At 42.6% G+C, this 144,179-nt stretch overlaps 3 protein-coding genes and 1 long non-coding RNA gene across 8 annotated transcripts; 2 read left to right on the top strand and 2 right to left on the bottom strand.

Annotated features, from left to right (window-relative positions):
- Positions 1-6,681: 6,681 nt before the first annotated feature.
- Positions 6,682-27,644, bottom strand: LOC122941362 (oocyte zinc finger protein XlCOF8.4-like). Of its 4 annotated transcripts, none has more exons than XM_044298555.1 (8): positions 27,577-27,644; positions 27,066-27,217; positions 26,803-26,961; positions 15,660-15,783; positions 15,479-15,576; positions 15,282-15,393; positions 7,542-7,736; positions 6,682-6,897 (listed from the first exon to the last, which is right to left on the bottom strand). In XM_044298555.1, the coding sequence occupies exons 2-8, from the start codon at positions 27,141-27,143 to the stop codon at positions 6,851-6,853; spliced, it is 813 nt and encodes a 270-aa protein (XP_044154490.1). In that variant the 5' UTR covers positions 27,144-27,217; positions 27,577-27,644; the 3' UTR covers positions 6,682-6,850. The 4 variants fall into 4 exon arrangements, with proteins under 4 accessions (XP_044154490.1, XP_044154491.1, XP_044154488.1 ...); XM_044298556.1 differs by having other exon boundaries at positions 6,682-6,894; XM_044298553.1 differs by having other exon boundaries at positions 6,682-7,736.
- Positions 27,645-40,823: 13,179 nt separating this feature from the next.
- On the bottom strand, positions 40,824-66,608 carry LOC122941360 (oocyte zinc finger protein XlCOF7.1-like). Of its 2 annotated transcripts, none has more exons than XM_044298548.1 (7): positions 66,564-66,608; positions 65,796-65,883; positions 65,479-65,622; positions 59,836-59,965; positions 59,421-59,512; positions 59,199-59,310; positions 40,824-41,862 (listed from the first exon to the last, which is right to left on the bottom strand). In XM_044298548.1, the coding sequence occupies exons 2-7, from the start codon at positions 65,871-65,873 to the stop codon at positions 41,024-41,026; spliced, it is 1,395 nt and encodes a 464-aa protein (XP_044154483.1). In that variant the 5' UTR covers positions 65,874-65,883; positions 66,564-66,608; the 3' UTR covers positions 40,824-41,023. The 2 variants fall into 2 exon arrangements, with proteins under 2 accessions (XP_044154483.1, XP_044154482.1); XM_044298547.1 differs by having other exon boundaries at positions 40,826-41,865.
- Positions 47,148-47,741, top strand: LOC122941380. The gene is made up of 3 exons (XR_006390440.1): positions 47,148-47,326; positions 47,407-47,487; positions 47,566-47,741. It is a non-coding gene; the product is annotated as an uncharacterized LOC122941380 (long non-coding RNA).
- A 60-nt stretch (positions 66,609-66,668) lies between the features above and the next one.
- LOC122941364 (oocyte zinc finger protein XlCOF8.4-like) lies at positions 66,669-113,914 on the top strand. Its single transcript, XM_044298563.1, has 8 exons — positions 66,669-66,700; positions 76,118-76,248; positions 87,093-87,254; positions 95,643-95,766; positions 95,866-95,987; positions 107,599-107,710; positions 107,783-107,848; positions 111,230-113,914. Exons 2-8 carry the CDS (start codon positions 76,171-76,173, stop codon positions 111,913-111,915), a joined length of 1,350 nt encoding a protein of 449 aa, XP_044154498.1. The 5' UTR covers positions 66,669-66,700; positions 76,118-76,170; the 3' UTR covers positions 111,916-113,914.
- Positions 113,915-144,179: the final 30,265 nt, after the last annotated feature.

The following is a 144,179-nucleotide window of genomic DNA, read 5'->3' as shown; positions in this document are numbered from 1 at the left end:
CTTTTTCTATTTTTTTTCACTGTTGATTTCTCCTGTAACTGGGGCTGACATAGTAGCCCCAGTTACAGCAGAAATACACCCCCCAGATAGGCTGTACAGTGCAATACAGCGCTGTACAGCCTCAGTGCAGGGCTGATCGAGGTCTGTGAGAGACCTCACACAGCTCCTGCACGCTCCGGTCCCGGTGGTCACATGACCGCCGGGCCGGAAAAGGAAGCGCATAGCGCTTCCTGCTCTGCATACACAGCGCTCGGTGAGCGCTGTGTATACAGCGATCCAGAAGGCAGGGACACCTGGGAACTGTCCCTGCCTTCTCTCTGGGTTGCCCTGCTGTCACTGACAGCGGGCAACCCGATCAGCAGCTGCACGATTAGCGTGCAGCTGCAGTTTCTGAACGGACGTTCAGAAACGTCCGTTCAGAAATAGAGATCCACCCATAGGACGTTTATATCCTATGGGCGGACAGGAAGAGGTTAAAGACATCAGCGCGGTGGGGTTGTCTAAGTCTCCATGGACACACATCACCCTGACTTTCCGGACAATATACCCAGTAGACCGCACTAGGGTAGCCCTTACTAGAATCACCAGGCTCCGAGTCCAGCAGCACTCAGGAAGCCTGGAGTGTCTCCCACTTCCACCTGGCACAAGTGGTCTAGAGATTCCAGGGTACCCGCTGCACACAGCCTCCTGGCATATAACGACTGATGGTAACCACAATTAGTGTCAATGGGCTCAACCCGATGAGGACAGTCAGCCCTCCTTACATGGCCAGGCTCCTGACACTGCCAGCAGACTAACTGAGCCAGGCCCATAGTAGGTACATCCCGGGTGGGTTTCATCGGCTCAAATCTCCGGGCCTGGGGTGGAGATTTCCAGGGTTTGACTGCCCCCTCCCCCAAATGAACTCCCCTGTAGATTCTTTGTAGCCTCATAGCGTTCAACCAGGTCCACCACCTCCATAACATATCAACTAATAGTCGATCCAGCATAGCCATGGGACGCAGCCCATCAGGCTGTAGCCACTTTTGCAAAAGGTGAAATAAGTCATAATACTGGGGTCTCGCAGGCTCAGCCGGGCTAAACCCCCACTGATGTACCCGCTGGGCCCGGACCAACAAATTCACGCCCAGTCTTGCCAGAATCTCACGCTTTACTTTATGGTAGTCGGCCGCTTGATCGTCCGGCAAGTCGAAATACACCCACTGAGAACGCGATGCCAGGAACAGAGCCATGACCTCAGCCCACTGGTCTTGTGGTAGTTTCTCCCTTGTGGCCACCTTCTTGTACATCACCAGGTAGGTTTCAACGCCATTTAAGGGTGTCATCTTGGGGCTCGCCACACGGACCGATTTCCGGACATCATGGAAGCTTTGGGATGTTCCTGCCGTCTGTATAGCCATCACATGTTAGCCTCTCGTTGTTGCAGGTTGGTTTATCACTGCTGCTGGTTAGCCTCCACAAGAGCCTTCATTATGGTTTCCATTTTGTCGTGGGTTTAATGCAAGACATACAACCGTGTCCGGAGCAAAAATGAAAAACAACAATACTTTGGTGATCACGCCTGACTGTGCTTGCATGCATCCTCCACCAATTATGGGGTTTCACTCTTGTAGATAGGGTAAGCGGACGCAGTACAGAGGCAAAAGACAAGTCCTTAACGCTAAAATTCAGTGTTTATTCCCACTTGAGGCGAATGCACAAAACAATGTCAGTTCTGCCTCCAGCAGTCCACGGCAGGCTTTAGGGGGCCTGTTTCCTCGGCCCATGGGTCTCAGCCCTCCAACCTGGCACCAAGCCTCAGATCCCAACACAGAGACCCTGCTGCTGAGCCCAGCTGCCTATTTAAGGACAGCCAGGTGCTGCCAAACACCTGGACCGGCAATTAAAATCCAGTCCGGTATTTGACCCCACCTGGCTGCAAATCAGCCCAGCAGCACATGCTGGGAGAAAAATACCTGTTTTCCCAGACCATTCCCCTCACTGTGTCACAACCTCTACAACAGTAATGGCTTACGCCCTCTCAATGACTTCTCACACCTTCTACCTCATGCCCCCGGACATTGGTTTCTCTATTTCCAACTACGCAACTTCATTAACTCCCTGGCACCTGGATCGCAGTTATGCACTCCTCTATTAGACTTTTGAAAACTGTGTGTTGCGGACTTGGCACCTGCACACGATATCTCACTTATTTACAATTTACTGAACACTGGGGAGATTGGGGATGGGACAGTCAATGCTTCGCCAACAGCCCCTAGGTTTATTATCACTTGGGAGAAAGAAATAGGCACCTTTCTAACAGTGGAACAATGGAGGAGATCTCTATTATTTACTCATAAATCATCAGTGTCGTGTAGACTGCAGGAACTCAACTACAAGATACTGACTCAGTGGTATAGGACGCTGGAAAAGCTCCAGCAGGTTTATCCTTCTGTACCCGATACCTACTGGCGTTGTTCGGCGGCGGAGTCTCCCTCAGGCCTAGATACAAAAGATAGGGAAATATAACAAACAAAATACAAATAGGGAAAACGACACTTAACTTCACGTGGAGCAAAGGCAGCACTAGGAGCTCAACCGAAATCCAACAGCCAGCTAGTCCAGAAACTGAAGCTATAAACAAAATAGTGCCAATATTTGTAACCTTGCATAACAGAAAGTGTAATAGCAAGCGATCAAAAAGTCATATAGCCCCCAAAATAGTGCCAATAAATCCGTCCCCTCATCTTGCAAAAAATGAGCCCTACCTAAGATAATCGGCTAAAAAGAAAAACAAAAATGACTGTTAGACTATGGAGATACATTTTAGTATCTCCATAGTCTAACAGTCATTTTTTTTTTTCGTTTATAAGAGGATAATATAGTGTAAAACCTAATCAAATGTAAAAAAGTAGACATATTAGGTAACGCCGCGTCCGTGAGAATCTCCTCTATAAAAATACCCCATGACCTAATCCCCCAGATTAATACGGTAAACAAAAAAAAAAGGTACTTTTTGGTCACCTTACATCACAAAAATTGTAATAGCAAGCGATCAAAAAGTCATATGCCCCCCAAAATAGTGCCAATAAAACCGTCCTCTCATCCTGCAAAAAATGAGCCCCTACCTAAGATAATCGGCTAAAAACAAAAAAAAAATGATTATTAGACTATGGAGATACTAAAATGGTGTGTTTATAAAAAGTTAATATAGTGTAAAACATAAATAAAAAGTAGACATATTAGGTATCGCCACGTCCGTAAGAATCTGCTCTATAAAAATACCCCATGACCTAGCCCCCAAGATTAACATGGTCCCAGAAAAAAATGCGTGCCAAAACAGCTATTTTCCATTTTAATCCATTTTTTACGGTAATAGAGCAAGGGTTAACAGCCAAACAAAACAATTTATTACCCTGATTCTGCAGTTTACAGAAACGCCCCATATGTGGTCGTAAACTGCTGTATGACGCAGGGCGCAAAAGGAAAGGAACGACATATGGTTTCTGGAATTCTGAATTTGATGACCTTTTTTTTTTTTTCTTGACACCATGTCCCATTTGAAGAACCCCTGATGCACCCCTAGAGTAGAAACTCCATAAAAGTGACCCCATCTAAGAAACTACACCCCTCAAGGTATGCAAAACTGATTTTACAAACTTTATTAACCCTTTAGGTGTTCCTCAATAGTTTATGGCAAATGGAGATTAATTTCAGAATTTCTATTTTTGGTAACCTTACCTCACAAAAATGGAATATAGAGCAACTAAAAATCATATGTACCCTTAAAATAGTCCCTAACAAAACCGCCATCTTATCCCGTAGTTTCCAAAATGGGGTCACTTTTAGGGAGTTTCTACTGTAGGGGTGCATCAGGGGGGCTTCAAATGGGACATGGTGTAAATAAACCAGTCCATCAAAATCGGCCTTACAAAAACCACACAGCGCTCCTTTGCCTCTACGCCCTGCCGTGTGGCCGTACAGTAGTGTACGACCACATATGGGGTGTTTCTGTAAACCGCAGAATCAGGGCAATAAATATAGAGTTTTATTTGGCTGTTAACCCTTGCTTTGTTAGTGGAAAAAATGGATTAAAATGACAAATTTGGCAAAAAATTTAAATTCTGAAATGTCATCTTCATTTGCCAATAACTCTTGTGGAGCACCTAAAGGGTTAATGATATTTGTAAAATCAGTTTTGAATACCTTGAGGGGTGTAGTTTCTAGAATGGGGTCATTTTTGGGTGGTTTCTATTATGTAAGCCTTACAAAGTGACTTCAAATTTCTGAACATTTTCAAGATTTGCTTCTAAACTTCAAAGCCTTGTAACGTCCCCAAAAACTAAAATGGCATTCCCCAAATGATCCAAACATGAAGTAGACATTTGGGCAATTTAAAGTAATAACTATTTTTGGAGGTATTATTATGTATTATAGAAGATGAAAAATTGAAACTTGGAAATTTGGTAATTTTTTAAAAAAATTGGTAAATTTGGTATTTTATTATAAATGAAAATAATTTTTTTTACTTCATTTTACCAGTGTCATGACGTACAATATGTGACGGAAAAAAAATCTCAGAATGGCCTGCATAAGTAAAAGCGTTTTAAAGTTAGCACCACATAAAGTGACACTGGTCAGATTAGCAAAAAATGGCCTGGTCCTTAAGCTGAAATATGGCCTGTGTCCTTAAGGGGTTAAAGGGAACCTGTCACCTCCAAAACACATTTTAAACCGACATCATTACCTTACAGTAGCCCGCAGTGTGTTCCTAATCATGTTTTTCATTTCTCCACTGGTTGTTGTATACTTTAGAAAAACGCTGTTTTAATCTGTGTTTTCGCTATCCTCAGAGTCAGCTTAAAGTCAAGGGGGCAGCGGCCTCCTTGCTTCAGGTCAAGCTAAGCCCACCCCTTACCCGTCCTCCCTTCACTGTGATTGTGATTGACATCCTGCTGTGAGGCTGGGATCGTGCAAGTCTCGCGCATGCGTGGTGCGCTCCTTGTCACTGCGCGATCCAGTCTCCGGCTCCCGCACTCAGCCAGCCTCACAGCAGGCTGTCAATCACAGTGAAGGGAGGACGGGTAAGGGACGGGCTTAGATTAAATTAAAGCAAGGAGGCCGCTGCCCCCCCCCCCCCCCCCCCCCGACTTCAAGCTAACTCTGAGGATAGCGAAAACACAGATTAAGACAGCGTTTTTATCAAGTATACAACAACCAGTGGAGGAATGAAAAACATGTTTAGGAACACACTGGGGGCTACTGTAAGGTAACGATGTCTGTTTAAAATGTGTTTTGGAGGTGACAGGTTCACTTTGAGATAGAAATATAAGATGTCTGACTATGACAACATGGCGGACCACCAAATCTAATCCTGATTCTCCAACACCTGTTAGTCTCTTGACAACCAGGAAATGCCCACTTTGTCAAAAACTGGCTAAGGCAGGTCACCGCTTCGGCCAGTGATTGGCTTTGTATGTATTCTCTGTGTGTCATGAGGCACCTGGAAGCAGAGACCAGTTAGGGACCTAGAAGGTATTGGAACAGCAGTGACAAGAAATCACAGACAAATGTATTGCTTGTTTTTTCTATACCTAAATTTGTTGTCTGGGATTGAGGACTTTGTTCCATTAGTACAAGACAGCCGTTCTCTTATAGGAAATTCGTCGCCGGAAGTGATGTTTTCTTAGACTCTGTGACGTACCGGGTCCCTTGCAGGAGCACTGAAGCCTCTTCTTCCGGCTACTCAGGGAGCCCGGTGACGTCACCAACACAGTAAAACAGCTAGGAGAGCGCTAAAGCCCACCCATCAGAGCCAGTGACATCATCAAACACACTGCCGGGCAGAAGCCTCCGCCCAGCAGAGTATTATTGTAAACAAAAGAGCCTTTGCCCTGCGCGATTTAGCGCAGTGCAAAGGAGAGCATCAGAGCATGAACTGCTCCGATGCTGAAGTCAGAGGGGCTGTCTGGGTGAAAATAGAGGTTTGTCCAGGTGAAGCTCTGAACCCGGACAACCCCTTTAAAATAAAATACAGGTTGGGAGGTTATTTTCAAATTCAAGTCCCTTCACTCAGGATTCTCCTCTATAGCAACTACATAATAGTCTGCTCTGTACACATAAATGCTATCCTTTCATACAACTCATTTATTCCCCCTTTTGTGTTTAAAGGGACTCTAGCAGCAATTTTAACCATGCTAAACTGCTAATAGCACTAGTTAGTGGCTGGGGAGAGCAGTACACACAACCATTTTGTGAAACTTTTCTAATCAGGAGTAGTGTGAATATGAACTTTTAATATGCCAAATTCTGCTCTTGCAGATGCACTGGAGCTTCTCAAAAGTGCTCTCTGCATTGAACTATTTCACAGCCCTGCCCCTTGCTCCGAGTGACAGCTGTAGCATCTAACTAGGAGACCACTATAGCTGTCACTAACAATGTTCAGTAATTTAATTACACATTTATAAAGTGTATTAAATGCAATTTTATTTATTGCTTTCTCTTGAAGATTTCATTAGAAAATGTACGGTAATCAGTAAATGTAAATAAATAAATAATAAACTTGAAAAAAATTGCAAGCATTGTTCGCCATATCTATAGCACTTTGCATACTCTTCAAACAAAAAGTCTAGTAGAAATGTTGCTAAGAACATATCCTCCAATTTTTACAGTCACATGACAGATGACACAGGGAATCACAAAAAAGGTAGGATTCTGTTTTATTATTGTATATCAAACAATGGGGGAGAACTGATGTAACCTGTTCTCACAGTTATGACTCACGTCTGATCTGATGCCAGTGAGAAGTGGATAAATTTGCTGATCCCCTGGGAAATTTATAGAAGAACTCTTTATATGTTATTCACAGTGTTTATTGATGAGGGTGGAATTGTTGGGGTTCTTTCTTTAGATTTTCTTCTTTAAAAAAAAAATGAATAAAAGTAAATCCTACAATCTGAATATGCTAACCATTTCAGCACTATGAAGTTTTTGATGTTTAACAAGTGCTGATTTCTGAGCAAAACATTTTTCACAATCTGGACATGAATATGGCTTTTCCTCTGTGTGAGTTCTCCGATGCCCAGCTAGCTGTGCGTTTAAAGTAAAACATTTCCCACATTCTGGGCATGGAAACGGCTTCTCCCCTGTGTGAGTTCTCTGGTGTCCAACAAGATGTGATTTTATACTGAAACCTTTGCCACATTCTGGACATGAAAATGGCTTCTCTCCTGTGTGGGTTTTCTGATGTCTAACAACATGTGATTTCCTGGTAAAACATTTTCCACATTCTGAACATGAATATGGCTTCACCCCTGTATGAATTTTCTGATGGTCAACAAGATGTGATCTTACAGTAAAACATCTCCCACATTCTGAACATAAAAATGGCTTCACCCCCGTGTGAATTCTTTGATGTCTTACAAGATCTGATTTATGGTTAAAACATTTCCCACATTCTGAACATGAAAATGGCTTCTCATTTCTGTGAATTCTCATGTGTGCAGAAAAATTTATTATGGTCTTAAAATTTTTCCCACATTCAGAACAAGTAAATATTTTACCTCCTCTGTGACCTATAATTTGTGGATCATTCTGTGACTTATCAAATGAAGATTCCAGGTAATCAGTGGGATTAGGCTGAAAGGCTGAAGGTATATGTGAGGTGACGGCGTATTCTTCATAAGTATCATTATATTCTACTGTGTAATCTGGAGCAAAAAGTAGATCTCCTGACAGGTTTTTGGTGTAGTCATCCGCTAGAAATAAAAACAAATGTCATTGATTTCAGAAAAAATAAAATATTGCATATTCCTATATGAAACATATTCACTCATCTGAGATGTTCTAGGCAGTAAGTAAAATTAAGGGTATTTGTTTAAATACTGATTGGTTCTGTCCCTTTCATTATTACCATTATGTTATGATGTGCCTTGTAATTTAATACCCATCCCCCATCCTGAGTAATCTCAGAGACATTCATGCTGCACACTGGAGGAGGGGTTAAAAAAAACTCTGTGACATTCCCTCAGGGCACTTCATTAAATACTTCATTCTGGGTAGGATGCAAGTATTGATTTGCCCTATTTCTTGTAAACCCTGGGGTGTAGTTCATGTGCTACGACATGGCAAATGGAGTGCCACCCATGGAGTGCATATTTAGAATAGTGATGTTTATTTACTTTTTATTATTCAGTATGTGATTTGTTTGTGTTATTGCATATTTAATAACTTACTAAATATATTTATTCAGTTAGTGCGTGTATGCTTATTCTTTATCAAATCTTTCAAATTCACATTACGTTAAATTTATTTATAACTGAATTTTTTAAGTAATTTTATTTCATGATTTTTCTAATATATTTTTGCCACATAAGAGGTCTCCTACGAGGTCTTTTTTACACCTTTTCCTTTCTTTTTCTTGTATTTGTGGTATTTGTATTTTATTATATTTCTCATTTTGTGTTTTTATTATATATATATATATATATATATATATACAGTTGCAAGAAAAAGTATGTGAACCCTTTGGAATGATATGGATTTCTGCACAAATTGGTCATAAAATGTGATCTGATCTTCATCTAAGTCACAACAATAGACAATCACAGTCAGCTTAACCCCTTCCCGACCGCAATCCGTATATATACGTGATAGCTGCACATACCCCGTGCAGCTACCACGTATATAAACGTTCTGGCAGCTCTTTAATCCAAGCGCTGCAAAGCTGGATTAAAGCTTCTGCCCCTGCCCTGTATGCTGTCACGGACAGCATACAGTGCAGTAATGCCGGCAAGGGACGAATCAGAGTGGCCCCTTGCCGGCAATCGATCCGATTGGTTAGTCTGTGCAGACTAACCAATCGGATCGCGGCAGTGAAAAAATGCCGGTTTCAGGCTTTGATCTGCGCTCTGCCCCCGATCTGTGCAGGCCCCCCCCGATCTGTGCAGCCCCCCCATCTGTGCCCCCTTCATCTGTGCCCCATCTTGTGACCACAGTGCCCCTCCTTGAGTCCACCCCCTCCCCGCCCCATACATTCCTCCTGCTGGCCGTGACACCCTCCCCCCCCCCTTCCAGCGCTGCCCCCGCTCGGTCCCCCTGCTGTGTTTGATGGCGGCGGCTCCATTCCTGAGCCGCCGCCATCATCAGAGTGTCAGCTCTATGCTGACACTCTGCTGTAACCCCATAGATGCCGCCGCAGTGGCATCCATGGTGTTAATAGAGAGAGGGGGCTCCCTTTCTCCACCATCGGGGCTGCTGCGCTGCGATGGCAGCCCCGAAGGTTGCCATGGCAACCAGACGCTTTGCAAAAGCGTCCGCTGTTGCCACCTACAGGGCATCTGATTGTATTACACTTTGCAATGCAAGAGCATTGCAAAGTATAGTACAGCCCCGCTGGATATTCAAGAAAAATTAAATTTTGTCACCTCCCATCACAAAAAGTGCAACAGCAAGCGATCAAAAAGGCGTATGACCCCCAAAATAGTACCAATCAAACCGTCACCCCGTCCCGCAAAAAATTATACCCTATTTAAGACAATCGCCCAAAAAATAAAAAAGCTATGGCTCTCAGACTATAGAATGTTTCAGAAATGCTATTATTGTGTAAAACTTAAATAAATAAGAAAAAGTATACATATTAGGTATTGCCACGTCCGTAACAATCTTCTCTATAAAACTATCACATGACCTAACTCCTCAGATGAACGCTGTAAAAATAAATAAATGAAAACTGTTCCAAAACAGACAATTTTTGGGTCACCTTGCCCCATAAAGTGTAATAATGAATGAGCAAAAAATCCTATGTACCCAAAAATGGTACCAATAAAAACCTCAACACTTTCTGCAAAAAACAAGCCCCTGCACAAGACGATCGGCAGAAAAATGAAAAACATATGGCGTTCAGAAAACCAATCCAGCACAATCTGCCTTCCAAAAACCGTATGGCATTCCTTTCCTTCTGCGCCCTGCCGTGTGCCCGTACAGCAGTTTACGACCACATGTGGGGTGTTTATGTAAACCGCGGAATCAGGGTAATAAATATTGAGTTTTGTTTGGCTGTTAACCCTCAATGTGTTAAAGATTTTTTTATAAAATAGAAAATCTGCAAAAAAAGTGAAATTCTCCATCTCCATTTTCCTTTAATTCTTGTGGAACGCCTAAAGGGTTAACAAAGTTTGTAAAATCAGTTTTTAGTAACTTGAGGGGTGTAGTTTCTACAATGGGGTCATTTATGGGGGTTTCCACTATGTAATCCCCACAAAGTAACTTCAGACCTGAACTGGTCCTTAAAGGGACACTGACAGGCAAATTCAGCATATTGTGTTATACATCTGACATTACAGGTCTTATACAGTCTATTAAAAGCATGTAAGTATCCCCCCTGTCCACCTTCTAAATACCGAAATATAAAGTTTTATAACTTGCCTGTCTCCTCACCAATCTGCCCAAGGGGCGGCGTTTCATCTGAAAATGCGCCCAGCCAGTCGCTCCCAACTGTCGTTCTGTAGCCCCGCCCAGCTCATCAATACTCACTTCGCTGGGCGGGGCTACAACTCTCCCCAGTCACGATCCTGCGTATGGTTGATAGAATCCTCTTGGCAGCGTCCGTCTAATCCTCTGCGCCCCGCCGTGGTTAGATCGCGCCTGCTGTACACACCCTGCCTGCGTTCCCAGAGGCAGCTGCAGCCTCTGCCTCATGCGCATGCCCCAGGCACTGTTCAAAGCAGCGCTTCAGAACGGCAGTTGGGAGCAGCTGGCTGGGCGCATTTTCAGATGAAACGCCACCCCTTGGGCAGATTGGTGAGGAGACAGGCAAGTTATAAAACTTTATATTTCGGTATTTAGAAGGTGGAAAGGGGGGGATACTTACATGCTTTTAATAGACTGTATAAGACCTGTAATGTCAGATATATAACACAATATGCTGAATTTGCCTGTCAGTGTCCCTTTAAAAAGTGGGTTTTGGAAATTTTCTTAAAAATTTTAAGAATTGCTTCTATACTTCTAAGCCTTCTAACGTCCTAAAAAAATAAAATGACATTTCCAAAATGATGCCAACATAAAGTAGACATATGGGGAATGTTAAGTAATAAATCTTTTATTAGGTATGACTTTCTGGTATAGAAGCAGAGAAATAGAAATTTGGAAAATTGTGAATTTTTCTAAATTTGGGGTAAATGTGGGATTTTTTCATAAATAAAGGTGAAACATATTGACTCAAATATATGACTATCATGAAGTACAATGTGTCACGAGAAAACAATCTCAGAATGGAGTGGATAAGTAAAAGTGTTCCAAAGCTATTACCACATAAAGTGACGCATGTCAGATTTGTAAATTTTGACCTGGACACTGGGGCATCAATGACCCTTGGTCATGAAAGGGTTAAACAAGTAACACACAAAGAATTAAATGTTATCATGTTTTTATTGAACACACCATGTAAACATTCACAGTGCAGTTGGAAAAAGTATGTGAACCCCTAGACTAATGACATCTCCAAGAGCTAATTGGAGTGAGGTGTCAGCCAACTGGAGTCCAATCAATGAGAGGAGATTGGAGGTGTTGGTTATGGCTGCCCTGCCCTATAAAAAACACACACCATTCTGGGTTTTCTTTTCACAAGAAGCATTGCCTGATGTGAATGATGCCTTGTACAAAAGAGCTCTCAGAAGATCTACGATTAAGAATTGTTGACTTGCATAAAGCTGGAAAGGGTTATAAAAGTATCTTCAAAAGCCTTGCTGTTCATCAGTCCACGGTAAGACAAATTGTCTATAAATGGAGAAAGTTCAGCACTGCTGCTACTTTCCCTAGGTGTGGACGTCCTGTAAAGATGACTGCAAGAGCACAGCGCGGACTGCTCAATGAGGTGAAGAAGAATCCTAGAGTGTCAGCTAAAGACTTACAAAAGTCTCTGGCATATGCTAACATCCCTGTTAGCGAATATATGGATACGTAAAACACTAAACAAGAATGGATTTCTTGGGAGGATACCACAGAGGAAGCCATTGCTGTCCAAAAAAAACATTTCTACACGTTTACAGTTTGCACAAGAGCCCCTGGATGTTCCACAGCAGTACTGGCAAAATATTCTGTGGATAGATGAAACCAAAGTTGAGTTGTTTGGAAGAAATACACAACACTATGTGTGGAGATAAAGAGGCACAGCACACCAACATCAAAACCTCATCCCAACTGTGAAGTATGGTGGTGGGGGCATCATGGTTTGGGGCTGCTTTGCTGCATCAGGGTCTGGACGGATTGCTATCATCGAAGGAAAAATGTATTCCCAAGTTTATCAATACATTTTTCAGGAGAACTTATGGCCATCTGTCCACCAGCTGAAGCTGAACAGAAGATGGGTGTTGCAACAGGACAACGACCCAAAGCATAGAAGTAAATCCACAACAAAATGGCTTAAACAGAAGAAAATACGCCTTCTGGAGTGGCCCAGTCAGAGTCCTGACCTCAACCCGATTGAGATTTTGTGCCATAACCTCAAGAAAGCGATTCACATCACATCAGACATCCCAAGAATATTGCTGAACTGAAACAGTTCTGTAAAGAGGAATGGTCAAGAATTACTCCTGACCACTGTGCACGTCTGATCTGCAACTACAGGAAACGTTTGGTTGAAGTTATTGCTGCCAAAGGAGGTTCAACCAGTTAAAAAGGGTTCACATACTTTTTCCACCTGCACTGTGAATGTTTACATGGTGTGTTCAATAAAAACATGGTAACATTTAATTATTTGTGTGTTATTAGTTTAAGCAGACTGTGATTGTCTATTGTTGTGACTTAGATGAAGATCAGATCACATTTTTTGACCAATTTCTGCATAAATCCATATCATTCCAAAGGGTTCACATACTTTTTTCTTGCAACTGTATATATATATATATATATATATATATATATATTAGGCCTGCACAATATATCGCCAAAGTAATCACAATCGCAATAAATCGCCATATCGCAATCACCAATTGGCCGACCTAAAAATGCTGCAATTGTATTACCATATTTTTCGCTTTATAAGACAGACTTTTTCCCCCCCAAAAGTGGGGGGAAAATGGCACTGTGTCTTATAAAGTGATGGTTGACTTTTTACGTGGCTGACACGGATGTATCGCCGATACATCAGTTACTGTGCGGGGAGGGAGGAGGTGCTAGCGGCAAGTCGTTATTTTAATGAACAAATGTTCTTCTATTTCTTCTATTTTATTTATCTGTTCTGTGCAGTGCTATTAAGAAAATGGCAAGTTTTGTACTTTTGCAGTAATGCAAATATGTTATTTAATTTAGTAAAAGATGTTTTATTTTGAAAAACACTGTGCATTTCAGTTCTTGAGTTAAGCATAACTACATTTCAGCATTATCAGTAATTTCTGTGTGCTTTTGCCTTGAAAATCCAAGCAAATAGACCTGTAGCACAATTCCCTTAAAATATTGCATATCGTTATCGCAATTTTTAGGGCCCTAATGGCAATCGCACAAAATTTCCATATCATGCAGCCCTAATATATATATATATATATATATATATATATGTATGTATTTTTCGCCCTATAAGACACACTGGCCCATAAGACGCACCTAGGTTTTAGAGGAGGACATTAGACCTCAGATCAGATCAGCAATCAGACCCCCAATGTTAATCAGACCTCAGCTCACAGCCCTAATCAAATCCCTCAATGTTAATAAGACCTCAGATCAGAGCCCAATATAAAGAAGACCCCCAATCAGACCTTAGATGAGACCCCCATGCCTCATATCAGCCACCAGCCATATGTGATCAGCTCCCAGCCATAATTCAGCAGCCCCCAGACATAATTCAGCAGCCCCCAGACATAATTCAGCAGCCCCCAGACATAATTCAGCAGCCTCCAGCCCCAGATCACAAAATAAATAAACCACTTACCTCTCCTGCTCCTGGACGCCACGGCTCCTTACGGCCCATGATTTTCTTCCTCCTGCTGTCGGCTGTGCTGTGAACCGGCACGCACAGTGTGAGGTCACAGAGCGCCCTCACGCTGTGCGCAGCCACTGCACAGCCGACAGCCAAGGACCAGGAAGCAGTGATGTCACGGATGGTGTAACAGAAAACAAGAAGTTACAAATAAGGATCCGACTGGCTTGATCCGAAACTAAGGAACAAAAGGGTGACCCCTATTTAAGCCCTCAAACTCTCCCTGTCTTCTTAACCCATGCAAAGATCTCTATGATAGAAAATTGCATGCCCTCGTGCCTTGACTGTATAACACCTGAACACCCTATAATAGTGAGGGGACATGACCACCGGCTCCCTACACTTAATACGGAGGGGGTCAGGGTCACCTAGGATCAAGCAAACATGAAAACACAAATAAATGAACAGCCTTATCTGTAGAAGCATCAGTTGTAGCATCCAGCATGTACACACTCCAGGAGGTTGTATAAACCGCAAAGTGATGCAGTATTGGAGGGGATTTAAAGGGATGCAATCAGTGCAACTAGATGACAGCTGAGAGAGGGAAACAAGATGACAAAACGAAAGCAAAACAAAGGAACCTCAAGCAGGAGGTTCTGAAGAACGTCTGCCAAAGCTTCTCAGATGTCTGGCGGTGACAGGTGAGTACAGAGCCTTCCCCGCTTTCCGGTCCTCCGGTACTAATGAGCGCTTCCATAATGGCGCTCATTAGTATTCACCCCATAAGACGCAGGGACATTATATATATATATATATATATATATATATATTCATTATTAAAATACAGGTTAGGAGGTTATTTTCAAATTCAAGTCCCTTCACTCAGGATTCTCCTCCATAGCAACTGTATAATATTCTTCTTTGTACATATAAATGCTATCCTTTCATACAACTCAGTTATTCCCCCTTTTTGTGTTTAAACAGACTCTGGCAGCAATTAGGGGCTATGCAGAGCAGCACACACACACACACACATTCTGTGGAACTTTTCTCATCAGTAGTGTGAATATGAACTTTTAATCTGCCAATTTCTGCTCCTGCAGGTGCACTGGAGGTGGAGCTTCACAGAAGTGCTCTCTGCATCAAGCTATTTCACAGCCACACCCCTTCTGAAAGGTTCTTTCTTACTTTTCATTGCCATTCTATATACACCTCAGAGTAGATGTCTCCATTTTCTACCTGCTAAGAGCTCATGCCAGATGATATATATTCCTGAGACCTCTGCTGGAGAAATATTTTTTCCAATTAGATTTTTAAGGAATCAATAATAGCTGCGGAGACTGGAATAATGGGAATATGACTTTTTTTGTATTTATTGGTTCCCACTCACCAATGTTGAAATCTGTAAGAATTTCTTCCTCTTTACTTTGCTGGATAACTACTTCATATATTTCATCTTCACTTGTCATAACTTCATCTTTGACATCAGTCAGATAGTCTGTCTAATTCCCAACATACAAAACATGAAAATAAATTATTACTATTGAACTGAGATGGAGCATTCGGTGACATCAAAGCTCCATCTACCTGATAATCCTCTAGGTCATCATTGCAGTTTTCCTCTGGACAATTCTGTTTACTAACTGGGGAGAATCCCTCAAGTATGTTCTTCATACTGGATCCCTCTGTAAAAGAGGCAAGCATAGTACTTTCATAATGATCTACGAAACTCCGCTCTACTTTATAGTCAAGAAAAGTCTTCTCTTACTCAGTGATGTGAAGGGCTGGTGGTTCTCTATCATGATGTCCTTGTACAGATCCTTGTGTCCTTCTAAATAATCCCACTCCTCCATGGAAAAAAAGACTGTGACATCCTGATATCTTATCGCAACCTGATACATGAAAAGAGATTTAGTAGGAAAATCCAACCAGAGACTTCAAAACAGAAAAAAAAAATTGAAATTGGAAGTCTTATTTTTTGAAAGTATTGTCTATGGAAAGGAATACAATTTTCATGATTTTAAAAGCATTCAATACAAAAGCTGCAGAAGGAACAGCACGGCTACACCTCTCCCTATTGGCACTCCCTCTTCCAATAAGATTGACAAGACGAGGCATCCTCACTGCTCTGATACCTGGCCCTGAAAACTCACGAATGGATCCGAGGTGTGAAGATCTCTTGCAGTCGTCCCTTAGAAACATAGAATGTGTTGGCAGATAAGAACCATTTGGCCCATCTAGTCTGCCCAATATACTAAATACTATGGATAGCCCCTGGCCCTATCTTATATGAAGGATGGCCTTATGTCTATCCCATGCATGCTTAAACTCCTCCACTGTATTTCCAGCTACCACTTCTGCAGGAAGGCTATTCCATGCATCCACTACTCTCTCAGTAAAGTAATACTTCCTGATATTACTTTTAAACCTTTGCCCCTCTAATTTAAAACTATGTCCTTTTGTAGCAGTTTTTCTTCTTTTAAATATTCTTTCCTCTTTTACCTGGTTGATTCCCTTTATGTATTTAAAAGTTTCTATCATATCCCCTCTGTCTCGTCTTTCTTCCAAGCTATACATGTTAAGGTCCTTTAATCTTTCCTGGTAAGTTTTATCCTGCAATCCATGTACCAGTTTAGTAGCTCTTCTCTGAACTCTCTCCAAAGTATCAATATCCTTCTGGTTATATGGTCTCCAGTACTGAGCACAATACTCCAAATGAGGTCTCACTAGTGCTCTGTAGAGCGGCATGAGCACCTCCCTCTTTCTACTGGTAATTCCTCTTGCTATACACCCAAACATTCTGCTAGCATTTCCTGCTGCTCTGTGACATTGTCTGCCTACCTTTAAAGAGGACCTTTCACCAGAATAAAACTTCTAAACTAACTATACAGGCATGTAGAGTGGCGCCCAGGGACCTCCCTGCACTTACTGTTATACCTGGGCACCGCTCCGTTCTCCCGTTATTGCCTCCGGTATCTTCATAGTTAGGCTCCACCCAGGGGAACCTGCTGTCGGCTCATTCTCCCCTGCTGTAGCACTGGCCAATCGCAGCGCTCAGCTCATAGCCTGAGAGAGAGAAAAAGCCTCTCAGGCTATGAGCTGAGCGCTGTGATTGGCCAGCGCTGCAGCATGGGAGAAGGAGGTGCCAGCAGGTTCCCCTGGGTGGAGCCTAACTATGAAGATATCGGAGGCAATAACGGGAGAACGGAGCGGTGCCCAGGTATAACAGCAAGTGCAGGGGGGTCCCTGGGCACCGCTCTACATGCCTGTATAGTTAGTTTAGAAGTTTTATTTTGGTGAAAGGTCCTCTTTAAGTCTTCTGAAATAATGATCCCTAAATCCCTTTCCTCAGATACTGAGGTTAGGACTGTATCACTGATTTTATATTCTGCTCTTGGGTTTTTACGTCCCAGGTGCATTATCTTGCATTTATCAACATAAAATGTTAGTTGCCAGATTTTTGACCATTCCTCTAGTTTTCCTAAGTCCTTTTCCATTTGGTGTATTCCTCCAGGAACATCAACCCTGTTACAAATCTTTGTGTCATCAGCAAAAAGACACACCTTACCATTGAGGTCTTCTGCAATTTCGCTGATAAAGATATTAAATAATATGGGTCCCAGAACAGATCCCTGAGGTACCCCACTGGTAACAAGACCTTGGTCTGAATATACTCCATTGACTACAACCCTCTGTTGCCTGTCCCTCAGCCACTGCCTAATCCATTCAACAATATGGGAGTCCAAGCCCAATGACTGCACTTTATTGATAAGCCTTCTATGTGGGACAGTATCAAAAGCCTTACTAAAGTCTAGATAAGCGATGTCTACTGCACCTCCTCCATCTATTATTTTAGTCACCCAATCAAAAAAATCAATAAGATTAGTTTGACATGATCTCCCTGAAGTAAACCCATGCTGTTTTTCATCTTTCAATCCATGGGATTTTAGATGGTCCACAATCCTCTCCTTAAGTATGGTTTCCATTAATTTCCCCACTATTGATGTCAGGCTTACTGGCCTATAGTTGCCCGATTCCTCCCTACTACCTTTCTTGTGAATGGGCACAACATTTGCTAATTTCCAATCTTCTGGGACGACTCCTGTTGCCAGTGATTGGTTAAATAAATCTGTTAATGGTTTTGCTAGTTCACCGCTGAGCTCTTTTAATAGCTTTGGGTGTATCCCATCAGGCCCCTGTGACTTATTTGTATTACTTTTAGACAGTTGACTTAGAACCTCTTCCTCTGTAAAGACACATGCGTCAAAAGATTCATTAGTCTTCTTTCCTAACTGAGGTCCTTCTTCATTTTCCTTTGTAAAAACTGAACAGAAGTATTCATTGAGGCAGTCAGCTAGTTCTTTATCTTCTTCCATATACCTTCCTTCTTTTGTTTTTAATTTGGTAATTCCTTGTTTTAGTTTCCTTTTTTCATTTATGTATCTGAAGAATGCCTTATCGCCTTTTTTCCCTGACTGAGCTAATTTCTCTTCTGCCTGTGCTTTAGAAGCTCTTATAACTTGTTTGGCCTCTCTCTGCCTAATCTTATAAATTTGTCTGTCATCCTCGTTTATTTTTTTTATATATATTTCCTAAATGCTATCTTTTTGTTTTTAATGATTTTGGCCACTTCTGCTAAGTACCACAGTGGTCTCTTCCTTTTTTTGCTTTATACTGACAAGCCTAATGCAATTTTCTGTTGCCTTCAATAGTGCCACTTTTAAGTAGTCCCATTTCTCCCGGACTCCAATTAAACTGTTCCAGTCTGATAGGGACTCGTATACCACTAATCTAATTTTAGAAAAGTCTGTTTTTCTAAAATCTAAAACTTTTGTTTTTGTGTGGTGTGAGTCACTGTACTTATAGTAAACCACACTGACTGGTGATCACTAGATCCCAAGCTTTCCCCTACAGTAATATCAGATACCAAATTCCCATTTGTGAATACAAAATCTAAAATGGCCTCCTTCTGGGTTGGCTCCTCCACTACTTGCTGTAGAGATAATCCCAGTAGGGAATTTAGAATATCTGTACTCCTTCTCTGAGATCTCCACTGCACACGCACAGATGGCACATGTTCAAGATTTCAGGGCTAGGCATCACAGTATTTAAGGATGCCTGACCATGTCAATTTCACTGGGAGGTGGTATGGCAAAGGAAAGAGTTGGAGTTAAAGTGGTGCTCCGAGGAACTAGGCCAGCATTTCAGTGCTCTGAACACCTAATTTGAATTAATTAAAGTATCTACACACTATTAACACTCAGCTTCTATTGGACTTTCTACAGCCACCACTATCCCTAATCTCTGCCCTATCCTGTCCTGATTTGGCTGCCTAACACTTCAACAAAACTCTTAAATGCACAATGGATAAAGTAGCACCCTCTACAAATCAAATCTTCTAACAAAGAAGGTGGCAGCATTGGCACATATCTCAAAACACGATTTCTTCGGTAGTGTTCTAGGTGTGCCAAATGTCTTTGGAGAAAATCAAGTCTGTCAGTGGATTTCCTCTATTATAAGTTCATGCTCAAAACCTATAACTCTGTCCTTCACCTTGCCAAACAATCCTATGTCACTATTCTCATATCCTCACTGTCACTCTACCATCCTATCCGCAATCTTTGCTCCATCAATGATCTCAGACCAACAACCTTCAAAATCCAAACTTTCCAGTCCCGCCTACAAGACTTTTCTCACGCTGCACAGGTTTTCTGCAATACACTGCCCTTGACCAACAGGTTGGTTCCCAGCATCCACAGTTTAAGGCGTGCCCTAAATACATATGTCTTCAGACAGGCCTACGACATTCCCTAATGTCGCCCTTTTCTGCTCCCTTCCACATTATCCCCTAGAACCTGTATCCCTCATCCAACCATAGCCCTGATACTCATATATATTCCAACACACTAAATATTTGTATTGACTGGATTCGGCTCAGGCAGCCTGATATGTACTCCCCTATACTATATAAAAGATGACTGGACCATGGTATAGTACAAGCACTTATGCCTCATGTTTCACCCCTATCTCCTCATAGATTGAAAGCTCTCGCGAGCAGGACCCTCACTCCTATTGTCTGAATTGTTGACTTTACATACAAATTGGCATGAATAAATAAATATGTCGGTACTGCTGCACCACCACCCTCCCTCGCCCTCGACACCCACTTAAATGACAACCTTTTAGGAATTCGACAGATAATGATTTAGGTGTCTACATCAGTGATCACAAGAACAACAAACTAAACGATTATTGCTTTTTATTTCATTTCATTCAATGGTTTTACACTACTCGATAATTGATTACTTTTGCTCAATTTAGCAATTTTGAGAAAAGAATAACTTCTCCTGTAAAAGGGCCTTTAGGTAGTACGGTCTGGCCCTCCCTGACATCTCTTTCTCAATTTTTCCCAACCATGGTGTGCGGAGGTTTAGATCAAATTACCTGAAAACTCTTAATTTACTTCACTGGCTCTTCTCCTATCACACTTGGGGAGGGTTTGGATATGCTTGTAGTGCTTGTAAGAAATAGACCATAGGGACTATAATTTTTATTCCTGGCACATTGGGGGTAATTTATTAATGTCCGTGTAACTAAATTTTGTCACACAGATGTTTTTACACCGTACTTGCCACATAAGGAAACAGGCGTAAAAGAGGAATGCAAAGTACTACAGTCAGGGACTGGAATAGTTTTCATTTCAGGTGCATGGACGGTCGAAGCTGTGCCTAACTTATGACAAGGCCTGCACCTCATCATAAATTAAGCGCTTCCTTTGGCAGCACAGGGGCAATCAAAGACCGGCTTAACTATCATTCTATTTATAGAAGGATAGTTTCCTCATTTGAGTGTTGGGGCGTAAAAGGGTTTATCTGATCATTTGTAACTGATCATCAATATCTGATCAGTGAGGGCCCGACAACCAAGACCACTGCCAATCAGCTGTTTGAGAAGGCTCAGTGCTCGCATGCTTACCCTAAACCAGGGTGTCAGACTATCAGATGTCAGACCCCCACCAATCAGATGCTGATGCCCTATCCAGAGGATAAGCCATCAGTTACAAATAGTCAGATAACCCCTTTAACACTTTGAGGACATGGCAGTTTTCTGTTTTTGTTTTTTACGCTCTGCCTTTCCAAAGCCATAACTTTTTTGTTTTTCCATTCACATAGATGTATGAGGGCTTATTTTGCGAGACAAGTTGCACTTTGCAATGTCACCATTTATTATTGCATTCAATGTTGTGGGAAATTCCAAATGAGGTGCAATTGGAAACTAAACACAATTTATAAACACAAACAAATCATAGCACCTTTGCAGGATCCAGCAAGCTAGTAAACCTATTGCTCAGGCAGTGAGTGAGACAAACAGTGCAGCATATGTGGCAGAGCTGATTAAATGACAAATTAAATACAGCGCACACAGAACCACAGGAGGGTTAACCTTTGCAATACTGCATAATGAAGAGAGGTTCAATGAAAAATATCATATAAGAGGGTGCCCAGACCTACTGCCAGAGTGCTGGAATTGCAACACAGACAGAATGAGTGAAGTGGCACCCATGCCTGCCCCCCTTACATCCTCTTTTCTTAGGTCCAGACAGTCCCAGAAATCTGTTAAGTGGAATTCGGGTAAGGCTACTTTCACATTAGCGTTTTTTGCGGATCCGTCATGGATCTGCAAAAACACTTCCGTTACCATAATACAACCGCATGCATCCATCATAAATGGATCTGGTTGTATTATGTCTCAATGACGGATTCGTCATGAACACCACTGAAAGTCAATGGGGGACAGATCTGTTTTCTATTGTGTCAGAGAAAATGGATCTGTCCCCACTGACTTACATTATGTGCCAGGACGGATCCGTGTAGCTCCGAAGGACACGACGGACAGAAAAACGCTGCTTGCAGCGTTATTCTGTCCGCGATGGGAGCACAACCAAACAGAACGTAATGCATTTTGGTGCATTACGTTTCGTTCAGTTCAGTTTTGTCCCCATTGACAATGAATGGGGACAAAACTGAAGCGTTTTCTTCCGCTATGGAGATCCTATGATGGAATTGAAAACACTAATGTGAAAGTAGCCTAATTATATTTTCTGCTGAATATAATCTCTCTCAAGGCCCAAACCTTTCCAGTAAATCAAAAGTTTTTTCTTCTGACCTTCTTCATGCTGTAGGAAGGCGCAGGGGTCTGTCATTGACAGAAGGTACGTGTCACCGAGGTTCCTGGCCTCGGCGAGATAAGAACCGGTAATTCTGTGTGTCAGCGGCAGCTAGTGCTCGCTGACACTGTTGTACTTAGTATGGCTGTAAAGTCAATCCGGGCCGGTTCTTATTGGGAGCAGCCAAAGAGCAGGGTGGGTGGCTGTTCCCCACGTCGAGGTCAGGTTTTGGGCTGGGGTTTAAAAACCCAGCCAGCAACTCATCTGAGTGTGATTCTCCAAGTGATACTGGAGCTGTGGAATCTCTGTGTTTTGGGAGCTGAGGAGACGTGCCACGCTGCCAGGCTGAGAGCCACATGAGAGCAGCCTGCTGTGGACTGTCAGATGATTTGTGGAATCTTGACCCTGTAAAGTGTTGTTTTTCCTTTTATGCTTGTTTTGGTGTGAATAAACGCTGAACTTTTGTTTTTTAACCGTGGTCTTGCCTCTGTGTTGCATCCACTTACCCTGCCTACCAGAGCAAATCCCTACAATTGGTGGAGGATGCGGGCAAGCGCAGTGAGGCTGGCGTGAACGCCGAAGTATTTTTGGTTTGCATTTTTGGGCACGGTTGTATGTAATTTACTAAACCAGCTAAATTCAAACCTGTGGCTCACGACAAAATGGAGGCTGTTGTGAAGGCCCTCATGAAGGCTTATTTGCAGCAGCGAGAGGCTAACAAGTAGCAGCAAGAGACCAACCATTTGCTGCTACAACACGTTATGGCTTTGCAAACAGCCTGAGCAATTCCAAGCGTCCATGATGCCCGGAAGGCAGTCTGTGCAGCGATCCCAAAGATGACACCCACAGATGACTTTGAGACCTACCTGGCGATGTATGAGAAAGTGGCCACCAGGGAAAGGCTGCCACAGGACCAGTGGGCTGAGGTCGTTTCTCCTTTAATGGCGTCAGAATCTCAGCGGGTGTATTTCGATTTGCTGGACGATCAAGCCGCCGACTACCCAAAGGTAAAGGGGGAGATTTTGGTAAGACTGGTGGTGAATGTGCTGGTCCGGGCCCAGTGGGTGCATCAGTGGGAGTTCAACCCAGCTGAGCCCGTGAAACCCCAGTATTATAACCTGCTCAACCTGTTGCAAAAGTGGCTACCACCTGACATGCTGAGCCCCACTGCTATGCTGGACCGGTTGTTAGCAGACAGGTTCTGGAGGGCTCTGCCACCCCCTCTCCAGCAATGGATTAGCCAGGTCTCTCCAGGTAATGCGCTGAAGATGGTCGACCTGGTGGAGGGCTATGAGGCTACCCGGAACTTACAGGGGGGTTCTTTTGGGAGGGGGGCACTCAAATCCTGTATCCCTCCACCCCGGCGACTGGTGCCCATCAAACCTGCCCGGGATGTAACCCCTGTGAACCCCGCTCCAATAATCTGCTGGCGGTGTTGGGAGCCTGGCCATGTTCGAGCGGACTGTCCACAGCAAGGGGAACCCATGGACACGAACTATGGCTTCCATCAATCATTGTATGCCAGAAAACAGTGTGCCGTGGGTGCTCCGGAGTCTATGAACTACCTGTGCAAGGTGGAGGTGGGAGACACTCCAGCGCAGGCTCTGTTGGACTGTCTGATGCAAGGGCAGCGGTTGCCACAATAAAAATTGCTGACAGCCTCTCCTCTAAACAGGCTCAGGAGACCAGGGAGTTCGTTAGTCGGAACATAGATGTGTTCTTGGACCTCCCTGGACGCACTTCTGTAATCCAACATGACATTATCACTGAGCCTCAGGCAAAAGTTTGCTTAAAGCCATACCGGGTGCCTGAGGCTCGGCGTAAAGCTATCTCGGAGGAAGTGCAGCTCATGCTGCGGCTAGACGTCATTGAGCAATCTAAAAGTCAGTGGGCCAGTCATATAGTCTTAATTCCTAAGCCAGATGGGACGTTACGATTTTGTAACGATTTTAGGAAGTTGAACGAAATATCTAAATTCGATGCATATTCCATGCCTCGGGTAGATGAACTAATTGAAAAGTTAGGCCGAGCCAGGTATTTTTCTGTTTTGGACCTCACCAAAGGGTACTGGCAAGTACCTTTGATGGAGGTTGCCAAAGAGAAAGCTGCCTTCATTACACCAGAGGGGCTGTACCAATATAAGGTGTTACCCTTTGGTCTGCATGGCGCCCCCACCATTTTCCAACATCTAATGGATATTGTACTTCGTCCACATCGGCGGTACACCTCGGCTTACCTGGACGATATTATAATTCACAGTACCCCCTGAGAAAGTCACCTGCCTAAAGTACAGGCCGTAGTGGACTCCCTTCGAAAGGCGGGACTAACAGCTAACCCAAAGAAATGTGCGATAGGGTTAGAGGAGACTAAATACCTTGGGTATGTCATTGGGCACGAAGTCATCAAACCCCAAGTAGACAAAATAGAGGCGATACGGAATTGGCCCCGACCTGCCACCTCTAGACAAGTAAAGTCGTTCCTGGGAATGGTGGGCTATTATATGAGGTTTGTCCCCCATTTTGCCACTTTAGCGGGTCCGTTGACATGGCTTTTAAAGGGACGGAAGTCCGTGATAGTCCGCTGGAATGACCAGGCGGAAGAGGCTTTCTCCGCTTTGAAGTCGGCCCTGTGTGGGTCCCCGGTTTTGGTGATGCCCGACTTCAAGAGGGAATTCTTGGTACAGACCAATGCCTCCGAAGTGGGTCTCGATGCGGTACTGTCTCAATAAGTCAACGGGGAGGAGCATCCCGTTGTCTTCCTTAGCCGTAAGCTCACTCCAGCAGAGACCCGGTACAGTATAGTGGAGAGAGAGCGCCTGGCCATCAAGTGGGCACTCGAGTCTCTCCGCTATTATCTGTTGGGGAGGAAGTTTCGTCTGGTGACCGAGCACTTCCCTCTCAAGTGGATGAGCCAGGCCAAGGAGAGGAATGCTCGGGTCACCAGTTGGTTCTTGTCTCTGCAAAACTTTAAGTTCACAGTAGAACACAGGGTAGGGCGGTTACAGGGAAACGCGGATGCCCTGTCCCGAGTACACTGTCTGGCGTGTATTCACCACCTCAGGGTTGAACAAATGGGGGAGGTATGTAGGAAGGCGCAGGGGTCCGTCATTGACGGAAGGTACATGTCACCGAGGTTCTTGGCCTCGGTGAGATAAGAACCGGTAATTTTGTGTGTCAGTGGCAGCTAGTGCTCGCTGACACTGTTGTACTTAGTATGGCTGTAAAGTCAATCCAGGCCGGTTCTTATTGGGAGCAGCCAAAGAGCAAGGTGGGTGGCTGTTCCCCACATCCATGCCAGGTTTTGGGCTGGGGTTTAAAACCTCAGCCAGCAACTCAGCTGGGTGTGATTCTCCAAGTGATACTGATGCTGTGGAATCTCTGTGTTTTGGGAGCTGAGGAGACCCGCCACGCTGCCAGGCTGAGAGCTTAATGAGAGCAGCCTGCTGTGGACTGCCAGGTGATTTGTGGAATCTTGCTGTGTGAATTAACACCACGACCCTGTAAAGTGTTGTCTTTCCTTTTATGCTTGTTTTGGTGTGAATAAACACTGAACTTTTGTTTTTCAACCGTGGTCTTGCCTCTGTGTTGTATCCGCTTACTCTGCCTACCAGAGCAAATCCCTACAATGCCCAGAATATTCCTTACTTCGTACACAGTCTCAGTACTGACCGGAGAAGAAGCATGTCAGAATGTGTGGTTTAGTGTTCTCATTAAGAGAAACAAAATAAAAGTATTGCAGGTTTAATACCGGTAAATGGCTAACAAAAATAGAAGTAACGATGTTACATAGCTTTGGAGACATCACCAGTCCCTTCATCAGGCGTACTGCATACCGGTTGAATACCACTGGCTTCAGGAGACATACATGAAAGGAACTAGGAACCTGTAATAAAATAGGTGACGCTGCACACAGGGTGAGTGGAGTGTCGCCCGTATCAGGCCAAAGTAGCGAAGCAGTGTCAAGTATGAGCAACCAACGTAACACTTTACAAAAGCAGTATTCCGACTGACATTGAAAACCTTTCTGTTTGCTATGACTTCAGCTCAAATAATACAAGCCCTCTCTCTTTATCAGAGAACCTTATATAAAAATACTAGAAGATAAGATAAGATAACTCTCAGATTGGACCCAGCATTCTAAGGCCGTGTTCACATCTCCGGTAAGGAAATCCGGCTGCTGATGCCGGCTGTCGGCTGGACAAAAAAGCCTTGCATGTGCAAGTGAAACATTTTATTTTCACATCACATGTCATTTCATTTTTTTAAACCATTAGTATTTCAACTAGAGGACTACACACCTAGGATAAGTCCTGGAGACCTAATTGATTATTGTACAAGACAGGCCTAGGGACCCTTAGCTGTCATACAGTAGCAACTGATTTAGACCCTCTTAGCAACATGTTACAGCTGTATAAAACTCAGTAAAGTGCTGCTTTCGGTATTGCACATGGCATATGAGGAATAAATGGAAGTTGCAGCATGGCATCAACTTTTTTACAGCTGTCATTTTCTGTGGGTAAAATGGCAGGTGCAGAGCAACTGAGCCCATGGCATCACATTACAGTATGGCCAGAAACTGCACACACCCCACACTGTACTATTACCCTGCTGTGTGGAAAGATTTAAATTTGCTTTCATGTGTTCCTAGATTTCTGCTACAATCAGATGAAGGTTATAACTGTTATTATTCAGATATCTACCCCGGTGTTACAGTACAATGCCCCAGCATCGTCAGCAGTCCTCACCTCTCCAGTCAGCAGCTCAGTGATTTCATTGGTAATTTCTAAGATCTTCTGGTCATTGCTCCTCTCATTCTTCAGCAAGTATAATGGAGACACTGTGATGGGCTTCTGGGTCCTGCTCCATACATCATCCTCATCTGTCATCTTCACTAGTGTGTAACCCTGTGCATGGGAAGAAGCATTGTTTTACCATTATGCATCCCTCTGGTCATACCCCTTTATAGATCATGGGTAGGACATACAACATGATTTCCAGAACCCCTCACCTCTCCAGTCAGCAGGTAGATGATCTCCAGGGTCAGGTTTAATATTCTCTCAGCCATGTGTTTTTTGTCCTTGTTCATCTTTTGTGGGCCATTAAGGAAAAGGTTGATTTTTTGTGAAGGAGACTTACAGTTACCATATATACTTCAGGAACCTGAGAAACACAGGATGAGGGAGAGGAGCCTTAAGAAAATCCTGATGTATATCTTTTAAATAGTGGAGCTGATACACAGCTATATAAAATCCCAATATCCAATCTTGCACTATAGATACATGCTATAATACCATCTACACTATATAACTATACTAGATACACATATATAAAATAGTATTAGATTCTCACTATACTATCGCTGTATATGACTATAAAGTATGTATACACATATATACAGAGCTATAGACACAAAGGTATATAAAATACTGTCATTACATATGACCCTGTACAATATACACTACATAATACACACAATGTGTATATTTCCGTTACATGCAATTAATACAATTCGCACATACAATGGACACTTATCTGCAGATATTACATCCTACTGGCTAGAGGACCTTTGATGATGTCACGGTCATGTGACCAGTCACCTAAATATAGTAATTAGGATGTTACAGTGTAGCTATAGGACCTTTGATTATGTCACAGTCATGTGATTAGTCATGGGAGGAGCCAGACACAGGTCTTTGAAGTTGCAATGTCCCTGTGTGTGTGTACCATTCACTGCAGTGATGGCTGTGTAATGTGCATGCAGTAAAGATGTCTACCCATATCTCCCAACTTTTATGAATCACAGAGGGACAATAGCATACCTCCCAACTTTAGAAATTGTAAAGCGGGACTTGTGGGGCAATTATTTTCACACTAAGCCATGCCTCGAACCTCAAGCACAACTGTACACACCCAGTCCCCTTAATGCCCCCACAGCAATTATTCCCCTTTTGTGCCAGCACATATATAATTAATGCCCACACTGTTCCCCCTTCACATCAGTTATGCGCAGATATGCCCCCTGACAGTAGTTATGCCCAAATATGTGCCCCCACACAGTAGTTATGCCCATATATGTGCCGCCTTTACAGTTGATATGCGATGATGTGCCCCCTCAGAGTAGTTATGTCACATATGTGCCCCCTCAGAGTAGTTATGCCCACATATGCACCCTTCATAGTAGTTATGCCCAAATATGCCCCCTCAGAGTAGTTCTGACAAGATATGTGCCCCCTTCAAAGTAGATTTGCCAAGATCTGTCCTCTCAGAGTAGTTATGCCCTAATGTGCCCCCTTCCCCCCAGAGTAGTTATGCCCACATGTGCCCTCTTCACAGGAAGTAAAAAACGACAAACAGTAAATATCACCTGGTTCCTACGGTGATCACAGCTCAGAAGACGGCGCTCCGCAGCAGCAGCACTATGTACTGTCGCACGTGGCGCTTGCTGTGTAGGAGGAGCTGAGGCTGATTCCACTGCACCACCTACACAGCCAGCAGCGTGATGTGTGACTGCATTGTGCTGCTGCTGGGGAGCGCTGGCAGCTGAGAGGAATGGTGAAGTGGGTACTGGACAGCTCCCTGCTTCAACATTACAAGCAGCTGAGAGCAGGACATACCTCAGCTGTTCTGGAAACACTGGAAAGCCACCGAAATCCAGGACTGTCCCACAGGATCCGGGACAGTTGGAAGGTATGCAATAGCACGGCCTGGCACGGCTTGTAACTGCAATTTTTTTTATACTAAGCTACGGATCTAATTCCGCCCAATGAATATCTATACTCTCCCAATTTAGCCCAGTCCCCTTAGTGCCTCCTTACAGTAGTTATGCTCACATATAAGCAGGTTACAGAGGGAGTGGACTCCGGTGACTTAAAGGTGACATTTCCACGGATTTCAGTTTCCACTTCCCTTTTCTTCACCACTTGGTCCAGACCGCCACACACAGACATCTTTGGTAAGGGGTGTGAAGCCCCCTCTGCCACATAAGAAGACACCAGCATTAATATATGGCACATGGTAGATGGGGGCCTGTTACAGATTTTACAAATCAGCTCCCGAATTATACAGATGCCAGATCAGCACCCAAATGTATACAGATGCAAGATCAGCCCCCAAATTGCTACTCCCTATACTGTACCCGCTGACCATTTTTAAGAGATGTGCTCTGCCAAAAAAGGAAAGTGGTAAATTTGACCACCTCTCTAGCTCCTGCTCAATTTTCCTAATTAGTGGTAGGTAGTTTAACGTGTACAAGGAGGAGGGTTGTTTACCTATCCTGATACCCAGATAAGTCAGGTGGTGTGACATCACCTCTGCCTGGTGGGAGAGTGGTGGATCGGTTGCTGGGCCTTGAAGGTATAGAAGTTGGCTCTTATTTACATTCATTCTATATCCCGTGACTTCCCTGAAATATATGAAGGTCTCCAGGACTTATCCTAGGTGTGTATCTGGGGAGCTCAAAAACAGCAGGAGGTTGTCTGCAAAGCAGGTAAGTTTTACTTCCCTCTATCCTACTTAGATTCCTTGAAAGATGTCTGATTGGATCAAGTGAAACACTAGGGATTCCAAAGCAATGTTAAAGGGGAGAGAGGGGACACCCCTGACTGGTTCATTTTTGGAGGTGAAAGGGTTCAGAAAGGAAGCCTGGGATACATACTCTCGCCTGGGGTCTTCCATACATACTATTCATAAAGGACCTCACAGTTAACATTGTCAAAAACATTTTCTGCATCCACAGAAACGCTGGATGGTGTTTTTTGGTTGTGGACATTACAGTCTTGGACCGCCAACACTGTCCTTATATTTGTCACTGCTGCCCTCCCCTTTGTGAATCCTACCTGGTGTGGTCCTATAAGTTCTGGCATAAAATCCGCCAGCCTATTCACCATCAGTTTAGACAGCATCTTTAAGTCCTGATTAATAAACAAAATTGGCCGATCCTGCTGGTACAACCTAGCATAATAACGTCTGAGGCAATCTGTAATGCCTTTCGGGTCAGTTAATTTTTCCCCTGACTCATTAATTATGCCATTAATTTGGGGGAACGATCTTTGAGTTCTTGTTAGATTGGCTAACATTTTACCTGCCTTGTTGCCGAATTTAAACATATCTGCTGACTTCTGGTCCAAAAATTGCTTTGTTTTCTGTTCCAAATAATAATTGTGTTTGGCTGTCACCCATTTAGTTTTATTTGAGTCCGTTGGGTCTGCTAAGAAGGTCATATACGCGACTCATACTGTCAGTGGCCTGATTATAATTAGCCCGAATCCTTTTTTTTTTCTTTGCCTGCGTGTATGAGATTATATTCCCTCTTAATACAGCCTTTGCTGTCTCCCAAAATAGTATATGATCTTCTTTGTGTTCATCATTATTATCAGAGAATTCCCACCACCACCCTTTCAGTCTGTCTGTGAACTCCTCATCAGTTGCCAAGTAACTTGGAAGACACCATATAAAATCAGTACCCCTAGGTGTATTCTTGGCTATGGATCTGACCACAGGAGCATGGTCTGATATGACAAAATGCAATATCTCCGCTAAGTCCGTTCTCCGCATGAGTAGTGGTGACGCCAAGACATAGTCCAGCCTCGACCAAGACTGCTGAGCATGGGAGTAGTGTGTACGGTATATTCCCTTTCAGTTGGGTTATAGAATCTCCATACATCCATTAGGCCTGTGGGGCCCAAAAAGGGTTAGAGGGTATATATTCCTGAGGGCCTAGTGTGTGGGTCCTGTCTGTGATGGTGATCCTACTGTGCATCATGCACAACATTGAGGTCCCCTGCTACTAATACTTGTCCCGCTCCCTCCTATAGAATTGTTATCTTCAAGTCCCTAAACAAGGTCGCCTGAGCAGAATTAGGCCTGCATATATTAAATATAGTGACCGTAGCGGCATCAGTTTCTAACTTCACTTAACATTTACCTTTCCAAGACAATTACCTTTCCCAACTGGTTCAGGACCCGACTAGAGGGATGGCCACATTGGACATAGTATTAACCAATAGACCTGACAGAACAACAGATGTGCAGGTCGGGGGACACCTGGGAAATAGTGACCATAAAATAATGACTTTCCAATTGTCATTCAAAAGAGCGTTTCTTCAGGGAGGAACAAAAATACAAAACTTCAAAAAAGCAACATTTAGCCAACTAAGAGAGGCCACAGGCCTAACTAACTGGGACAAAGTCCTCAAAAATTAAAATACAGCCACAAAATGGGATATTTTTAAAAGCATCCTAAAATCTAGATGTGAGAGGTACATACTTTATGGGAATAATCTAATAAGTGCTGGTGATGTTCAGCGTCAGTGTTTTGTGGTCTGCAAAACACTACGACATCTGAATGGACCCTAACACTGACATGGAAAAGGACCTAGGAATTTTTGTGAACAGCAAACTAAGCTGTAGAATCCAGTGTCAGGCAGCTGCTGCCAAGGCCAATAAGATAATGGGTTGCATCAAAAGGGACATAATCCTACCACTTAACAAATCACTAGTCAGACCACACATGGAGTACTGTGTACAGTTCTGAGCCCCTGTGAACAAGGCAGACATCGCAGAGCTGGAGAGGGGTCAGAGAAGGGCAACTATAGTGATAACCGGAATGGGTGGGCTACAGTACCCTGAAAGATTATCAAAATTAGGGTTATTCACTTTAGAAAAAAGATGACTGAGGGGAGATCTAATAACTATGTATATATATGTATAAATATCAGTGCAGAAATCTCTCCCATCATCTATTTATCCCCGGGATTATGACTGTGATGAAGGGACATCCTCTGCGTCTGGAGGAAAGAAGGTTTGTACACAAACATAGATGATTCTTTATGGTAAGAGCAGTGAGACTATGGAACTCTCGGACTGAGGAGGTGGTGATGGTGAGTTCACTAAAAGAATTCAAGAGGGGCTTGGATGTATTTCGGGAGTGTAATAATATTACAGACTATAGCTACTAGAGATTGTGAGCCACTGTATCGGCAGGGGAGCATCCGTCTCTGTGTTCTGAGACCCACTGTCCAATAGTTGCATGGGAGGTTGAGACGATGAGCGTGTGAATCTCTGCCTCTTGACGGCTATTTTGCCTCTCGACTGGTTGTTGCTGTCTCGCTGTGGGAGAGGAGACTCGGGTAGCGGGGAGCTTCTGTGCACTATGAATTTCTCCATGAGTATCACGCTGCAGATGATGTTCTGGGGGTTAATATTCCCTGTTTTGTGGCTAAAACCCTAGTATTTGGCCTGAAGTTGCGGAGCCCTTTCTCCTTGCGTCCTCACATGTGTGTGCCGGAACCTGAAGTCCCAAAAACTTCCACTAGCTCGCTGTGAGGAGGGCACAGGCGAACCCCCTGGGCATCGGCCCACCGGGAAATTTCCCTATAAGGTGTGTGGCCAATCCTCCAAGTTTACTTCCATTCCAATGCTGATTTGAGATGGAATTGGGCTGCCTAATTTCACTTTATATTATAAGTAGTAAATGTGTCTAGGAACTTTTCCTTCACAGATTCAATAACTGGTAATACAGTCCAACCACAGGGGGTCTTGTTTGCCAGGAGAAGTCTCACTGACTAGCCTTACTATATCCCCTTTGTTGGAGTCCTTACTGAATCAATGGAGACTTCATTCCAATTTAATGTCCACTCAGGCCCTCTGATGCCACTTTTCCCTGCATCACTGAAAGATATGTCTTTTTTCTTCCCAAGTAGATTCTATTCCACAGATGAGAGACCTGGAGGATACAAGTCTTAGGCCTCTGTCTGACTTAATCACTGACTCTGGTACTACTCCTGGCGCGTGGCTCAGATATTTCCAGTTGCAAAGTTGTCTGGCTTCTCTGCCCTCTCAGTCCCTTCTGCAATCCTTGCTTACCCAATTTGAGAAGCTTTGCTTTTCCTCACGGCATTTCGCTATTGTTTGGATTGATGAAAGATGGTCGATGGGAACACTCTTTTACTGAGGAGCTGTGGAATACGGTCTTTAACTTCACTCATAGGATGTCTATCTCCTGTAAGTTTCAGGAAACTAATTATAAGATACTGCACCAATGGTATTTCACCTCTGTGCGACTTCACTGAATCTATCACCAGACCTTCCATATATGCTGGAGGTGTGGTGCAGCCCCAAGACCTAGATTAGCATATCATCTTCTGCCCAAAGACAAGCGTGTAGAGAGATTTAACATCCTTGATATGTATAACTATTATATTGCAACACATCTCTCTAATTTAGCTTCATGGTGGAGGTTATATACTCATCTGCATTGGGTTGATATTGAAAATAGTCCTAGCATCTCCTATTTCTTTACAATCTTTGTTGTATCCTCTCTACAACATTAATGTATCTCTGATGGTGTCTCACATGAATCAAAGGCAGCCTTCTCTAAACATGCTACTCTACCATATAGATATATCCCATTGGATTTCCTCTCTGTGTTCATTCCAAATCAATAGAATAGGAAACCTAGTTCACGGAAATACTTTATCAAAGTTCTCAGAAATTTCTTATAATCTCTCCAACAGGAACTTTCACAAATAGTTACAGATACGAACATATTAGTGATTAGATGTAAGACTGATATATTTATTATTTTCACACAAAATCTCATTTGGAAATCAAGATCCCAGAATCTGGAGGAAGAGTTGAGAGGCACACAATCCAAATTTCTTGAGGTCCAGTGTAAAGTTTCTACAGTCAATGATGGTTTGGGGAGCCATGTCATCTGCTGGTGTTGGCCCACTGCGTTATATCAAGTCCAAAGTCAGCGCAATCATCTACCACTTCATGCTTCCCTCTGATGACAAGCTTTATGGAGATGCTGATTTCATTTTCCAACAGTACCTGCCCAAACTGCCAAAAGTACCAATACCTGGTTTAACAACCACATTATAACTGTGCTTGATTGGCCAGCAAAGTCACTTGACCTAAACCCCATAGAGAATCTATGGGGTATTGTCAAGGGGAAGATAAAAGACAGCAGACCCAACAATCATGTGCTGACGGCCACTATTAAAGCAACCTGGGCTTTCATAACATCTCAGCAGGTCCACATCGTGATCGCTTTCACATCCCATCACATTGATGCAGTATTTGATGCAAAAGAAGTCCTGACCAAATACTGAGTGCATATACTGTACATACTTTTCAGCAGGCCAACATTTCTGTATTAAAAATAATTTTGAAATTGGTCTTATATAATATTCTAATTTTTTGAGATACTGACTTTTGAGTTTTCATTAACTATAAGCCATAATCATCAACATTAAAATAAACACTTAAAATAGAAATTCTGTGTGTAGTGAATATATATAGTATATGAGTTTTTTTTAAATTGAGTTACTGAAATAATACAACTTTTTAATGATATTCTAATTTATTGGGATGCACTAATGTGTGGCTAATGACTATATATTAGAATATATTAGACTATGCTCCAGTGTTTTTAGGGGCACAAGCTTTTGTTCATGTATATGCTTGTGGTATACATGAGATTTGCACAAGTTAATACATTACATTTACGTTGTTTTTATGTGTAAGATGTTTTGGCCACATTGTGTGTTTGAGTACATGCATTTTTAACCCCTTTACACCGAGCGTTCTACATGGACGGCACAGTGGGAAGTGGATAGGGTGTATCAGGGATATTTTCTCCCGTTTCCTATCTACGCTGAAGTTCATCATTGGAATTTTTCCTGAATGGTACTACTGCCTATGGGATTTTTAATCTCCATCAAATTAGGAAATTAATCTCCTTGAAGCCCATCACACTGGAAAAGATCCAACCACCAACTTGTACAGCCATTGATGGTTGAGAGCGTTCCTTATTTATACATACTGGCACCATTCAGCGTATGTTCGTATAGGCCCACCTTGAGCTGTTGTATTTATTGATTTTATAGGTTCTACCCATGTTTCAGCGCGGATATTTTATAATCTTAAAGTTTTACCCCCTCTGTCCCCTAGGGGATTAGTACTTTTGTATTGCATTTTGGGAGGAACTGGGCGAGACCCTTTTTTTGTACGCTCGGCACTCTAGTTTCTGTCACAGTGGGAAGTGACTTGCTGCCCAGTGCCGAACAAGTACGATGTGCTGATCAAGCGGGTGCAAAAGTTGCGCTCGCTTGATCAGGGACAGGGTCCGGCTATCAGTAACAGATAAATGCAACTGCCGGCATATTAACCCCTCAGATGCCGTGGCCAATGCTGACTTCTGCATCTATAGGCTTTGCAGAGTGAGGGGAATCCCTCTCTGAACCCATCAGCCCCTCCAAGCTGTGATCATGGGGTTCCAATGGTTGCTAAGGCATCCCCAGGGTTCACATAGGTCTCAGGGCCTACCAGCTACAGAAGCCTATGAGGCCCAGCCCCCAGATTGGGTCTCATGGGCAAACTGTCAGTGTAAAACTGACAGTTCAATGCAGTACAATAAAACATGTATTGTGCTGCACTGAAATAGGGATCCAACCCTGAAAAGTCAAAGTCCCATAGTGGGACAAAGATAAAAATTAAACAAAAAAATAATGTTATTTTTATAAAAATAAAAAATAAGTGAAAAAAGTACCCCTTTACTCTCAAGCCATTTACAATAAAAAAAATTGACATATTAGGTATCACTGCATACAAAATGAACAGCTCTATAAAAATAGCACCAAAAAGTACCATGTACACCAAAATGCTACCAATGGAATTGGCACCTCATTCCTGCAAAAAGAAATTAGCCCCCACACAAAATGAATGCCTGAAAAATAAAAATGTATGGCTTTAGAAAAATGCCTTATGTAAAAGTGGTAAAACGTAAAAAAGAACTATATAAAATTGGTAACACTGTAATGATACTGAAAAACAGAAAAAAGATAACATGTACTTCCCGCACAGTGTGTGACAAAACAACAAAACCCAAAAAGGAATGGCAGAATTGCTGCCTTTTCTTTATCCCGTTTACCAAAAAGCAAAATAAAAAGAGATAAAAAAATTGTATGTACCCCAAAATAGAACCAATGATAATGGTAAAAAATAAGACCTCACACAGCTCCGTTGAGAGAAAAATAAACATATTGTTCTCAAAAAAAGGCTGTACTGGTACCTCAGAGGCTGTTCAATAGCAACATGGCGTCCATAAGACAATCCATCAAAATTTGCACTGCAAAAGTCAAAAGGTGGTCTTTCCCTTATGAACCCTGTGGCGTACGCAAACAGCTGTTTACGTCCATATTTATGGCATTTCCATGGAACCCGCCAAACGATTTAAAGGGCGTTGTGTGTCTCAGATGGCACATGCTAGGCACAACATATTGGGCACTGAAATGCCATATAAGTGGAAATTTTTTAATTTTCAGTTTTCATAATCCAGTGTAGCGTTGTCATGATACCAACATTTTGATTGGATTTCGATACCAGAAAAAAGTATTGCGATACTTAATACCATTTTAAACCACACAGAAAAAAAAATAAAACGCCAAAAAAGCCGTGTGCAATCCATATGGATAATTAATAATGAATAATTTATGGAACGTTCGACCCATAATAGAACAGTCCTATCCTATTTTTTGGGAAGGATGAGGTGATTATTAAAATGTCAAATCATGCTTTTTTTGTTTGTTTCTGTTACAGCGTTCACCGCATATGAGATATTTTTTTAATAATTCAGACTTTTTCGGAAGCGGTGATACCTAATATGTTTATTTTTGCCCATACAGCAGTTTATCATCACATTTAGAGCTTTTCTGTGTACAGGAGAAAATGGGTAACAAATGAGGGGATGCTTTTTCTCCTATTACCACTGTTCAAAGTGAAAACTTTGGAGCTAAAGCAACATTTTATAGGAAGAAATTACATTTGTCATTTTCACAGCTAAGAGCTTCTAAATTCTGTGAAATGAATGTGGGTTCAATGTGCTTAATACACCCCTCAATAAATTCCCTGAGGGGTTTAGTTTCCAAAATGCAGTCACTTTTTTGGGTTTTCCACTCCAGTGGTACCTCATCAGGGCTACTCTCTTCAAATAAGACATAGTGACCAAAAACAATTCCAGCATAATCTGCCCTCCAAAAGTCATATGACGACCACATATGTAGTGTTTCTGCAAACTGCACAATCTGGGTAATAAATATTGGTTTATTTTGCTGTTAACCCTTAGGCCGAGTTCACACGAACGTGTGTGACCTGTGCTCGTGCTGCGGCCCGCAAATAGCGGGCCGCAATGCACGATCGCCGGCCGTAGGTCAGCCGCATCGGATCGCGGACCCATTCACTTTAATGGGTCCGCGATCCGCCCGTTCCGCTAAAAGATAGGACATGTTCTATCTTTTTGCGGAACGGAGGTACGGGACGTAACTCCACGGAAGCACTCCGTAGTGCTTCCGAGGGGTCCCGTCCCGTGCGGCCGTTCCGCTATTCCGGATTTGCGGACCCATTGAAGTGAATGGGTCCGCATCCGTGAATCGGAATGCACACGGAACTGTGGCCGTATATTGCGACCCGCGATTTGCGGGCCGCAATACGGCCACAGATCACACACGTTCGTGTGAACTAAGCCTTACTGTGTGACAGGAAAGAATGGATTAACAGAAAAACAAATGACAGTTTCATATTTCACTTACATCTAAAGGGTTAACAAAGTTTGTAAAATAATAACATAATTTGAGAGGTGTAGTTTCTAAAATGGTTGTATATGGGTTTCTATTATGTAAGCTGCTTCAAAATCACGTTATAACTGAATTGGTACAGTTTTAGAAATGTCCTAAAAAATAAGTAAAATTATATTTACAAAATGATGCCAACATAAAGTAGACATATGGTGAATGCTGATTAATAACTATTTTATGAAGTATTACAATCTGTCTTAAAAGCACAGAAATTCTAATTTAGAAAATTGAGAATTTTTTAAAATTTTCTGTAAATTCTGAATTTCTTTATGAATAAAAAATAATAATATTAACCCAAATTTACAGCTAGCATGAGGTACAACGGGGGACATTTATCAATGTCTTTACACCACAATTGTGGCTTAAAAAAGTCACACATTATGGATGTACTACCAGATCCCCATTCACTATAATGTGATCTGGCCGCTCTCCGGCATATATGCCGGCTTTCAGCAGGAGATAAAAAATGCTGCGTGTAGTATTTTTTGTCTGGCTAAAAGATGACGGATACAATGAATTCTGGCAATCTGTTCTTCTGCCGGAGTTCATAGCACTTATTTGAATGCAGCCTAAGGCAGCCTTTATAGCCCAGTTATTGATTTTAGATGTACTCCTTTATATCCATTCTTACATACTCAATACCATCTGTAAACTGCTGCCAGGCGGTATGTCAATGTGAGAAGGTGAAAACAAAGTTTTCTCCCTCACAGATTAGAAGTCATACAATAATTTACTGCATTTCTACATGATAAAGTACAACAATTTGTGCCCCACAAGCAGCTCACTGGTCTATGACTGGGTATAGTGTTATACTATTGAATAATGTGTTTCATAGATAAGTTGATAGATTTTTTATTTAGATTTGATGAGATTTCAGTGTTTTTATGCTGTCTGGGGTGGAACCATTCAGAATTGCTACAGTGTTCCTTTTCATATATAATTTTAACTATATACAGTATTAACATAATTGATTATACCTTTGCTTCTGTCCTATCCAGTTGTTGTTATTTGCACTTTTTTTTTTCTTTTTTTTTTCATTTTAATGAGATATTATGGCTACTTCTGATGATATCTCATTGCAATGTATGCACTAAAATTATTTATACTACACTATGTAGACAAAAGTTCTGGGACACCTACACATTACACCTATAGGAGCTTATATGACATACCATTCTCCATTTATATGGAGTTGGTCCACCATTTGCAGCTAATACACTCTTCTGAGAAGGCTTTCTATAAGATTTTGGTAGTCTGACTGTGGGAACTTTTGCCAATTCATCCAGAACATTTGATGCTAGATAAGAGGCCTGGGTTGCAACATCCTTTCTAATTCATTCCAAAAGTGTTTGAACGGGTTGAGGTCAGGGCTCTGTGCTTGCCAGTCAAGTTCTTCCACACCACATTCAACCAACCATGCCTTTATGGACCTTGCTTTGTTTACTGGGGAACAGTTATGCTGGAACAGAAAAGTGCCTTCCCCAAACTGTTCCCAGCTTGGAAGCATAGAACTAGGCAAACTCCTAAAAAGAAACCAATAGCATTATCCCTCCTCCACCAAACCTTACAGTTGACACAATGCAGTTAGACAGCTGACTGACCCCCTTTTTTGGCTTTTCTTTGCAGTTTGTACTGGAGGTGTGGCTGCCTCCTCAGTCATGCACTCCTGACCATCCTGTCTGCCCTATAGGCTGATTTTAATTAGTGTTAGTACATAGTCAGGCCTGCTCCCCCTCACTCACTGAAGCCATGGCACCAGGAGTGAGATAGTTTGTGGACTCTCATTGCAATCCTTGGTAGCCGTTTGGCGCCGGTGGTGTTGTGGAGTGGGCCTGCTGTGTAACCTGCACTCCCTGAAGTGTATGGTAGCCGTCATGGCACCTAACAGGTAGTATTCAATGCAGGAACGTGGAACCTACACTCCCTGAAGTGTATGGTAGCCGTCATGGCACCTAACAGGTAGAATTTAGCGTAGGAACCCGTCTAACAGAGATCGCCTTGACGCTCGGCAGGCGGGCTCAAATAATTTTGTACAAAACGATTTGCCAAGTATCTTGCACTTATAGTGTAGCACTTGTTATTATTAAGCAATTTTGTACTCTATATTGCAGTTTATTGTCGCATTGCATGTTTCTGTCTTTTAATGTTGTTCCCTGCCATAGCAATGTGCTACTGCGGTTTGGTATGTGCTGACTGACCACCTTTTTTGGCTATTCCTCAAACCCAGACTCATTCCTCAGACTTACTTACCTTACTCAAGTCTTCATGCTTTACACCACTGCATCTGAGGTACTGTCATTGTGCTTGGTGATGTACATATTGCACGTAGTTGTTCAGCCATGGAGAATCATGCCATGAAGCTCATGGCACACAGTTTTTATGCTATGGAGGTATGTAACTCTACAACTACTGATCAGCAGAGAACTGGTGACTTTTATGCACAAGCTTACACGGTCTGCCACTTTGTGACTGAGTTGCTGTGGTTCCTTAACACTTCCACTCTGCAACAGTGCCACTCACAGTTGATCATGAAATATCTAGTAGGAAAGACATTTCATGAACTGACATATTGCAGCGGTGACCTCCTATTACAATACCATGCTTGAATTCAGTGAGCTCTTTAGAAGGACCTATTCTTTCATTAAAGGGGTTCTGCAGTTTGTTTAAATTGATGATCTATACTTTGGATAGATCATCAGCATCTGATCGGTAAGGGTCTGACACCCGGGCCCCGCCGATCAGCTGTCTGAGAAGGCAGCAGTGCTCCAGCAGCGCCACGGCCTTCTCACTGTTTACCGCTGGCCCAGTGACGTCACGACTAGTATCAACTTTCTTGGGCAGGGCTAAGCTCCATTCAAGTGAACAGGGCTTAGCCGCGCCCAGGCAAGTTGATACTAGTCGGGACGTCACTGGGCCAGCGGTAAACAGTGAGAAGGCCGCGGCGCTGCTGGAGCGCCGCTGCCTTCTCAAACGGCTGATCGTCGGGGGTCTCGGAACCCCGCCGATCAGATGCTGATGATCTATCCAGAGGATAGATCATCAGTTTAAACAAACTGTAGACCCCTTTAATGATTGTAAAGGCAGACTGCATGGCTAGATGCTGGATGTTATACACCTGTAGCAATGGGACCAAATGAAACAACCAAATTCATTGACTAAGAAGTGAGTCACAACACTTTTGTCCATGTAGTATTGTATATCCCCTGTATATTGTTGTACAATATTATGCTTTCTGTTGAAAGATCACACTGAGACATACATGAAAAATCCCTAGAAATTGCTGTGATATTTGTTTAATAATTCTTTTAAGAGATAGTGAAGGTTCTGATATTCAACAAGGGCCAATATCTGAGTAAAACATATCCCACAATCTGTGAGTTTTTTGATGTTCACAAAGATTTGATTTCCTGTTGAAACACTTCCCACATTCTGGACACGCAAATGGCTTCTCCCCTGTGTGAATTCTCTGATGTCTATTAAGATCTGATTTATGGTTAAAACATTTCCCACATTCTGAGCATGGGAATGGCCTCTCACCTGTGTGAATTCTTAGATGTTGAAATAAACTTGATTTCTGACTAAAACATTTACCACACTCTGGGCATGAAAATGGCTTTAGTCCTGTGTGAACTCTTTGATGTCTAAGAAAATTAGATTTCATGGCAAAACAAGTTCCACATTCTGAACATGAATATGGCTTCTCCCCCGTGTGAGTTCTTTGATGTTCAATCAGATGTGATTTAACAGTAAAACATTTTCCACATTCTGAACATAAAAATGGTCGTACCCCTGTGTGAGTTCTCTGATGTCTAGCAAAATCAGATTTTTTGCCAAAACATTTCCTACATTCTGAACATGGAAACAACTTTTCATTACTGTGAATTTGCTTGTGCATAGACAGCATAGAAAAACTCACATTTGTGTTAAAATGTGTCTCGTATTTAGAACATGTAAACATTTCACTTCCTCTGTGACCTGTAACTTGTTGATCACTCTGTGATTGATGAGATGAAGGTTCCAGGTAATCAGTGGGATCACTGGACAGATCTCTGCTGTAAAGAACCGAAGGCAAAGATGGAGTAATTGACTGATTGTCATCATACATATGATATTCTGATGTGTAAACTGGAGGTAATAGAAATTGTTCTTCTGGAATATTGGTGTAGTCACCTGCTGAAAATAGGAACAAATCAAATTATTTCTTGTTATTCCTTACCATTAATTTTCTATGTTACACTTATTAACTAACTGATTAGCCACTTGAGAGCACAACTAAGACTACACTTAGATTTTGTGTTACAAAAATGTTCCCTCTCAATCGATTAATCCAGAACTTAGCAAGCAATGTTCAAGAGATTTCCAAATATTTTCATTTTTCTCTATGACTGGGCTTTTACACATTGTGGCTGAGATGCGATTTTTGATGGGTTTTTTTCCGCAATCACTGTGTTATTGTTGGGATTACAGAAAACTGCTGCAAAAAACACAGGCACAAAATGTAAGTCTGACATAAAAAGGAAAAAAAAAGCTTTAAAATCAGTTAGAAATTCCAATATGTAGCAGGTAAATCAGTTAGAAATTCCAATATGTAGCAAGTAAATCAGTTAGAAATTCCAATATGTAGCAATTAGAAACAAAAATCACTAGCAACTTGACCAGAGCAATTTAAAAGGGATTTTCAAGCTCGCCCATGCATTCTTATGGAGAGAAATATCACAAAGATATTTGCAAGATATAAAATATATGAAAAAGATATAAAAATTGTAAGTGTAGCCTTAGTCTAACTGCTTATTTAACTGCTACTGAAAAACCTTTGCTGCAGAATAGGTTCCCTTAACATTATAGTATAAGTAATTCTCTCAAGCTTGACTACTACTGGAGTTCACTGAATTCAGCCTAACCGGATACTGCCATTCACAGCTGGACCGCTTTGACTATAATTGAATCCAGCCGCTTCTGGCATGAGTGTTGGGTCTCGACCAGACAAAAAATGCTATATGCACCAGTTTTTGTCCAGCTGAAACCTGGCATTCATGCCAGAAAGTGGCCAGATCCCCGCCAGATGCCAGTATAGTCAATGGGTTCTGGCAGGGAAGGCAGTAACTGATTCTCTGCCAGATCAGTTAAACATATATTTGAAACTACTGTGAGATGGCCCAGTAATAATATCAGGGAAAGGGGTCAGCTCTACAAGAGAGTTCACAAAAGTGACTCTGCTATTAGTCAAATTCATCAGTTTAGGGGATGTGTATGGTACCTTATGTAGTGGATTGGTTCATAAAAGGAGGGTATCAAAGTCTCTAAGGCTGGGTTCACATCACGTTTTTGTATTATATTTAACATATACAAAAAGAAGGTATATGTTAAATAGATGCCTCCGATGGCAGTGGCATCTGTCACTATAGCGTTCCATTGTAAAAAATACATACAGTTAGGTCCCCATATATTTGGACACTGACACAAAATTTAGTTTTTAAAACATATTTAAGTAATAGTTATATAATGGATAATGCATAAAGTCCAGACTTTTAGCTTTCATTTGAGGGTATCCACATTAAAATTGGATAAAGGGTTTAGAAGTTTCAGCTCCTTTACATGTGGCACCCTGTTTTTAAAGGAACCAAATGTAATTGGACAATTGACTCAAAGGCTGTTTCATGGTCAGGTGTGGGAAATTCCTTCATTATTTATTTCTCAATTAAGCACATAAAAGGCTTGGAGTTGATTTGAGGTGTGGTGCCTGCATTTTGAAGATTTTGCTGAAAAGTAAACATGCGGTCAAAGGAGCTCTACATGCAGGTGAAACAAGCCATCCTTCATCTACGAAAGCAGAAAAAAAAAAACATCCGAGAAATTTCTACACTATTAGGAGTGGCAAAATCTACAGTTTGGTGCATCCTGAGAAAGAAAGCAAGCACTGGTGACCGCAACAAAGCAAAAAGACCTGGACGCCCACAGAAGACAGCAGTGGTGGATGATCGCAGAATAATTACCATGGTGAAGAGAAACCCCTTCCCAACAGCCAACCATGTGAACAACAGTCTCCAGGATATACCCGTATTTTTTGCCCTATAAGACGCACCGGCCCATAAGACGCACCAAGGTTTTTGAGGAGGAAAATAAGAAAAACAAATATTTTGAACTAATGGGTTTTGAACTAATGGTGGTGTGTGGATGACATAATTATGGGGGATCTGTGGATGACGCACTGTTATGGAGGGGATCTGTGGATGACACACTGTTATAAGGGAATCTGTGGATGGCACTGCTATGGGGATCTCTGGATGGCACTGTTATGGGAATCTGTGGATGACACATACATAGCATCTTATGCTATATATGTGTCATACACAGATCCCCCCCATAACAGTGTCCCTGTGAGTGAATGACCCCCAATACAGGGGGTAGGGGTCGGCATCTTGTGTTGTAACGGCAGCGGGGGCCGGTGCAGTCATTGTATTCTATTACACCGGCCCCGCTCACTGTAGTATTCATATATAACGTGTAGGCATTAAAGTACAGCAATCCTCTGTGCACTCACTTGAAACTCCTGTAGCAGGCGGGGCGGCAGTGTAAATTGCTACGTCAAGTGCCTGCTCCTCCCACATTATGAATGAAGCAAGCAGAGCAGGCGCGTGATGTGGTGAGTGACATTACGCTGCCACCCGGTCTGCCTGCTACGGGAGTTTGAAGAGAGTATGCAGCGGATTGCTATAGTTTAATTCCTACATTAATGCCTTACATATGAATATTACAGTGAGCGGGGCCCGGTGTAATAGAATACAGTGACTGCACCGGGCCCTGCTGCTATTACAACACCACATGCTGGCCCCCAGCCCCTCTTACCTCCCCACTGATACATCGCCATCTGCGCTGTGCAGCATCGCGGCCGGCGGTGTATCAGTGTTAGCAAAGTTAGCATTCGCCCCATAAGACGGGGGAAAGAAGAGCATCTTATAGGGCGAAAAATACGGTAGGGGTATCAATATCCAAATTTACCATAAAGAGAAGACTACATGAAAGTAAATACAGAGGGTCCACTGCAGAGTGCAAGCAACAATAATAAGGCTAGATTAGACTTTGCTTAAAAAAAAACCTCTTAAAATACCAGCACACTTCTGGAAGAACATTCTTTGGACATATGAAACCAAGATCAACCTCTACCAGAATGATGGAAAGAAAAAAGTATGGCATGGTACAACATGATCCAAAGCATACCACATCATCTGTAAAACACGGCAGAGGCAGTGTGATTACTTGGGCATGGCTGCCAGTAGCACTGGTCATTGATGATGTGACACAGGACAGAAGCAGCCAGATTAATTCTGAGGTTTTTAGAGACATACTGTGTGCTCAAATCCAGCCATATAATACAGGTGGAAAATGACCCAAAACATAAAGCCAAAGCAACCCAGGAGTTTATTAAAGCAAAGTGGAATATTCTCGAATGGCCAAGTCAGTCACCTGATCTGAACCCAATAGAGCATTTCACTTGTTAAAGACTAAACTTCAGACAGAAAGGCCCACAAACAAACAGCAACTGAAAACCGCTGCAGTAAAGGCCTAGCAGACCATTAAAAAGGAGGAAACGTAGCGTCTGGTGATGGCCATGAGTTCAAGACTTCAGGCAGTCATTGCCAACAAAGGGTTTTCAACCAAGTATTAGAAATTAGCATTGTATTTACAATTATTTCATTTGTCCAATTATTTTTGAGTCCCTGAAATGAAGGGATTGAGTTAAAAAATGCTTTAGGCTACTTTCACACTAGCGTTCGGTTGTCCGCTTGAAGGATCCGTTTGAAGGCTCTTCCAAGCGGCCACGAACGGATCCATACGGCCCCAATGCATTCTGAATGGATGCGGATCCGCTCAGAATGCATCAGTCTGGCAGCGTTTGGCCTCCGTTCCGCTCAGCAGGCGGACACCCGAACGCAGCTTGCAGCGTTTTGGTGTCCGCCTGGCCGTGCGGAGGCGTACGGATCCGTCCTGACTTACAATGCAAGTCAATGGGGACGGATCCGTCTGTCATGGCTCCGCTTTGACACGGATCCGTTCGAAACCGTTCATGTTTCTGCGCATGCCCAGTAACTTCCTGTCCCTCCCCCTCATCTGTCCCTCCCCTCATCGTCGGCCATTTTGGAGAACCGACTTGCTGAGACTGGTAAGTGTATGAAGTTTTGTCTGTTTGTCTATCTCTCTTTTTTTACTATCTATCCATCTATCTATCTATCTCTCTCTCTATTTCTAGGGTGGGGGGGCTGCTGGCACTTGGGAAGGGGTGTGTGTGTCTGGAACAATGGGAGCCGCTGCCACTGGTGGTGTGGGCTGCCTTTATGGGGGGGCTTCTGGCACCGGGGGGGAGGGCGCGTGTGGCTGGAACTGTGGTTGCTGCTGGCACTGCGGGGGTGTTTGTGGCTGGAACAGTGCGGTTTGCTGGCACTGCGGGGGTGTTTGTGGCTGGAACTGTGCGGTTTGCTGGCACTGCGGGGGTGTTTGTGGCTAGAACTTTGCTGCTGGCACTGCGGGGGTGTTTGTGGCTAGAACTTTGCTGCTGGCACTGCGGGGGTGTTTGTGGCTGGAACTGTGCGGTTTGCTGGCACTGCGGGTGTGTTTGTGGCTGGAACTGTGCGGTTTGCTGGCACTGCGGGGGTGTTTGTGGCTGGAACTGTGCGGTGCTTCTGGATGGAACTGCAGGGTTTTTTGTGGCTGGAACTGTGCGGTGCTTCTGGCAGTGCGGGGGTGTTTGTGGCTGGAACTGTGCGGTTTGCTGGCACTGCGGGGGTGTTTGTGGCTGGAACTGTGCGGTGCTTCTGGATGGAACTGCAGGGTTTTTTGTGGCTGGAACTGTGCGGTGCTTCTGGCAGTGCGGGGGTGTTTGTGGCTGGAACTGTGCGGTTTGCTGGCACTGCGGGGGTGTTTGTGGCTGGAACTGTGCGGTGCTTCTGGATGGAACTGCAGGGTTTTTTGAGGCTGGAACTGTGCGGTGCTTCTGGCAGTGCGGGGGTGTTTGTGGCTGGAACTGTGGGTGGGGGCTGCTGGCATTGGGGGGGGCTCTGGGCACTGTGGGAGAGTTGTTTGGAACTGGGAGCCTGATGTCATTGTGGGGGGCTGCTGGCACTATGCAGGGCTGCTGTCTCTCGCGGTGTTTATGTAACTTGGGGGGATTATGGCTTCTGTCGGATTAATTTTTTTAATTATTTTATTATTAGGGTCGTACAAAAAAAGAAAAAAAGAGATCTGCGGTGGGGAAGCCAATATCGATATTTTAAAAAGTAAGTATTAAAAAAAACTAAAAAAATTTTGATATATGAGGAAATAGTGCTCTACAAGTTCCTTTAACGGTATCTGCATTTTGTCTGGTATTTTGTTGCGTACAGATGTCATCTAAGAAGACATCATCAATCGACTGGCGTAACCCACCCAGAAGGCGCCGCCATATCCAGTGGCCCGTAAGTATAAAATCAACACTTGGACTTTTTACTGTTTGATTTGTTGCATTAATCAGTATGTGCTCTTATTATAGATTTCTTCATCATCTTCAGAGGAGGGCTCTCCCGAAGTGGGCGGTGCTGCCGGGGCCAGCTCACCAGCATCCAGGGGAGGTGGACCAAGCCCGGACCGGGGCTGTCAAGAAGTAAGTATATATATATATATATAGATTTCTTAAAAATTGGTTTAAGTACGGTCTTCTAAAATTTTTTTTATTTGTATTAGCAATCTGCACCTAGAGCCGCCAGCGAGGATCCCCCAGTCGCCTCCAGAGTCCGCGGGAATGAGCGTGGCGGTCGTAGACGTGTAAGTATTGAATTTAGTAGTTTATTTAGCATTTTGTATTAGGATTTACATTAAATTTTGTATTTCCTTTTTTTTCAGGGTTCCCTAGGCTCCACCAGGGAGGATGAGGAGTTCGGGTTTCCGAGCATCAATAACCTGCTCCTCATCCGACTGGTGGAGGCGCGTCCAGCGTTATGGGACCACGCCGACCGCCACCACGCCGATTATCGCCATACCCAGCGGCTCTGGAGGGACATCTCTGCAGAACTTTTAGAGACCTGGGGGGATCTAGATGCGGCGGCTCAGGAGAAATATGGTAAGTAAAACAATATGCATTTTAATAAATTAAAATATTCTTGTTTTCCTTTCATCATGCTGATTTTAGTTTTTATTGTTTTTTTCCATAGTCAAACTGGTTATAACGCGTTGGCGATCTATCCGGGACCGCTTCAGGAGGGATTATAACAAGGAGGGTCAGGCCCCGAGTGGCTCCGGAGGAACCTCAGGGGCCACATACATCCATACGGCGGCCCTGGGGTTCCTACGAAAGGCCATGGCACCAAAAAGGTAAATATTTATAACAACTGTTTAAAAAATAAATTGTAAAGGGGCTGTCCGAGACAGGGTAGCGTTTGGCTCCCCTGTTTTAGACAGCCCCCCACAGTCAGATGGACAACTGTTCTCTCCGTCTGAGTGTAAGGGGCTGTCTGAGACAGGGTAGCGTTTGGCTCCCCTGTTTTAGACAGCCCCCCACAGTCAGATGGACAACTGTTCTCTCCGTCTGAGTGTAAGGGGCTGTCTGAGACAGGGTAGCGTTTGGCTCCCCTGTTTTAGACAGCCCCCCACAGTCAGATGGACAACTGTTCTCTCCGTCTGAGTGTAAGGGGCTGTCTGAGACAGGGTAGCGTTTGGCTCCCCTGTTTTAGACAGCCCCCCACAGTCAGATGGACAACTGTTCTCTCCGTCTGAGTGTAAGGGGCTGTCTGAGACAGGGTAGCGTTTGGCTCCCCTGTTTTAGACAGCCCCCCACAGTCAGATGGACCACTGTTCTCTCCGTCTGAGTGTAAGGGGCTGTCTGAGACAGGGTAGCGTTTGGCTCCCCTGTTTTGGACAGCCCCCCACAGTCAGATGGACAACTGTTCTCTCCGTCTGAGTGTAAGGGGCTGTCTGAGACAGTGGAGCGTTTGGCTCCCCTGTTTTGGACAGCCCCCTATGCTATACGGTAGACATAGCATAGAACATAGATGTTTTATTATTTAAAGAACAATTCCTAACTTTCCTTTTTTTTTTCCTACAGAAGTGCCAGCCTCACTCGGGAGCCTGACCAACCTCCTGAGGCGGAACCGGAACAGATCGCCAGCGCCAGCCCTCCTGTCCCTGATGCATCGGCTCAGGATAATCCGGGTCCCCTACCGGGTCCCTCCGCTCAACAGAGGCTCTTAGGTTTCCGTCAAAATTTAAGAGCCCTGGTGAGCGGGCAGAGATCTGGTAGGCCAAGTCGAGCCGATTATGCAAACCTTGTAGAGGTCGTTTCCGACGCTCTAGAAGGTTTTGCCCGACATCAAATGGAGTTTGGTGCTGACTTGATTCGCCGCTGGCAAGGGGCGGAGTCGGCGCATCAACGCAGCCCAAACTACCATTATGGGCTAAACATGATCGGTTTGATGGACTCAATGACGCCCGAGCAGTTGCATCAGTTTAAGATCATGGTAGAGAACGGGTCATGGGAAATCATGCACCGCCCCCAACCCCCACCCCCACCCCCATCCCACACCTACCCCCCATCCCACACCTACCCCCCATCCCACACCTACCCCCCATCCCACAGCAGTGGCCAGTACCGCCAACCTTTCCCTTCCCACCCCCCCGAGCATGTGTTTCCTTCTTCTTCTTTTTCTTCTCCTGCCCCTTTTCCTCCTACTTCTTTTCAAACTCCCTCCACCTCTACACATGCTCGGGTCCCCTCCTCCTCCTCAGACCCTTCCTTTCTCCACACCCCTCAATTACGCCCTGCATCCTTTCCTATGGCCCGTAGTTTATCCTCAGTGGCTCGCCAGGACAGGGGGGCTACCATTGCCAGCCCCAGCGCAAGTCCACGACAGTCCACCTCCCCTACCAGTTATGAACAGTTGTGAAAAAAATAAAAAAAGTTTATATTTTGTTTATTTATTTATTTATTGATTGACATAAAAAAAAAATAAAAAAAATTATACTTTACTGCACTGTGTCTGTCTTTTTATTGTCCTGTACAGGGAACATTGGCACTCTAGCTGTGTTGAAATAAAAACTACCCTAGTCTCACTACTGTGCGTTTATTACAACACCCTTGGTAGTTTTTATATCAAAACAGCATTAGTGCCAATGTCGTAAGATCCATTAACACCTGCCCATCAATAATGAGCTAAATTTTGGCTCTTTATTGATCGTAGAACCTATGATTGGAACATGAACAAGCAAATGCTTGTTCATTGTTCAATCTTGTGCCCTTTCATATGAGCCCTTGTGGGAGTCACGGTCTGTCAGCATCATCAGGAATTCATTAATTGTGATTTTAACGTTTAATGATTTCCCGATGACGCTAAAATAACTAGTGTGATTACCACAAGGGACACGCAAGGGACATAGAGTTTTTAAAGGGGTATTCACATAGACAATGGGGGGATTTCACTTGAATATGCCCCCATTGTCTGATAGGTGTGGTAACATTGGTAGGACCCGCACCTATATCGAGAACGGAGCGGGGAGCACTGTTGCTGTAGGACACATTTCCCATGGTATGTCCACCACCAAGCGCTAATCCCCGCCTCTCCCATAGAACTGAATGGAGGGCGGCAGCACAGTGCAACCTCATCTACTTTCTTGGCTTCGTTCTCAATATATGTGAGGGTCCCAGCCGTGGGACCCGCACCTATAAGACAATGTAGGTATATCTTAAAGTGGTATGCCCCCATTGTATGAGATGAGAAAACCCCTTTAAGGCCTCTTGCACACGACTGTATGCCCCAAGAGACATACGGTCCGTGAGCAGGCCATATGTCCCGTAGTGGCATTGATCGTGCACACGAGAGTACACAGCATCATAGTGTACAATCATCCTGTGCTAGTTGAGCTGCCCGCGGGGATATAGTCTTGCACTAATAGATCATATGAGTGCAGGACAATAGCCCAGTTTGCGGCACAACATGGTCAGCATCATGATGCTCTGTAATACTCCTGTACGACGATCAGGGACATATGGCCCGCTAACGAACACTATACATCTTTATAAGTGCATGTAGTCGTGTACAAGAGTCCGAAAGGTGTGGTCCATTATCAAAGTCGGACCAGCTTTGGAACTTCAACAAGATAGCCATGGAGAAATATAGGAGCATTACAACCCTATAGATCTCAATACATGAAGATGGAACCTAGAGATGCTTTTCCTTTCAAAACGGATCCGCTAAACGGATGACAAAACGGAAACCAACGTGACAAACGGATCCGTAATACAGACGGATCCGTACAAACGGATCCGTCTGAATTGCTTCTGTTTGGCTCCGTTATTGACGGATCCGTTTGAAATGCCGTTCAAGCGGATCCGTGAAACGCTAGTGTGAAAGTAGCCTTAGTTACTCACATTTTTATGCAATCATTTTGTTCAATTGAGTAAGTAGTGTATGATAATTAATAACACTATCACCACGGGGTACAGAATCTAGAAAAATAGTAAACACTGATCCCTAATAAAACATAACTTTTAATCAGTCAGATTAATAAAAGTCCCGCAAAATATAACAGATCAACAAGAAAAAATATTATAATAAGAGTGCTCAATGACACTCAAATATAGTGGTGCACGGCGGCACCCAGAGGTCGCAATAACGCCTGTAAGCGTTATAGTAACCAAAACAGACAAATCAGGAGAGGTGAGGGGTCCTCTTTAACGACAGATGATAAATATCGATCTTAGGACAAACCCTTTAACAGTCATAAAATCACAGAAACAGTGTCCTAGGTGGTGCTGACCCCTCAGAGCAACAGTGACCTCAGTGGTACCGACCCCCTCAGCGCAACAGTGACCTCAGTGTTACCGCCCCCCTCAGTGCAACAGTGACCTCAGTGGTACTGACCCCCTCAGTGCAACAGTGACCTCAGTGGTGCCGACCCCCTCAGAGCAACAGTGACCTCAGTGGTACCGACCCCCTCAGTGCAACAGAGACCTCAGTGGTGCCGACCCCCTCAACGCAACAGTGACCTCAGTGGTGCCGACCCCCTCAGAGCGACAGTGACCTCAGTGGTGCCGACCCCCTCAGAGCGACAGTGACCTCAGTGGTACCGACACCCTCAGAGCGACAGTGACCTGAGTGGTACCGACCCCCTCAGTGCAACAGTGACCTCAGTGGTACCGACCCCCTCAGAGCGACAGTGACTTCAGTGGTACCGACCCCTCAGAACAACAGTGACCTCAGTGGTACCGACCCCCTCAGTGCAACAGTGACCTCAGTGTTACCGCCCCCCTCAGTGCAACAGTGACCTCAGTGGTACTGACCCCCTCAGTGCAACAGTGACCTCAGTGGTGCCGACCCCCTCAGAGCAACAGTGACCTCAGTGGTACCGACCCCCTCAGTGCAACAGAGACCTCAGTGGTGCCGACCCCCTCAACGCAACAGTGACCTCAGTGGTGCCGACCCCCTCAGAGCGACAGTGACCTCAGTGGTGCCGACCCCCTCAGAGCGACAGTGACCTCAGTGGTACCGACACCCTCAGAGCGACAGTGACCTCAGTGGTACCGACCCCCTCAGTGCAACAGTGACCTCAGTGGTACCGACCCCCTCAGAGCGACAGTGACTTCAGTGGTACCGACCCCTCAGAACAACAGTGACCTCAGTGGTACCGACCCCCTCAGAGCAACAGTGACCTCAGTGGTGCCGACCCCTCAGAGCAACAGTGACCTCAGTGGTGCCGACCCCTCAGAGCGACAGTGACCTCAGTGGTATCACCCCTCAGAGCAACAGTGACCTCAGTGGTACCGACCCCCTTAGAACAACAGTGACCTCAGCTAAATTTAAAATTGTCTAAATTTGCTATTTATGCATGGTAGACAGTTCTAGAGTACTAGTAATGGTTTCCCTGCATAAATAGCAACCCCTTAATGTTATGTAGGCCTTCGTATTAACTATTTGAATTACTGTAACTTTCGTACTCATCGTCGGCTAAAAATACTCCTCAAAAATGGTAAGAGGAGTATTTTTACTCTTCCAGAAAAAATGTAGCGCGTCCTCAGGCGGCACCTAAAAAAGTAACCAGTAGTCCTACCATATCGTGAGGTTCGTCCGGACTTCGTGGATACACAACAGATGATATGATCCTGAAAAATCAAGGCAGGCAACGGACAGGTGCGGAAGGGGGTTCTAGGTCCATAGAAAGCTCTAAGGTACGGGTGCTATGCTGGCCCTATCGTCCTAGCCACAGGGCACCCGTCCTAAAAAGAACGACCCCGTCCGGAACCTTGCCCTCAAGCTGCTTGGCCCTAAAATGTCCTAGTGCAGCTAGTCCTTACATGCATGTTTCGATTTACTCTCATTAGGGGAAACATACCAGAGACTGGAAAGGAACAAAGACCATATCCAGAAGGGCATGAGTTAAATGTGGTCTAACAACATAATGTATATACAAATAGATACTAATACATAATGTAAACAAATGCCAAAAAAGTAATTAAAGCGATTTCAATAGAAGTGGCAGCCCAAAATGTAGGCTTCACTACTAGATGCTGGGCCTATGCAAGTATCGTACGATATAGGGCACTTGCCGTCATATGGGGGAACCTTATGATAACAAGAAACGTCCAGACCTGAAGACAGGTCATCTTACTGCCTCAACACAAAAAAGCCAGTGGAAATAATATATCCAAATTCATATCATTTTATTATATATAAAATATGGAGGGAAAGGGCAAGATGGAAAAAGTTATACAGAGAAGCAAAGGCATCTTACTGCCTCGCCAGATGTGCAGGCCTGCATTTTACAGGCTAGGGCAGCATTAAAGCCCGCCCATCAGTGCCTGTGACGTCACCGGGCTCACTGCTGGGCAGAAGAAGAGGCTTTGCTCGGCAGAAAGGGACCCGGTACGTCACTGACTGTAAGAAAAACGGTACTTCCAACTGGGATTATCTCAATGGCAAAAGTGGCATAAGAATTGTCTGGTAAAGGTAGGAGAGGCATGAGTGTAAAATTTAGGGCACTGTTGTCCACACACACCAAGCTTACCAATCCCGGACAACAACTTTAAATGTAGGGCAAAAACGTGATGTGAACCCAGCCTAAAACAGAATTCACCGTCAGAAAGTCACCTATTGTTTAAATCTAGTTTTCATGTAAAACATTTTTTATTTTTCCACAAATCCATGGTGTCAACCAATCCGTGCAGTCACAAAGGTGAATTCAAGATAATAAAAATACAATTATGAGACGCACAGGAGTGGGTGAAGCCACAGACGGAGGTGCTCACCTCTGTGGCTTCACCCATTCCTGTGTGTTTCATAATTGTATTTTTATTATCTTGAATTTGCCTTTGTGACTGCACGGATTGGTTGACACCATGGATTTGTGGAACCATGTGGAATGCAATCACATGGTTCTACTTATAGTGTGAGTGCCCAGTATATTTTTATCTCACTGTTAATTTCTTTAGAGGAGGGGCACCTCCCTCTGTGGCTTCACCCACTCCTGTGCGTCTCATAATTGTATTTTTATTTTTGTTTTGTTTTTATTCAAAAAATAATAATTTCTCATTGTAATAATATTTCCTGACATTGGTTCTGATCTTCCTCTTTAATAAAAACACTTTCCTCCTGATCCTTATTTATACCTTGGCCATGTGGCTGTTATAAGGGTGCTCTCACGCACATTTTTTCTGGCGTTTTTCTGCATTTCTCTATGTGTTTTTACACCAGTATTTTTTGCAGCTGAAAGTCTATGGGAAATATGAAAAGCAGGACACACATGCGTTTTTTTTTTTTTTTTGCTACTGCCATTTTTGTTCTGTAGGTGGCGTTTTTTTGTCCTTTTTGCTTCTTTTTAAAAATGCTGCATGTTGAATAGCTTTTGTTGTTCTCCCAAGCATTTTGACAACACCTTCTGTAGGAGAAAAATACTAGAAATCAATTGCTACTTAGAGAAACACACCATGCGCAAAACAATGCCAGAAAAAAAGTAACAAAAACTGCAGGTGGCTAAAAAAAAGGTGAACAAATAGGTGAAAAACACCAGGACAAAATTAATTTGTGAAAGCACAGATTTTTTTTTTTCAATTAAAAGGGGTGCTCAGATACAAGAATATATTTCAGGTCAAACCCTTCCTGATCTCAAATGTAGCTACAGATGCATCTGTATACATAGAGATGAGGAGTTCATATCCTGAAAAAATGCACAAGGTATGTGGTCTCATGTAGAGAGCAAAGTCACCCAACTTCAAGTAACTGTAGGCAATGAAATCTGCTTTGTTTATGCTCAAGAAAAAAAATCTGTGATGACACTATCTAGTATATAAACAGATGGGTACAGGAGTTTCTGTTTGTTAACCCATGGATAGGCTTGCATTAACGAGGTTGGCTACCTTGTGGATCAATCTGTATGTCAGATGACTAGATGGCACTAATATAGCCATTTATATATTTTATAAAGTATGCTTGCCATAAAATGGCTGCTGATGGAGGATCATGTGTCAAGGCAAATCACCTCCATGTAATGTCTCCTCCATTCAAATACACTGTACCTGCCATGGGTACTTCACTGTTGGGAGTTATGGGCAGGTGAAGTGTATTTAAATGGAGGAGACTGAGTGATGTTTCCCCCTCCCCCCCCAATAAGCAGCCATTTTATGGACAGGACCTCTAGGTGTACACAGAAGATTTGGAGTCATGACTTATGAAATACAGAAAACTCCACAGAATATCAACAAAGACTATTTTAGTAAGTGCCCTATAGTCATCTTACATATACACTGTTCACAAGTAGCCAGAAAGTTGCCAACCCCTTTAAGCCTTCATAATGTAGTTATGTTATGGTGACTGTGCGGGCCCAAGAGCTGTTCTGAATTATAGCTGGACTCCAGCTGTAATGATCAGGATTGATCATGGCTGTTTAACCCCCTATATGCTGTTATCAATAACAACCATGGCATCTAGGCAGTTAAGACAAAGGGTGTGCCCTCTGTCCCCTTGTGAACGTAGTTGTGGTGTACTGATGTGTTGCCAAGGCAGCTGGGGGCCAAATGACCCCAGGCCTACCATGACTATATGCCCATTAGGCTGTGCTATGGGCAGTACAGCCTACTAGACATCATGTCACTGTTACAGTGATAGTTTGCATTGGTATACAATGCAGAAAAACCAAACAATATATTTAAGTTTAAAATAAAACTCTCAAGTTATCCTTTAGTTCATTGGTTTGTTTGGGCTCTTAACAAACCCGATCAGAGATCTATGTTGTGTTTCCTTTTAGCAACCTCTGGATTTCAACTTAATATATATTTTAAGTCCTTTTTCTTGCAGATACAACTTTGGTAAAATGTATAATAGAGTTTCTTGTTATGCAGAGAGCCGTACCTAAAATATGGATAAGCAGGCACATATGGCAAAAATGTTGAGATGGGAAAACCCCCGTAACATCCCTCCATTACTGTTGTTGCTAGTTGAAATTTTATTAAACTCAGTGCCGAATGGCGGAACAATGAAGCTTCAAAATCCTATTGCTGAGACATATGGTCAAGATTTTGTTGTGCTACACAACAGCCCACTTGATGCTGCAGTCTGAATGAAATGTATCCACGACAGGTATTATATGAACATTATGGGTGGTTTTACACATGCTCTACTGCTGATATTATATCTCTGTTAATATGTGGATATTATGCCATCCCCCCCCCTCCTCATCCATGTGGACTGAGATCACAGCTGGCTGAAGGGGGAGGGATGCTTTATCCTGGAATATCTCAGCAATTGAGATATGGGTCACAGACCCTACATCCAGAGACATGGCCTTTCGAATTTGGGTGGGGAATGAGAGTTGCAGGTTACGACTGTAACTCACGATGATCTTGGTCTTGTTTTAAAACTAAGATTGTCAGCTTTAAAGGATAACTGTCATACTTTTTTGCTAAAGTGTTAAGACTCCTGTGCCCAGCCTTTTGTCTCTCAGGGAAGCACGGGAGGCTGAAGCACAGCATCTGCACAGCCAGTCTCCCCTTTGCTAATCGGAGACTGATGGCCCTTAGCAACGCTCTTTTGAAGATGTGCGGCTAAGGGCCATTTCAGCCCCAGTTTTCTACCAAAAATAAACGTTTTGGCTAAATAAAGTCTATTGCAAAATTGTTACCTATCACTTGCCCTAAACCAGTGGCGACTCTAGGAACAATATATAGGGGGGGCACAAAGATACCACAGTCAAAAATGGGGGGGCAAAAACAAAATAAGTATATAGAAATAAGATTACAAAATACGAGAGAGTTGCGGTCTGCAGGGATACAGTTATAATAAAACAATTTACTTACAAAAGAAGCTATTGAGTCATCTGCTGTGCCATCCTCTGCTTGCTTCCACGGATTCGTTCCCCTTCTTTCTGTCTCTCGTCAGTGCACAGGCGCACTGTTATGGTGGATCTGTGGAAGACACACTGTTATGGGGGATCTGTGGATGGCACATTATGCCTCTCATTAGCCCTCATTATGCCTCTCATCACTCCCATATCAGCCCCCATATCAGCCCTTATGCCTCATTAGCCCCCATTATAAGCCCTTATGCCCCATTAGCCCCCATTATGCCTCATTAGCCCCCATTATGCCTCATTAGCCCACATTATGCCTCTAATTAGCCCCATTATGCCTATAATTAGCCCCCATTATGCCTATAATTAGCTCCATATGCCTCCAATTAGCCCCCATATGCCTTCAATTAGCCCCCATATGCCTCCTATTAGCCCCCATATGCCTCCTATTAGCCCCATATGCCTCCTATTAGCCCCCATATGCCTCCAATTAACCCCATATGCCTCCAATTAGCCCCATAGACCCCATATGCCTCCAATTAGCCCCCATATGCCTCCAATTAGCCCCCATATGCCTCCAATTAGCCCCCATATGCCTCCAATTAGCCCCCAATTAGCCCCTATATGCCTCCAATTAGCCCCTATATGCCTCCAATTAGCCCCCATATGCCTCCTATTAGCCCCCATATGCCTCCAATTAACCCCATATGCCTCCAATTGGCCCCATAGACCCCATATGCCTCCAATTAGCCCCCATATGTCTCCATTTAGCCCCCATATGCCTCCAATTAGCCCCCATATGCCTCCTATTAGCCCCCATATGCCTCAAATTAACCCCATATGCCTCCAATTAGCCCCATAGACCCCATATGCCTCCAATTAGCCCCCAAATGCCTCCAATTAGCCCCCAATTAGCCCCCATATGCCTTCAACTAGCCCCATAGACCCAATATGCCTCCAATTAGCCCCCATATGCCTCCTATTAGCCCCATATGCCTCCTATTAGCCCCCATATGCCTCCAAATAGCCCCATATGCCTCCTATTAGCCCCATATGCCTCCTATTATCCCCATATGCCTCCTATTAGCCCCCAAATATGCCTCCAATTAGCCCCCAAATATGCCTCCAAATGCCCCCATATGCCTCCAATTAGCCCCCAAATATGCCTCCAATTAGCCCCCAAATATGCCTCCAATTAGCCCCATATGCCTCCAAATGCCCCCATATGCCTCCTATTAGCCCCCATATGCCTCCTATTAGCCCCCATAATGCCCCCAGCAGCCACATTTTTTATAAAATAAAATAAAAAAACACTTACCTCTCCTGCTCCTGGACGGACGCCGCCTGCCATTTTCTCCCTCCTCAGTCGACTGTGCTCTAAACTGGCGCGCACAGCGTGAGGTCACAGAGCGACCTCACGCTGTGCGCAGCCCTGCACAGCCGACAGCCGAGGACCAGGAAGTGGTGAGTACAGAGCGTTCACCACTTCCTGGTCCTTCTGTACTAATGAGCGCTTCCATACTGGAAGCGCTCATTAGTATTCACTCGGGGGAATCAGCGGGGGGGCACCTGGGGGGGCAAGGAACAACATAGGGGGGGCAATTGCCCCCCCTCGCCCCCCTCTAGCGACGCCACTACCCTAAACTTTAGCAAAAATAAATAAATAAATATGACAGTTATCCTTTAAAACAAGCCCTGGCTGCTATCTCCAGCTGCTACACAGCCAGAGATCAAGCCATCACTAGCAAGGACGTATGAGATACAGTATGTCATGGGCTTCTAAAGTGCAACCATGCAAGGATGTATGAGCTATGTCCTTAGCAGGGAAAGGGTTAAATTCTAGAAACTGAAAGGCTAATACAAATATACTGTATCTGACACAAATATCACAATGGCCATTATTACTGTGTCATTCGTATATATGCACTTTACATTTCCAAACATATGCATACAGAGGTTTACAGACTTTGTATGCTTATATTATTATATATCAGTTATGGCTGGTACTATTACAGACTAAGAAATATAGAAGTTATGTTGTACTTTGTAAATGAGAGTAAGAGCTTTCTTGTATTTTTTGGGGGGCCCTGTGATTTATCAATACTCTGCATTCCCCATTATGTTGCTTGACAGAATAAGTACAGATTGTACAGAATGAAAAAGGATAGTATGTCACCCTTTTAACATATCTAATGGTTATTTCTTACCTGTGCTGATATACGTGGGAGCTTCCTCCTCCTTACACCGATAGCTATCTTCCACATACATTTCTTTATCTTCTTTTCTAACTTTATCTTTAATAACATCCAGCTCTTCAAACTAATTCCACACAAATGAAAGAATAATGTACAAAAAAAAGACATTATTTTATGAAACAAAAAACAACTGTAACCACTAACTACAATGGTAAATAAAAAGTGAACAATAACCTGAGGCTGAACAAGATCATATGCAGCATCTGGTGATGGCTCAGCGATGGAAACCCGATAATCCTGTGTTATGTTCTTCATACTTTCTCCAACTGTAAAAAATACACACCAAGTAAAATACATTATTTACATGTGGCGCTCAGTTATAAAATATCTCTTAGTGATCTACAGTGAGGTCACATATGGTGGTCACAATGTGGTTGACAACCGTGTCACCATGCAAGCCAGCATGATATCCTATTAGATGGTTAGAAACTATTGTAACTATTTTTTGAGTGCTCACAATTAATATGTTGCAAAACAGCAAAAATGAACACTGAAAAAACAATCGTTCTAGGATGCTAATAGAATACAGTGGTGGCTTGCAAAGCCTCATGGGTCTCAGCTCGATTACAGTCTCCAAGTGTGGTCTAACCTGAACCCATTGATGTAAGAGGGTGGTGATTCTCCAGCATGATGTCCTTATACAGATCCTTGTGTCCTTCTAAATACTCCCACTCCTCTATGGAGAAATAGACAGTGACATCCTGACATCTTATAGGAACCTAGAAAACACAGCGACTAAAATTCAGCAAAAAATTATACGAAAAATTTAGACTGATCTATGTCCACTTTGATTAGTTGTGCAAGTGTAAACACGACACTGTACCCATGGGATAAGATCAAGCGGTGCTACTAAACCTCTAAATATTGGGTAGCTGGGTGATGAGCCCTCTTTCTATAATAATGCACACAGGGATGAGTGGTGAGGTCTTGTTCTGAATTGTACATTCCAAAAGGAACTTGGTGCACACTTAGAATATGGACCAATGTACAAAAACATAAAGAACGTACACAGTGCAAAAGGTAAAGATAGAGCAATAGTACAAGATGTTAATGAGATTTTTGGTGATAGCAACCCAAATAACATAGGGAAAGTGAAATGGGGGACACACTGTGTGGCTGAATTGTGCTAACTAAATGCAACTTTTATTTAATATATTTAAAATGTCTGGCCTTTCAAATCTTTCCTTGCGTAGTAACAGTTAAAGGGGTTTTCTAAGATTTTTTTAAAATTTTGAATTAATGACCTATTCTCAGTATAGGTCACCAATATTAGACCACTGGGGTGGATCAACGCTCATCATCTCCCTGATCAGCTGTTTTGGGCAGTCACTAGTCCCAGAAACGAAACAGTGGACAGAGCAGGAAGCAGAAGGCTCCATCCACTATCTAGTTTTCAGCACCGACATACTGCAGTATTCACACTCAGCTGCAGTACCCCAGCAAGGCCACTACACACTGACACAGCCTTCAGCTTCTGCCTCTGTCCAGGATTTTGTTTCTGGTGCCTGCCCAACAACTGATCGGTGAGGGTGCCAGGTGTCAGCCACAGACAATCTGATATTGATGAGATATCCTTAGAAAAGGATAAGTAAGGAAAACCCAAATAATAACAGAGACTTGCTCAGTTAACTCTATGGGGTAGATTTATCAAAACTGGTGTAAGCAAAAAATGGCTTAGTTGCCCATGGCAGTTTTCCTTTACACCACTTTTGATAAATCTCCCTCTATATGTCACAGATAAAAAAAGTAATTGATGACCCTTCAGCAATATGCCAAATACTGAAATTTTTACAAAATTGCCGGAGTGCTAAAAAGAAGTTTTAAAAAAATGTGAATAGAAATTAGAAATACATGTCAATAATTTGCTAACAAACAAAACAAATGAGATGAAAACCAAATTCAGCAGTGTTGCTGGGTAATTCATTTCTAAATGTCTAGTAGGGAAGTAGGCGCAGTTCTCTTCACTACCAGCTATCCCACTAGTGTTTATTGAGTTTTAATCTATATACAGTATACTGATATTTCCATTGTTTTTGAAAGAGACAGTGGTCTAGCATTGCACATGTAAGAATAGAGTTCCCTTTAGAATGTACAAGCCTCATGTGGACGCAAGCCCCCATCATCCACCTCGGTGTAAAGAGACAAATGTTTTTTCTTCTGGTTTTAAATGTGTCATCAGGATTCCAATATTAACGAAAATCTATAGAAGATGAAACCGTCAGGCTGAGGACACGCCTGCGCATCAGCCACATACAGTAAAAACAACGCCCACATATGGTGGGTGGGTTTACAAATAGCTAATAACACTGCAGTCTTTCAAAAAAAAAAGAATTATGCAGCCATAAACACTATTTTGCAGGTAAACCTATAGTATTACCAACAAAACTGTGTGGTATGTTAACTAGCTATTTGATATCCCTGCCCACCGTATGTGGAAGTGGTATCACCTGCATGCGGACCCTTAACAGTAAAACAACAGCCATCTTCAGTAAGACTTACAATAGCCCCTTTGTGATAGCTCTCTCGTCCCTAGCTACTAACCCAACCGGAGGCGGGCTTATGCCTTCCAAGTACTGCTTCTGCGACGCCCATGTAATTATACTGCCGCCCTTATTCTAATAATCATGCCCCCAATCCCTTTGACTGACAGAGCTAGACCCACCGGTCTAGTGTTGAGATCCTGCGCCTGCGCACTCGCACTCCATTCAAATACACTGCACCTACCATCTGCAAGTTAGAAGTTTCCTGCAAGTGTAGTGTGTTTAAATGGAAGCAGCTGAGTGATGTATCAGGTTATGGCTATTTAGTCCAATCACAGCTCCATTATTACAGCTCCATTATTAGGAGCAGAAAAGGAGACCAAACAAATTTGGATACATTTATAAAAGGCGATACAGGCAAGCCTCTGGGAATAGTGAGAAAAGCAGTTGCGCTAGTTTTACTCCAAACTATATAGGAAGGACCACTAAACCCTAAAACACAAAAAAAGTTTGTCTTTGCCTCTTTCTGCTTCGAAATTTTAAAACTGCTTTTAAGAGATTTCCTGCATACAAGTGCCTTATTGCTCCCAGCCTCCCCATCTTCGGCTAGCCTGACCTCATATCACACAGGAAGTCCAGGAAAGGGGCGGAGCTTAACTCCAACTTTTTTCATAAAACCTCTTTTTGTGTGTGTGCAGGAACACTATACAGAACCAGACCACTGACACTACGGAGTGTGCTACCCAGCTTCCCCAGATGCCTGAATGTCAAGTTTGCCTACAAAGCCAGTAAGGATTTCTCAGTCTATCTAGGCAAATCTGAAATCCATCTGTATGGCAAAGCTGGATTCCATGTCTTGTGGTTCTGTAAACACTGTCCAGGTAATGTTATCCTTACACTGTGGAAGTAACCCAACTTTCCCTAGACCCTGAAAGGCAAATCTACCTAGTTATGGAACTATTTAGGAGTGAGGAGGGGGATTTGTCTTGGTAGAGTTAGTATTCTGAAGTCTATTACAGTTCCACATGGTAGTAACCCAGCATTCCCAGGATCCTGAGAGATTTGCATCTGTCAAGGGGATTCATACTCAGCTTTTCCAGACTCCTGGATAGCACAACCAGATAGGTATTCTACAATACCTGGCTGATCTGCCATTCTGCAGTCACCCCCTGGGGGGGCATATTAGTTATATAAAATATTGCAATGTAGCCCTAATATACTGTGTGAATCAATGATCTGGTACCAGGGCAACATAATCTGTTATCACCAATAAGGCTCTGCAGTCTTGTCACCCAGCTTTTCCAGAACCATGAATGATATATGGTCTAGCAATAGGCAGGGATTTATCACTATATCATTAGGCACATTTGGAATTCTGCAGTCTTTGAAAGCTGGGTAACAACCTCTGCAGAGATTTAATGGAGGCCACACTTGGCACATACATTCTGTATACACTATATCCATACATATAATATCAGGACAACAGTGAGTATATACTATATACATACATACAGTTTGATCTCTAGCATACCTCAGATGCTTCCCAGATTCCCAAAGCTGCTGAAAGGCAAATCTGCACAATTGTGAAGAAAGGAATTATCACTGTGCAACTGGCCAGATTAGTTACTCAACTGTATGTACTATGGCTGGTACTATGTACTGTATATACTACAGCAGGTAGTACTGGCATTATGGCTGGCACTGTTACCAAATTACAAAATCTATTTTGTACAATTACCAAATCTATTGTACTAGGAGAGTCCTTCCAACAAAATGTCCACACTCACTGTGTAGAGAACTAATCATTGGTTGTGACCTGTCAACACCACTAAGCAGAGGACCCAAGAAGCATTGGAACAGGAGTGGCAGGGTATCAGCAAGGTAATTAGATGGAAGATGAAGACACTGGAGGCAGTGCGGAGGACCCAAGTGGCGGGAGCAGGCAAGTACGGATCCTTAGCTTAGTGGGACAGGCTGCTGGCACTTGGTAAAATGGCATTATTGCCTGAGAACACCTTTAAGAGCTGTGGGCAGTGCATGAGCCCAATGAGCACAGCTCACACAGGCCTTAGCCTTGCATGGAGGTAGACGGTGTGGTGCTATTCACACAGCCAGGTCTGCTGGGTAGGAGGAGGAGTCAAAGTCTCTGGAACAAAGGATGACAACTGTGCCCGCTTTAGGGAGCAAAGGGGGGCACGGACCTCCGCCATAACACTTTTGCTCCCCAGAGAGATAAACCACCAGACACCAGAGGTGTCTGACAACAACTTTCTCCTCCCTCCCCATTTAAAAATCACTGAGTAAAGTGGCCTAAATGGGAGGAAATGCTCAGAACCCCAAATACTGTATCGTATTTATAACCGGGGGATCAAAACCTCCACATGTGATCCGCTGCAAACGGCAATCCCCAGCAAATAATGCATACAATGGAGGATGCCGGCAGTGGACCACATGTGCCCAAAAAAAAAATCCTACACAATATGGAATCAAGTGTGGATTACACTGAGAATAAATAAATCACTGCAAAGGTGCACTACAATTACACTACATTGTAGTGCACCTTTGCAGTGATGTATTTATTCTCATAGCCGGCATCCTCCATTGTATGCATTATTTGCTGGAGATTGCCGTTTGCAGTGGATCACATGTGGAGGTTTTGCTCCCCCAGTTATAAATACGCTACAGTATTTGGGGTTCTGAGCATTTCCTCCCATTTAGGCCACTTTACTCAGTGATTTGTCTCTATATGTATGAAATGGGTCCCACGCCAACTGAGATACCTTGACGGGGTGCGCGGGTTTCAATATGTTCTTGAACTGAATATATTGGCTAAAGTCTCATTTTAACATCTAGCGTGAGGGTTTAGCCTTGGATTTTCATTTGCATATATTGTAGTGCACCTTTGCAGCGATTTATTTACTCCCTATTGAAAACACATATACACTTGGTAAAACCAAGCTTGTATGTGGGAGTCAGGAGTGATAATGTGGGAAACAACTATTGAATGTGAGTAGTCACCTTTAGAACACCTAGCCACAGTGAATCTGCTTATCTGATAATCTCCCGTTTTCTGACCTGTTTCTATGTATCAGTTTTCTCATTACAAATGTAGGATGGTATTTACTGTGATGACTGACATAGGGCCAGTGCGATTAAAGATCGCTGTAAGCCCGCTTTGTACGGTTTATGTGAGCATTAGGTGATTGGCCACATGAGTGTTAATCCTGTCGATCGTGCTCGCCCGTGTTTGGGGGAGGGCGCGCGTGGTGCGCGCTCGCTGCCTGGTGGCCGTCTGGGCTGCGGGCCTCTGATCCCTGCCCTTTATAGATCACATTACGCTAAATGAGATGCTTTGCATATCCGCTTTATTAAGTTTTGGATGACGGGCGTATCCTGCTTCTCCCCCAGTAAGTGAGATCTCCACTTAATTTTTAACATTCGCATAATTATAGATACATGTATGAAATTTTTGTCAATTATGTTTACAAATTAGAATTGACGGACTCATGGATTTTATAATATTATAAATGTAATATGGATATGAATTTTTGTATTATAATTAATAAAATATGTTAAAATAAAAAAAAGACATAGGGCCAGTGCATTGTATAGCCACAAAGTTAAATATACTTCCATAGAACCCTATTTGTCTGCTATATTAGCATAAAACCTCATGACGTGTGCAAGGTCTAAAAAAACCTCACTGGTTGGCTTTACTACCTCTGCACCCTTGATGCCCCGGCAGCGCTCACCTCTCCAGTCAGAAGATGGATGATCTTGTTGGTGAGCTCAAGGATCTTCTTCTCATTGCTCCTCTCATTTATCAGTGAACTATGGATATCAGTCATGCCCCATTCTTCTTCCTCATCAGACATCTTCTTCTTCAGTGTATATTCCTGTGCATGGAGGCAGACAATGATTTACCTTTATGCGTTGCCTTAAAATATCCCTTTTATAGTCAAAGAGGATAAAAGTGTTAAAATTCCCCGAAAAAAAATATTCTTTACATTCCCTATTTTATTAATAGAGATGAACGATTTCATTTGGCGTTATTCCCCATGCGCCTCACCTCTCCAGTCAGCAGGCAGATTATCTCTAGGGTGACATTTAATATTTTTTCAGCCATCTGTTTTCTGCCTTTGTCCATGCCTGTCAGTCTGGAAAATAAATATTTTATAGTCAATGAAACTTAAAGGGGTATTCCGGTTGTTTGAACTTATTGACCTATCCACGGGATAGGGGATAACTATTAGAAAGGTGGGGGTGCTACCGGTGGAACCCACACCATTCATGAGAATGGGGGCCACTTACCTCCTGCAGCCCCCCTGAAATGAATGGAGCAGGGCTCCCCTATCTTTAGAATTCCCATAGGAATGAATGGAGCGGCGGCACCAATGCTTGACTGGCTGCTTAGTTCATTGGGGGGGGGGGGGGGGGGGCTGTTCTCGTAATCGGTGGGGGTCCAGCAATTGGTCAGATTTATCCATTCACACAGGTTTTCTGGGGTAAACACATTTATAATTGGGCAGATGCATCAAAACTGATGCCAAGGTAAAGTGGAGTAGTTGCTCATGGCAACCATTACATTTTCTAAAGGGCACTGAACTACAAGGTGGAATTTGATTGGCTGTCAGGAGCAAGTACTTTTCCTTTGTATCCCCATGTTCTGTAGGTAAGACGGAAGCAGCGGCTGCACGGCGCTTCCATACACACGTATGTGGCTGTGCCTATCGCTGCCCAGGGCACAGACCCGGGCACACACCGCACAAGCACCACTGCATCTCCCCCATTTATCCCTGCACATATTAACAATAAGCACAAGTCACACGTCACTTACTATCTGTGCATGTACCTAGCGGATGCTGGACCTGTGGTGATGTCACAGTCATGTGACCAGTCACGTTCCCGTGTGTTACTGATCACATGACTGTAACATCCTCAAAGGTCCTTCATCCAACAGGGTCTACCTCCAGGGTATGTGATTTGTATCCAGAGTGACCTAGGTGTTTACTCATGTATGGATTGTATAGCTTACAAGGTGTATCTGTACGTTGTGTGTAATGTGATATTGGTGAGTATACATATATATATATATATATACAGTATATATATATGATGTATTTGTGTTTGTTGTTTTGCAGGGTGGATGATATTGAGATATCTTAAAATCTTAAAATGATGCAGATTTGCCACAGCTCCAATGTAATATGCAGTAGGGATCGGATTTCTACATTGCAAATCCCATATATATATATATATATATATATATATTGTATTACCACATCTGTGGCTGGCCGTGCCTTCGCCCCACTGCCGTTCAGTATGACTAATCCGCTGCATTTCTGTGGGAAATAACACACTACAGCAGATTTTTCCACAGCACAGACAAATATTTTTACAAACGTTTTTGGCAGCATGAGAACAGTGTGTTGGAAACCCCATTTATATGCTAAATCTGATACTTGTGAATGGACCCTAAAGTCAGCAACAAGTGGGTTACAGAAAGCAGGTGCAGCAGTGTAAAGTCAGAAATAAAACCTAATCCGCTGTTATGCCTCATGCACACCTTATTGTTTAGTCAGTGATTGTGAGCCAAAACCAGAATTGGAGCCGCCACAGAGATGAGGTATAAGGGAAAGATCTGCACCTGTTCTGCGTTTAGAGACACACGTGGTTTTGACTTAAAATCATTGATCGACCACTGATTGTGTGAATAAGGCCGTGAGCGGTCTGTGGTATGCCGGTCTGGATTCCTGCTGACAGCAGGAGTGCACGGCATCATTGGTTGCTATGACGCAGTGCGCTTCATGCCGTCGCTGCACTACAGTAATACACTCGTATAGATCATTCGGCCTAAGGCATTAGGCTGCTTTCACATCGCTGCTTCCATTCTCCTCGTAGGAGTTATTCTCCCATTAAATATAACAGATCTCTGATGGACAAGATGCAAAATGAGCACGAAAGATGCTCAAAATAAAGGGTCCATTTTTTTTTAGTAGGTTCTTCTGATGGACCAGAAGAATGGAAAATGAAATAGTGATGTGAATGCAGCCTTAGGCTAGTTGCACACTAGCATTAGAGATTCGGAAGGCTGTTTCGGCAGGGGATATATTTTACCAGACGGATAGCACATGCGACACTATTTTGTCTGGTAATATGACTGAACCCTGACAGACCCCACTATAGACCTAAAATAAAAAATGAGGCAGAGGCAACACCAGGTAATACCCTTTGTGATGGAGTGTATTGAGACAGGTACAAAATGGAAGCGCTCACCTAATGTTGTAATTAGTCAGAGCTACCATATCGGCATGTGTCATGCCCCAACAGGGGTTCAGGTCAGAAGCACAGTTCTCACGACCCCCGTCTCTCAGAGCAAGATGTGCAAACTATTGTTCAAAAGAGAGCGTACCCTCTGTGATATGTAGGGAGTAGTTAGACCATTAAGGGGGAATTTTCATTCCCCCAATGCCTATTTTCTGGGGTTAAAAAGCCCCAAACTCTGTGGTTTTGACTTTTAAAACACCACTGTTCAAATATTTTGTCACAAGTGGTGTTTCTATGTTGCCCTCACCATTTTCCAAAAAGGGGGGGGGGGGGGGGTGGGCCAGCGGACCCGACACATTTATCTTTAGTCAGACCAGTTTTCTGGATTGAATGAAGACAGAAATCTATGGCAGCTAGGAGGTTTCTGTAGATTTCAGTATGGCACACGGCCTGCTGAAGGATGCACCAAATCTATGACAAGGCATGTGTCTCAGCATAAGGCCTCTTTCACACTACAGTATGTCGATTTCAGTGTTTTGCGGTCGGTATTTCACTGATCCGTTGTTCCGTTTTTTTGGTTCCGTTGTGGTTCCATTTCCGTTCAGTTTTTCCGTATAGCATATACAGTATACAGTAATTACATAGAAAAAATTGGGCTGGGCATAACATTTTCAATAGATGGTTCAGTTCAATAGATGGTTCATTCATTGACTTGAATGGAGCCACGGACCGTGATTTGCGGCCAAATATAGGACATGTTCTATCTTTCAACAGAACGGAAAAACGGAAATATGGAAACGGAATGCATACGGAACACATTCAGTTTTTTTTGCGGAACCATTGAAATGAATGGTTCCGTATACGGAACGCAAAAAACAGAAAAAAAAACGGTAGTGTGAAAGAGGCCTAAAGCAGGTACTTTCTCTGCCTGCACAGGCGAAATCAAGACCATTTAAGTGCCCTTGCACACGACCATATGCCTTCTGAGATATACGGTCCGTGAGCGGGCCATATATCCCGAAGCAGCATTGATTGGGAGAATACAGCATCCTAGATTACAATTGTCCTTACATTAGGAAATGACCACTTGTGTATATATGCATCAGCCTCAATTAGAGCCAATAACTAGCAACACTTCAGAAATAAAATGTATATCAACACACAGAGGGAGATCTGTTAAACTGGTGTAAAGATTTAACCTTTCATTTTCCAAAGGAGCTGTCAAAAATGACAGGTGGAATCTGACTGGTTGCTATGGGCAATTAAGCCAGTTATACTTTACACCTGTTTAATAAATCTCCCCAACTTTCTTAAAGGGGTTATCCAAGAGTAAGACAGGCCACACAGAGTGGCAGACACACAGTGGGGACAAGTGACTACTGCAGTCAACCACAAGCCGCTACAGTGACCTTGCACCACAAGAACTGGTCACATTACACAAGGGGAGCTTGTCACCACTGCAGCAATCACATTTCCACCTGTTGGTAGATGTTGATTTCAGCACAGCAGGGAGAGGAAGCACCCGTCCGGGAGCAACAGACACTGAACCCAGCGGCGTGGACCAGGTAAGTATGATCTTCACTGTGGGTCGGCCACTCTAGGAGGTCTGTCTAACTTTTGGATAACCCCTTTAACTATCAGGGTGTGAAACATAAAAATTATACATTTGTTTCCCTTATTTATTAGAATACAAACCTTTAACCAATAATGTTTGTGTTGCGCTAGCATCCCATGCCCGCCACTCTCTTGGGTGAGCACAGATCTTGCCTTACTTACCCTGTCTCATCTGTTCTTCTGCTGGTGGTCAAGGCCCGTGTTGCCTCATCTTCCCACCAGCAATGTGCCCAAACGCCTTGGCCTGCACTTTCCTACTAGGCCTCCCTGTACTGCTCTTAGGATGCTTCCTGGCTCTTAAAAGGCCAGCACACGTGCCCTAGTTTAATACAGCCAGTGGCTGGACACTTTAGGGTATTTAAAGCACCTAGGGGAGGGTGTCTGATCTTTTTGTTATCTAGCTTGATAGTTCTTAGTGAAGGTGTGCTGTCTTGTTTGTCTGCCCATGTACTGATCTCTGACTGTTTACCTATTCTGACCCTTGGCCTCCGCTGCCTGATCTGACCTTAGCCTGTTTACCATATTGACCCTTTGACCCCTTTCCTCACCTCAGACTCGTTTCATGGATTCACACTAACTCTGCCTGCTCTGACATTAGCCTGTTTCCTGACTACGAGTATGGCACAAACAGTGTTTCTGACCCTGGATGGTCAGAAACACTGTTTTTAACCACACCGGGACTATTCCAAAAGGTAGCGACCCCGTGACCTCCTGCAGTGAAGTCCAGATCCCTGTATAGTTATTAAAAGGTGAATACCAGGGTGTGACGCGATGTCACGTTCCCGTCCGGATCTTATAAAAAAAATGACTGTCAGTTTAGAGAAAATGAACCACATCTAATCAGGGAACAGGACGTCCATAGTTCCTGTAGCCCTTTGGAGACCACAGACTCTAATCACCCCCTGCTGAGATCACCTCACACCTCGGACAGCTTCTAAGGAAACCCCAGCCCATGCGTCTCCTGCCCACCTTGGAACCATGAAAATTAAACACATGCTAGTTGGCCCTTTCTGGCAGCCTGCTCAATTTACACATCAGAAGCAGAGATAACTCGGAGGGGGGAGCGCATAGGAGAGACATGTGAACCGTGCTCTGAGAACCCCCAAAAAGCATATTGGGGCTATATGGAATTATGACCCAAAAATGTAGGTACCCTCAAAATGCACCTCTCAATGGGTTAACTAGTAAATGGGTTACTAGTCACCTGGAGGGGAGAGAGGTGGGGTGTCACCCATAGAATCGTCCATAAATTCATGGGGGACCCAGCACAAGTGCCCGGTTTTTCATATTTATTACGCCGGCAAAGTTATGGGCCATTTTTGTAAAATTAGGGAAAACTGGCCTGGCCAGCAGCAGGGAGGGGCGAACAAGCCCTCCCAAACCCTCCTTCAGGAACACCCACCGTGCAGCCCTTGGCCAGCGATTGGCTGGGCCAACCCCCCTTACCCTCCCACAGAATGGGGCATAAAAGTCTGTGCGCAATGGGAGAGGGGAGTTTTTTGCCCTGTGGTCACATCGCCGATAGGCTGTCCGTTGGAACATAAGTTTGTGCCTCGATTTTGCATAGGCAAAATCCAAGATAGTATTTCTCTTTTTATCCCTGTTTATTTTCCACATGCTTCCCAGCTCGCTGTTGTAATCTTTTTCTCTACATTTTTGTATGCATTTTGTTTCACTTCTGTGTTACTTATAGTAAAAGATATTTTCATATCTTTTAAATTGTCTCTCTCTTATTGCTCTAAGCCCCACTGCAACAAAGTACTCGTACGCCCTGAAGAGACCTACCTGTCTTATAGTAGACTGATATTAGAGGCATAACTGTTTTATGACTCGATTGGTGTTAGCTTGTAGCGTGATAGTGGGGCTGATCTGTGAGTGGTCCGAACCCCTATCCCTACAGTTATAGAGTCACTCACGAACGTGGTGGCAGCAGAAAATAAGAGGGGTCCAGGATTGACTGTTTGGGTAATTCTGAATCTCCCCCCTGTCATGGTCCACCCTTGGTTGGGCTTTTCTCCACGCTAGGGGGGGTTGTCGTGACACAGGGGACTGCCAGAATATCGTCCATAGGTCTAGCACAAAGTCAAATCAGTTGGTTGACACAGCGTTTCCACACCCATTGCCCAGTTTGTTTGACCATACATCTGTTTAATAACTTATCCCCATTCTGAGATTTTCATTGTGCCAGGGCATGTGTGAGATTTCAGGGCCAGGCATTGGAGCAGCAAGCAGCAACAGGGATAAGGGGACTTTAAGGGGTAGTCAGAGGGGCTAGGCCAGTCATCAGTCATTTGGTTCTCTGACCACCTAAGATATACAGTACAGACCAAAAGTTTGGACACACCTTCTCATTCAAAGAGTTTTCTTTATTTTCATGACTATGAAAATTGTAGATTCACACTAAAGGCATCCAAATTATGAATTAACACATGTGGAATTATATACATAACAAAAAAGTGTGAAACAACTGAAAATATGTCATATTCTAGGTTCTTCAAAGTAGCCACCTTTTGCTTTGATTACTGCTTTGCACACTCTTGGCATTCTCTTGATGAGCTTCAAGAAGTAGTCACCTGAAATGGTTTTCACTTCACAGGTGTGCCCTGTCAGGTTTAATAAGTGGGATTTCTTGCCTTATAAATGGGGTTGGGACCATCAGTTGCGTTGTGGAGAAGTCAGGTGGATACACAGCTGATAGTCCTACTGAATAGACTGTTAGAATTTGTATTATGGCAAGAAAAAAGCAGCTAAGTAAAGAAAAACGAGTGGCCATCATTACTTTAAGAAATGAAGGTCAGTCAGTCCGAAAAATTGGGAAAACTTTGAAAGTGTCCCCAAGTGCAGTCACAAAAACCATCAAGCGCTACAAAGAAACTGGCTCACATGCGAACCGCCCCAGGAAAGGAAGACCAAGAGTCACTTCTGCTGCGGAGGATAAGTTCATCCCAGTCACCAGCCTCAGAAATCGCAGGTTAACAGCAGATCAGATTAGAGACCAGGTCAATGCCACACAGAGTTCTAGCAGCAGACACATCTATAGAACACCTGTTAAGAGGAGACTGTGTGAATCAGGTCTTCATGGTAGAATATCTGCTAGGAAACCACTGCTAAGGACAGGCAACAAGCAGAAGAGACTTGTTTGGGCTAAAGAACACAAGGAATGGACATTAGACCAGAAATCTGTGCTTTGGTCTGATGAGTCCAAATTTGAGATCTTTGGTTCCAACCACTGTGTCTTTGTGCGACACAGAAAAGGTGAACGGATGGACTCTACATGCCTGGTTCCCACCGTGAAGCATGGAGGAGGAGGTGTGATGGTGTGGGGGTGCTTTGCTGGTCACACTGTTGGGGATTTATTCAAAATTGAAGGCATACTGAACCAGCATGGCTACCACAGCATCTTGCAGCAGCATGTTATTCCATCCGGTTTGCGTTTAGTTGGACCATCATTTATTTTTCAACAGCACAATGACCCCAAACACACCTCCAGGCTGTGTAAGGACTATTTGACCATGAAGGAGAGTGATGGGGTGCTGCGCCAGATGACCTGGCCTCCACAGTCACCGGACCTGAACCCAATCGAGATGGTTTGGGGTGAGCTGGACCGCAGTGTGAAGGCAAAAGGGCCAACAAGTGCTAAGCATCTCTGGGAACTCCTTCAAGACTGTTGGAAGACCATTTCAGGTGACTACCTCTTGAAGCTCATCAAGAGAATGCCAAGAGTGTACAAAGCAGTGATCAAAGCAAAAGGTAGCTACTTTGAAGAACCTAGAATATGACATATTTTCAGTTGTTTCACACTTTTTTGTTATGTATATAATTCCACATGTGTTAATTCATAGTTTTGATGCCTTCAGTGTGAATCTACAATTTTCATAGTCATGAAAATAAAGAAAACTCTTTGAATGAGAAGGTGTGTCCAAACTTTTGGTCTGTACTGTATACAGTGATACCTCGGTTCACGAACTTAATTCGTGAACTGACTCTGGTCGCGAACCGAATTGGTCGCGAACCGAGGCACATTTTCCCATATGGTTCAATGTAAATCCGGTTAATCCGTGCTGACCTTTTTTGGGGGGTTTTTGAAGCACAAAAATATGAAACAAATTACAATACACATTGTCACTTGCATTTCCACTTTGCACATTGTCACTTGCATTTCCACTTTGCACATTGTCACTTGCATTTCCACTTTGCACATTGTCACTTGCATTTCCACTTTGCACATTGTCATATGCATTGCTGTTCTTGTCACCTTCATTGCTGCTCCGCACTTTCTTCTTTCCACTATGCTTCTTGGGAGCCATATTGGGTGTCCAGTGAACTGTACAATACAGTAAGTACAGTACTGTATGTGCTAAAAAGCACACCAAAAATCAAAAAATCACTTAAAATGTTTGCAGAGCACTCACAGTACTTCTTTCTGTGTCTCTTCTTCTCTCCACGGTCTTCCTACAGGAAGTCACGACCATGTGACAGCCTGGAAATAGCATTAAAATGGCCGCGGCTCCTGTTCGTGAACCGAGGCGGAGTTCGTGAACCGGAGCATATTTTTATGAACTTTTCTGTTCGTGAACCGAGTTGTTCGTGAACAGAAGCGTTCGTGAACCGAGGTATCACTGTATATTGAACAAAAATATAAACGCAACACTTTTTTGGTTTTGCTCCCATTTTGCATGAGCTGAACTCAAAGATCTGAAGCATTTTCTACATACACAAAAGACCCATTGCTCTCAAATATTGTTCACAAATCTGTCTAAATCTGTGTTAGTGAGCACTTCTCCTTTGCCGAGATAATCCATCCCACCTCACAGGTGTGGCATATCAAGCTGCTGATTAGACAGCATGAATTTTGCATAGGTGTGCCTTAGACTGCCCACAATAAAAGACCACTCTGAAATGTGCAGTTTGATCACACAGCACAATGCCACAGAGGTCGCAACGTTTGAAGGAGTGTGCAGTTGGCATACTGACTGCAGGAATGTCTATGGCATGAGGAGCAAAATCGAGCATGACCCACAATGCAGTTCACTGGGGACGGATCTTTTGATCATTGCTATGTTAAAGATAATACAACCGGATCCGTTCATAACAGATGCAGATGGTTGTATTATCAGTAACGGAAGCGTTGCTGCTGATCCCTGCCGGATCAGGCAAAACCACAAGTGTGATAGTAGCCTAAGCAAGTTCTACTTTATATCAGTTTGATAAATGACCCCATTAGTGCCAACACTGGGGAGGGGCACAGAAGATTCCAGAAAAGTGCACTAAACTGTTAGGAATGTCGTATTGTTCTGATCTGTGCTAGGTACCAGTTATCTGTTAACTGTTGTGAATAAAATAAAAATAAAAAGGGAAAAAAAATATTCTCTCTTCCTTTTAAAATCTTTATCTTTATAAAATTATGCCCAACATCAACCATTTGGCCTGGCCACATCTCTAATTTACACCTCGCTAAGAACCAACCCCTTTCCCCAGCAGGCACAACATTACCTTATCACACACTGTCCTGAGATTCTATACCTTCCCTTAAACACTTAGGCCTCTTTCACACAGGCGAGTTTTCCACGCGGGTGCAATGCGTGAGGTGAACGCATTGCACCCGCACTGAATCTGGACCCATTCATTTCTATAGGGCTGTGCACATGAGCGGTGATTTTCACGCATCACTTGTACGTTGCGTGAAAATCACAGCATGCTCTATATTGTACATTTTTCACTCAACGCAGGCCCCATAGAAGAGAATGGGGCTGAGTGAAAATCGCAAGCATCCGTGATCAATTGGAGGAGGTTAGTTAATTTTTTTTTTTTAACCCTCAATTGACCTTTTACTAAGCATTCTGTATTAAAGAATGCTATTATTTTCCCTTATAACCATGTTATAAGAGAAAATAATAAAATTTACAGAATACTGAACCCAAACCCAAACTTCTGTGAAGAAGTCCGGGTTCAGCTCTGGGTACAAAACATGCAGATTTTTTCACGCGCCTGCAAAATGCATTAAAACGCTTTGCACCCGCGGGGAAAAATTGTGCATGTTCCCGCAACGCACCCGCATCTTTTCCCGTAACGCCCGTATGAAGGGGGCCTTATTGGTGTGTATTCCATATGTTGAAGTATAGCAGAGACGTACTGATAGGGAACTTGTGATGCTAATGTCTGTAAAGCGCTGCGGAATATAGTACCGCTATATAAGTGAGTATAATAACGAAAAATAAATAAATATAGCAGGATTTTTGCCTACCTATAGTGTTAGTATTTAGCATTTGTATGGTTAAGTGTGCAATGTCTGAAAGGGCACCATCCGGTATAATGAATAAGTTGAGAACTGCACCATATACTGTAAACTAAGACTGGCCCTGAGTGTGTATGCCGCATAGAATAGCTACCATGGTATGTGCTGGTTTGATAAGTGTTTGGCTCTATAATTCTCAGTTTGTAAAAGATTTTATATAGAATCTTCTTCCCAGTGTTACATTATATTGGTTCTTCCTTTTTTTTCTCATGTAGGTTACTGGATAAGACGATTGTCCTTGAATTTTCTTCTGACAGAACCACCAAGGATGAACCAGAACAGAAAACAGATAGCTGAAAAGATATTAAACCTCACCCTAGAGATAATCTACCTGCTGACTGGAGAGGTGAGGGGTTCCGATTGAGATCTCACTCACATGCCACTCTTATCTCTTATATTCTGGGAATTATGTCACATTGCATAATTTTTTTTATCTCCAATAAATATATGGGTTACGTCATACATAGCGTCCGTAACGACCGGCTCTATAAATATATCACATGATCCACCCGTCCGATAAACACCTTAAAAAACAAATAAAAACAGTGTAAAAAAAAAGGCAATTTTTGTCACCTTACATCACAAAAAGTGCAACACCAAGTGATCAAAAAGGCATATGTCCCACAAAATGGTACCAATAAAACCTCATCCTGCAAAAAATGAGCCCCTACAAAAGAAAATCGCTCAAAAAATAAAAAAGCTATGGCTCTGTCAGACTATGGAGACGCTAAAACAGGGATGGCCAATCTGTAGCTCTCCAGCTGTTGAAAAACTACCACTCCCACCATGCCCTGCTGTAGCTTCATAGCTGTAGGCAGTCTGGGCAAGCTGGGAGTAATAGTTTTGCAACAGCTGGAGAGCCTCAGGTTGGCCATCCCTGCGCTAAAACATTTTTTGGGGTTTAAAACATGCTATTATTGTTTAAAACTTAAATAAATAAGAAAAAGTATACATATTAGGTATTGCCACATCCGTAATGATCTTCTCTATAAAAATGTCAAATGTCACATTAGCAAAACCATTAACAGATTTATTTAACCAATCACTGGTAACAGGAGTATTCCCAGAAGATTGGAAATTAGCAAATGTTGTGCCCATTCACAAGAAAGGGAGGAATCGGGCAACTATATGCCAGTAAGCCTGACATCAATAGTGGGGAAATTAATGGAAACCATACTTAAGGAGAGGATTGTGGAGCATCTAAAATCTCATGGATTGAAAGATGAAAAACAGCATGGGTTTACTTCAGGGAGATCATGTCAAACTAATCTTATAGATTTTTTTTGATTGGGTGACTAAAATAATAGATGCAGTAGATATCGCTTATCTAGACTTTAGTAAGGCTTTTGATACTGTCCCACATAGAAGGGTTATCATTAAATTGCAGTCATTGGGCTTGGACTCCCATATTGTTGAATGGATTAGGCAGTGGCTGAGGGACAGACAACAGAGGGTTGTAGTCAATGGAGTATATTCAGACCATGGTCTTGTTACCAGTGGGGTATCTCAGGGATCTGTTCTGGGACACATATTGTTTAATATCGTTATCAGCGAAATTGCAGAAGGCCTCGATGGTAAGGTGTGTCTTTTTGCTGATGCCACAAAGATTTGTAACAGGGTTGATGTTCCTGGAGGGATACACCAAATGGAAAAGGATTTAGGAAAACTAGTGCAATGGTCAAAAATCTGGAAACTAAAATTTCATGTTGATAAGTGCAAGATAATGCACCTGGGACGTAAAAATCCAAGAGCAGAATATAAAATCAGTGATACAGTCCTAACCTCAGTATCTGAGGAAAGGGATTTAGGGGTCATTATTTCAGAAGACTTAAAGGTAGGCAGACAATGTCATAGAGCAGCAGGAAATGCTAGCAGAATGCTTGGGTGTATAGGGAGAGGCATTACCAGTAGAAAGAGGGAGGTGCTCATGACGCTCTACAGAGCACTAGTGAGACCTCATTTGGAGTATTGTGCTCAGTACTGGAGACCATATCTCCAGAAGGATATTGATACTTTGGAGAGAGTTTTGTGAAGAGCTACTAAACTAGTACATGGATTGCAGGATAAAACTCACCAGGAAAGATTAAAGGAATGTTACAGTTACATTCTGGCTGATACTTTGTTGCAACAATGTATTTCTGTTAATTTAAGACATGAAAGCTGGGTCATTTGGTACTTGCCCGATTTGAACAGTGATACCCCAGATTGCTATGCCATGGAGCCCATTCGGATAACAAAAGACTATGTGAAAGTAAAGACTTTGGCTCCATGGCGATTCTACTGTATTTGTGTAGTCTGAGTGCCATTTACCTGATAATATGCACTCAGACCAGAGATATCTGGGGATGTGTTACATGTCTATGTTTACTGTAATGGTTGTGACATTGTATGTTTGAGTAGTGATTTCTGTCCTGTTGTTCCCACATGTATAGTGGCGATTTCCCTTTGTCCTGAGAGATAATGGAATTACTCCTCGGTTGTCTCCAGGGTACGTGCCTATGTTTACTGTAAGGGTTGTGACATTATATGTTTGAATGGTGATTTCTGTCCTGTTGTCCCAACGTGTATGGTGGCGATCTCCCTTTGTCCTGAGAGATAATTGAATTGCTCCTCGGTTGTCTCCAGGGCAGAGAGGCGGAAACCAGGATGCATTGTGTGGGATATATTGTGTCTCTGTGTCCTGAACTGTTTTTCATCTGTCCTGTGTCAGTCTTCCATCTGGTCCCCCTAGGGCAGTGTCCACCAGATGGGGACCTGCATAAATACGGGCGGGTAGCCCTCAGTAAAGAGAGATTCTGCTTCTTACCCTCAATTCGTGCTTTGACATGTTTTGTAGAGCATCACTAATCACTAGCCCTTGTAAGAGCTCTCTAGATTTCATCTACACTTACAGGAGCATGGATGACTGCTAAAGGGAACCTAACAGCGCTCTTTAGAATTCGGGGACAAGGACATCTAAACGGTCATCCCTCAGCCAGCCTGAGGCAACCGTAACAAGGACCTTAACATGTATAGCTTGGAAGAAAGACGAGACAGAGGGGATATGATAGAAACTTTTAAATACATAAAGGGAATCAACAAGGTAAAAGAGGAGAGACTATTTAAAAGAAGAAAAACTGCTACAAAAGGACATAGTTTTAAACTAGAGGGGCAAAGGTTTAAAAGTAATATCAGGAAGTATTACTTTACCGAGAGAGTAGTGGATGCATGGAATAGCTTTCCTGCAGAAGTGGTAGCTACAAATACAGTGAAGGAGTTTAAGCATGCATGGGATAGGCATAAGGCCATCCTTCATATAAGATAGGGCCAAGGGCTATTCATAGTATTCAGTATATTGGAAAGACTAGATGGACCAAATGGTAGATGGTCTGCCAACACATTCTATGTTTCTATGACCTAAAACTGAAAGCAGTAAAAATAAGTAAATAAAAACTGTGCCAAAGCAACCAATCTTTTTGGTCACCTTACCCCATAAAGTGTAATAAGGACACTAATAATGACAATGATCGGCAGAAAAATACAAAGAATAAAAACAAAAAAGTAGACATATTTGATATCATTGCATCCGTAACAACCTGCTGTATACAAATAGCACTTAATCTACCCTGTCAGATGAATTTTTTTAGTTACCTTATGTAAAAAGGTACAAGGAATCATCGTGGATGATAGGTATGTGTCACCGAGGTTCCGGGCCTCGGTGGAGTAAGAGCCTGTTTTTATGTGTCAGCAGCAGTTGCTGTTTGACATCTTGGTACTTAGTGTGGCTGTAATAGCTGATCTGGGACGGCTCTTACTGGGAGTAGTCACCCACCCAGCACTTTGACTACAGTAAGACCCTTCCCAGATCAGCTATTACAGCCATGCTAAGTACCAAGGTGTCAAACAGCAGGCCGAGTTTTGCCAGGCATAAAAACCAGCCAGCACTGCCAGGTGGAGAGGATTACCTCCGTCTGACAGTGGAGCTCAGGAGGTCTGTGTGCTGGGATCTGGGGCCTCTGCTGGGCTGGAGAGCGGAGACCTGTGTGTCAGGGGAACAGGCTGCCTAAAGCCTGTATTTGAACTTTCTGAGGCAGAACTGCCACCATGGTTACTTTTGTCATTAACTTGCCATTGGGTGTGAAGTAGCACCAACACTGAAAAAGTGATGTCAGATGACATCAAAACCTACCTGGCGATGTACTAGAAAGTGGCCACAAGGGAGAAGCTACCCCGAGACCAGTGGGCTGAGGTTGTCGCTCCCTTTCGTGGCATCCGATTCCCAGCGGGTGTATTTCAACTGGACGATCAAGTGGCCCTTTACCAAAAAGTGAACAGTGAGATTTTGGCAAGACTGGGGGTGAATGTGTTGGTCTGGGCCCAGCGGGTACATCAGTGGCGGTTTAACCCGGCTGAGCCCACGAGACCCAAGTATTATGACTTACTCCACCTTTTGCAAAAGTGACTACAGCCTGAGGTGCTGAGTCCAATGGCTATGCTGGATAGACTATTGGCTGATATGTTCTGAAGGGCTTTGCCACCCCCTCTCCAGCAATGGATCGGTCAAGTCTCTCCAGGTAATGCCCTTTAGATGGTCGACCTGGTGGAACGCTATGAGGCTACCCGGAATCTACAGGGGGGTTCTTTTGGAAGGGGGGCAGTAAAATCCCGTAAATCTCCACCCCAGACCCGGCGACTTGTGTCAACCAAACCTGCCCCGGATTTACCCCCTATCGATCTGGCTCCGATAGTCTGCTGACGGTGTCGGGAGCCTGGCCATGTACGAGCTGATTGTCTACATCAGGTGGAACCCATGGACATGAACTATGGCTTCCGTCAGTCGTTATATGCCAGAAAGCTGTGTGCAGCGGGTACCCCAGAAACTCTAAATCACTTGTGCCAGGTGGAAGTGGGAGACACTCAAGCAGAGGCCCTGTTGGACTCAGGGAGTCTGTTGTCCCTAGTAAGAGCTCCCCTGGTACGGTCCGCTGAGTATACTAGCCGGAAAGTCGGGGTCATGTGCATTCATGGGGACTTAAAAGAATATCCCATCACCCTGGTGTCTCTAACCACGGGGGTCGGCAGGTGGACTCACGAACTGGCAGTTGCCACAAACTTACACTACGAACTTATAATAGGGAGAGACTTCTCTGATTTCCCGGCACTCTGGCCTGCTACGAAAGTGACTGATGCCCAAAATTCAGCAGATGTTGCACACCTGTGGGGTCAGAATGCTCACCAAACCCCTAACCCCTTAGGGACCGGGCTCATTTTCACTTTAAAGACCAGGCCATTTTTTTCAAATCTGACCAGTGTCACTTTATATGGTGATAACTTTAAAACGCTTTGACTTATCCAGGCCATTCTGAGATTGTTTTTTCATCACATATTGTACTTCATTACACTGGTAAAATGGAGTCCAAAAATTTAATTTTTATTTATAAAAAAAAATACAAAATTTACCAAACATTTGGAAAAATTTGCAAGTGTTAATTTCTCTACTTCTATAATACATAGTAATACCTCCAAACATAGTTATTAATTTACATTCCTTATATGTCTACTTCATGTTTTGATCGTTTTGTAAATCCAACTTAATTTTTTGGGGATGTTACAAGGCTTTGAAGTTTAGAAGCAAATCTTGAAATTTTCAAAACCCCACTTTTTAAGGACCAGTTCAGGTCTGAAGTCACTTTGTGAGGCTTACATAATAGAAACCACACAAAAATGAACCCATTCTAGAAACTACACCCCTCAAGGTATTCAAAACTGATTTTACAAACTTTGTTAACCCTTTAGGTGTTGCACAAGAATTAATGAAAAATAGAGATACAATTTCAAAATTTCACTTTTTTGGCAGATTTTCCATTTTAATAATTTTTTTCCAGTTACAAAGCAAGGGGTTAACAGCCAAACAAAACTCAATGTTTATGGCTCTAATTCTGTAGTTTACAGAAACACCCCATATGTGGTCGTAAACTGCTGTACTGGCACACGGCAGGGCACAGAAGGAAAGGAATGCCATACGGTTTTTGGAAGGCAGATTTTGCTGGACTGGTTTTTTGGACACCATGTCCCATTTGAAGCCCCTCTCATACACCCCTAGATTAGAAACTCCCAAAAAAGTAAACCCATTTTAGAAACTACGGGCTAGGATGGCAGTTTTGTTGGTACTAGTTTAGGGTACATATGATTTTTGGTTGCTCTATATTGCACTTTTTGTGAGGCAAGGTAACAAGAAATAGCTGTTTTGGTACTGTTTTTATTTTTTGCTATTTACAACATTCATCTGACAGGTTAGATCATGTGGTATTTTTATAGACCAGGTTGTCATGGACGTGGCAATACCTAATATGTATACAATTTTTTTATTCATGTAAGTTCTACACAATGATTTCATTTTTTAAACCAAACAAAATCATGTTTTAGTGTCTCCATAGTCTGAGAGCCATAGTTTTTTCAGTTTTTGGGCAATTATCTTTGGTAGGGTATGGTTTTTGTGGGATGAGATGACGGTTTGATAGGCACTATATTGGGGTGCGTATGACTTTTTGATCGCTTGCTATTACACTTTTTGTGATGTAAGGTGACAAAAATGGCTTTTTTACACTTTTTTTTTACTGTATTCATCTGAGGGGTTAGGTCATGTGATATTTTTATAGATCGGGTTATTATGGACGCGGCGATACCTAATATGTATACTTTTTTTATTTATGTAAGTTTTACACAATAACAGCTTTTTTAAAACAAAAAAAAAAGATGTTTTAGTGTCTCCATATTCTGAGCCATATTTTTTTTATTTTTTGGGTGATTGTCTCAGGTAGGGGCTCATTTTTTGCGGGATGAGGTGACGGTTAGATTGGTACTATTTTGGTGGCTTTTTGATCACTTGCTGTTGTACTTTTTGAGATGTAAGGTGACAAATAAATGGTTTATTTTTTTGTATTCATCTGAGGGGTTAGGTCATGTGATATGTTTATAGAGCCGGTCGATACGGACACGGCGATACCTAATATGTCTTTTTTCTTCTTCTATTTTTTACCAATTTTTCTTACTCTATTTGGGGGAAATGACATTTTTGTTTATGTTTACTTGACACTTAATTTTTTGAGGGGAAAACTTTATTTTTTCAACTTTTTTTCACTTTATTTTTTGTCCCACTTTTCTGACTTTAACTTTTGGGAGTCTATTCCCCTTTACAATGCGTTCCAATACTTCTGTATTGGAATGCATTGGCTGTATGAGTAATACAGTGTGTATTACTCATACAGCTTCCTGCCTGGATCTCACAGGGGGCTGGGGATCTCACAGGTTCGTCACAGGAAGGCAGCGCCGATGCCTAAGGAAGGCATCGCGCTGCCTTCCATGCCATCGAGTCCTCCTTACAGCTGCACAGGGACCCGATGGCACCTCCGACCACCCGCCTCAACTCCCGTAAAACCCGCAAACCGTAGGTCTCAGAGGAACCCCCCCCCCCGCGCGCGCGCATTGTCCCAGGGTGCCTGCCGGGCGGCAGTGATCGGACACTACACATTACATACCGGTACGTCATGTGTCCCCAAGAGGTTAATAAATACATTGAGGGGTGTAGATCTCAAAATGGGGTCACTTTTGGGCGATTTCATTTATAATTTCACCCCAGGCCGCTACAGTTGTAAGCACAAGATGTGTAAATCACCACGTTAGCTCTAAATTGTGCAAAGTGCCCCTTTTTACTAAGCCCTGTCAAAAGATTAGGGCCACTTGTAGGATGGTTCTAAAACCAGGAAGCACAGTGTAAGGCCTCATGCACACGGCCATTGTGCGGCCATTCCATACATTGGGGACCGCAATTACAGACACGGCCGTGTGCATGAGGCCTGATAATAAGAGGGCTTGCTTCTCACACTTGCACACTATGGGCACAACAATTTGGGCACTGAAATGGCATATCTGTGTAGAAACTGCATTTTTCACTTTTATTATCTGCTGTGAATGCTCACTATACCACACACTTGGTAAATTCTGTGATGGATTTGGTTTCTAAAATGGGTGTTTCTTTTCTTATTTAAAGGAAACCAGTCACTATGGAAATGCAATGTAAGTTAAAGGCACCATGCCATAGAGCACGAAGAGATGAGCAGATTGATACCGTATATACTTGAGTATAAGACAAGTTTTTTGGCACATATTTTTGTGCTCAAAAAGCCCCCTCGTCTTATACTCGAGTCTAGGACTGTATTATGGCAACTTACATTGCCATAATACAGACCATGACATGTTGGGGGCCGGAGAAGCTGTTACTTACCTTTTACAGCTGCTCCGGTCAGCTCCCAGCACGTCCGCGCGGCACCTCTGTTAAGCTCCCAGTGTATATCTCGCGAGACACGCGGGCCGCGAGATTTACACTGGGAGCAGACCGCGAGATTTACACCGGCAGTAAGTACCGGCCCCTGCACAGCCTCCCCTCCCCCTGGACAGCCCTCCCTCCCCCTGGACATCCCCCCTCCCCCTGGACAGCCCCCCCTCCCTGGCCAAGTATGAAGTAGGGAGGGGTATTTTCTTGATTGCGAAAATTCACAAAAAAATCGGATTCAAATTTTTGCATGAACTGATATTTTCCCAAAAATCTAATTTTATTGGTACGGTATCTATTTTTATTTTTGAAATTTACCAGTAGCTGCTGCATTTGCCACCCTAGTCTTATACTCGAGTCAATAATTTTTCCCATTTTTTGGGGGTAAAATTAGGGGCCTCGGCTTATACTCGGGTCGGCTTATACTCGAGTATATACGGTATATCGTTCTATGGAAAATTATTTAGTGTAACTTGTAATTTATTCATTTAAAGGGAACATGTTATCTTGACTTGAAGTGAGGAGGCCGCTGCCCTCTTGACTTCAAACTCTGCTGTTACATAGCGCGTGCAGGGTGTGCAGCACCTGTTCATGCATATGTGCAGCTAATTATGGTTATTGGGCCTGTCAGTGTCCCTTTAAAGTTTGTTTTTCAAGACTTTCGTGCATCTGGCAGGAGGAAGAAAAGGATCTTTAGGAACACACTGCTGGCTATTAAGGTAATCCTGGTGTTTTGGGAGGCATTTTTTAGGTGACAGGTTCCCGTTAAATTCCTGCTCGTTCTGAGCTTTGATGTCAAGGAGGTGGTCCTATCGGTGATTGACAGCCCTCTCTGTATACACAGTCATAGAAGGAAGGCTGTCAATCACTGATCGGACTGCATCCTTGACTTCAAAACCCAGAATGAGTAGGTAAATGAATAAAATACAGGTTATACTGAATCTTTTCTTACAAAACTATCTGCTCAGCTCCCCCTGCTGTATGACATGCTGCCTGTAGCTCAAACACCATGTTCAACATGTCAGGTGTCCTTTAACCTCAGAGTCTATGCAGTTGTGGGCCACTGCTGTGCAAATCACCAAACTAGGCCTCAAGTACACATGGTGCCCTTTCTCTCCTGAACCCTGCATTGCTCCCAAACAGTAGTTTACATCCACATATGGGATTTGTAACAAGGTATGGGGTACTTTTTCTCCTGTTGCCCCTTGTAAAAATGAAAAAATCTGTTTGGAATAATTTAAGGTGTGTCGTTTCTAAAATGGGGTTATTATCGAGTGGTTTCACTTAAGTGAATTTTCGTGAAAATTTAAAAAATTGTTTCAAAAATTCTATGCCTTTTAATGTCCTTAAAAAAATGTTAAAAAAAAAATGATCAGTCTTAAAAGCAGAGATTCAAATTTAGAAAATAGTGAATGTTTCCAAATTTTCAGTTACATTTAGTTTTTTTGTCATAAATAAAGGTAAAATATAAGATTAAGTGCTCTGTTTCATGAAAAAAACATTCTCAAAAATGGCTTGGATAAGTAAAAAGCATTTCAAAGTTATTACCACATAAAGTGACACATCAGTTTGGCAAATTTAGGCTCTGTCAGGAAGGTGAAAAATGGCAGGGTCTGGCAGGGGTTAATACGTTTGATTTAAATAAAGTGGCATAAGAAAAAAGGCAATTTAGTTAAAGTTTCTTCATTTTAAGTTTACCGATTAATGGTACTTTAAATGTGTCAATTACGCAGGTTTTTACAAATTTGCTTTTACATGTATTTTTTTTTATGGAATGCGAAATGTACTGGTACAGATACATTTGTTATTTTTATGGATTTTTTTATTTATAATTTTTGTAAATGTTTTTATAAATACATTTTTTCAGTACTGTAATTTCATACCGCTGCCTGTTTATATACAGTGGATCTAGTATGCTCTAGCAGATCTCAGCGCTTGCCTTTCTAAGGGCCCTTCACAGATGATCGGAAACAAACTGGGATGTTCCTGATAAGTGCCAATCACCCAACAAACAAGCAAAGGCTTGTTTGCAAGGTGATTGTACCTTTCAAGCGGCAGCAATATTTGGCGTTTGTTGCCAGCAGAGCTCACTGTGTAAATGCTGATGTGCTACCAACAATATGCAAACAGAATGGAGCACGTTTGTGATAAAAATCGTTTGTACCCCATTACTTTGCATCTGATGTGTGAAAAGACACAGATATATATATTTTATTGACACTCATTTGGGGCTGTAATTGCCTGTGCCAAATGATTCTTGCACCCCTAGTTGCGAAGAGCCCCATGTATATTGCTGGTAAATTCCATTTGAATAATCAGCCTCTGATACCAAACAATTCATAATCAAGACAAATGATCATCTTTAGGGAGCATTTACACGGGTGCATTTTCAGTCCACGTCCGATCCCTGTTTTTTGGAGATCGCACACGGACCAGTGCATTCTATGGGGCCACAAAAAATGCAGACAGAACACAGATGTAATCCATGTGCTGTCTGCATCGTTGTGGCCGAGTTGTAAATCATATAACATGTCCTAATCTTGTACATTTTGCGGACAGAAATAGGCATTTTTTTCAAAACAAATATGGGATGTACACGGACTGCATCTGAATTTTTCAGATCCGCGGGTGGACTCATACAATTTTTTTTTTCTTTTTTTTTGTATTTCTGTCTTTTTTCCGTGTCTTTTTTCTCCTTTTTTAGAGATATGTTCACTATTTAATAATGTATTATCCAGTATAGGCTATAAACATTTTTCACAATTTGCTTGCATGATATTATTTGGCCTCTTTTTATTCCTCTTGAATTAAAGTGAGCGTGTCCATAGAGATTAAAGGAATGTGTAAAGATAAATCATTGTGTCTCTCTCCATACAAAGGATTACATAGTAGTGAAGACAATATCTGATGAGGATGAAGGATGGAGCAGGAACCAGATCCCCATCATGAAGCCTCCACCTGACTCACTGATGAATGAGAGAAGCAATGAGCAGAAGATCCTAGAACTCACCAGTAAGATCACTGAGCTGCTGACTGGAGAGGTGAGGGCTGCTGGGAATTTTGAGATATGATACAGTAACGCCAAGTCAGTTGTCTGGATGATGACTGGATCTGGTCATGAATGGTGTATGGAGGTAGTAAACCCAAAAGATGAAGATCTCTTATTAGGCACTGCTGCTTGTCAAAATGTTTAAAGTGAGTCTGTTTCACCTGTTATCATCATGCATATATTTGTGCCTATTCATTTGTTAATCCGTTAGTGACCCCTAATACGCCTTTTTACGGCGCTCAATAACAGGCCTTAAAATAGGCCGTTGCCTTTTTACATGAGAGTCGGGCTCCTGCTCTAATGTCTTGGATTGACAGCAGGCCAGTCCGCGCCGTTTAGCCCTAAAATGTTGCAGTCATTAGCAACTAAAGTATCTAAGCGGTAACAGCATCTAAAGTATCTCCGGCAACAGCACCCCACAAATCATATCGCGGGGTGTAGATGTCCTCACATGGCAGGCGTGGGCCTAATGAAGTACAGTGCATTATAGAAACAATCAGAAGATCACTTGTCAGAGTCCCCTTGTGGGACTAATAAATGGTTAAAAGAAAACTTAAAGTTTTATTAAATAAAAAAAATCTCCATGTTAAAAAATACACTTTATTTTCATAAAAAAATGCTTTTCATTGGAAAAAAATTCAAAAATTAGATCCCATCCACAAATTTAGTATCGCCTGGACTATTGACCAGCACTGTAAATTTATCCCACACGGTGAATGCGATAAAAAAAAAATACAATCGCTGTAATCTTACTGACCTAGAGAATAAAGTTATCATGTTATTTATGCCGGAAAAATGAACGCCGTAAAATTTTAAATATAAAAACTCAATGACAGTATTGCATTTTTCCCCCCATTACCCCAGAAAGATTTGTACTGGAGCGGGAGGTGTGGCTGACTCCCGTTGGTCTTGCACTCCTGACTAGCCTGTCTGCCCCATAGGCTGATTTTAATTAGAGTAAGTATAAAGCTGTAGCCTGCTGTCATTGTATTTATTGGAAGACATTTGGCACCAGGAGAAGTATAGAGAGGCATCAAAAATGGGAAAAAGCAGAGTGGACCCAGCACACCCTGAATTTTATGGTGGCCATTGTGGCACATAACAGGTAGTATTTAGTGTTAGGTTCTCGTCTTATAGAGATCGCCTTGAAGTTTGGCAGACGGGCCCAAATAATTTTGTACAAAATGTATTTGCCAAGAATCTCAAATTTTCAAAATAAGGGTAGCATTAGCACCAGAATATATTCTATTACTATGGCATTATTGTACTTTATTTGGTTTGTATAGTGCTGTTTCATTGTCTTTTTTTCTTTATGTATATGTGTACCGCAAAATGGTGCCATTAAAAATTACAACTTGTCCTGCAAAAAAATAAAAACTTCATATGGACCAAAAAAAATAAATTTAAACATGAGGTAGAACCCAATTTTCCTTATTTTGGGGGGAAAAAAATCCACCCCAACTCCAATTAGGCAATCAGAACTCCCTGGATCAACGACCCATCTCTAGTAATTATAACATCAGATATTATTACACTCCAGAAATACATCCAGGCCCCTCTTGAATTCCTATAGTGAATTTGCCATCACCACCATCTCAGGCCGAGAGTTTCATAGTCTCACTGCTCTTCTATGTTTGTGTACAAACTTTCTTTCCTCCAGACACAGAGGACGTCCCCTCATCACAGTCCTGGAGATAAATAGATGATGGGAGAGATCTCTGTACTGACCCCTGATATATTTATACATAGTAATTAGATCTCCCCTCAGTCGTCTTTTTTCTAAAGTGAATAATCCTAATTTTGATAATATTTCAGGGTACTGTAGTTGCCCCATTCCAGTTATTACTTTAGGTGCCTCCTCTGGACCCAGCTCTGCTATGTCTGCCTTGTTCACAGGAGCCCAAAACTGTCCACAGTACTCCATGTGTGGTCTGACTAGCGATTTGTAAAGTGGTAGGACTATGTTCTTATCACGGGCATCTATGCCCCTTTTGATGCAACCCATTATCTTATTGGCCTTGGCAGCAGCTGCCTGACACTGATTTTTGCAGCTTAGTTTGCTGTTTTATTAAAATTCCTAGAACCTTTTCCATGTCAGTGCTATAGAGTGTTTTACTATTTAGTATGTACGGGTGACTTGCATTATTCCTTTCCATGTGCATAACTTTACATTTGTCCGTGTTAAATCTCATGTGCCGATACTCTGCCCAAGCCTCCAATCTATCCAGATCCCTCTGTAGTAGTATACTGTCCTCTTCAGTGTTAATTACTTTACACCGTTTGTCAACTGCAAAAATTGATAGTTTACTATGCAAGCCTTCTACAAGATCATTAATAAATATATTGAAGAGAATAGGGCCCAATACTGACCCCTGAGGTACCCCACTAGTGACAGTGACCCAATATGAGTGTGTACCGTTAATAACCACCCTCTGTTTTCTATTATTAAGCCAGTTACTTACCCACATACAGACATTTTCTCCCAGGCCGAGCATTCTCATTTTATATACTAACCTTTTATGTGGTACAGTGTCAAATGCTTTGGAGAAGTCCTGATATACGACATCCATTGATACGCAGCTGTCAAGTCTAGAACTTACCTCCTCATAGAAACTGATTAAATTAGTTTGACATGAACGATCCCTCACAAAGCCATGCTGATATGGCGTTATTTGCTTATTTCCTTTGAGATACTCTAAGATAGCATCTCTCAGAAAACCTTCAAACAGTTTACCCACAACAGATGTTAAACTTACCAGCCTATAGTTTCCAGGCTCTGTTTTTGGACCCTTTTTGAATATTGGCACCACATTTGCTATGCGCCAATCCTGTGGGACATTCCCTGTCAGTATAGAGTCCGCAAACATCAGAAATAAGGGTCTGGCTATGACATTCCTTAATTCCCTTAGGATACGGGGGTGTATGCCATCCGGTCCTGGCGATTTGTCTATTTTAATCTTTTTAAGTCGCTGTAGTACTTCTTCCTGGGTCAGACAGGACACTTTTAATGGGGAGTTTATTTTTACATTCAGCATTTCATCTGACAGTTTATTTTCCTCAGTGAATACAGTGGAGAAAAAAATATTTAACAGCTTTGCTTTCTCCTCATCGCTCTCTGCGACTCCCCCCTCATTACTCTTTAAAGGGCCGACACCTTCAGATTTATACTTTTTAACATTTATATAATTGAAGAACATTTTAGGGTTAGTTTTACTCTCTTTGGCAATTACACTCTCCGTCTCTAGTTTGGCTGCTTTTATTTGTTTTTTATATGTTCTATTTTTTTCCTTATAGTTTTTCTGTGCTTCCCCACTACCCTCTTGTTTAAGGGATTTATATGCTTTCTTTTTGTCATTTATTGCTTTCTTTACAGTTCTATTTATCCACATTGGTTTCTTTTTGTTCCTTAACCTTTTATTCCCATACGGTATGTAACTCTCACAATGAGATTTTAGGATCCTTTTAAAGATGTCCATTTTGTGGCTGTATTTTTATTTTTGAGGACTTTGTCCCAGTTAGTTGGCTAAATTTTGCTTTTTTGAAGTTTGGTATTTGTTCCTCCCTGTAGAAACGCTCTTTTGAATGATAGTTGGAAGGTTATTATTTTATGGTCACTATTTCCCAGGTGTCCCCCCCAACCTGCATGTCTGTTGTTCTGTCAGGCCTATTGGTTGATATTAAGTCCAGTATGGCCGTCCCTCTAGTCAGGTCCTGAACCAGTTGGAAGAGGTAATTGTTTTTGGTTATTGCCAAGAACCATTTTGCTTTATGAGATGTTCAGCTTTCAGTTTCCCAGTCTATATCTGGGTAGTTGAAGTTCCCTATAATAACCACCTCATTATGATTTGCCACCTCGTCTATCTCGTTTAGTAGTAGATTTTCTGTGGACTCTGGTATATTAGGTGGTTTATAGTAAACTCCTATTAGTAATTTTATTATTGTTTTTAGCTCCATGTATCTCTACCAACAGTGACTCCACATGTTCATGTCCCTCACTTATATCTTCCCAGAGTGTGGGCTTTAGACAGGACTTTACATAAAGGCAGACCCCCTCCCCCTCTCCGGTTTTGACAATCCTTTCTAAACAGACTGTAACCTTGTACATTTACTGCCCAGTTATAGCTATCATCCAGCTATTGTGATAATCTTTCTGGGTATTGTAGTCCAGCCTTTACAGTTATTACTAGGGATGAGCAAATCGACTTGGGATGAAACATCTGAAGTCGATTCGCATAATACTTTGTTTAAATACTGTATGGAGAGAGCGCTCCGTACAGTATTAGAATGTATCAAGCCAGCAACGGAGGCAATATGGACAATCCCAATACATTAGTAAGGGCCTTCTATTAACTTTATCTACATAATAAATGGCATTTGCTGGACAAACTCTTTCATTACTTTACACAGTTTATGGTCATCTTCAAAACTTTAATATTTTACTGTGCAAGCCTTCTACAAGATTATTACTAAATATATGTCACACCCGTGTGTGGGAGGGAGACACCACACTGGACGAAGAAGGAGAGGGAACAAGGAACAAGGCCAGAGAGCAAGGGAAGACAGAAGGACACCTCCTAGTCAAATCCCTAGTCACCGTCCTGACTGGCTATCAGTATGAACAGACCCCAAAGGTAGGTTAGTTCATACGCGGAATACCTAGAGTCCTAATTCATCCTATAAGACCCTGACGATAGTGATAGGACTGAGACTACCTGTTCCTCCAGAAAGGAAGAACAACCAGGAGTCTCCCTCAGTCCTACAACAAAGGGCAGGGGAAAAACAACACACAGATAAAACAAAACAAAAAATGCAAAACGGAAAGGAAACACTTAATTTTCCAGTAGCTATGACCGCAACAGGAATTTAGCCGAGAACCGAACACCAGCAGACCACAGATGCCACTGAAGCTATAAACGGCACAGCAATATCGGGTAAGCAACTATAAATAAAGAAAGTTAAATGAACACAATAGCAACACCTGCAGGTTAGAGGTGTGGCCATTATCAGAAACAACTCAGACATCTATTGATCCACAAGGAAACCTGTCAGATCAAAGCACGTGTTGCCAGTCTCACAGATCTTCTGTCACCCACTGTAATGGGGATGTCTGTATGTCTTGGTACTTCCGTGACAATATATTGAAGAGAATAGGGCACAATACTGACCCCTGTGGTACTTTACTAGTGACAGTGACCCAATCTGAGTGTGTACCATTAATAACCACTCTCTGTTTTCTATCACTCAGCCAGTTACTTACCCACATACAGACATTTTCTCCCAGTCCAAGCATTCTCATTTTATATACTAACCTTTTATGTGGTACAGTGTCAAATGCTTTGGAGAAGTCAAGATATATGACATCTATTGACTCACCCCATATATTAATAGTACAGGTGAATATAAGAAACTCTGTTCTATATCTTATCAGAGAAAATGTAGCTTTCTCCTTCTAGAAGCTCATTCCTCCTCCTCACCTCTCAATAGTTTTTCATTGGCAGCATGTGTGCATGCGTGTGTCTCTTCCTCTGTACCCCTCCCCCCCTTATTCATATGCTTCTCTGGGCAACATGTAATCTGATCCTTCAATCCTTCAGTGAGCTGACAGACCGTGTCATCTCTCCACACAAATTTAGTTGAGAATGTTATTTTTTTCTTTGGGGGAGGTATTAGTGATATTATACTGTACTAATAAGGCATGCAATGTTTGTTGAAAGGTTAGTGACTACTTAAATTATTTTGCTATATTATTAGATATGAAATTGTACTCCCCTCATACGACGGTCATTGCATAAAATTATATCCAGGACTTGTAATGGGAAAGCTAACATGTTCATACAAACCTCCTGGTTATGATGAGGGGAGACAGTAGTCAATGTCAACGTCAACTCTACTCTTGTCAAAGGGGAATCCTTTCACAGTCTTAGGCCTCTTTCACACGAGCGTGACGGATTGGCTCCGGATGCGTTCAGGGTGCGTTCAGTGAAACTCGCACCATTTTTCAAGCAAGTTCAGTTAGTTTTCTCTGCGATTGCATTCAGTTTTTTCAGCGTGGGTGCAATGCGTTTTGATGCGTTTTTCATGCGCATGGTAAAAAAACTAAAGGTTTACAAACAACATCTCCTCGCAACCATCAGTTAAAAATGCATTGCATCCGCACTTGCTTGCGGATGCAATGTGTTTTTCACTGAAGCCCCATTCACTTCTATGGGGCCAGGGCTGCGTGAAAAACGAAGAATATAGAACATGCTGCGTTTTTCACGCAATGCAGAACTGATGCATGAAAAAAAAACGCTCATGTACACAGACCCATTGAAATGAATGGGTCAGGATTTGGTGTGGGTGCTATGCGTTCACATCACATATTGCACCCGTTCGGAAAACTTGCTCGTGTGAAAGGGGCCTTACTCTTCTGACTCTGTCGGCACTGATTAAACAGTGTCAGAGTATGCAGGGACAACTTTGGTCATTCAGGATGGTATACACCTTGAGAGTGTTTCTAGTTGACCCTTGGGGTAGAGACATAACTTTGAGAAAAAAATTATCACAAAAGTCTTCTCCGCAAACTTCTGTGCAAGACACATTACAGCATATATGAAAAATGGCAGCCAAACACAGGAAGAAGGGTGGATCTGATTACCTGAGCTGAGGGACAAACTTCAGCAAGCAAACACACAGCAAATAGAAATATAAAACCATGAGAAATGGGACATGACAATAAGTGTGTGCCGTGTATTCCTCAGTATTTATAACCAATGGGGCTCCCTCGGTCAGCAGCCACAGATGAGGGGACCCAGGGAAGCATAAACCTGGTGACAGCTTCCCTTCACGGTCAGGGGATGTTTGCGGAATCACATAGCTCTAACAATGCCTGTTCTCCAGAATACGGTGATTTATCCTACATATTGAATTTCCACACTCCTCTTCTTGGCTTGGGCCCAGCTACCCTAAAATTGAGATTTCAAGATTAAAGGGGTTGTCTCACTTCAACAAATGGCATTTATCATGTAGACAAAGTTCATTTCCAGGGGTTATGACCACTCTGCAACCCAGCGGCAGTGGTCGTGCTAGCACACTACAGGAAAAGCATTGGCCTCTCTGGTGGCCGGGATCGTGGGACTGAGTGTAGGCACACATGCCAGAAGCTCCTGTCCCGGCCATCTCATATAAATGATAAAGTGTTGAGGCACTCAAGTTAAGGCTTTGCAATTAAAGTATAGCTTTATTTCACATTATCTGCATCATCCATTTGCCCAGCGGTACATATCAATAACAGAATATTTCTGACCGGACGTTTCGGTCACAATGGACCTTCATCAGCGGTCACATTATCTGTGAGGTGAGTAGAGGCATTCCTAGGGCGCTGGATGCATATTCTCACTGCAGCAGTGGTCATAACCCCTGGAAACAAGCAATGTATAATGCAATTGAAAAATGAATCAAGCCAGGAAAGGAAGCAATATGGACAATCACAATACATTAGTAAGTGCCTTGTATTAACTTTCTCTACATTATAAATGGTGTTTGCTGCAGTGAGACAACTGCCTTAAAGGGGTTCTACAGTTTGTTTTAACTGATGATCTATCCTATGGATAGATCATCGGCATCTGACCGGCGGGGGTCTCGGGTGTCAGCTGTTTGAGAAGGCAGCGGCGCTCCAGCAGCGCCTGCAGCCTTCTCACTGTTTACCGCAGGCCCAGTGACGTCACGACTAGTATCAACTGGCCTGGTCGGGGCTAAGCTCCATTCGGGTGAATACAGCTTAGCCAGCCCAGGCCACTTGATACTAGTCGTGACGTCACTGGGTCCGCGGTAAACAGTAAGAAGGCCGCAGCGCTGCTGGAGTGCCGCTGCTTTCTCAAACAGCTGATCGGCGGAATTGCAGAACCCCTTTAAGTCAGCAGTATCACAAGTGCTGCCAATGTTTTTGTAATACTTCTATTATTGTAACCTAGTTGTCTGCAGATTATGTATTTCCCAGTCTGGTCAAGGTTTAGGGGGATAGTACTTGCACTTACTCATTTAATGAAATTGTCTTTCTGTTCTCTTAACCCACTGACAGTATTTCTTCAAACTTTTGGTACTTCATGAGAAATGCCCAACACTTTTGGTCTGTGTTAATGTGCTCAGAATAGGTGGAAAATAGGAGCCTTAGAACTGATTTTTTTATTTTTATTTTTTAAACCTCTATAAATATATACAGGGCCAATGTAAAGAACTGCCACATAATTGCTTCATTCCAAGAACTATACAAAGGACCAAGGGACACTTACATTTTATGTTATGTTTTCTTATACGAAATGTGATTAAATAAAAAATAGGAAAAACCCAAATTAGCCCCAAAGACTGCATTTTCCACTGAAACTCTGTCTTTGTGTGTCAGGTTCCTGTAAGATGTCAAGATGTTGCTGTTTATTTCAACATGGAGGAGTGGGAGTATTTAAAAGCCTATAAAGATCTGTACAAGGACATCATGATGGAGAATCACCAGACCCTCTCCTCATTGTGTAAGCAGACACTTTTATTGCCTGGAAGGTGTAGAACAATTTTGATGGTCCCCCAGAAATATCCATAAGCTGATAATCATATCTAAATTATGTTTTCAGTCACGGTGTTTACTATGTCCACAGATGGACTTAGTATGAAGAAGTTACCAGATGGATTCTCCAGTCCACTTATTGCATACAATCGTCCAGAGGAAAATCGCAATGTCCCACAAGATTATAAGGTAGATGAGAGATCAACATTGCAGGATATGATTTTGTCCATTCTCCATCTATTAGTGCTTTTTATTTGTCTTTGTAGTCAATGGTAAGGAGGAGCGAACCAATTCAGACCAAATCTGGTTCGGTCTGAATTTTGCTATTTTTCAGACGGCAGGTGAAACTTTTCATGTTAATTTTGGTGCACGTGTCGGCAGAAAAAAAGCACTAGGGAAGAAGTAGAAGGGTTCTTGCATGACCATAAGAGAAAGAGGGGGGCTGCAGCAGGCAGGGAGGTACCCTAGCAGAATGCCATTCTGTGACGGGGTGAATGAGGGTGATTGGGTCTTAGAGTGTCTGCCAAGAAAACCATCTTGGTGAGTTAGGGACAATCAAAAGTCACAATCAGGGACAGCAAGAAGTCAAGCTTGCATTCTACTGCCAGGGAGAATTACAAAGAAGAATTGTGTGTGTAGAATAGGAACAAGCAAGGAAATACTTTTTTTCCCCATTTTCACAGAAATCCTTTTATTTGGGGAGTTGGAATAAGCGAAAACTGTACCAACACGTGTTCTACCATCAACCCTAGCATAGCATATAGAATACTAGTGAGAACTCTGCCAGGTTATATCACATATTTTTATTTATTTTTTGTTTTAGTTTGAAAAACCATATACATCAGTGATTTTAAATGAAATATTAGGGCTAAATCTGTTTATTATGTCAACACACAGATCAGTTCCAACTTTTTAAACTTTTTTTTTGTGGGGGGTATTGAATTTAAGGAAATCAGCATATAGGTGATCAGTACACCAAAACACACTAGGGTAACAATTTATCTATGTGTTAACATGATTTTAAGGGTCATGCCTCAATCGTTCATTTCCGTATATACAGTTTCCACATGGTTGGAATTATATTTTTCTTGCAACTTGTTCAATTTAAGTAAATCAGCATATATACGTGATTACTACAGCAAAACACAGGGTAGTGCATTCATCTACCTGTCAGTGTTAAATTGAAATTGATCATTAAGCCTCAATCATCTTGTTCTGTGAATTCCATTTCCACACGGTTGGAATTTTTTATATTTTGGGGGGGGGGGGGGGGCTGATTGATTAATTTAATTAAACCAGCATATATACATGATAACTACAGTGAAAAACCTACCTGTGAATGTTAACGTGAACTTGAGTGTCAGGCCTGGCACTTGATCATCCGTTAATTTATTTCTCCACACTGTTGGAATTTTATTTTTCGCAACATTTAATTCAATTAAACCAACATATAAGTGATTAGTACCTATGGGGGTTGTTGATTATATTCAAACCAGAATATATACGTGATTACTATACCAGTAGACAGGGTAGCACACAAAAGTAGGCCTGATTCCATTTTCCCTTACTTCAGTCTTCATACGTTTTCTTTTCTTTTGGGAGAGTTGTTGATAATATTCAAAGTAGCATATATACGTGATTACTACATCAATACACAGGGTAGTGCACAACATTATCTGAGAGGCCCAAAAATATACGTGATTACTACATCAATACACAGGGTAGTGCACAACATTGTCTGAGAGGCCCAAAAATGTCAGGGCTACTGGAGGGTTTCAAACGAAAGACCTGGAGCCAGAATGTGGGTAGTAGCACCACCAACTATCCTGTGATATCCCACAGTCTGATAGAAGCAAAATGGAGGGTTAGGACTCCGATAATGATTGTGTGCTGGACAGGACCTAGGAGATGGATCAGGGTGCTGAGGAAGAAGGAGGAGGAGGAGGAGGATGATGGCGGCAGCAATAAAGAACAGAGGCCGCATATCTCCCAAACAACAGCTAGGGCCATGTCTCCTTTGATGTCTAGTAATGCCGCTGATGCTTTAGGTGGGTTAGGCTCAAAGCGTGCCAGAGCTAAGCCTGGCATTTTTTCTCCATGCTGCCAGAAGACATAAGGATTGCCTTGTGCAAGCTGTGCAAGAGCAGCATCACCCGATCCAGTGGGCAAACAGTGGTGGGAGCCCTCCTTCTTCCAGAGCCCCTTTCCCCAGCTAGGCCGCATCCACCGGCAGTACAGTTTTTTCACTTCATTACTACCCTTTCTACTTTTTCCACTCAGACTTCTCCTCCTTTGCTCCATCGTCAGCCATCGATAACGAAATGTGTGGCCAGGGAACAAATCTACATGCCCAGCAATCCGACGGTGCGCAAGCTTAATTCCTGCCTGGGCAGGTTCCTAATGGTGCAGTTGCTGCCATACCATTTAGTCGAGTTTAGTCGAGTCTGCTGCCTTTGGGGAGTTAATGGAATGCGCTCAGCTTTGCTGGAAGATTCCTAGCCGGCATTATTTCTCCCCAAAAGCCATCCCTGCTTGGCACGTGGTGGAAAATCCCTGCAATTCTTGCTGTGAGGCAAAGTTGACGCCGCAGTGGACACCTGGAGCAGCTCTTACGGCATGGACAGTACATGTCTTTCATAGCCCACTGGGTCAATGTTTATTCGGGCAGTGGTGAGACAGCAACCCGGCAATGAGGCTAGGTTGTTTTGGCCACTCACAATTTTTTGGCCTTGCTCCCACACCAGGCACTTATGCGCCTCCTCCATGGGCACTTTCCCGTCCCCAACAGCAGCAGAACACAGGGTCGCTCACACTACACCTCCTTCCTATCAGATGTATCAAGTCAACCATTGCCACACTGTGTTGGAGCTGATCGGCCTGGGAGAGAGTAGCCACACAGGCGAGCAGTTGCTCAAATACAAGCAGCAGACATTCCACTGGCTTTCACCTGACTGACTCCACTCAGCAAGGTGATCAGCGACAATGGGCGCAACATCCTGGCTGTCCTGAACCTAACACATGCTCCCTGCATGGTGCACATTATCAATCTAGTGGTGCAGCACTTACTAAATAAGTACACAGCTTGGGCAAGGTGTTGGCAAAGTCCAGGAGACTGTCCAAGCACTTCAACCACTCTTATGTGGCGAGGAATGCTCTGGACCTGCAGCGACAGAACAGCCTTCCTCTACACTGCTTAATCTGCGACATGCCAACTTGCTGGAATTCAACATTGCACATGCTCAAGCGTCTGTATGAGAAGCGGAAAGCCGCTTCATCCACCGGACAGTCTCAGCAGCAGGGAGCATGTGTTGCTTTGAGGTCAGGCAGTGGCATCTCATCCGAGACTCCTGTCGGGTGCCGAAGCCCTTCAAAGAGGCCACAAAGTTTGTCAGTAGGGACAACTTTGGTATGAACGATGTCATCCCTCTTATATTTATCTTAGAACAGATGCTGACCTTCATGCAGCAGGGGACCACAGCGGAAAAAGAGCAGCTAATTCATCTATCTGTCCGCCCTATACATTTGTGTTAAAAATAATAGCAGCGTGTTTAAAAAGGTGAATAAAGCCTAAAATCCTTCTAATAGCTTTTATTTCCATACACACAAATGCATTGGGAACACTACCCATTCTATTCCAAATCAAAACATGAAGAAAAATATATAAAATGTGTGTTGTTCCTCTAAAAAAAATTTAAGAAAATAGTAGACTGTCAAAAAAATAGCAGTGTTTGTATTCTTTTTTACAAACTCAAACATTCACTATAAAAACTGAAAAACGTTTAAAAATGTTCCTTTGAATCACTTAACTAATATTTAGTTGTATAACCACTGTTTCTGAGAACTGCTGTACATCTGTGTTGCATGGAGTCAACCAACTTCTGGCATCTGTGAACAGGTATTCCAGCTCAGGATGACTGGACTACATTCCACAGTTCTTCTCTATTTCTTGGTTTTGCCTCAAACTGCATTTTTTATGTCGCCCCACAAGTTTTCTATTGGATTAAGATCCGGGGATTGGGCTGGCCACTCCATAACGTCAATCTTGTTGGTCTGGAACCAAGATGCTGCACGTTTATTGGTGTGTTTGGGGTCGTTTGTCTTGTTGCAACACCCATTTCTAGGGCATATCCTCTTCAGTATAAGGCAGCATAACCTCTTCAAGTATACTGATGCATTCAAACTGATCCATGATCCCTGGTATTCGATAAATAGGCCCAACACCTTTAGTATGAGAAACATCCCCATATTATGAAGCTTGCACCACCATGCTTCACTGTCTTCACTGTGTACTGTGGCTCGAATTCAGTGTTTGGGGGTCATCTGACAAACTGTCTCCGGCCACTAGACCCAAAAAGAACAATCTTACTTTCATCAGTCCACAAAATGTTTAGGCCAGTCAATATGCTCTTTGGCAAATTGTAACCTCTTCAGCACATGTCTGTTTTTCAACAGTGGGACTTTGCAGGGGCTTCTTGCAGATAGCTTGACTTCACATAGGCGTCTTCTAATTGTAACAGTACTCACAGGTAACTTTAGACCTTCTTTGATCTTCCTGGAGCTGATTTTGGCTGAGTCCTTGCTATTTTTATTATTCTTCTATCCATTCAAATGGTAGTTTTCCGCTTTCTTCCACGTCTTTCAGGTTTTGGTTGCCATTTTAAAGGTACGCTAATCAAGGTACGCTGTTCTTCTAAACAATGTCTGTAACTACCAATTTTCCTCAGAATTTGAGAGAGAAATGCACTGTAACAACCATGTACAACATTTGCTGCCTTCCTTCCTTAAATAAGGGCAATAATTGCCACCTGTTTTTCAAAGAATGAATGACCTCTTTCATTGAACTCCACACTGCTATTATTTTGAACATGCCCCTTTCAATAAGTGATTGAATTACAAAGAATCAGCAGCATGCATGTCATGACTGTTGGGTTCCTATTACTCTACTACACCTGCTAGAAATTATTTGCCATGTAGAAATATAATTTCTACCAAAAACAGTGATTGATCAGGTTAGTGATGTCTGACTGCTATTATTTTGAACACAACCGTAGATGTTGGGGACACTCAATGGAATCTGCCATGGAGGAGGAGAATGAGTAGCTGCCACTGCAAGAGGAGAAGATGAAGGAGCAAGAGGACAATGATGAGGATGGCACTGGCCAACACACCCAATTGTCTCAGGAAAGAACTGGCTCCTTGGGTATGCTGGCCAGTACAGATGAGCAAAGTTTAACAAATTTGATTCAGTCGCTTTGCTGAATTTTTACTAAAAATTTACTTGGTTATTAATGAATTCATCATGAAGCATGTTAAATCATGTCTATTCAAGCCTGCTTTTAAACTGAAGGGAGAATGTATCCTGTTGTACATCACTGTGCAGTGCAGCAACATGCATAGCTAGTCCTTTCTGGCAGCGAAAAAGGTTATTTTAATCCTTGTTGTGGTCGTTCAAACACACGCATTTGAATTCCTTCTGTTACCTGTACAATAACACTAATAGTTCACACTTTATTTATTTGGTCAGTTATTCTCATCAGTTATATTGTCAGCCCATAGTAGTTGCGGGTCAAAACCACAGAACATGTGAAAATCTATTCATAATACCAAATCCGAGAGTAGGCTTGGCTCCTGAATTTGCCTTACAATAAGTGATGGAAATAACTGACCAAATAACAGGAGTGTGAACTCAGCCTTACAGGTCAATGTTGGCGTCAACTCGAATTTATCTGGATGGACTTAACTGTGCAGTGGGCCAAGATTCAAGTAGTGGCTCCATGACAGTGGGGAGAGTGTCAGCAGTAAGGTTGTGTTCACATCACTGTTTGTTTATTTTTCTGTTTTTCTAATCCATAGTTTGAGCATCCGCCTTTAAAATTGTCAGTATTTGGTTAGCAATTTATCAGTATTGGTAAGGGAAAAACAGGAGTGGGTCCAAAACAGAGACAATGTGATGGAAATATTTGCATGTCTTCTGTGTTTTTGTTATTTTTCTGTTCTTCTGATGGATCAGAATAATGGAAAAATAAACAGGGATGTCAACATGGCCAAACAGGGGCACTAGTGGCCCTGTAACAGACTGGTGAGGGTGGGAACTACATGAAGAGTCACAGAAGTGGGTGACAGCATCAGAATAAGGGCAGCAGCACATGGCAGCAATAACGGGCCATTTGTCACAATGCTCCGGTGTGGCAGCACACTAATGTCCCATCATTACTGCCAGAATGATCTAGTCTGTTGTATCAGGCATTAGTGTCTGGAAATCCTGGTTGATCAAGGCCTGATTCATCTTTATAAAGGTTAGTCCTTCAACATTTTGTGTTGAAAGACGAGTTCTTTTTGGGTTAACTATGCCACCTAACCACTGGCACTGATGCAGGAAAGCTTGTCCAGGCCGAACACGGCCAGTTGTGGCCACTATTTAAGTATGGCTGCCAGTAGTCCAGGGGATCTTTGATTTGTGGTGCAGTCCAAGTATGCCACCACCTGCTAGAGCAGAACTAAACCATGTCCTGCTGTTGAGTGATCTCTTCAGTAGGCTGGTGAAGAAAAGTACACATTAGAGACTTAAACTTAAGTTGCTACTGATGGAGCTGGTACTGCCCCCCACTTCCCTCCAGCATTCATGGCAGTGGAGCGTGAGCTCAGACGGTCCCCCTGTTAGACTTTTCTTAGGATGGGTAATGGTGTGCATAGGCAGCGACCAACCGACTACAAAGAATGTCTCGATAGTAGCTGAGTTTTTCAATCCTCTCAAAAGTTGTAAAAAAGTCCCCCATTTTGGACCGGTAGCTAGTGTCTAACATTGTGGAGAGCCAGTAGTCATAACCTCTGCTGAATGGTGATAATGCAGCTATCATTATGCAGGCAACTCAGCATGCATCTGACCATTTACGCAAAGGATTCGGAAGGACTCCCTGCCTCCATTTCCATTGCATACTGCCACGGTCTGTTAGGGTCATATGCGTCGTCGCCCGATAGCTCCTCATGCTTCTCCTGCTCCTCTTTTATCGCTTGGACAGGTAAACCACCTAGTTCTGTATAGAATTCCTGGGCGTTTATGTTCTCCTCCTCCACATGGGCCAGTTCAGTCTCCACAGGGCTTAGGTGGCTGTGAGATGTAGGCGCCACATCTTCTGTCCTCTCACCAGTCAGATTTATCATCTCCAGGACATGACGGAGTGGAATTAAATCATTCATCCCCTAGTCCTAGTCCTAGTGACTGACAAATAAAGTGGACTACTCCAAGGGCCGGAGCAAACGGCAGGTGTTACGCTTGAGCTGCCACTTTCTAATGTCAAAGGTACACCAGGGAGTAGCCCTGTCCGTCTGCATTATCAAGAAATTGGTCACGTTTCATCTGCTCATATGGTCGGTCCCACATGTAGAGAGTGGAGTTCTAACGTGTGGAAATGTCACATATGAGATAATATAGTGGAACACCATTCTGCCTCTGCAGCTCAAGGAGGGCGTGTTTTGCATGGTAAGAGTGGCTGAAGTGCATGTACAGTTTCCTTGACATATTTTAAACACGTCTTGCTGTTGGGTGGAAGACGTCAGGAACCGGGTGACAACCAGATTCAAGATGTGCACCATGTAGGGAGCAAGGGTCAGCCCTCCATGACGCAGTGCAGACAAAATGTTCATCCCATTATCGGTGACCATGGTCCCTATATCCAGTTGAGGAGGAGACATGATTCGATTTCTTGGTTGATGACACGGAGCAGTTTCTTCCCGGTGTAACTGTGTTCGCCCAGGCTGACCAGGTGCAGAACCGCATGACAATGCCATGCTTTGCATAGGTGGTATGCTGGAGGATCACTCTGAACTGTGCCTACAGTGGAGGATGAGGAAAAGGTGGAGGATGAGGAGGCAGAGGAGGACCGTCTCCTGTCCTGCATAATGGAAATCGGACAAATCCGTTATGGTGCCCATTGACTTATATTGTGACAGAATGCAAAACGGAATCCATTCCGTGGTGCATTCCGTAATATTCTATGATAACGGAATCCATAACGGAATTGCACAAATATCTGAACGTTGAACTTGAAAAATGCAAGTTCACTTATCCATACTCCTGAGTAGCAGATGGTCTACTCCAGGCTTATTTGGCTTCAGATCTCCCACTGCCTCCACCCTGCTGGCTCATCGGCACACTGCCATTGTGTCATAGGCCTGCTGCCATCCTCGCCCCCCGATGATGCCCACTCTTTATCCGGCTCCCACGTACAAACGACTACATCATCATCCACTACTGTCTGTTTGTTTCTTATGTCACCCTCACCAGTGTCATGGCCATGCCCCTGACCGCTTGCAACAAGTGCTCCCATTCGACTGTCATCATCGCTAGTTGCACGCCTGAGGGAGGAACCAGAGGACCTCTCCTCCAAGTCTGTGCTGGCCTGTAGCTGCTGACTGTCCTCACTAAGCTCGTCCTTGCTGAAAAGCGGAGCAGAGCTGGCAGCATGCATTACTTCCAAAGCAGAAAGAGCAGCAAAAGAAAGAGGCAGTTTCAGGACAGGTGAGGGCACAGAAGTTGTTCCTGGGCTATGCCAACTAAATGTCATGTCTGGCTGTGTGTATCTGTTGTCACCTAAGATGATGTTGAAGAGAGAGTCCACCTTTCCAGTACAGCTGGATTGTTGGTCAAAACACGACCGCTGGATGACAGTAGCAGCTCTGGCCTGTTGCATCAGCTGCTGCTACCATCACTCCTTCTTCTGCTGCTACTTGTGCTGGCTACAGCAAAAATTTTTGCCACTGTCCGTTCCTTTTGAGGGCCCAGGAAACTGTCTGTTGGTCATAAAGTACAGTAACTGAATCAGTAATGTAAAAGATTAAGTATAAATTGTGCAGCAGATGAACTAGGTAAGCACACCTATATATTAGACGATTGTTTGCCGGGCTGCGTCAATCAGGGCCGTCTTTAACGAGGTACTAATTATAGAAGCGCTTCATTAGTACCGGAGGACCAGAAAGCGGTGAAGGATCTTTACTCGCCACATCCTGGTCCTCTGCTTGGCTGTCGGCTGTGCAGGGCTGCGCACAGTGGGAGGGCGCACTGTGACCTCACACTGTGCGCCGCACCCCGCGATACACAGCCGACAGCAGGATGAAGAGGATCGTGATGGTGAGGAGCAGTGGCATCCAGGATCAGGAGAGGTAAGTGTTTTTTTTTTTGGGGGGGGGGCTGATGGCTGGCTGACATGGGGGGCTGATGGCTGGCTGACATGGGGGGCTGATGGCTGGCTGAAGGTTGGGGGATTGATCTGAGGTATTGGGGGGCTGATTGCTGGTCTGACTTGAGGTGTAATGGAGAATATTTTTTTCTTATTGTGCGTCTTATCAGTCAGCGACGACCATCACCCCCTAAGCCCCGCCCCAGACGCCCACCCAGTCCCTGGGAAAATTGTCTTGCATGAAACTGGTCCTTGGTGCAAAAAAGGTTGGGGACCACTGTATTAGACCACCTGTTGGCAATGAGTCTGATGCACAGAAAGTCTATGTATAACAAAACAGATTAATTATTAAAGGCACAGCAGATGAACTAGATAAACGTACCTATATACAGACGTGGACAAAATTGTTGGTACCCTTTGGTCAATGAAAGAAAAAGTCACAATGGTCACAGAAATAACTTTAATCTGACAAAAGTAATAATAAATTAAAATTCTATAAATGTTAACCAATGAAAGTCAGACATTGTTTTTCAACCATGCTTCAACAGAATTATGTAAAAAAATAAACTCATGAAACAGGCATGGACAAAAATGATGGTACCCCTAACTTAATATTTTGTTGCGCAACCTTTTGAGGCAATCACTGCAATCAAACGCTTCCTGTAACTGTCAATGAGACATCTGCACCTCTCAGCAGGTATTTTGGCCCACTCCTCATGAGCAAACTGCTCCAGTTGTGTCCGGTTTGAAGGGTGCCTTTTCCAGACTGCATGTTTCAGCTCCTTCCAAAGATGCTCAATAGGATTGAGGTCAGGGCTCATAGAAGGCCACTTTAGAATAGTCCAATTTTTTCCTCTTAGCCATTCTTGGGTGTTTTTAGCGGTGTGTTTTGGGTCATTGTCCTGTTGCAAGACCCATGACCTGCGACTGAGACCAAGCTTTCTGACACTGGCTAGTACATTTCTCTCTAGAATTCCTTGATAGTCTTGAGATTTCATTGTACCCTGCACAGATTCAAGACACCCTGTGCCAGACGCAGCAAAGCAGCCCCAGAACATAACAGAGCCTCCTCCATGTTTCACAGTAGGGACAGTGTTCTTTTCTTGATATGCTTCATTTTTTCGTCTGTGAACATACAGCTGATGTGCCTTGGCAAAAACTTCGATTTTTGTCTCATCTGTCCACAGGACATTCTCCCAGAAGCTTTGTGGCTTGTCAACATGTAGTTTGGCATATTCCAGTCTTGCTTTTTTATGATTCGTTTTCAACAATGGTGTCCTCCTTGGTCGTCTCCCATGTAGTCCACTTTGGCTCAAACAACGACGGATGGTGCGATCTGACACTGATGTTCCTTGAGCATGAAGTTCACCTTGAATCTCTTTAGAAGTCTTTCTAGGCTCTTTTGTTACCATTCGGATTATCCGTCTCTTAGATTTGTCATCAATTTTCCTCCTGCGGCCACGTCCAGGGAGGTTGGCTACAGTCCCATGGATCTTAAACTTATGAATAATATGTGCAACTGTACTCACAGGAACATCTAGTTGCTTGGAGATGGTCTTATAGCCTTTACCTTTAACATGCTTGTCTATAATTTTCTTTCTGATCTCTTGAGACAGCTCTTTCCTTTGCTTCCTCTGGTCCATGTCGAGTGTGGTACACACCATATCACCAAACAACACAGTGATTACCTGGAGCCATATATATAGGCCCAATGGCTGATTACAAGGTTGTAGACACCTGTGATGCTAATTAGTGGACACACCTTGAATTAACATGTCCCTTTGGTCACATTATGTTCTGTGTTTTCTAGGGGTACCATCATTTTTGTCCATGCCTGTTTCATGAGTTTATTTTTTTACATAATTCTGTTGAAGCATGGTTGAAAAACAATGTCTGACTTTCATTGGTTAACATTTATAGAATTTTAATTTATTATTACTTTTGTCAGATTAAAGTTATTTCTGTGACCATTGTGACTTTTTCTTTCATTGACCAAAGGGTACCAACAATTTTGTCCACGTCTGTATTAGACAGCCTGTTGACAATGAGTCTGATGCAAACTAAGGGGGTCATTTATTAAGCTGAAATACACCTATGTTATATGTGTGACTTTTTCCCGCTCACGCCAGGTCTAAAATTGTGGGTATGGGTGGGGAAGGGGACTGCAGCCTGCTTACCACCACGTTATGTACGGCTGTTGGTGCCTCCTCCATCATGCCTCTGCTGCGACCTGCCTACTACCATCACGTTTTGTACGGCTGCTGCTGCTGCTGCCACCGCCATCATACCACTGCTGTGACCTGCCTATCATTTCCTGTACGCCTGCTGCTGCCACTTCCATAATGCCACTGCTTTGACCTGCCTACCATTACGTTCTGTACTGCTGCTCCTGCCGCCTCCATCATACCACTGCTGCAGCCTGCTTACCATCATGTTCTGTACGGTACTGCTGCCATGTGAATTACACAAACTTTACAGTAGCGCATTGCTATACATTTTGTAATGAAGGTTTTTAGAGAGCATTTAGGAAGCAAATGAACAATAAAAAAAAATTGGTACATAGGTGTCCATTAATCTTATTTCTTCTTATTTGCACATTATTTGTTATTTATGAGGAGAATTAGATTGAAGAACTGTCTGAAATTAATTTTGAAGTAATAATAGAAGATAAAGAGATGTCTTTGGAAGATAGTCAGCCTTGTAAGGAGGAGGAAAAGTCTACAGATATCAGCGCAGGTGAGTGATAAACAGTAATACTGTAAAGAGTGGAGGTCATCGTCTATTACACTCGTGCTTTCCTTATTATAGAAAAAGTACAAGAAGACCTCATCTACCCAGAGAGGAATATAGAGTTCACTAGATCCCATATAAAAAGTTAAGTAAATTTCCACTAGACTACTGCTTTTTTAATTGTACATTTGTGGTGCACTTAGGAAATCTCTTTTCCATAATTAAAGAGGACCTTTCACCATTCCAGACATGCCTGTTTTAATAGCTACAGTAAATGCATTCCTCATGCAAAAATTCCAGAGCATCTATTCTTAAGGCTCTATGTTTTGCCATTTCTTTATTATTTTAACCAGAAGTTATGAATGAATTGCTAGCAGTCTACACTGTGGGTACAGAGGGGAGGTAACCAGTTGGGAGGTGTAACTGCACAGTCTGACTGCGTAGGGACACCCCCCAACTGGTTACCTCCCCTCTGTACCCTCACTGCAGACTGCTAGCAATTTATTAATAACTTCTAGTAGAAATAACACAGGAATGGTACAACATACAGACATAAGAGTAGATGCTCCAGAATTGTTACTACACGGGGAATGCATAAAGCTATTAACCCTTTCAGGACCAAGCCATTTCTCAACTTAAAGGGATTCTGTCACCTCTTTTTACCGTATAGAGATGCGTACATGCTCGGCTAGAACGCCGCTAGCATGTCTGCAATATACCTGCCCCATATTTATGAGTGGTTTTATTGAGTGTAAAAAATGATTTTATATATATATATATATATATATATATATATATATATGTAAATCAGCCTGGTAAGGAGCCCAAGGGGCTGCACTAACCATTCTGTAGCCCAGCACCGCCTGTATCCAGGAATCTCCTCCTTGCTCACAAAGTCAGATCGCCGTAATCTCGTGATTTTTGGAAACTATGGGATAAGGTGGCAGTTTTGTTGGTACTATTTTTTTAGATTTTTGGTTGCTCTATATTACACTTTTTGTGAGTCAAGGTAACAAAAAATAGCTGTTTTGGCACCGTTTTTATTTTTTGTTATTTACAATGTTCATCTGGCAGGTTAGATCACATGGTATTTTTATAGAGCAGGTTGTTACAGACGCGACAATATTAAATATGACTTTGGTTGTTTGTTTCAGTTTTATATAATAAAGCATTTTTCATATTATTTTTGGGCGACAGTCTTTTTTCGGTATGAGATGACGGTTTGATTGGTACTATTTTAGGGTGCATATGACTTTTTGATTGTTTGTATTATAAATTTTATTTTATTTTTTACAGTGTTTACCTGAGGGCTTAGGCCACGTGATATTTTTATAAAGCACGTTGTTACGGATGTGGCAATACCCAATATGTATACTTTTTATTTATGTAAGTTTTACACAATGATATCATTTTTGAAACAAAAAAAAAATCATATTTTATTGTTTCCATAGTCTGGGAGCCATAGTTTTTATTTTTTACTTTTTGGGTGATTGTCTTAGTTAGGGGCTCATTTTTTGCCAGATGAGGTTACGTTTAGAATGGTACTATTTTGGGGGGCATACGCCTTTTTGATCGCTCGCTTGGTGTTGCACTTTTAGTGCTGGGTTTTTATTTTTTAGTACAGTTTTTAGTTTATCTTTTTTTACGCTCTTCACCTAAGGGGTTAGGTCATGTGATATTTTTATAGAGCCAGTCGATACGGACGCGGCTATACCTAATATGTCTACTTTTCTCTTTTTCCCTATTTAAAAAAAGAAATGTTTACTTTATTTTGGGAAAAGGATGCTTTTTTTAAATTTTGTTTTACTCCCGGAAGGCAGTAATGATGCCTAAGAAAGGCATCGGTATGCCTTCCCTGCCATGGGGTCTCCGTCATAGCAGCGCGGGGACCCAATGGACACCCTGCACACGTTTGAAGCCTGCATGTGCCGCGATCAGCGCTGCAGGAGTCTGGGTATCAGTGACTGCCGGACCCCTGCCGCGGATGTACGCCGCTGGGCGTTAAGGGGTTAATAAACGCATGTCAGGAGTGGTGACAGGTCCTCTTTAAATTTTTAATGACTTAGGCCTCTTTCACACGAGCGTGACGGATTAGCTCAGGGTGCGTTCAGTGAAACTCGCACTATTTTGCAAGCAAGTTCAGTCAGTTTTGTCTGCGATTGTGTTTAGTTGTTCAGTTTTTTCAGCGCGGGTGCAATGCGTTTTGATGCGTTTTTCACGCGTGTGATAAAAAACTGAAGGTTTACAAACAACATCTCTCAGCAACCATCAGTGAAAAACGCATCGCACCCGCACTTGCTTGCGGATGCAATGCGTTTTTCACGCAGCCCCATTCACTTCTATGGGGCCTTTCCTCCGCTACAAACGCAGAATATAGAACATGCTGCGATTTTAAAGCGTTGCAGAAGTGATACGCTCATGTACACAGCCTCATTTAAATGAATGGTGCCGGATTCAGTGCGGGTGCAATACGTTCACCTACCGCATTAGACCCGCGCGGAAATCTCGCCTGTGTGAACGCAGCATTAACCCCTTCTTGCTTCATAGCAAAATAGTATGTCGCAATCAGTGACTCATTCCCGTGTTAAAATCTCATCCATTTTACAGGCATTACACTGCAGATTTTACATCCATTAATTCCGTTGGAACCTTATTGTCAGTGGGGTACTAAGAGTACTGTGGGCCACAAGATATAGACCAAAATATTATGCTCCCTATAGCCTTGCAAGCAGGACAGCAAATTAAAGAGCCTGCCCAGGATAGGTTACAGCGATACAGTATATTACTGTGTATTTAACATAGTCATATATGCTTCTTTAGCATGCCTCTATGCACAGCCCAAGGCACATTGCCGATGAAGGTAAAAAATTTGAGGACGGTAAACATCACTTCACTGCTATATGCTATAGCAGCCTTATATATCAGCATAATCTGCATAAGAGAATTAGGGGAATCATTTTCATATACATTAGATTGAATCAACTACCTCAAGACTGAACATTTAGGATGGTGAAAAAAGAGTATTTGTGTTTCTGCAAATTTTTACTTCTACGAGGCAAACAAAACAAAAGGAGACCAGCTCCAATTGAAAAAAAGAAAGAAAGCCATACTGTATGTGACCCACAAAAGAGAAAAATGAAATATTTAGAGAAAAAAAAAGAAAAATCACCTGTAGAATGCCGGATTTTAACAGGGCATAATGGCCTAAAGCACTCTTCATGAAGGCGATGTTCTCAAGACCGATTCCAGGTTATGGGAAAAAGAAGTGTGACTTATGTTTTATTCAATCAGTAGTTTCCAGTAGATAAATATTGATACCTTTCTGATGCTAAATGATTTTCAGCCAACTCTAAACTTAAATAATTTTAATATATTAGATAAAATGTAGTACTAATTCCACCACCACACCTTTGCTGCAGCTCTGATAGGTACTGTCATAAATACCTTGACCTAGCCAAATAGTCTGCTACTGTTCTCAGTTTTATAAAAGAAGAAAATCATGATATTTATTTTTCTTTTTAACAGGGGAACTTGCCCAAAACTTGGAGGATCATGTATTTTTATCTTCAGATTATACAGTGGATTTATCTTCTGATCCCACAAATCACAAAGAATCTTCATGTGATCAGTCACCGAATGGTCAACAAGTTAAATCTAAAGGGGGTAAAATATTTACATGCTCTGAATGTGGGAAGAATTTCAAGACTAAATGCAGTCTTTGTAGACATACAAGAATTCACAAAAATGAAAGACCATTTTTATGTTCTGAATGTGGGAAATGTTTCATTCAGAGATCACACCTTGTGCAACATCAGAAGAATCACAGAGGGGAGAAACCATTTTCTTGCTCCGAATGTGGGAAATGTTTTACTCAGAAATCAAGTCTTGGTGGACATCAAAGAATTCACACAGGGGAGAAGCCATTTTCATGTCCAGAATGTAGCAAATGTTTTAACCAAAAATCAGATCTGGTTAGACATCGGAGAATTCACACAGGGGAGAAGCCATATTCATGCACTGAATGTGGGAAACATTTTACTGTGAAATCACATCTTGTTGAACATCAAAAAAATCACACAGGAGATAAACCATATTCATGTTCACAATGTGGGAAGTGTTTTACCCAGAAAGCCTATCTTGTAAAACATGAGATAATTCACACAAGAAAAAATGGTTTTCATGTTCAGAATGTAGGAAATGTTTTACCTTGAAATCAGCCCCCCTTACATGTAAGAAACAAGACACAATACTGAAATCTTGTTATTGTTCATCCTGCTACAAATGCTTTACTCCAGGTTTGAAAGGGTCTGAGTAAAAAAAAATTAAAATCTGACAATCCCTGCAAATGGTCTACAATTACAAAAGTATCAATACTTTTCTCTCCTACTTCTCCTAGCAATTCACTTTGGTCCTCCCCGCTGATGTGATCTTCCTATACAGTGCACAGAACATCACTGCTGTGGCCAGTGATTGGCTGCAGTGGTGACTTGTGTTCATGGAACACCACCACTGCAGCCAGGAAAATAAACAGCATCTGAGCGGACTACAGTGAAATGCAGTGCTGAAGCAGCAGTGTTGCTTCTTTTGTAACGTTAGACCATATAGGGCTAAGTTTTTATTTACAGGGAATTTGTCATCAGGATAAGCTATCAATATCTGATCGGTGGGTTTCCAACTCCCGACACCCCTACGATCAGCTGTTTTAAGAGACCGCTTTGCGGCCTCTTCCTAGGTCAGTGATGTCACATTCATTTGCCACATGGCCTAGGCACAGCTGAGGCCCTTTTATGTGAATGGAGCTGACCTGCAATACCAAGCACAGGTGCTATCCAATTGAAGACGCTGTGTTTAATAAGCTGTGAGGAGACCGCAGCACTCACCGTAATGCCACGGCCTCCTCAAGCAGCAGGGGTACGAAGTGTCGGAGCCCCACCAATCTTAAATAGATATTGGGAACCTATTCTGAGAAGAGTCCATCAATATTGAACTTCTTTAAATTAAGTTTTTATTTTACAGATATTTTTAAAGAATATTTGCTGATGTTATATTTAACTTTCACATCACTATATTAAAAAATAAGAAAAGGATGTGTGTCACTACCTGGTTTTAACTGGCAGAAAAAATAACTATAGTTGACACATTCCCTTTAACTCAGACAACCCCTTGGTATTCAGGTTTTAACAAGTTATCCCCTACCCATAGGATAGGATAGGAGATAACAATCAGATTGGTGGGGTCCTACTGCTGAGACCCTCACGATCACAAAAATTGAGCCCGCCTGAAATGTACGGAGCAGCTCGTCGGAAAAGGGCGCTGCGCTCCGTTCATTTGGTAAAACCACATATGGTTTTACCATTGTTACTGCACTTTTTGGCTGCACAATGCATATAAAACACATTTTTACTTATTTCACTAATAAAACTGAGCAGCGAAAAAACATCAGGTTGTTCAAACAGTATATAATGATAACGTTTAGGCAATCGAACAAAATGTGCCAAATAAATTCACCGATATCTCATTTATTTCCCTTTCTAAAAATAATAAAATCTGGCATAGTACCATTACTCAGGACAGTGGGCTATGCAGTTATAACTCAGAGGTTACTCCATAAGGAACATAAATACTAATGGGACTGTGAAATACACAGTGATTAAGAGGAACAGAAGATAGTGATTTGGCAGCTGTCCACACAAAAATCATAATAAATACCTGATGATAACATATACTGTATATACACACACAAAATATCACACATAGCACGGTGGCTCAGTGGTTAACCCTGCTGCCTTGCAGCACTGGTGCTGGGTTTAAATCTGACCTAGAGCCACATACCCATGGAGTCGTATGTTCTCCCTGTTTCCACCCACACTCCAAAAACATACAGATGCATATTGATTTGGAATTAAAAGTGCGAGGCCTTATTTGGGACAGGGACTGGTGTGAACAAAGACAGTCTGTGAAATATATTGAGGGCTATATAAATGCTTATGGCTCACTGATTAGCACTGGTGCCTTGCAGCACAGGGGTCCTAGGTTCAAACCCGACCAAGGACAACATCTGCATGGAGTTTGTACATTCTCCCCGTGTTTGCGTGGATTTCCTCTGGGTACTCCGGTTTCCTCCCACACTGGTAGGGAACTTGGATTGTGAGCTCCATTGGGGATGACTTGTTGCTAATATAAGTGCATAAATTAAAATACTATGTTGAATAAAATTAACAAATATTTTGTACTCAACTTAGTGATCAAACAGCATGACTACTCTCTATCGATTTTGGCTGTAAGTGTTTAACTTTAGAGGGGTTGTTCCCATCTGGGGCATTTATGGCTCATTTACAAAACATATCTGCACCAATTGGTGAGGATCCCATCTCTGGGACCACTCCTATCCCCAGAACAGTGAACAGACTTGTCTCTCTCCTTTCAGTTCAGTAGGCAGAAAAGAGCAATATAAACAATGACCGATGTGACCTAAATGACCTATGTGGTATAGGCAGTGTGAAGAAGCCTGGTTTCTAGAACTGCTGCTGTTCTGACATCTGATACAGGCCAGTGCGCATGTGTTGGGGTAGGAAGAAGGACAGGATCATTGGCAGTTACATGATGCTGGTGCCTGTATCAAGGACTGCTGTGGGTGGACTTGCAGGAATTACAGGGAATGTGGGCAAAGTTCCTTATGTCGACATCAGCATGGAGAAACACTGTAAGCAGGGCAGCACTGACTCCACAGCAGTCACAATGGCAGCCTCAATAGATTTCACTTCAATGCAGTGAATAGTAATGAAGCTGTGTTGACCATTAGCTGGATATAGGGTTGGCCTTCTCCCAACACATAGACTGTTAGTAAAGAAATTATTTCACACGTCTTTGTTTGGCTTTGAACCCTAGACCTTCTGTAGGGCAGGCAAGAGATTTACCATTACACTATAGAACTACCCTGAAGGGACTGTATTTTCTGGGCATACTATTGAATAAATAGTATATTTCTGAAATTAAGGGAAAAAAATTGCAGCATTTTTATTTACACTTTTTACTTGCAAGTTGATCCAGAGGAAGATGATTCACTTAAATATGATAATCTTGTAGACGTACTACTCAGAAACTGTTTACTGCCTAGCTAAAGTACGTTAAAAAAACACTTTATTAAGTATTATTAAAAATGAAACTCCACACGAATAGGCTAGCAGGGTGAACTGGAATTTTCACAGACTAATTATACACTGATTCCTAGTAACACCCTACTACAGAGACTCCATTATGTTTAGGAGTATATACAGTACAGACCAAAAGTTTGGACACACCTTCTCATTCAAAGAGTTTTCTTTATTTTCATGGCTATGAAAATTGTAGATTCACACTGAAGGCATCAAAACTATGAATTAACACATGTGGAATTATATACATAACAAAAAAGTGTGAAACAACTGAAAATATGTCATATTCTAGGTTCTTCAAAGTAGCCACTTTTTGCTTTGATTACTGCTTTGCACACTCTTAGCTGCTTTTCACACTTTTTTGTTAGGTATATAATTCCACGTGTTAATTCATAGTTTTGATGCCTTCAGTGTGAATCTACAATTTTCATAGTCATGAAAATAAAGAAAACTCTTTGAATGAGAAGGTGTGTCCAAACTTTTGGTCTGTACTGTACATTGAGGATAATTCCTCTTGTGACCCTAGGAAAACCTATTGCACTCCATACACAGGGTTGTAGATCCCTTAGTAAGTGCTATCTAGGATCTCCCACTCAGATTTTTCCCTAGCAGGCTCAATATGAAAGCGAGAGTCAGTCTGCATGTATGTTTTGTACTGCAGTCTAATGCTCGACACATTTCACACTTCCGACTATTGACAGTAATTCATCAGGAGCATTAGACCGAGTGTTTTGGCAGACGTCATATATTGCGACCCTGATGGTGGGTATGCAATGGCTTTGCCAAACACTTTTAGGTCTGCTGACTTAAGAGACGCTGCACGCTTCTGATATTGTACGTGCAGCAGCGAGCCTTCCTGCGCTGTAGTGGTCGTAGCGCGCGCGAGGTGAGCAGTGTTTAAATGGAAATATCCCCTCCCCTACTGTTGCCAAGCCTCTAACAGGCATCCAATAGGCGTACGATTGCTAGCTGGCCGCACCCATTGCTGGTATCATCACCAGTGGACAGGCAGCCCATTGCACAGCCATACGCGTCGGCTCCGCCTGCTCCTGTCCTCATTCGTTGCTATGGCAAGGGGGAGTCAATTGATCGTGACATTTGCTTGAGTCAGCAACTGGGCTGGGACATATAATCCATCAGATCAATTCATGTTCAGGTAACCCCGGTGTATATTCAATTGGAACAAGGAAAAAGAGAAATGTCTGTCATAAGTGGTTACCAGAGTAATGTCAAAAGATGGATGCAGAATTCACTCCTCCTTGAGACACAGAGTATCCCATTTTTTACAGTACCCTAAAAGTCCCCATAGGTTGCAGAAGCGTCAGACATTGACACTCATACTAGAACATCAGGGACATATCTAGGTCTTACTTATGAACATACTTGGGACAAAAGGGACATATTAGGGTCCCAATCAAAGGATGATCTTAATATATAATCAAAATGGAGAGATCATAGTGGAGGAGAGTCATCAGAGGGAGCAAATTACTATTCAGGTTGGAGGCCAAAAGAGGATCTCTTACACTGGCCTGCAGGAGTAGAAATGTTCTCATTCAATAAAGCATGCAAATGAAATTGCATCGTTCAAACCTTTTGGCTTGACCGTATATAGTGTGACGATCCACTGCGCCACCTTTCTGAGAAGCAGTGTGTCAATGTCACTTCCCCTGGGTGGTGGTCTCACATGTTCGATGCCCTGAAACTTGAAGCAATCAGTTGTTCTTGGGTGGCAAGTTGCTACATGTTGGCCAATAGGTGTATCACTAGAATTTCTGATCTTCAATAGGTGTTCCCCTATGCGCCTCCTAAATTCACGCTTAGTTTTCCCTACATACTGTGATCCACAGATGCAGGTGGCAAGGTATACCACCCCTACTGTCTTGCAGTTAATAAAGGATTTGATGTTATACTTATGTCCTGTGGTTGAGCTTGTGAAACATGCACCCTTTAAGATCACTTTGCAGGCTATACAATTCCCACATTTATATGTGCCATTTAGTATATTTACCCCTAACCAGGACTCATTTGTTGCAGAATTAAAGGCACTGTGGACCACCTTATCCTTAATGTTTCCACCACAGCGGTATGTGATCATGGGATACCCACCCACTAGGTGCCCAACATCTGGGTCAGTTTTAAGAATCTCCCAGTGTTCAGTCAGCAGTGCACGCATCTCCTTATGCGCCGTATCAAAGGTTCCTATGATGCGTAGCTGTGCATCCTCAGATGTCCTATTTTTAGGATGCAAAAGATGTTCCCTATCACATGCAGCTGCATGTTGATAGGCATCCTTCAGAACGGGTTTAGGGTATCCCTTTCTCAACAAATCGTTTTTCAAGGTCGTCTGCTGATACCTTAAAATCAGACCACTGGGAACAGTTCCGTATCATTCTAAGGTACTGCCTCTTGGGAATACCCCTCTTGAGTGGGTACGGATGTCCACTTTCCCACCTCAAGAGGGCATTGGTGGCCGTGGGTTTAAGAAACACTTTTGTTTTGAGATATCCAGAGGGGTCAATCTCGATCGCAAGGTCCAAAAAAGTGATATGTTTATCATCAATTACTGATGTGAAGTAGAGGCCCAAGGAATTTATATTCAGCCTCGAAACAAAGTCCATGAACTTCTTCTTTGTACCTTTCCATAGGATGAATATATCTAATGATATATTCATCCTGTGGAAAGGTACAAAGAAGAAGATCATGGACTTTGTAACGAGGCTGAATATAAATTCAGCCTCGAATATAAATTCTAATGATGAGGACAGGAGCAGGCGGAGCCGACGCGTATGGCTGTGCAATGGGCTGCCTGTCCACTGGTGATGACGCCAGCAATTGGTGCGGCCAGCTAGCGATCGTACGCCTATTGGATGCCTGTTAGAGGCTTGGCAACAGTTGGGGAGGGGATATCTCCATTTAAACACTGCACGCCTCATGCACTCTACTGCCACTAAAGCGCTGGAAGGCTCGCTGCTGCACGTACAATATCAGAAGCATGCAGCGTCTCTTAAGTCAGCAGACCTAAAAGTGTTTGGCAAAGCTATTGCATACCCACCATCAGGGTCGCAATATATGATGTCTGCCAGAACACTAGGTCTAATGCTCCTGATGATGAATTACTGACAATAGTCGGAAGGGAAACACGTCGAGCATTAGACTGCAGTACAAGACATACATGCAGACTGACTCTCGCTTTCATATTGAGCCTGCTAGGGAAAAATCCTCTGAGTAGGAGATCCTAGATAGCACTTACTAAGGGATCTACAACCCTGTGTATGGAGTGCAATATTTTTTCCTAGGGTCACAAGAGGAATTATCCTTAATGTGTATACTCCTAAACATAAAGGAGTCTCTGTAGTAGGGTGTTACTAGGAATCAGTGTATAATTAGTCTGTGAAAATTCCAGTTCACCCTGCTAGCCTATTCGTGTGGAGTTTCATTTTTAATATTACTTAATAAAGTGTTTTTTTTTTTAACATACTTTAGCTAGGCAGTAAACTCTCCAGAGGAAGGCAAAAAAAAACATGATGTAGAAGCCACTTTTCCTCATTTTAGGGGAAAAAATCTTTCCCAGCTCCAAACAGACAATAACTCCCTGGATCAACGAGGCTTCTCCAGAAATCTAGTAACTATAAGCTGTAATATTATTAGACTCCAGAAATACATCCAGGCCCCTCTTGAACTCTTTTAGTGAGTTCACCATCACCACTTCCTCTGTCATAGAGTTCCATAGTCTCACTGCTCTTACAGTAAAGAACCCTGTTTTATGTTTGTGTAAAAACCTTCTTTCCTCTAGATGTAGAGGATGTCCTCTCGCCACAGTCCTGGGTATAAATAGATCATCGGAGATCTCTCTACTGACCCCCTGATATATTTATACATAGTTATTAGTTCTCCCCTCTTTTTTGTAAACCAAATAACCCTAATGTTGATAATTTAATAAAGAAGTCCTCCCATTCCAGTTATTACTTCTGAACCCTCTCTAGCTCTGCTATGTCTTTCTTGTTCCCAGAATTGAACACAATACTACATGTGTGATATGACTAGTGATTTGTAAAGTGGCAGGACTATGTTCTCATCATAGGCATCTACACCTTTTTTGATGCACCTCATAATCTTATTGGCATTGGCATCAGCTGCCTGACACTGTTTTTTACAATTAAAGGGGTTGTCCGGGTTCAGAGCTGAACCCGGACATATCCACATTTTCACCCAGGCAGCCCCCTGTTATAAGCTCCGGTGACATAGCGGGCTGTCCATAAGGACTGCAAGGTGGAGGCTTCCTCACAGCAGTGAACCTGGAGACATCACCGGATCTGATGGGCGGGCTTTAGCGGTAAAAGGGCTAGGGGAGTGCTAAAGCCTGCATATCAGATTGGGTGACATCACCGGGAACACTGCTGGGTGGAAGCCTCCTTAGGGACCTCCGTAAAAAGGCATATGGTTGGTCACTAAGAATTTGTTCAAGCAAAAAGTACTGAAATATTGAACAGTTGGACATGTACATTCAAAAGTTTAGAGAAGGTCACATTAAGTTCACCTGTAAAGGTGAGAGTGCATTTTAGGTTTATCCTGAAATTTCCCCCACAAGACAAATATCCCAAACTTTTTGTGAGTAGTGTATGTTACTTTTCCAGCAAAAGAAAAAAGGTGGAAAGTAAAAGTTACATATTTCTGCCATATCTGGATGTGCAGATCTCATCCTCTCCAAACATATATTATCTGCTGATCTAGCACCTAACCAATGTCTAATAGCTTTTCATACGATACCGAGACTGCAAGCAACATCATTTCCCAAGTCCACCTTGGGACCGAGTTCCTACAGATCCCGTCACAAGAATGAAAAACACGTGATCTCCGACGTTTGACCTTATTAAAATTACATTGCAGCACCCTTACAGAGTACCATAAAAGTGGCCGCATTCCAAGGGGATTACGCTCCAATCTACGACCCACACTATTCAGAGAAGACCCGTACGTCTGTGATCCCTTTGAAAGCATATTAAACAAATTCTCATTTGATCTGATGCTCCTTACAATTGAAAAATCACACCAAACCATCAGTGACCTCACCCAGCAAATTGAGACCATGGAAACTCAGCTCACTACCATTCTGCCACAAGACGAATAGACAAGTCTTAAAGAGAAAACAACAAATAAGATTACTGAATACCAAAAGCAGACCGAGACGACAAAGAGATCCAAGTTCACCAGAGACGCGGAAGATTACAGATCTAATCGGGTGTATAGGTGGCCTGATCCAGATTTTCAACCCTCGTGGAATAATCGCTATCAACACTTTTCTTCCGGAGTCAGCTCTTCAGGATCCGACAGTGAAAGACCCCACAGCCAATATCGCTCACAACCTTTTTTAGAAAGAGGACACACACGCCCACGACACGATCGAAACGGCCGCGGAGGGGAAAGAGGAATAGAAACAGAAGGCCGTGTACTGACCCACTCCCAGGTAATATAGACAATCTAGTGATTAACATTTCTTCTGTTAACCTGTCACCCGCACAAATATCTGTCTTACAAAAGGGATTATCCTTCTGCCCCACAACCCTACTGGATACTTTCCTCTTAGAACAAGAGATGCAATGTTTTTTTTCGCACTATTAGGGCTGTTTCACACGAGCTGATGCCGTGCGTGGCATCCGCTCCGTGAAAGAGTGCCAAGACCCGATGCGGACTGCAGAGGCAAGGAGCATTAACATGACTAATGCTCCGTGCCTCTGCAGTCCGCATCGGGTCTTGGCACTCTTTCACGGAGCGGATGCCACGCACGGCATCCGCTCGTGTGAAACAGCCCTTAGACTTAAAATCCATTTCGGTCAGGGAGAATTATCTAATAGAAGACAGGACATTATGACCACAGACCCATTAACATTGCAAACACTTGGCCTCAGTCTAAAAAGCTCATTTATGCCCCCCAAGACCTATCACCCATTTGAAACTTATATTTCTCTCACATATAAATCTATACAACATATCCTTAAAGCCCACAAAAGGGACAAATTTAAACATACTAACAACTTACCAATAGAAGAACAAAGAGCTATTGCTGAATTTCAGACTAACCAAAAACATTATTACGAAACCTGCCGACAAAGGGGGAGCACTGGTACTCATAGACAGATCCATGTACATAGACGAAATCACAAAACAGTTAAGTGACAGTACCACATATGAACTACTGACCACAAACCCTACTATAAGTATTGCCAACAAAATCATGAGAACACTACAACATTTCCGCCAGTTGGGAGTGATAGATGAAGACACTATTACTCTTTTAACGAAACAACACCCTATAACACCCGTTTTTTACATTCTCCCAAAAATCCACAAGTACCTACAGAACCCACCAAGCAGACCCATAGTGACATCTACCGATTCCATACTTTCTCCACTCTCTATTTATCTGGACCGCATACTCACCCCTCTAATCAAAACATCATGATCCTTCCTACTGGACACTAATGACTTTATTTTTAAACTACAACAGGTCAGACCGGAACCAGACTCAATACTAATCGCTATGGATGTCAACAGCCTGTATACATCCATAGAACACAATAAAGGCATTAGCGCCATGGCTCATCTGCTTTCTTTAGTGTTACATGAAAACTTTTCTGCAATGGGGGCCAATGTGGTCCCCCCTTATGCTAACGCATACATGATGCATTTCAAGGAAAATTTTGTGTATACCCATCCTTTGGTCCAACAACATGCCTTGATTTGGTTACACTTCATAGACGATATTTTTTGTCTGTGGAGGGGCACCGAATCAAGTGCCCTCCTCTTCCATCAGGACTTAGACAACATATACCCTGAACTAGGTTTCACGATCCAGATTGATGCCCACTCAGTTTTCTTGATACTCTCATCCTTTAAGACGAACAAGGCCAGATAGAGCTTGACTTATACAGAGAACCTACTGATAGAAACAGCCTTCTACATTACACAAGCAACCGTCCAAAGGCCACTCCTGATTCCTATCTATACTGCAACAGTATTTTTGGCATCTCTTCTGAATGGTCTTTAAGCCCACTTGGATTCACATCGACCTGGAGGACGCACTCCACGGTATCCCGTCTATGAGAGAGCCCTACTCCAATCACAACCACTGATGGGTGAGAGCGTTCCTTATTCTTTGCCTTTAACCACTTGCCATCTGGGCCATTTGCCCCCTTCCTGACCAGGCCAAAATTTAGCAAAACAGACATATCCCACTTTTTAAGTGGTAATAACTTTGGAACGCCTTTACTTATCCAAGTCATTCATGATAGTCATAAATTTGAGTCAATATATTTCACCTTTATTTATGAAAAAATCCAAAATTTACCCAAAATTTAGAAAAATGTGCCATTTTCTAAATTTCTATTTCTCTGCTTTTTAAACAGAAAGTGATACCTCATAAAATATTTATTACTTAACATTCCCCATATGTCTACTTTATGTTGGCATCATTTTGGAAATGTCATTTTATTTTTTTAGGACGTTAGAAGGCTTAGAAGTTTAGAATTTAACATTTTTAAGAAAATTGCCAAAACCCACTTTTTAAGGACCAGTTCAGGTCTGAAGTCACTTTGTGGGGCTTACATAGTGGATACCCCCATAAATGACCCCATTGTAGAAAATACACCCCTCAAGTTACTTAAAACCAATTTTACAAAACTTTGTTAACCCTTTAGGCGTTCCATAAGAATTAAAGGAAAATGGAGATCAAATTTTTTAATTTCACTTTTTTGGCAGATTTTCCATTTTAATCCAATTTTTTCTTTAACACATCGATGGTTAACAGCCAAACAAAACTCAATATTTATTACCCAGATTCTGCGGTTTACAGAAACACCCCACATGTGGTCATAAACTGCTGTATGGGCACACGGCAGGGCGCAGAAGAAAAAGAACTCCACGTGGTTTTTAGATGCCATGTCCCATTTGAAGCCCCCTGATGCACCCTTACAGTAGAAACTCCCAAGAAGTAATCCCATTTTGGAAACTAGGGGATAAGGTGCCGGTTTAATTGCTACTATTTTTGGGTATATATGATTTTTTGATCATTCATTATAACACTTTATGGGGCAAGGTGACCCAAAAATTGGTTGTTTTAGCACAGTTTCTATTTATTTATTTTTACAGCATTCACCTGAGGGGTTCAGTCAAGTGACATTTTTATAGAGCAGATTGTAACAATCGTAACGGACATGGCGATACCTAATATGTATACTTTTTCTTATTTATTAAAGTTTTACACAATAATAGCATTTTTGGACAAAGAAAATGATGTTTTAGTGTCTCCATGTTCTAAGAGCTATAGTTTTTTTATTTTTTGAGAGATTTTCTTATGTAGGGGCTCATTTTTGGAGGGATGAGGTGACGGTTTTATTGGTACCATTTAGTGGGACATACGCATTTTTGATCACTTGGTGTTGCACTTTTTGTGATGTAAGGTGGCAAAAATTGCTTGTTTGACACCGTTTTTTTTCTTTTCTTTTTTTTTATGGTGTTCACCAGAGGGGTTAGGTCATGTGATATTTTTTAGAGCAGTTTTTTTTTATTTGTTTCACTTTAACACAATAATAGCATTTTTGAAACAAAAAAAAAGATGTTTTAGTGTCTCCATGTTCTAAGAGCTATAGTTTTTTTTATGTTTTGAGAGATTTTCTTATGTAGGTACCATTTTGTGGGACATGTGCGTTTTTGATCATTTGGTGTTGCACTTTTTGTGATGTAAGGTGACAAAAATTGCTCGTATTGACACAGTTTTATTTTTATTTTTTACGGTGTTCACCCGAGGGGTTAGGTCATGTGATAGTTTTATAGAGCTGGTTTTTACGGACGCGGCAATACCAAATATGTCTATTTTTTATTTTATTTTTTCTATTTAAAAAAATAAATAATTATTCCTTACTTGGGAAAAAAGTTTTTTACATGTGAAACCTTTTTTTTATTTTATTTTTTCAACACTTTATTTTTTATTTTACACTTTTCGTCCCCCATAAAGTCATACAAGACCTCTGGGGGACATTTACTTCACTTTTTCTTTTTTCTTTCACTGTTGATTTCTCCTGTAACTGGGGCTGACATAGTAGCCCCAGTTACAGGAGAAATGCACCCCCCCAGAGAGGCTGTACAGCGCAATAGAGTGCGGTGAGCGCTGTGTATGCAGCGATCTAGAAGGCAGATTCCAGATTCGCTAGTACAGTCCTTAATACATAGCCATCTAGACACCTTGGTGAGATATCTTCCCCTTTCCTCACTCCCCCTTCCCTCTCCCTCTTCCCCTCTCTCCCTCATTCCCACCCCCCCTTTTCCTATCCCTCTTTCCTTCCCCCTTTTTTCCACCCCCCCTCCTTTCCCTTTCCCCTCCTCATTTAGTATGACTACTCTAATATAGTGCCTGCAAACAGTGCCTTATTTGCATGATAACAATTTCTTATTTTTAGGCAACATGTTTTTTCCTTTTAGGCAAGATACTCATTACCCAATACCCTTCCTGCCCCTTCCCTCTCACCCAAACATCTACAGATCGGATTCCCAAAAAGTTGGGACACTATACAAATCGTGAATAAAAACAATGCAATGATGTGGAGGTGCCAACTTCTAATTTTTTATTCAGACTAGAACATAAATCACGGAACAAAAGTTTAAACTGAGAAAATGTACCATTTTAAGGGAAAAATATGTTGAATCAGAATTTCATGGTGTCAACAAATCCCCAAAAAGTTGGGACAAGGCCATTTTCACCACTGTGTGGCATCTCCCCTTCTTCTTACAACACTCAACAGAGGTCTGGGGACCGAGGAGACCAGTTTCTCAAGTTTAGAAATAGGAATGCTCTCCCATTCTTGTCTAATACAGGCCTCTAACTGTTCAATCGTCTTGGGCCTTCTTTGTTGCACCTTCCTCTTTATGATGAGCCAAATGTTCTCTATAGGTGAAAGATCTGGACTGCAGACTGGCCATTTCAGTACCCGGATCCTTCTCCTACGCAGCCAGGATGTTGTGATTGATGCAGAATGTGGTCTGGCATTATCTTGTTGAAAAATGCAGGGTCTTCTGTGAAAGAGATGACGTCTGGATGGGAGCATATGTTGTTCTAGAACCTGAATATATTTTTCTGCATTGATGGTGCCTTTCCAGACATGCAAGCTGCCCATGCCACACGCACTCATGCAACCCTATACCATCAGAGATGCAGGCTTCTGAACTGAGCGTTGATAACAACTTGGGTTGTTTTTGTCCTCTTTGGTCCGGATGACATGGCGTCCCAGATTTCCCAAAAGAACTTTGAATCGTGACTCGTCTGACCACAGAACAGTCTTCCATTTTGCCACACTCCATTTTAAATGATCCCTGGCCCAGTGAAAACGCCTGAGCTTGTGGATCTTGCTTAGAAATGGCTTCTTCTTTGCACTGTAGAGTTTCAGCTGGCAACGGCGGATGGCACGGTGGATTGTGTTCACTGACAATGGTTTCTAGAAGTATTCCTGAGCCCATTCTGTGATTTCCTTTACAGTAGCATTCCTGTTTGTGGTGCAGTGTCGTTTAAGGGCCCGGAGATCACGGGCATCCAGTATGGTTTTACGGCCTTGACCCTTACGCACAGAGATTGTTTCAGATTCTCTGAATCTTCGGATGATGTTATGCACAGTTGATGATGATAGATGCAAAGTCTTTGCAATTTTTCGCTGGGTAACACCTTTCTGATATTGCTCCACTATCTTTCTGCGCAACATTGTGGGAATTGGTGATCCTCTACCCATCTTGGCTTCTGAGAGACACTGCCACTCTGAGAAGCTCTTTTTATACCCAATCATGTTGCCAATTGACCTAATTAGTGTTAATTGGTCTTCCAGCTCTTCGTTATGCTCAAATTTACTTTTTCCAGCCTTATTGCTACTTGTCCCAACTTTTTGGGGGTTTGTTGACACCGTGAAAATTTGAATCAATGTATTTTTCCTTTAAAATTATACATTTACTCGGATTGAACGTTTGATCTGTCTATATAAGTGCATAAAATAAATAAATAACACTATTTAGTAGCAGTCCTATAGAGTAGAGGTAAGTATATTTCCTGCCATACAGAAGGTCTAGGGTTCATGTAATTTTCTTAGGTAAAGGTTATGGCAGAAAAATAGAAATGTTATTTTCCAGCTTTTCTTTTATGGTAAAAGTAACATTTTTCTGCAAAGTTATTATTAAAAAAAATGGCTTTATATTTATGTGAACCATTTCCTATGCTATATGGTGAAGTCTTCTCTGGATTAGCCTTTGCATATAGGTATAGGTTCATATAGGCCCATGAACATTTCTTTGGACCAGGAGAATTTTCTATAGACCCTACCAAATTAAATTTCATTATATATCATAGCTCTGTTCCATGTATATAGATATATTTATTATCCATTTGGGTCCCATCTGCATTTAAGAAAATATTTACAGACATATATGTGCTGGTACCATGCCATCATTTACCAGCTTACTTACTTGCCTAATATACCAATAAAATGTGGTTTCATTTTCTGACACATCACTGGGCAACTGAAATGTCAGGTTTGTTGTTGTGTCTTATATATTTTTTATATATATTTTTACCCTTTGTACAATTGACTTTGAGGCTTGATGTAATAAAGACTTTTTTTTGTGATACCTAAAGGGAATGCTGTGGAATTTTTCCTTTACTGTTTGTGACTGAGACACATTGTTCATGAACATCCCAGAATGATATATACAGAGTGCAGGATTCATATTCGTTGTGAAGGCGAGGTGAAGTGACAGTATACCTGTCACAACCCCGATGTTAAACGTATGTGGAAGCTGCTTAGCCAGGACAACAGAATTAGGGAGCAGGTCACCTCCTACAGCATCCCTAACTCTGACCCTGACTCCTAACTGTATGAGCCAACCCAGATGGTAGGATGGCTCATACTCAGGAACCTCGGGTACTAGCCCTCAGCAGATCCCTGAGCTAGGACCTGGGTAAGACAACCTGTTCCTCCTAGACACGGAGGAACAGGAGTCTAACCTGGCCAAACTGCAAGGAAGGGGAAACATAAACAGCCTATGGATATGGCAGGTGAGTGAAACCACTTCCACACCTACCTGCCACAGACACACTGACTGGATTCCGTGGTCACATGCTGAATGTCCATACCAAACATAAAAGGACACAGCATACACACATAAACACACAGGAACCCAGATCCTTAGCTGCAGTAAGATAAGACATCACAAGAAGATAAAATAAACATCACGCATAACATTTATGACCACAAGGGTGGCCCTCACTGGCAGATGGTATAAGAGACCAGGAGGATGACTCCAGCTTACAACAAGGCTGGAGTACCCCTCAGCTTCAGATCCCAGCAGAGGCTAAATAGTCCAAGTAGCCACACCCACACAGACACACAGTGGAAAGGGAATTAACCCTTCCAACGCCAGACAGGGTAGTGAAGCCACTTAAAGGGGAAGTGCACACACACACACATAAACCCCGTGTACACCACACAGATAAAAGGCACACCTACAAAGACAGGTTGCCAGGTGCAACCGCATGCACCTGACAGCAAGCTGCCTAGCAACAGCTCAGGCTGCTATACTGCCAATACAACATGTTGCCAGCGGCAACCACACGTGAGGCAACATACTTCAGCCCTCACCTGTGATTGACCACAAGACTGCAGGCAACTGCCTGCGGTTCCAGGAGAGTACGCTGAACCTTAAGTGGAGCGTATGGACTGCTGGGGGCGCACGAAACAACCGATCAAAGACAGTGTTTTAATTTCAGCAATGTTCCATTTATTCGTAAGACAACGTGTTTTGGGGTGCTAAAGTCCCCTTTATCAAGTCTAAAAGAAAGGTTAAGTAAGAAAGGAGAAAACATATGTTAGAAACATAAATTTCGTGCTTCCCTATGGTGATTCTGTAGAACAAACTGAATAAATAAATAAATAAATAAATAAATAAATAAATAAATAGGTATGAATAACTATAGCTGTAAATATAGATATCAAAGTACATACTGATAAAATGGTAGGTCTCACAAAAGTACACAAAGGGAGAGGATTATACATATATACATCCCCATATATATTTATACACATTTAGTCCACCATCCTCCTCCTACATGTTGGCTGCTGCCCCACAATTCCCCAGTGCAATGCATTTCTGTCTCCATCCCCTCTAATAGTCCTCAGTTCTTTCCCCTAGCGCTATACCTAACCACACCCCCATATGAACTCGCCGCCCACTAATTCAGACCGACACGCTTTCCCTCTGGCTCCGTCCCTCACAAGCTGGCGGCAGCTCCGCCCCTCCACCACGCGATGCAGCCCTGCCCCATCTCTTTTCACTATCCCCGACATTCTCAAGGCACTCCCCCCCCTTACCACGCCTCCAGGTGAGCTCCCTGCCCGCTCACCCAGATAAGTCCTCCCTTTCACCGCCCCCCTAGGCTCTGTTTGCGTTCCCCAGCCACACACCCCCATGGAGGCCACTCCTATGGACCCGGCCAGCTCCTCCCACCCACTCCCCCTTTTTCTTCAGCAGCGCGGGCAGTGAAGAGGTTAGCGTCTCACACGCGCCTCTCCAGACGAGCAGTGACACTCTCCTAGCCTCCCGGCTCAGGTAAGATGCCCTAAGGCTGAAAGACTATATGTCTTTCTTTAACCACTTCTTACAAGTTACAGTAATAAGACCCTCTGTCGGTTAATAGATAATACACCCCTTAACATTTTGCCAGTGGACACATCACATCTGCTAACTACATCTTTTTCAGCCATAGGCTTTTTAGGTCACCTTCAACTATACTATATTTAAAAGCCTGACCCCGGATTTGGTTTTAGTTACCATTATCCTGCAGTTTTGTGGCTAATATAACATACAGCCCGTTTTTACAACAGAGATTTTATTATAAATACAGCAGCATAGATAAAATATTGTTTGTTTTTATTCCGTATTTATCTTATTGTTCATGATTATTATTACTAATTTATATACTTTTAATCCTCTCCCTTTGTGTACTTTTGTGAGACCTACCATTTTATCAGTATGTACTTTGATATCTATATTTACAGCTATAGTTATTCATACCTATTTATTTATTTATTTATTTAATTATTCCGTTTGTTATACAGAATCACCATAGGGAAGCACGAAATTTATGTTTCCAACATATGTTTTCTCCTTTCTTACTTAACCTTTCTTTTAGACTTGATAAAGGGGACTTTAGCACCCCGAAACGCGTTGTCTTACGAATAAATGGAACATTGCTGAAATTAAAACACTGTCTTTGATCGGTTGTTTCGTGCGCCCCCAGCAGTCCATACGCTCCACTTAAGGTTCAGCGTACTCTTCTTCATTTCCATTACCCTAGTGGCAGGGTGGCTCCTGCCCAAAGCGTTAGGACGAATCTTGGCTGCACCAACCATCTCTTTTCTACACTCGATCTCCATTGCAGTTGCATCCAATTGATGCAACCACAATAGGTGAGCAAACCATTTATTTTATTAGAAATTCGTTTTGTTGAATTTACTTACCCTATGAGCGCCTTCTCTATCCCATTGGCCATTATTTGCGGTTCCAGGAGTCATGGCCATGACCATGGTCGTGACACTACCCTAACAATACACTGGCGGTTGGTCTCAAAGCCATGGCCACTAATGGCAAATTCTTCAACAATCAGACAGGGAAATGCCAGGAGAGCATTGTCTGAGATAGATAAGTGAGGGGTAAAGCTGTGTAAACATATCTCAATGGATGCTCATGCTTTTTGCATGACCAAGGCAGAGAAGTTGTGCCCCTTGCAAGAGAGATCATCAGTGTCATGGAGGCCTACCCCCTCATGTGCAAGTCTCCTGGTTAAACGCTAGAGCCATGATGCAAAGGGGAGGGGTTTGAAGCCTTCAGTGCATGGAGCCTTGCACATGAAGGGCCCACCTCAATAGCACTTGCTATTGTGGTGACATTAATGATGGCTGCCCATGGTGCTGTTTTGTGTACAGAAAGTCTGCATCAAAACTGCACAAAAAAATCACCATAAGGCCTCCTGCACATGACCTTATGGCTTTTTCAGTGATTTCGTTCCTTTTTATTACAGATCCGTTGTTCAGTTTTTGTTTCCGTTGTGTTTCCGTTCTGTTTTTCCGTATGGCATATACAGTATACAGTTACATAGAAGAAATTGGGCTGGGCATAAAATTTTCAATAGATGGTTCCACAAAAAAAGAACTGATACGGAAGACATACGGAGTACATTCTGTATGTGTTTATTTTTTTTTTGCGGACCCATTGAAATGAATGGTTCCGTATACGGACTGTATACGGAATGCAAAAAACATAAATGGAAAAACTGTGTGCAGGAGGACTAAATCGGCACTATTTATTGCATTTTTTGCACATTTTTTATAATTTTTTATACGGTTCTTGGTGTGGATTTGAGGTGAATTTTCTGTACAATCTACCCTTCCATTGAGAAGAGTGAAATCCACACGAAAAACACAACAACAATTAATATGCTGCAGGTTTCAAAATCCACACAGCAAGTCGATTTCCACTAAGAAAAAAGCAAAGTGTATATGAGATTTGTCTAATTGCTGGTACTGTATTACGCTGTGATTTTGCCATGTGGAAAAGCTGTGCCTAATCTGCATCGTGTGGAGGCACCCTAAAATTTCTCTTTGGTCATGCAGGAAGCTTGAGTACTAACGAGGTATGTTTAAAGAGCTTAACCTATCTACCTCTCTCAGTGATTTTGAGGGGTCAAAACTGCTGATATATTCCCCTTACGGTTTGAAGCTTATGAGTTTTTTTTATTTTTGTCTGAAGTTGTTGTGATGGTAAAAATATAGGAGAAACCCACTGAGTTACTGATTTACATCTGTTTAAAGTAAATGGCGGGGGGCGGGGCTTGATGCTGTGCCGAGAGGACGCATGCCCTTTGTCTCCAAAATTCACCCAGACCACCCCATCAGCCCTCTCACCAGCCCAGGAGAATGGGAGATGATGAGGACAAAGAAAACACCAGGTCCTCTGACCAAACTCATCTCCCTCTTTATGGCAGGGCCGCTCCAAGATGGCGCCTGCTCTCCCCATAAAGCAACACAGGACACGCCAAGCTCCTATTCCAAGCACGTCACAAGGCAGCAAAACCTCACAGGAGCAGCAGAACAAACGTAATGACAGATTTAAAAAGCTCCATCCAACTAGATATACAGTCAGCCCTAAATACCATAAGAGCTGATATTATAGCTATTGGGGACTGCACTGCTCATTTAGAAGAGAAAATGGAAGAATTTAAGAAGGCACACAATTCTATGGTAGACTCTCATAATAAAACACAAGATGATGTAGCTGCTATGAAATTAAAATTAGCAGATCTTGAAGATCACTATAGGAGAAACAACATTACACTCAGGTATATCCCTGAAAGTGTCTCAAATGACTCTCTCCAAGAGTTCCTGATAGACCTCTTCACGTCAATTCTTCCTGACACCCCTGAAAAGGGATCTCCTCATAGATAGAGCACACCGGGTTCCTAAACCCAGATCTATGCATGCGCAAGCATGCTGAGAGATGTGCTAGTACGATTACACTTTTTTCATTTCAAAAATAACTTCCTTAGAGAAGCTGGATGCAAGACAGACATACCTGAAAGGTTCAAACATCACATTCTATGCTGACAATTCTCCCCCAACTCTGGTGAGAAGGAGAGAATTAGCTAAATACACTGCTATATTGAGAAAAAAACTATATCCCCTATTGCTGGGGGTTTCTTGTCAAATTAATTGTTAGCAGGAATGGCACTAGCTTTGTTTTATTGTCCCCATCACAAGCTGCAAAGTTATTAAAGAAATGGTCCCTTCATCCACCACAAGAGGGAGAAAGATCCACAGGAAAGCAGAAATGTCCAACCTTGATGCAAGAATGACAAAAAACAAGGGGATCCGCTCACTTCTGTTTCCCTCAGGACAGGTGCTCCAATCCAAAAATGAGTCACCCCTCAAAATGGTAAGTAAATATGTAAAAGAGAAGGATTGGTCACTCTTATATGGAAATATAGGATATTGGTTTTATTAATATTACTAATATGAGTTAAAATACAAAAACAATAATATAAATGTGTAAAATAGAAACAATCTCCTATACAAATTCTCTAAGTAAAACGAAAGAGACAATTATTTCAATGCTGGACAGAAAACAGTGTTACAGTGTCTCCACCTGAATTCAATAGTCTATTATGTAGAAGACAAATTGACACAAGTGTTCACCCAGTGGTTTAAATACAGTTTCAATTGAATAGATGATGGTGGAAAATGAGTCTCTAATACTTGTATCAAAGTCCATATAAATGAACGAGAACCCACTCTTTATTTCAATTCTTTTTCTTGATGTTATAATAAATAGCACTAATATTCCGTGCAAAATGCTTTTGAACACAATAAGTATAAACGAATTGACCGCTATAGGCCAATGCTGCACCGTATGTGCCTGCTGACTGATGCGTTATTTTTGTAAGAAATATCGCTGTGTTGATAATTCCCGTCTTCACAGGCAATATATGTATTCGGTGTTGGCTGAATGTTATACCCACTAAGATAGTGGGCTTACCTTAGTTGAAGCCGTCGGATGGAGGTAAGGGCTTAGATGCAAGACCCTGCTTAGCTGAATCGGCCGGCGTCCCGGCTGCAGGGCTAGTCGCGTCCCACGTGTTCTCCGCGGGAAATTTGAACCGGATATGCAAAGTCCTTCTCTATCAGCGCTGATGAATGACGTATTCCGATGATTTCAACAATGAATCCAAGGGTTTCTTTTTCTTTTCCTTTGTAGTGCACTTGGTAGAAGATGGGGTATTCGTCCAAAGGTGTGACGCTAGACGCGTTTCGGGGAACACTGTCCCCTTCCTCAGTAGCAAGTGGGGAGGGAGGAAGGGGACAGTGTTCCCCGAAACGCGTCTAGCGTCACACCTTTGGACGAATACCCCATCTTCTACCAAGTGCACTACAAAGGAAAAGAAAAAGAAACCCTTGGATTCATTGTTGAAATCATCGGAATACGTCATTCATCAGCGCTGATAGAGAAGGACTTTGCATATCCGGTTCAAATTTCCCGCGGAGAACACGTGGGACGCGACTAGCCCTGCAGCCGGGACGCCGGCCGATTCAGCTAAGCAGGGTCTTGCATCTAAGCCCTTACCTCCATCCGACGGCTTCAACTAAGGTAAGCCCACTATCTTAGTGGGTATAACATTCAGCCAACACCGAATACATATATTGCCTGTGAAGACTGGAATTATCAACACAGCGATATTTCTTACAAAAATAACGCATCAGTCAGCAGGCACATACGGTGCAGCATTGGCCTATAGCGGTCAATTCGTTTATACTTATTGTGTTCAAAAGCATTTTGCACGGAATATTAGTGCTATTTATTATAACATCAAGAAAAAGAATTGAAATAAAGAGTGGGTTCTCGTTCATTTATATGGACTTTGATACAAGTATTAGAGACTCATTTTCCACCATCATCTATTCAATTGATGCAAGAATGGACTGTGAAAGCTACAAGATAAGATATGGACTTTATATCAGTAATGTGAGGTACTCTTTTCTTGTCCTCCTACTCAGCTTATTCTTAATATTTTTCACTATGTTTGTTCATACTTTATTATAACCCAATTTTACAGGTTTTTCTAACCATTTTATTCGAAGCTATGGCTGTAGGTTAGCCGGCGCTAGCCAAGTTGAAAATATTTCTTTATTTTTACACTACTCCTCTCACTGATTTGAGGATTTGTTTTATATTTAGTTATACTAGTATTGTTACCTTGGTCACTTATCCCTTCCTCCAGAGTGACTCTCCCCATATTTTCTCCAACCCTACACATGGCAGTTGTGATTGGGATTGGCAACTTTTTTGGAACTTTTAGATTCCTAAAATTTTTATGTTATTTATTTTACTTGTTATGAGGGCGATATGTCTCTTTTGAGTGCTGGAGGCAAGATACACAAAAGATTTTCAGGGGTTAGCCAGGTCTTGTTCTTTATGTTCGAAATATCGGACAAACTAATTGAATATAAGCATCTCTCTAGGTCTCCACTATGGCATTAAAAATATCCTATTTGAATGTTAAAGGGTTAAATAGCCCATTCAAAAGATCTAGTTTATGAAGTGAGACTTAAACTAAAATGCGATATTATCTGCCCACAAGACACCCATTTGCTAGCCAAAGACAGCTTCAGAATCCACAACAAAAGGTTTCCTCACATTTTACACTCACACACTGATGAACAAAAAGCAGGTGTGATGATAGCAATTAAAGATACGGTCTCTTTTAATCTTATCTCATCTTCTGCTGATTCCCAAAGTCGATATATTATCATAATTTGTTCGACTGATAATCAGATTTACACTATTGCATCAATATATACCGCCAATAAATCACACATTCGCTTCCTACACCGATTCCTTACAACATTAATGCCTTTAAAACAAGGTTTCTTGGTACTATGTGGTGATTATAATAAAATTATAGACCCCACAATGGATAAAACACCACCAGACATTCGAGATAAAGATCTCTCTTTCAGAGACTTATTACATAGGGAAGGTATTTTTTATCCTTGGCGTATTTTACACGCATCTAAAAAAGATTTAACTTTTTTTTTCAACTCCCCATAACTCCTACTCACGTATAGCTATGATTTTTGTAAACAAAATAATGATGCAAAATGTAATCTCATCAGACATAGGTCAGATCAAGCCCCAACAGCCATAATTGTTAAACTGCAATTTGCGATGTCACATTTTGCACCTTGGAGAGTGAACAACTCCATTCCAAATGATCTAGAATACACGAATGTATTCGCACAGCCCTGCAGGAATATTTAGAAGTTAATTTTACACTAGATGTCGCTACATTAACAATATGGTGTGCCCATAAGGCAGTTATGAGAGGTTTCTTCCTGAACTATTCTGCCCTTGAAAAGAAAAAAACTCACAAAAAATGGAGTTACTCACCAACAAAATCACACATATAGAGAACGAAAATAAAAAGTCACCTAAAGTAATCTACGTTTTTCAACTAAAAGAACTTAGACATGAACTGAATGTCCTCATGCAATCTACATTTAAAATCGTTCTTTGGAAATCTAAATTTATATATTACTACAGTAGAAATAAAGCAAATAAATCATTAGCAAACAGAATCAAAACTAAGTCAGCCAAATCCAGAATTCCCTTTTTGTATAACACGGATCAACAAAAAATTATGAACCCACAAAGACATGGCGAACGAATTCACGTCCTATTATTCTAAATTATACAACCTTGCCAAAGATGGTCAAACTCCCAACCTACCCCAGAAACAATTAATGCATTCCTGGATAAAATTTATCTTCCGAAACTATCAAACAGTCAACTAGAAATGCTAAATAAGAATATATAAACTGAAGAGATAACGAAGGTAATAGCATCTCTCAAGCTGAACAAGTCCCCAGGCCCTGCCGGACTTACTAATGAATACTACAAAATGTTCTCTTCAACTTTGTCAGGACACATGAGAGAGTGCTTTCAGCAATTTTTTGAAGGCCACCCCATCCCTAAAGAAATGTTATTGACCATGATAGTCACTCTACCTTTGGCAGCTAAACCCCGACACCCCAGCAAATTTTCGCCCCATATCTCTACTAAATTTGGACTTAAAGATCTTCTCTAAATTATTGTCCAACAGATTAGTGGATATCCTACCTGACTTAGTTAACAATGATCAAGTGGGATTTATGAAAAACAGACAGACGTCAGACGGGCACGAGAAGATTTATGGACCTACTGGATATCATTGATAGACGTGGAACGCCTTCTCTGCTCCTCTCTCTGGATGCAGAGAAGGCATTCAATTGAGTTAATTGGGATTTTTTGAAGGCCACGTTACTTAAATTTGGCTTTCAAGGCGTCTTTCTTAGCATTGCTTGCATTATACTCCAGTCCTAACGCTGTAGTCTATTCCTCGGGTTTTTTTTATCAGCCATGTTTGACATCACCAATGGTACCCGACAGGGATGTCCCATGTCCCCTCTCATTTTTGCTTTAATAATGGAACTCTTAGCAGAGAGCATCGGAATCTCCCAGGTTATCACCGACATTAAGACCTATAGGGCAACCCACAAAATTGGCCTTTTTGCCGATTACACCATTTTCATCATGACACAGCCTTCTGTTTCGCTACCAGAGGTTATGGATATGCTCAACCTTTTTAGCAATAGCAACGTTTCCTACTATAATATTAATGTAAAAAAATCTCAAATGCTCCCTATAAACTTGGGACGAGCTGAACTTAGAACTTTGAAATCCAAGCTTCATTTCCAGTGGATCAAAGATAGTCTTCCTTATCTAGGTATAATATTATCTTATCCCCCCTGCACATTATTTCAATTCAATTATCTTGTTTTACTGGAAGAAATTAAAAGAAAACTTACTTCTTATAAAATGTTTGGTATTTCATGGCTTGGTAGAATTGCTGTATCCAAGAATTTTACCAAAAATTATGTACACCTTTAGGAACGTACCAATTTATGTCCCTTCTTCTTACATCAGAACATTGCAGGTCTTAATTATGAAGTTTATATGGAATGGAAAGAGAGCTAGGGTAAGGATGGACATCTTATTTTCTCATGTGTCTCAAGGAGGGGTGAATTGCCCTTCTTTATCACTATACTAGAAATCAGTAGTTTTAGCTCATTTGAATTCACTCTGGATAAGAGATATCTCTAAGAGATGGGTACAAATTGAACTAGGAATGATCATGACATTTCACATTTTTTGTATGCACATCTCAATTTTGTACCATATAATAAGTCTCCCATTCTAACCTCCACATACAAAGCCATGATACGATTCATGGACTTTTCAACCCAATTGACATTAGATATACCCATCGCTATTTTAATTTTTTTTTTATTTCAGGTCGTTCTTTACTGAGTTGGTCCAATAAAGGCCTTAATCTGTTTGAGAGATGTTGGAGATCCTGAGTTGTTTCAGTTTTCTACCTTAGCCCAAAAAAACGATTTCTCGAATCTGGACTACTTTATATACCTGCAATTGAGACACATAATTAAATCAAGGGTCATTGTCCCCCCTCATATTTCCCAACTCTCTATATTACCGTTGTGATTAACAAACCCTCACACAACATTTCCTTCTGTTATAGGAATCTGTTAATGGGGGATGGAGATGGGACAGTGACTATAAAAAATTATTGGCACAGAGATCTAAACCAGATCTTTTCAGATGACTAACAGCAGGCTGCTTTCTCATCTTCTTCTAAATTTTCTAAGTGTACCGCTCACCTTTAGACACATCGAAATATCTTTTATTGATGGTATTTTACCCCGAGTTGCCTCTCCCAAATATTTCCAGGTACTTCCAGTATGTGCTGGAGATGTGGCACAGTGGATGGTACCTATCTTCATATGTGGTGGGATTGTAACCATATAAAGAGAATTTGAATCCAGATGTTCTTGATATTATCCAAACTATGTTAATTTTCCCTTAATCCAGATCCAGTATCACAGGTGCAGTGTGGATGTAAAACTCCACACTGATCCTAGGAGGAAAGGGGATAGGAACTAGGCCTGGAAACTAGGTTAAAAGAGAAGGTCACTTCCTAGAACAATCCCTAATCCAAGTCCTGACTAGCTAACAGTATGAACTGACCTCGATGGTAGGAAAGTTCATACAGGGGAACCTAGAGCCTTAACACACCCTGTAGGTGTCACGGACGGTGTACATGGAACAAGGCAAAGCAACAAGCATAAATGACTCGCTGGATCCAAAAGCTAAGGAACAAAAGGGAGACCCCTGCAGAAGACCTGGCACTTTCCCTGGCTGCTCAGCCTATGCAAAGATCCGAATGGTGGAAGTTTGCATATCCACGTACCTTGACTATATAATCCCTGAGCACCCTACAATAGTGAGGGGACACGACCACCGGCTCCCTACACAAGATACGGAGGGAGTCAGGGTCACCTGGGATCCAGCAAACAGAAAATAACAGATACATGTTCAAACACTTAGCTTTGTAGCAGACAGGAGAACAAGACCAGCATGCACACACACTCCAGGAAGAAATATAAGCCGCCCAGAAAAGCATTCTGGGGAGGAATTTAAAGGGATGCAATCAGTACAACTCCATGACAGCTGAGAGAGGCTAACGAGATGAGCAACTGAACAGCACAACAAGAGAACTCAAGGAGGAGGTTCTGAAAGGCCTCTGTTAGAGCTTCTCAGCTGTCTGGTTGTGACAGTACCCCTCCCTCTACGAGTGGACTCCGGACACTCAGAACCCACCTTCTCAGGATGGGACCTATGGAAAGCCCTGATGAGACGAGAGGCCTTAATGTCCATCACTGGGACCCACATCCTCTCCTCAGGACCATACCCCTCCCAATGAACAAGGTACTGAAGAGAACCGCGGACAAGACGAGAATCCACAATCCTAGAGACCTGAAATTCAAGATTCCCATCAACCATAATCGGAGGAGGAGGCAAAGGCGAGGGTACAATGGGTTGAACATAAGGTTTCAATAAGGACTTATGAAAAACATTATGGATCTTCCAAGTCTGAGGAAGATCAAGATGGTATGCAACAGGATTGATGACAGACAGGATTTTGTAAGGCCCAATAAACCTAGGACCCAACTTCCAGGAGGGAACCTTCAATTTGATATTCTTGGTAGACAACCACACCAGATCACCAACATTCAGGTCCGGACCAAGCACACGTCTCTTATCTGCCACACGCTTATATCTCTCACTCATGCTCTTTAGATTATCCTGAATCTTTTGCCAAATAGATGACAAAGACGAGGAGAATCTGTCCTCATCAGGTAAACCAGAAGACCCCTCTCCCGAGAAAGTCCCAAACTGCGGATGAAACCCATATGCACCAAAAAATGGTGACTTATCAGAGGACTCCTGACGACGGTTATTTAAAGCAAACTCAGCAAGGGACAAAAAAGAACACCAATCCTCTTGATTCTCCGCCACAAAACAGCGCAGATATGTCTCCAGATTCTGATTGACGCGCTCTGTCTGGCAATTCGACTGCGGGTGGAAAGCAGAAGAGAATGACAACCGAACCCCCAAGCGAGAACAGAAAGCCTTCCAGAATCTGGAAACAAACTGCGTGCCCCTATCAGATACTATGTCTGAAGGAATACCGTGCAATTTGACAATGTGATCAATAAATGCCTGCGCCAGCGTCTTAGCATTGGGCAAACCAGGAAAAGGGATGAAATGCACCATTTTGCTAAAACGGTCCACCACCACCAGAATCACAGTCTTCCCCGAGGAACGAGGCAGGTCCGTTATGAAGTCCATGGACAGATGTGTCCAAGGACGGGAAGGAATGGGTAAGGGAAGGAGAGGACCTGATGGCCGTGAATGAGGGACTTTGGCACGAGCGCAAGTCTCGCAGGCTGCCACAAAACCCTCAAGCGACTTACGAAGCGCAGGCCACCAGAATCTCCGAGCAATGAGATCCAGTGTGGCTCTTACCCCCGGGTGCCCAGCAAGGACCGTATCGTGGTGTTCTTTAAAAATCTTGTGTCTTAAAGCGAGAGGCACAAACAACCTCCCAGGAGGACAAAGATCAGGAGCCTCTGACTGGGCTGCCTGCACCTCTGCCTCCAATTCAGGAAAAAGAGCAGAGACCTTCACACCTTCAGCCAAAATGGGACCCGGGTCTTCAAAATTTCCGCCTCCCGGAAAACAACATGACAGGGCATCTGCCTTCACATTCTTAACTCCAGGGCGGAACGTGACAGCAAAATTAAACCTAGAAAAGAACAAAGACCATCTGGCCTGTCTCGGGTTCAGACGCTTGGCTGACTCCAAGTAGGCCAGATTTTTATGGTCAGTAAATACGGTAATAGGGTGTCTGGCTCCCTCTAGCCAATGGCGCCATTCCTCAAAAGCCAACTTGATGGCCAACAATTCCCTATCTCCCACATCGTGATTTCTCTCTGCGGAGGAGAGTTTTCTTGAGAAAAAGGCACACGGTCGCCAATTGGCAGGAGAGGAACCCTGAGACAAGACCGCCCCCACACCCACCTCAAAAGCATCAACCTCAACTATGAAGGGTAAAGAAACATCAGGTTGCACCAAGATGGGAGCGGAAGCAAAACTCTCCTTGATATCAGAAAAAGCCTTACGCGCCTCTACTGACCAAGAAGAAAAATCTACCCCCTTTCTGGTCATATCAGTGAGTGGTTTAACAATAGAAGAGTAATTCAAAATGAACTTCCTGTAATAATTGGCAAAGCCCAAAAAACGCATCAGCACCTTCTGATTCTTAGGAAGCTCCCACTCAAGCACAGCGCGGACCTTCTCGGGGTCCATGCGAAAACCAGAAGCGGAGAGAAGAAACCCCAGAAATTGAATTTCTGGAACCGCAAACACACATTTTTCCAGTTTCGCATATAATTTATTCTCCCACAGGATGAGCAAGACCTGACGTAAATGTTCCTTATGAGTTTTGAAATCGGGAGAAAAAATCAAAATGTCTTCCAAATACACCAATACAAATTTTCCCATCAAATGATAAAAAATGCTGTTCACAAAATGCTGAAAAACGGCTGGGGCATTCATCAAACCAAAAGGCATAACCAAATTTTCAAAATGGCCCTCAGGGGTATTGAAGGCTGTCTTCCATTCGTCCCCTTCTCTGACCCTGACCAGGTTGTATGCCCCTCTTAGATCTAATTTGGAAAAGACTTTAGCCCCAACAACCTGGTTAAACAGGTCCGGAATCAGAGGAAGCGGATAAGGGTCCTGAATTGTGATACTGTTCAGCTCCCTGAAATCCAGACAAGGTCTTAAAGAACCATCTTTTTTCTTAACAAAGAAAAAACCAGCGGCAACAGGTGACTTCGAGGGTCGTATGTGTCCTTTTCTCAGACTCTCAGAGATATAAGCACGCATAGCGACCCTTTCAGGTTGGGAAAGATTGTATAAACGAGATTTAGGCAGCTTGGCGTCTGGGATGAGATTAATAGGGCAATTGTACTTCCTGTGCGGGGGCAAATCCTGAACTCCACTCTCAGAGAAGACATCCGAAAATTCAGAGAGAAAAGATGGTACAGTCTTAGTAGCAACCTTAGAAACAGATGTCATGAGGCAATTCTCTCTGCAAAAGTCACTCCAACCATTTATTTGCCTCGCTTGCCAATCAATGGTGGGGTTATGCTTAGTGAGCCAGGGCAGCCCCAACACCAGAGGGGTAGGCAAACCGCTAAGGACGAAACATGACACATCCTCAACATGAGCATCACTCACAATTAAACGGATATTGTGAACTATACCCTTTAATGATTTCTGAGAAAGTGGAGCGGAATCGATAGCAAAAACCGGAATATCCTTTCCCAAAGTGCACACCTGGAAACCATGAGCTATTGCGAATTGATTATCAAAGAGATTGACCGCTGCTCCACTATCTACAAAAATCTCACAAAAAATGTTCTTGCTCTCTAGCGCCACCCTAGCCGGCAGGACAAAACGGGAACTACAAGCAAACGGAAAACCTTCAATTTCCGCCTCAACCCTGCCAATAGTAGCAGACGGAACATTTTTAAAAGATTTTTTCCTGTTTGTTTCTTTATTACTCCCAGAAAACTGCCTGAATCTCCTAGAGGGACAAATATTTGCCAGATGATTTATACCTCCACAACAAAAACAAACCCTCCCATGCGAGCTGAATCTTCTATTGTCAGAAGCAATCAACCCCAGCTGCATGGGCTCCTGCTCAGAAGGGGTTGACAGCGACTGAGACCCCTGCGCACAGAAAGAGACCGCTGCACTGTCCTGGGATGATCTCTCCTCTCTCTCTAAGACGCCTGTCAATACGAACGGCCTGAGACATAGCAGAGTCCAAAGAAATAGGCCTCTCATGAAAGGCAAATGCATCTTTCAATCCCTCTGAAAGACCATGGCAAAATTGACTTCGGAGTGCAGAATCATTCCAACCAGTATCAATTGCCCATCTCCGAAATTCTGAGCAGTATATTTCTGCGGATTGTTTACCCTGGCGTAATAGACGTAGTCTAGACTCAGCCAAAGCAATACGATCCGGATCATCATATATCTGACCCAGGGCTAAAAAGAATTCATCCACTGAACGGAGAGGCCGTGCCCCTTCCGGCAGCGAAAAGGCCCAGGACTGAGCGTTACCTCTGAGCAGCGATATAATGATCCCCACCCTCCGTTCCTCATCACCAGAGGAATGGGGAAGAAGGCGAAAATGGAGTTTGCAAGCCTCTCTAAAACGCACAAAATTCTCACTACCCCCGGAGAACGTATCCGGGAGCGAGATCTTAGGCTCAGAACAAACTCCATGAACGCAAGCTGAACCGGTCACTAGAAACTGAGAAAGTGTCTTACGGAGATCAGCTACCTCCAATGAAAGACCCTGGAAGCGTTCAGTCAAAAGTGAAACTGGATCCATGCTTGAGACGGTTTTGGCGGCTTATAATGTCACGGACGGTGTACAGGGAACAAGGCAAAGCAACAAGCATAAATGACTCGCTGGATCCAAAAGCTAAGGAACAAAAGGGAGACCCCTGCAGAAGACCTGGCACTTTCCCTGGCTGCTCAGCCTATGCAAAGATCCGAATGGTGGAAGTTTGCATATCCACGTACCTTGACTATATAATCCCTGAGCACCCTACAATAGTGAGGGGACACGACCACCGGCTCCCTACACAAGATACGGAGGGAGTCAGGGTCACCTGGGATCCAGCAAACAGTAAATAACAGATAAATGTTCAAACACTTAGCTTTGTAGCAGACAGGAGAACAAGACCAGCATGCACACACACTCCAGGAAGAAATATAAGCCGCCCAGAAAAGCATTCTGGGGAGGAATTTAAAGGGATGCAATCAGTACAACTCCATGACAGCTAAGAGAGGCTAACGAGATGAGCAACTGAACAGCACAACAAGAGAACTCAAGGAGGAGGTTCTGAAAGGCCTCTGTCAGAGCTTCTCAGCTGTCTGGTTGTGACAGTAGGGCCCTGGTATAGTGACAGGACTTGAGACAACCTATCCATCCACCAGAAGGATGAACAGGAGTCTCCCTCAGGCCTAGATACAAAAGACAGGGAAATACAACAAACAAAATACAAATAGGGAAGATGACACTTAACATAACGTGGAGCAAAGGCAGCGCCAGGAGCTCAACCGAGATCCAACAACCAGCTAGGCCAGAGTCTAGAAACTAAAGCTAGAAACAGCACCCCCAGAACTGGTAAGCAGTAATAAATAGGGGAAGTTAAATGACCAAACAAACAACACCTGCAAGAGGTGTGGTCATTGCCAAAACAACACAGACATAAATGATCTACAAGGAACAAGTCAGATTAACCCACGTGTTGCCAATCTCTCTGATCTCCTGGCACGGGAGTGTCCGTGACAGTACCACCCCTTCTACGTGTGACCTCCGGGCACCCAGGAACAACCTTATCCGGGTGAGACTTATGAAAGGCTTTCACCAAGCGACTGGCATTCACGTTGGATGCTGGTACCCACATCCTCTCTTCTGGTCTATAACCTTTCCAGTGGACAATATACTGAAGAGATGTACAGAGAACTCGAGAGTCGACTATCTTGGTGGTCTAAAAATTCCAAACTGCCGTCCACCATGACAGGAGCAGGTAGCAAGGAAAACGGCTCCAAAGGTTCAACATATCTCTTCAACAAAGATTTGTGAAACACATTATGAATTTTCAGGGCCTGAGAAAGTTCAAGACGAAAAGCTACAGGATTAATGATGGCAGTTATTTTATATGGACCAATAAATCTTGGACCCAACTTCAAAGAAGGTACCTTCAACTTAATGTTTCCTGTGGACAGCCACACAGAATCACCCACACTTAGGTTCGGACCAATTATACCTTTCCTGTCAGCCACACGTTTATACTTGTTGCCCATATTCTTCAAATTATTTTGAATTTTTCACCATATCGATGACAATGATGACGAAAAATATTCCTCCTCAGGGATACCAAAACTATCTGAACCAGAAAATGTGCCAAACTGCGAGTGAAACCCATATGCCCCAAAAAACAACGACTCACCAGTGGACTCCTGACTATGATTGTTTATGGCAAACTCTTCCAAAGACAAAAAGGAAGACCACTCCTCCTGATTCTTAGATACAAAACAGCTCAAGTAAGTCTCCAGACTTTGATTAGGGTGCTTCGTCTGTCCGTTCAACTCAGGATGAAAAGCCCAAGAAAAGGACAGTTGTATCCCCAGTCGAG

Source organism: Bufo gargarizans, chromosome 6 (assembly GCF_014858855.1).
Source record: "Bufo gargarizans isolate SCDJY-AF-19 chromosome 6, ASM1485885v1, whole genome shotgun sequence".
In the NCBI taxonomy this organism is placed as follows: domain Eukaryota; kingdom Metazoa; phylum Chordata; class Amphibia; order Anura; family Bufonidae; genus Bufo; species Bufo gargarizans.
This window is presented reverse-complemented; position numbering and strand designations above follow the sequence as displayed.

Excerpts from the sequence above, each read along its gene's own strand:
- LOC122941360 (XM_044298547.1), bottom strand. The coding sequence starts at position 65,873 with ATGGACAAAGGCAGAAAACAGATGGCTGAAAAAATATTAAATGTCACC. Across the intron at positions 59,966-65,478 it reads TCCATCTTCTGACTGGAGAG|GTTCCTATAAGATGTCAGGA; the intron begins GTGAGCGCTGCC and ends TGTGTTTTCTAG. Across the intron at positions 59,513-59,835 it reads TCTTACATCAATGGGTTCAG|TTGGAGAAAGTATGAAGAAC; the intron begins GTTAGACCACAC and ends TATTTTTTACAG.
- LOC122941362 (XM_044298553.1), bottom strand. The coding sequence starts at position 27,143 with ATGAACAAGGACAAAAAACACATGGCTGAGAGAATATTAAACCTGACC. Across the intron at positions 26,962-27,065 it reads TCTACCTGCTGACTGGAGAG|GGTTACACACTAGTGAAGAT; the intron begins GTGAGGGGTTCT and ends TCCCATGCACAG. Across the intron at positions 15,577-15,659 it reads CCAGCCCTTCACATCACTGA|AGGGATCCAGTATGAAGAAC; the intron begins GTAAGAGAAGAC and ends CCTCTTTTACAG.
- LOC122941364 (XM_044298563.1), top strand. The coding sequence starts at position 76,171 with ATGAACCAGAACAGAAAACAGATAGCTGAAAAGATATTAAACCTCACC. Across the intron at positions 95,988-107,598 it reads ATGTCCCACAAGATTATAAG|ATTGAAGAACTGTCTGAAAT; the intron begins GTAGATGAGAGA and ends GAGGAGAATTAG. Across the intron at positions 107,711-107,782 it reads GTCTACAGATATCAGCGCAG|AAAAAGTACAAGAAGACCTC; the intron begins GTGAGTGATAAA and ends TCCTTATTATAG.